Below are 144179 nucleotides of genomic sequence, written 5' to 3'. Positions count from 1 at the left end.
AGAAGCGTTTAAATCCAAAAAAAATCACATCAAAGGTATAGTAATTTGTTACACTATGGTGGCAGAGACTTGGAAGAAAATAGATTCTTCTCAGACTTTCAGGATCTTCTGGTATTATTCACAAAATTCGACGTCGATTGGATCGATACAAATTATGTTTAAATATGTGTTAAAAGTATTTGTCCGACCCATCACTATTCATTCAATAAAAAATCAATCATAAAAAAAAACGAAATTGTACGGCAGAATCCGGTTGAAAATTTATTCAAAGGCGATTTATTATCAGTTCAACATTCTCAATAAAAGTATATAGGTAAGTTTTTATACAGAATAGAATTTGGTCGCTGGACGAAATAAAAAGGAAAAATTGCCCTCATTGTAATATAAACTGGGAGGTTATATCAGAAGCTTGAACATATTTATTGTGCAAAATATTTTTCATTGATCGATGCACAATAATATCTCTTGTACATTACAGGAGGATTCGTTTGAATTTTTTATTTAATTAACTTTCTTGAAAATAACTTTCCCAGTTTCCTCTGTACGCATACTTATGATGCATCAGTTCTAGAAGGGCCGTGATTTTTATCTGAATAAACAATTTAATTTAAAAATAATGGGCCGGACAAGTACTTTTAACACATATTTAAACATAACTTGTACCGATCTAAAATCGACGTCGAATCTTGTGAATAATACCAGGGAATATATCCTTTATTACTTTGTATTATTTCTACTTGTATATTACCTTGTACTACTTTATTTTGTATTATTTGAAACTTTTACATTAGTCTTTGCACCTGTGCCCCAAAGCTCAGTTATAGAGTATTAATAAACTATCAGTCAACATCCAATTTTTAAAAAAGGACTTTTTTCTTATTATTTTGTAATTAATATCGTCACTCTGTTTTATTAAAAAGTAAAATTTTAGGTTATTGCAGTTCGTATTTTATGAGATTATATTCTCTTTCTAGTTTTCGAGTACAAATCATTTCCTCTAAATTCTCTTAGAACGTGAAACTACAGCGTGGCAGAGTCTTTTGATATATGCACGATGCAGACGGCTGGAATTATTTACGCAGTATGAGAGCAAAATGTGTTCGCGGTTATAGCGACTATGAAGGCCCAAAACTTCCTAAGCGCATCAAAGGACCGACATATTTCGCTTACAAAATTCAATGTATTATATATAGCTGTTTATCGAAAAAATCAGGGGTTGCTTGGAAAAATTTGGAAAACGAACGACCAAAGCTCGCCTTGGCCGTACCATTTGCACCCTTTTGAAAAGGGTGTGTAAGGGTCTTGGGAATGACAAGGTGCAAAATTTGTTTTGCATCTGACCGTCGCGTGCTCTTATTGACATTCGGAATGAAGAAGCACAGCCGGTCTCGAATTACAGCTGGCTTCAAACTGTCCAGATTTATTCCATCCACGAACAAGACCGAGGACACAGAATTGTCTGTGAATAATCGTTACGAATTCTGTTCCGAAGCTATGCTTACGAACTCCAACAAAAATGAGCCGAAATAATTAAAAAAAAAAAATCAAAGTAATGTATCTCTAGAAAAGTATACTGACGAATTAATTTTTTTTTTTAACTAAAAACGGTGCCTCCCTTGTGACGATACGAGACAATTATATTCATAAAAGCCCGCACTAAGACTCTGTCCAGTAAAAATCAGATCGAACTGTTTTTCTTGAAAAAAATTTGAAAAATTGTTCCTGTGATGTTCAAACATCATAACGACCAGGATAAGAAATGAGTTCCTTCAACGAAACTTTATTGCATCAACGAATCGTGACGACTGAAGTAAATATGTTTATGAGACGAAATCTTTGTCGTATTGAGAAAAAGTTATTGAAGCCAGCAAATGAAGTCAACTAATTTTTTGCTTTCAATACAGTCAAATCGAGTAGAATCCAAAAATTTCTTATCTCAGTCATCATAACTGAATGACGGAATTCAATTGTGTGATTTCGTGAGTATTATTGTAAATAATTATTGAATTAAGCTTACAAAATTGTAAAATCGAATATCATGATTCGAGGAATGTTGAAGAACAACAATTCATCATTGAAAAAAACGAGCTCAAAACCAACATGTGTTGGTACTAAAAAAAACGCTCGGGCCATCACGTAACATATCAAGGGGAGCGAGCAATCTGTTCGAGCAAGGAAGAAAAAAGTATTGTACGAAAGGGAGTGGGAGGGAATCATCGAGGGTGAATGCATTGGCATGAACAAAATGATTTAGTTATGTCCGCGTTCTTCCGGCTTGGGGCCCCCGAATCCAAATATAATAATAAATCGCGCACTATACGATTACGACTTAAACCTGTACCATGGAAACAAAAATGATCTACTGAAAAAGTAAAGAAATCTGACAGGCTGCATTACAGAAAAAAATCCCAAATGGAGAGACAAAAAATTAAAGTATTTTGGAAAAATCTGAAAAGGCTGAAAAAACAAAAATTTATCTGTCGCGAAAAATTTTCACTGATCGCTGCAGAACTTTTATTGATTATTCTAACTGAAAAGCGAAATAACTTTGTTCCGTAAAACATCTTTCGTTGGCCAGGGTTATCGCTGAAACGAAAGAGCCGATGAAACTCGAAACGAGTCACCCGGTATAGGTATATCGAGAAAATTCTTCAAATCAAGTTTCGTCAAAGTTTGGCGCGAGTGCACACATTGCTGCAGCCCCTCAAATAGATCGCGCGTGTTGCAGACTGTCCTTTCGATTAAGGCCGAGGGTGGGAGGGTGAAAAAACGGGAGAAATGGTGTACAGAAGTGGAATGTACAGCTGCCTGAACTCGATGTCACAGCTTTCGGCTCACAATAACCCACCACAATGCCTGATTTCATCCATTGTTTGTCGTACTCGGCGTAGCACGCGTCAGATTCGTGCATATCCATGCATTGGCCAAGCAGTCTGCTCGTACCTCGCACCACCCTAACCCCCACACCCTTCGTTCTCTACTATTCTCCACACTCACCCTCCGTCCCCTGCGCCCTTTTTCCTTTCTTTCACTATGCGATATATGGGATGGCGGAACTAGTACACGTAAACTTGTTCCGCTTCTAAAATTTTTGTCGCCGACCATTAAGGTAACTCCTGTAACTTGATGCATGCTAGTCAAATGAGTACTAAATTTTCAAAACGTTTTCAGACTAAGTACAACGTACCGATTAAACTTATTGTTAGTAGATATGTATTCAAGCATATTTTATTAACGTGAAAAAATATGTAAAATGATAGTTTTGCAAAACTATCAACTGATAGATGCAAATTTCCATGATGACACATTTTCATAGGTATTTATCAAAGAATCATCTGTATTTTTTAACCGATTTTATTGCAACAGGTCTCATTTTGTTCCTCAACTGATCCTCTACGAATTCACCACGTAGATTTTCCTTTAAACTCATTCCTTCAGAAATAATGAATGAAAAAGTTTTTTCACTTAATGAACAATTAGCTGCAACAGTGAAACGATCAAGTTAAAAAAACAACTACATGGTGGATTCATAGAGGACCGGTTGACGAACAAAATGAGACTTGTTGCAATAAAATTGATGAAAAAACGCAGATGATTCTTTTAAAAATACCAGTGAAAATGTGTCAGCGTGGAAATTTGCATTTATCAGTTGATGCTTTTGCAAAACTAGCGTTTTTAATATTTTTACATCTTAACCCTAGAACGCATGACTGGGGTGTGAGCACACCCCACGCGAACTTCAAACTACGCTCCCGTCCTAACAAGCGACATTATTGACTGATTATCGACGGATTTTTTTATATATAAATTCAATTGAAATTAGTTTTATCCTACATCATTCTTTTCGTTATAAAAAAACGAAGAAAATGGTGTAGGATAAAGTCAGTTTAGCATCGTAGGACCGGATTTATAAGCAGAAAAAGAGTGGGGTGCGTTCAAACCCCGGTCATGAGGTTGAGGGTATGAAAAAAGGCACATGAGGTGTAGGGTTAATGAGATATGCCGTAATACAAATCTGCTAACAATACGTTTAATCGGTACGTTAAACTTGGTCTAAAAGCGTTTTGAAAATTTAGCACTCATTTGACTAGCATGCAGTACAGGAGTTGCCTTAAGAGAGAAAATCACGCGGTGACATATAAACATTTTCATTTTTCAGTATAACATTTTATTTTTAGATTCTAAATAAGTTCGAAAATTTTTAACGAAAGTTTAACATTACGCATATGTGGATTTTTTCCCTGCTGCAAAATCGCATGAAAAATATTGGAAATCGATAGTAGAGGATAATTTGAAATTTATATGTATGTGTACTTTAGGGAATTGATCTATGTATAACGTACTGTTTCGTTGCATAACGCTGAAGAGGGAAGTCTCAATTTCGACTTGAAATGGTTCATGGCTTTCTTCACTTATTATACATCCCCCGATTCCTCGGGTTCTGAATGTAATTAAACCTTTAGGTTTATCGGTATGTGGCCTTGAATGAAAAGCCACCCATATTAATTTATCGAAGGCTTTGAAATAGACTTGATTTTACATTTAAATGAAAATAGAAAGTACTCAATGAACGAGAAAACTATCTTCATTCTCATTCATTCGAATAATGCAACTATATTTGGAACTTAACACAGCACTGAGATATAGTCAACGACAGTGCGATTCCAAATTCTTCAAATATCCATAACGACGTCTTATGATGTCTTTGTTATTTTCTGAAACAATTGTCCAAAATGAGCTAATCCAAGAGCAAATAAATAATATATTTCTATATTAATTGTACTCAAATTGATCGCATCAAATGACGAGTCTGCGATCATTAGCTGAACTATGTACTTGGGGTGTGCAGTTCCAAAATTTAGGCAACTTGGCGATAAAAATTTTCTCTGCAAAATTAAATTAAAAAAAAAACAAAACGCTGAAAAGGACGAATTTCGTGAAGATTCGAGTGAAAAATAGAAACCACAAAGCATAATTAAAACTGCACCGAAATAATCAGAGCAAGTGTTGAATTCAAGATCATTATTCAACCGCTTGAAGCCCATTTACGAAAATGATGGTTATGAATGGTTGTCGTCGATAGAAGGGATAAGATTTCTTTTTTTTAAGGGTCTCAACACCTTGCACTTCCTTCCTTGCATTTCCTGCCAAAGAGTGGCGTGTCGAGACTAAAGAAAAGAATGGAGGGGGGTTGGTCTTTGTACCGTAAGGTGTACAACGTAAACCTGAACGACGTATTTCTATAAGAAGCAAGTGAGCTGGGGAGGTGAGGAGACGTCGATGCCTTTGGGGGCAGGCCCTTCTTGCAAGGTGTCTCCGTAGAAGCTGCCGGGCATAAAATAAGCGTGAATGCTTTCAAAGACGTGACACCGTCAGGAGTTCCCCGACCTCAGCCGGTTTAGGGGTCTTTTTGTTGCGTCAAAACGTATACTTGAGCATTTGGTATGAACCTGTTACTTGGGTCTTCGTCTTTGGGCCCTGTGACGTCATGGCATTTAGGGACACGATGAATCAACGATCAAGGTCACGATGAAAAGGCAACAACGAATCATCAAAGTATTTTTTTTACCCGATTGTTATTAATTACAAAATACAACTTGGCATGATAGAACATTCAATGATATTACGATTCTAACAGCAAGCCGCCAACGATTTTTCAACTAAAAAACCTAAAGAAGCACCAAATGGAGTTTATGTTCGAGTTTGGATTCGAATTTGACCGTTTGTTTATATAACTTTTGGTTTATGATCGTTTATTGATAAACGACCGTAAACGAAATAAACGTGTGATTACCAAAAAAATTCAAAGTGATTGAAGTTATGAATTGGACCGGATGAAGGATCTTAGACGGAACTTTACTTTGAGATCTTTTAGGATCGTTGATATCACCCTTTTAGACTTGTGATTGGGAAGTTTCGACGGTTTTCATTCCAATATGACGTCGTCCTTGGGTTCGCATTTATATTCCTATTTCGCACGAAGACGTGCCTATTTCTATAGCAGTAAGTGCCAGCACGCGTGCCCAACGAATCGTGCGGTAAAACAATTGTACAAAAATCTGGCGTCCGTCGCACGCGTTCACTGCATTGGAATCGAGAACAGAGATAACCATGAAAGAATTCAAGCGGGAAGAGAAATCACGCCTATTAAAATACGGGAGCCGTGCAAAATGGAATTGTTCGACCCCTGCACGAAGCAACGGCTACACACCAGTGCGTCGGACTTAGAAAGGGGAAATACGGGGTGTCGGGGGGTTCCCTGTATAATCATAGTGTCGATGTAAAACCATAGAGGAAGAGCACTGGATTTCCCCCTCGCAATTCTCGCTCGTACGATGGGCCGTGGCTTTTTATCCATGAGCATTGTCGGCATTGGGGCAGCTGCTTGAGGGCGACCCCCATGGGTGCCCCCATAGAGAGCCACGTCAGACCACCTGGCCACCTGGACGTGTGTGTGCCTCGAGCCCTTAACACGCGACCTTTCCTTATATTACCTACGGCTACCCTATCCAACATAATCCACCAAGCACCGGGCTTTCTCTCTTACTCTGAACCCATACACAACTTCAGCCTTCATCAGTTATACACTCACACGTAGGGAGATTCGTAGGAAGAACACGAGCATATAGATGAAAAGCCCCTGAAAATGAAGCGCGTATAAATAACGCGAGAATACTGATGGAACATCGAGGTTCGTGGCGGTATTGCCAAGTTGTTCCCAATCTAAGAGCCACCTTCCAATTCTTCAATTCAATGTGCGGATGCGTCTACGCATCGCACGCGTGCTCATCGGATTTTACGTATTGTTGTTTGCGCCTAAATGGAGGAGAATAAAGTCTATGATAATTTCGTGGAAGAACGCTAACGTTTGGGCGTCGCGCATGAAGCTTGGCTCAGATTGCTAATATCAAATATACCAAACTAATGCTTTTGCCATTTTTTTACAACTCGTTTTTCGGATTGTTTTCAGACGTTGGTACTGGACATTGAACTTTTTTTTTCAGGATTTGTTTTGAATACGTAAATTTGGAAAAGTTCATCATCATTTTGTCTGCAAACGCATTTAAGGTCGTGTTTGGCAATGGTAAGAATGATGTTTTACCGATCTAACCGGAGGTTCAACAGGAGATTCAATTCCGGTAATAGAGTGGTTTGTGGTGTATCGCACAAGACGATATCAAACCTATTCTCAGGCTTCAAATTAGTTATAAGGTTTAAAGTAGTTCGGCCGTTCTATGACTAGTCAAGTTTGCAACCACTTCGTGTTGATTAATTTTAAGTCCAAATTACTAATCAAATTAATAAATACTTACATTGAGAATATTTTTATCATAAAAATGTAATAAAATGCTTTAAAAATATCATAAAAGATAAAATTTATACTCCAACTTGACTAGCACTTAGTGATCGAGTCGATACCGGTGACACTTAAAATACACATAACCTAGAGAACATTTTTATTGGGCGAAAGAAAGTTTATATCGGTGTTACGGCACCGAGAAAAAGGAATGGTCAATTTATGAAAAAAAAGCGAAGCACGTGAGTCAGTCTCAAAAATAAATTTGATGAAATTCCCGCGATTCCCGAATTCGCTCGAAGTTCAATCAGCTGTTACCAGCAGTCCAACGTAATGACTGGCATCCGGTTTCAACAAGTCAAAAACTCAAGTTTTATCATGTTTTCTTTCTTAAAAGCCCCGTAAGGTAATGTTTTTTTTAAAGAAATGGAATCTGTGATAAATTTTTTTCACGATAGAAACTTTTCCGAAGCTCGAACACCGTACAATTTATTCACAATTAATATTATTGTGAGTTCTCCCATAGAGTACCATGTTAAAAACTCAAAATTATAAATGAAATAACTCAAAATTTTTCCACGTATAAGAGGTCCCGGAAGTGTGCTCATCGTTATCAGGGAACCTTAAACTATCATTTACCGCAAAAAAAGTAGAGCTTCACCGTACTTTATCGAACGGCCGAACTACTTTAATATACAATGGCAATTCAATCAGGAACACCACGAATTGAAAATCATCAGGATTTATAGATAACTCAATCGTTAATCACTAACAATATTGGTGTAAAATGAAGAATTTCATTTTGACAATACAATAACAAACTTGATGATTCTGAATAAAATAAGCCCATATAATGAATAGTGCCGATGCCGGAAAAAGACCTGGGTTCTTCAGGAATTTCAGGTAGTTTTATGGGGCTTCCATGCGGAAAGGAGATACGAGTCAGGCGCGTGCCTGGCTGCAGTTCTATCCAAATTCGAAATGAAGCAATACATGTGACCGCAATAAGGGTCAATCCCTCTCCGGTTCATTCATCCACAGCATGTGTTCATACTCATTTGCATGAAATCGCGAGGAGCAATATTGTGGTGCGAGGACAAAACACATGTGCGTCCCTAAGATCTGACGATAAGATATCGTGGAAGACTCAAAACTATTACGAATTTACCCTCACCCTCACTTCGCATCCACGCTTTGAAGCTACTATCTTGAAAACAATTAAACTCGATGGACGATTCCAATAATTATAAACTTCTCTCGCATTATTTTTGGTAGAGACACTGAGAAATAAAATTTGTTGATACAATAACAGTGGGTGCTATTGGAAATTTTCTTTATTTAACTGCGCAATGTTTTCGGAGAGAATGAATCTGCAGTTGGATCTAAAATTCTTTTGTTCGTTTGATCATATTTAACCTTGTGATGATGATATATTTCATTGGCACCCCACATTTCGTTGCTCCAATAACTTTTTATTCTTAGTGCAGTCTCCTGCTGACACTTTCCCTGCATACACTTTCTTACCAGCGCCAAATGAGGCAGTTAAACTTGGACAATGCTGGCAGTTGAACCTTTAGCTTCCATAACGTTAACCTCGATACACCATTGTAGAAACAAGATAAGACGAATCGAGCCACATGACGTTTTTATGGATTGCTGTTACTCTCGAACGACTGATTTGATTCATTAATTTAAACTCATTGGCAATACCTGAACGCAATTTGTATTCGAAACTCCTGAACTGTTTGATTACTTTACGAACTCATTATGAATTCTTCCCGTATGTGAAATTATATTTGTGACGCAATTGTAAACAGTTTGCGTGCACCGATGGTTCAGTTTCATTTATTAAAAAAAATTTATTAAAATTAAAAGTTTATTAAAATGGTTCAGTTTCATTTATTGAAAAATTTTATTAAAATTAAAAATTGATTAAAAAAGGCTCTGTCGATTGACTTTTACCATCGTCCTGCGTAAGCTGACAGAGGCTTTTTAACTGGTCAAACTGTGTCAAAGAACTTCGATTTCGAAAATTCCAAGTGCGCCGGTTATATAGTCGACTGATCCATACTCTTAAGACTTATTATGCCAAACACGACAGTGCATCGACATGATTCAAGCTTTCTTAACCGGTTGACTGGTATTGGATCATATATGTACAAAAAAAAGTCGGGCCCATTCTGATTTTGTATCATATGTGTACATATTGAAATAACTTTTTCAATTTTCAACCGATTTGGACAAAAATTGGTATACAATGAATTTTTGAGTCGCTGAGTAGATTTTTCAACTTAATTTTCACCTCACTACCCTTGGAAATGAGGAAAATCGAAGGTTGAAGGTGAAATTTTTCGTTTTTTCAATGGATTTTCATGCTATATGACATGAAAATTTTTATTTTTTTATCACACTCGACTCTTTCATCGAAATCAAACAAAATTCGCTGCGAAAATTTCATGCTTTATCACATGAAAATGGAATCAGCAACCTTGAAAACCCTCAGAAATAAATTATCGTGATTTTCGGTAACATAATATTGGCTCGTACCAGTTTTGGCACAAAACCTGGAAAAAAGCTTACCAGTCAACCGGTTAATAAAATTAAACTCGCATCATTCGAATATGTAAAAAATATGAATGTTATCACCACGAATCATCACACGGATGGAAAAACAACAATCAAAGTCTCGAAATTAGCGATAGAGCGCACACCACTTTTTAGTTAGGGAACTTTTTTATCCTTATTTTTTTTGTTTTTTATTTTACTGTCTGTAATTATTTTGGAAAACAACAATTTTGTTCTTCATTTCTAAAATAAAAAAAAATATTTGTTTAAATTCAATCATCTGACAATTATTCTCGTATTTTTTAACATTGCGCTCCACATAGTTGCTAATATTGACTACTAAGATAGTCTTACACTCTAAAGCTAAAGATCAACCAAGTTCGAAGTAAAATCTTTAAGGAGTTTCGGTACAGTCGATACAGTGTTGCTAAGCCATGTTAAGAACGTGAAAAAATTCAAAAAGTTCATAATTTTATAAAATTTGGTGAACGTATTCTTTAGTATCAAATTCGACAATACATATTTTTTTTAGATTTTTCTTCTACACCGTTATCGAGTAATCGAACTCGAAAGATCACGTGTATGAGCCGTGTATAACTATGGAGAAGAAAATTTCGAAAAAAATTGAGCTATTGCACGTTATGTTGAAGAACATTATCACCAAGTTTTATCAATTTCTTAACATTTGTCAACAGGTATCGAAACTCCTTAAAGTAACATTCCGTTGATCTACTTCGAATGGATCAATTTGTATAAATTTATGTACGTGCCTTCGAGATTTTTTTCGTATCATCATGATAATTGGTACCATAGTGTGTTCAACCTGGAGATACGAATGAAATAAAAATCTTTATTGTTGTATAAACGTAAAAGAGGATGGAAATAGGAAAATCCTCAAAGTCCGAAATAACAGAACAGTAATTCCTGAGAATCCCTTCCTGGTTCTCCGCCGGTGCGTTGTGTATGATTGAGAGAGGGAGCGACTCTTGACGGTTCTCTGTGAAAGCGAGTAAAGTGGGCAGGCATCTGTGTACACAGGTTCAATGATGCGGGTATTCGATGGTCCTGACGAACAACTGGCTGACGAAAAAAAAATCTGGAAATATTTCGATTGCCTTCCATCGTACTGCGTACATAATTCTTGCTCAAGTGAGCGAACGCGTATTTAACAGAGTTTTGATCCACGTCGAAGCGAAGCGGCAAGAGAACGGGAGCACTTGAGAAATTTCGAGAGCGTAAGCTACAAAACAGCTACACGAACCGATTCGAGAATTATCGCATGGTTTCCTACGGTATCAACTACCCCTCGCACAAACACCAGCTTCGTGCTTAACCAAGTGCAAATTCTGCGAAAATTACTTTATCCCAGATTCAGATATACAACGAAATCGAAGGGGTTGGACCACGCGGATATATACGATTACACATAACTTTTTCAACAGATTCCTGAGCCAGTTTAATTTCTAGCTAATCAAACGAAATGCGGAAGCACACTGTGATTGTGTGAGGTAACAAAATTACTATCAACATTCGCGGCAAACCGATTTTCACAACCCATTGAAAAATAAACTTTGTTATTCCTCGAAATATTATGATGAAAAGAAAGACCAGGATACGTCGTCAAACATCAAGAGAATTACGAGCTATTATCCTCGTATGGAGACTGCTAGTGGAAATGGATCATATATGCGTCAAAGAGCGAAGTGGCATGACGGAGCTTCGGCATGGTAAAGCGGATTGAACTCAATCTCAATAACTATCCGTGCACTATGGAAAAGCGCCGTTTCAAACGATCCAAGCATTATATACACATAAAGATATATGTGTCCCTACGGGTATTCGTTCGATTGCTTTTAGTCAAAGATTCTGCGGTGGGGGTAAGGGGAAGGTTTTTTAAGGGTGTGAGGGGAGCGTGTACTTACGCATCTGTTCATCTCATCGACCCTTGGTATCAATACGCCAAGCAACACTCTCCCATTCTGTACACGCTGCCTACACAGATACGAGTTCGTATTTGATCGTTTTTTTTTTCATTTTTTTTTCACAAAGTACCCGGATAACAAATGCCTCTCTACGAACTTTGGTTCTTCGTCTAAAATGAATAGCTAGTGCCCTGTCATTTACTCTCGACCGACTTACGTACATAAAATACTCACGTACACACATTTCTCCATATGCACATTGATAAAAAATCCAGTAAGCGAGTGCATCGCTATATATATCATCGTTCGACTCATCGAATCTCAAATGTCCAGCATATAGAGACGAGATGAATCTTCAAATTTCAATTGAAAAAAAAAAAAAAACGTTTTTGAAAGGATTTAGATTATACGACAACAGACAATGTGCAGCATAAGTGGGATCGAATGAAAACGAACTCGAGTGATAGAATCGTTGAGACTAAAATTTGTGAAGGAAATAAGAAAACTATGCTGTTGATTCGTTAACGATCGCTCTAGCAGATTTTTTCTCACAATTTTATTAAAGCGATGGAATTTTTGATAAGAGAGAAATTTTCTTTGCCTTTGCCTTCATTATGTATGATTGTCCTCATTATTATATGGTAGCCAAAAGTATTATGTTTTTCAACATTAATTTTTGATTTTTTTCTAAATTTATTCGATCCTCCCAAGTGTCAACCAGTTGGAGCGATGGTTTCCAACAGACACGTGTGTTTTATAATCACAATCACTGAGGACAAATTATTTTCGAATGCCTATTTAGATCATTTTAAAGTAATAATCATATCAATTTTTTAAATAAATATTATTCAAATGTTCATTAAATATAACAGTTGAATCTATAACGGTGAGAAAATCTCACGTTGCGCGACCAACGTTGGAACTACAATAAGTATAGCGCAATCTAGAGAGTATAAAAACGGATGGAATTATTTGATCCAAAAAAAGGCAGAAAAATGCTGGATTCTTCTTCAGAGTGAAAAAGTAAAAAAATCCATAAAATGTTGGAGAGTTGAAAATAATAGAGGAGGCACTTTTATTTTGATGGAACCCGCAGACTGACGATACTCAGCGTGAAAAACGGTGAAATGGAATTTCAAAGCTTATCGTAATTCCGAGGTAGCATTTAATTTTATTCGATGGTAACGACGATAGGAGTCGAATTTTTCATGGGGGTTGAAAAATGAACGAATTCTTGTAGAGCTCGTAGTTTTTTTTACGACACGATCGTTTGTCATCTTTTCTATTCGCTCTTGATTATAGCTCTTTCGTTTCACCTAACGAGTACCTCTGAGGTGAGCTCGACAAAGTCATAGGGGTGAAAAAAATATTAAACGATCTGGAATAACAAGAAGTCCGAGAATTCGATGGTCTGCGGGCTGATTATACTCCAAGTCAAGAGGATGCTGCCCTTCTCAAAGCCTTTAACAGAGAACAGACCCATATTGCATACCCACCGATTGATATTCCATTTTACTTTCATTTTTCTCGAGAGCTCACATCTACTTTGGATATCAACGGAAAAAAAGATAAATTAATTCAAATTTTTCGGTCCTTGTGAATATAACAAACGGCCTTGATTGATCCCCCGATATACGAAAGTGAATGAACATCAAAGTTTTGATGAAATATAATAATTTGCTTCCGTCCCACATCTCGACAAAAGTCATAAGCATCTTTATTTTTTGCTGATGAAATTTTGTAGCTCCCCGAAAAGTTGCTTTTCCACATGAACTCATGTGTCAACTGAACGGGAACTTTATAGAATAATGGCTGAATTTTTGTCAGATTTTTTATTAAAAAAAATGAAAAATGGTTATCCCAATTTGAAAAAATGTCTGTCAATATTCCAGAAATTAGCTTTTCACTCGACTGTCATTCTTTTCCGACTCAGTGAGGTCATATCTATATCTATACACACAGGAATTAGTATCTCACTACCGTATGATTTAATTTTCAAAATTGAGATGTCTGGATTCATGTCCAATATCGGTGGTGACCACTTGTCGCAGGATCGAACTGAAAAACAATGGAACAAAGTAGCAAAACGTATTCTTCCAAAGAGTTCTTTTTTTTCGAATATTTACAATTTATTTGTATTTTCGGACGCATTTCTACACTGTAAAGAAATCAAATGAAATTTTTGTCTCCAAATATGTTGAAGTAAATGTCATCCATTATAATAAAACCAAAGCTTCTCTCTGGCAGTTGCTCTTCAATAACTGCCGAAATTTGATTAATCTCAGCGTGAACCAATATCAAAAAATGACACGTAAGAATGTCAAATTTCATATTCTGGCAGCAGCGAGCAATTTTGTATACTCCGCTGCTGGAAGGTGGTTGGTTACGTGTACGAAATTGAGCATAGTGAATGAAGATACCATTATTGAACTATTTGAAGATTAGCCGTTCCGGTTAGTCGTGGATAGTCGACGAACGCAATAAAAATTAGCTTCGCGTTAGTCGAAAATTGAAAGTACCATCGACTGTTGCAACGAGATAGCCACCGTTTGGAGAGAGGGAGGGGAGGTTCTCATAAACTTTCTCGAGTGTATATTACATCACAAAGTATATAACGAATAAGAGTCTTCGATTAAGTGTGAATCAAGGGAAGAAGTTTCCCTTTGCTCTCGTTCTTTCTCTCGTCCGCTTTTTCTCTTTTCCTCTTCTTTCTCGACCCTCTGAAATATTTGAAAACGGTAATTACGATGCCAACGGACATACCACGTTGATTGCTATTTGAATTCTCGTCTGTGATGAACTCTTGGTGATGTCGAGGGGTTATTAATAAAACTGTTTTAACCTCCGAACCATCGTTTCATCGTCCGAAACAAATTTCCCAAATACATCGGGCATCATTTTCAATTAATTATTTCTTTATCACTGTATATCGTTGTCGACCAACCTCTGCGAGGACGTCTACATCAAAACTCATTATTTAGTTCGCTACGGTTTTTTCTCCGGACGAATTTAATAATTTAAGGTTTCCGGTAGCTAGTGGGCCGAATATATTTACAATTTTTCTGTCCAATGAGAACAAGTCGCAATTAGTGTGATGGTAACTTGTCGTCATTCGTTACAATTATTGAATGCCCAATTGAATACAATATTGAATGAACAAACTATTGAATGCCAAAACAATGGCAGCTTATAGTTGAAAACTGGAAAAGAGAAAAAAAAAAAAAAATTCGTTACAATAAATTTCTTCTCTTCTTCTCTCGCATCTCTCAAGACTCGACCAAGAAATTTGCACCTTGGAATCGAATTAATTTCGAGGAATCGTAGATTAGAAAAAATCTCGTGCTATGCCACACATTAACCAATACATATACAGATATTTACGGGCCTACAGTATGGAGATTGTAATTATGGAGCTCCGCGAGGTATTAAATGAAGCCCTTGGTGTCGTCGACGATGGTAATGGCACTTGTACGATCTCTCATGGTGGATTGCTTTACCGTATATAGTATCTGTACTGTGCATTAAAATATATATGTGTATGAATATTATAGATTGGGGAAGCAGCTGCCCGGAAGAGCGACCGCGATACTTCCGTCCTACATCCTGCCTATCTCTCTTTCTGTCTCTGTTCTACCTACGAATTACGACCAGTCCCCTGTAACACCATGAGGTTAGTGCATACTGTCGATAGATCGATACCCCTCATCTCCGAGGCAGCCCACACCTTTCATTTTTTTTCACTGATAACGTGTAAAAAACGAGGCATGAAAACTATTGACGAAAAGATGTACAAGTTTCTGGGGCGGGTCGAATTTAGGATGTTGGCTGAAGAAATCACGAGGGATGAGTGCAATACTTTTTTGTCTAATGAGTCAGAAAATTATTCATTTTTAATTGACAAGGTTTGTAATTAAAAATTGTAATTAACAATAATTTAATACCCATGATTTTTGACAATAATATCGCATGCGACGGTTAAGAATTTGACGTTTATAGATATTTTGTCGTTATCAAATTACCAAACATTTTGGAAATGTTGAAATATTTTAATTCATCTGGTTATGGTTGTACGATAAAAAATTTTAAACAATAACGAAAGGTGGTCTGGAGATCGATGTGAAATAGCAAATTGGTTACGATCCGAGACACCTGTATGAAACAATCGACGTGAAGGGATGCGCCCCGAATCGGTGAATCGTCCGAATATGTGTTTTTCCCCTGTGTCACGATTGTGGATTCGATCGTTTACCACCCTCACACGATTAACGCGTGGGAATTGAGGGAATCCGTTTGTGTTTCGCATCCCGTATTTCTCCGTATCGAACAATTATTATTAACGGTAATACAAATTACGAACCACAGAATGAAGCATGAGAGAGAGGTCGACAAACGTGACAGCACAGTTACATTTTCATTTTTTCCGTTCCGCAGGGGATCGTGTATCCACAAACGTGAAATAAAATGTGTATGGAAAAATTTCATCGCGCACCTCGGAAAAATTGGAATGAAAATGACATTACAAAATTTCACTTTATTTTCTATCAATTTAATACCTGCGAGTTATTAGACATTTGTGTTCAAAAATTTCCAACAAAAGTCATCGTCATCGTCGAAATTTCACGTGCACAAACTTTTTTTTAAATTCTTACGGAGTCGTTCATTTTCGGATGATCTATTGAAAAAAAGAAATCTACACGATCCTGCGGAATCGTTGCAATGGTGGAAGGAATAATTATTGCCCTCTTTCTCTCGCTCTTTTTTCTCGCCATATAAATGAAAATACCAGATGCTCTCTCGCAGGCTTCCAAAAGTATTCGGAAACCATACACTATCAGCGAGGGGAACCATCACTTTCGATCTTTCTTAAGCCACAAATTAGTCTTAAGGGAAATGAAAGGTTTCTCGAGATGCCCAATTAACATACCTGCATACATATATAAATTGTGTACCATACTTTTGTGAAACTTCAACAAGTGCAAACGTCGCCATATTGAAGTATATAAAAAATACGAAACTCTAATTGTTGTTAGAATTGAATTTTAATTTCATCCTATCGAAATTGAATTTCATTTCAATCGTATGCTTATTTTCATTTAAAATCCATTTTGAAAAAAACGACGAAAATTTTATTGAAAAAGTAGAATGAAAATTTTGGAAATACTTATGAAGACGAAGTGATATTAAAATTCCTAGGGGGAAACGAGCACTTTGGTGGCTACAGCTATGAGCAGCTAGAGCCCCCGATGAACTCAATGTCATCGACCTCCACGTTCAAGTTCCATCAAGGGGTGCCCCCCGAGAAGAGGAAAAAGTATAGCGAAGGTGTGTTGTACGTATGTGTATATGTTTTTGCTTTCACTCTTTGTGGATTTGTGACGAAGGGATGAAGGGAGGAAAAAAGAAAAGGGGCAGGAGGGGTCGAGAAAGCACTCTGACACTCTTGCGGTAGCGTCAAGTCACGACACACTCACACGCGCATATGCACGTTTCGGAGTTACAATTCTCAAAGAGAATAAATGATAAAACATTGCCGAGACGCGTCACCATTTTTTTTCCAGTGGAACGCTTCAATTCAACCCTTTCGCGAAAAACTACGACTCTTCTCCTTATTTACCGGTACCGTATAATAAAACTATTACGCAATTTGACGTCTTTTAGTATTATGCATAACCGTAATAGACCATATTTTTCTTCAATCGACTACATTCAAATTATCATACTTATTTTTACTTTCCCAATTCGGGAACATTGTTCCATTAAAACGAATTATGGATTCTTAGTATTTCGTGGAGAAATAAAAAGATAAAAATTGCCATTATAGCAATAGAAACAGCGGACAGTGATCCATCTTCAAATTTTTTTAATATTTACATTCCAAAATATAAGTTTTTATATGTGAACGATATAAAATTTATTGTAAATTGGAGAAAATTTTATATTGTTTTCATGAAAATGTACACTCATTGCTGGAAAAAGTCTCAATAAGTATTTAAAGATCCCTGTTCCCAGTTCCTATTGGGGTAACAGTATATATTTTTGATTTTTTTTAAATCCCTCGATGTAATTGTTTTAACTTTGTTGTGTTAAACCATTTTAAAAAAACTTGGCAATATCAGGGTATGAAAACTAGCGAAATGATCGGTAAGGAGAATTGAGAATATCCAACGGCGTATTATACTCGAAATGACGAAGCTTTTGCACGTATAAGAGTCTCGGTCGTATCCTGGCACGTGCCCGAAAGATCTTTTTTATATATCACATGAACTTACGTCGCTTAAAAAAAAGTATACGCGTATACATATTACGGAAGCTTGTTAAGAAGGGACTACATCATTTTACAGTGAGAAAAATATCGAGTTTCTCGAGACATGCGCCAAGGTTTCGGTTCTCTTCACGGGCACGTGCTCAAAATAAGGCTCACGTACACCAAACGCTTCCGACGATCATCTGTCGCTTTTTGCAAACGATCCGCTTCTTGGGCTTCTACTTGTGAAATTAAATCGACCGGATAATTTTTTTTCATCTCAAGTCGTAACATCAATGCTTCGAAGGACAAATAGTATGAGAAATTAAAAAAATAATAATTTTCGTAGCTTATATCACTAGAGAAGCGGCGATATCTTGATGCAGAGTATATTGAAAAAAAAAATCTTTCAAACGGCCCGAGCTACTTATATGCAATCCTTCGTGGAAATACTCTCCTCTTGAAAATCAAATTGTCTTTTTGTAGGTAAATAAGAGAAGAAAAAAATTTGCAAATTGCTTCCTCAAGATGGTCAAGATGCACGATGCTCAAAGCTTACTCTATGAGGTGCTATATTTTTCATTTTGGCTTACTCATAGAGGAAGCTTTGAGCATCGTGCATCTTGAGCACCGCGTGGATCTTGACCATCTTGAGGAAGCAATTTGCAAATTTTTATTTTGCAGCATTTTTTTTTGTATACAAAGAAATAATGTAGTTTCTCTACCTTCTTTTACGAACTTTAATTTATCTCTTTGTTTAAATCCATAAAAAACAACTGAATGACGAACCATCAGAAAAAACAGTTTGCAACTTTCAATTTTCATTGTTTTTCTATTTACATTGAAATTAAATAATTCCGACAACTTTGCTGGAAAGTATAGAGGAAGTACAGACTTATACAGAATGTCTTACAAAATTTCTAAAAATTGAAGCGGTTAGACGATTTTTTGAAAAACTCATATTTTCGTAAAATGTCATAAAATTTCAACCGCTCAACCGATATTCCCCAAATTCAATACCAACCTTCCTATTATGATAGTCTGTTTATAAAAGAAAATTATTAATAAATCTCTAAATTTTCGAAAGTTATTTTTATGAAAATTTCAAAACGTCGTCATATTCGTATTTTTTTTCAAATTCTGATGAAATTATCAGAGAATGAAAAGCTTGTATAGATTAACATCTATGTAAAACGGTAGCCCTGTATCTCAAACTGTTTCCGAGTTATAAACCTTTGAATTTTGCAGTGCCATAACACACACACACACACACACACACACACACACATGCCCACACACATCCGGACATTTTTTTTAGATATGATTTTTCGATGTTTTGGAACATTTTGAGCACATTGACATTGAAAACTGGAAAAAAAAATTTTTCATCGTCACAAAGCGTCCTCTATGAGGAAGCAAAAGTTAAATAAAAGTCTGGTTTTATGGTTCAAACTTTACGCGAAGAATCGATTGGCGATAATCAACCGAAATAAAGACTCATTTTTTCTTAGCTTTGAGATTAAACATTTATTCAACTTTTTAGGTTTCAGTTAGAAACAGCTAAAAAAAGATTGTTCCATAGAAGTTGAAACCACTGGAAAAGCAAGTTTCGAAAATACAGAGCCGGCACTTCTGATTTAACTAATGAGCAACGATTCATAACTCGCGTGACCCATGAGGAACAATAAAACTTCACGACTCCTTTGGGTTTATAGACAACCGCATAAACATGTGTGCGATACATATTCATAAATATTCATTGGAATTGCGCTTGAAGAGGTCGAGAAATTAGCCAAATAAGCGTCATTTGAGGGAATTGAAACAGACATTCGACATGAATGCTCTTCGATGTTATTGGAGGAGTGAGATAGTGTTTAATTTTGACTAAAAGCTTGACTCGATGGCCTACGACTCGGCAGCATGAAATTACCCCATTTGAATCGAATATTAGACACGAGAGTCACTGATGACAAAATATTCAGCTGGTTAATTTAAAAGATTTTTATAAATATTTATAAACCAAAAAATAGTGCAAACTTTACTTACAAAGAAATGTCGGAGAAGAAAGGGATGGAAGAAAATAATAGTCATGAGGGTTCGCAGAATCGTGTTGGAGAGAAAGTCAGTCATCGTTGTAAGTAATTGACGACAGGCAATCTGGGCGATTGCACAGACAGCATTACGATGTCAGAACAAGCCCCTCTACGTGTCATTCAAGTGTCACATGCGAGAGTACTGTCGGTTAAATATTCCGGGTCTTTCAGACCTTACACCCTTAAATCATAAAAATAATCATTGAATTGGTCACCGGTGTGATACGCAACGTTTGGAATTACATTTAACAATAATAATTAATAAATTATGAAATTCATATCTCAGTATTTTTCGAAGGGACGAGCACACAGTCATTTTTTTAGGTGGCATTTTTTTAGCTTGTCTCGAATTTGAACAACAAAGTTGAATCAATTAAAACTCCACCAATTGATCAAATCAAGTCGAGTGATTTGATCGACATTTTTTCTCAAACTCGATATCTTGTTAAGGAGGGTGGATAGGGACGATACAATGTTGCCATGCTAAACCATGTGAAATACATTAAAAATTTTTAAATGATAAGAATTTAATAAAATTTGGTGAACATATTCTTTAGAGTTAAATTTGAAAATACAAATTTTTAAAGATTTTTCTTCTGTACAGTTATCGAGTAATTGATCACTAAAGTTTACGTGTATAAGCATAGCGTTTCCATATATATAGGTATACATTCCGGGCATAAGAAATCTGCTTTAATGCGTAATTACTCGATAACTAAGCAGAAGAAAATTTTGAAAAAAATTGTGTCTTCGCACTTGATGTTGAAGAACATTATCACCAAATTTGATCAATTTCTTATCAATTTGACGAACGTAGCCACCCTCCTTAAGGAAGTTAAGCAGGAAACAGTATCAATGGATAGAAAAATATGAAACTTTGCAGAATGTTGGATTATGATGTAAAAGTCATTCGTACAATTTTCTAAGGTCCGAGGTGGGTTGTAACGCGAAATATCTGTAATTTTTGCCTCGACAAGCCATGTTAGCCAGAACAATGGCAAAAATCGATTGACAGAGCCTTTTTTTAATCGGTCAAACTGTGTCAAAGAATTTCGATTTCGAAATTTGCAACTATCTCCCTCGCACTCATGGTTGCGATATCCTGATCCATCCTCTTAAGGAGTTTCGGTACAGGCGATACAATGTTGCCATGCTAATCCATGCTAAAAAAATTCAAAAAGTTCAGAATTTTATAAAATTTGGTGAACATATTCTTTAGTGCCAAATTTGACGACACAAATTTTTAAAGATTTTTCTTCTACACAGTTATCGAGTAATTGATTACTAAAGTTCACGTGTTTCCTATATATAGCGTTTCCATATATATAGGTATACATTCCGGGCATAAGAAATCTGCTTTAATGCGTAATTACTCGATAACTAAGTAGAAGAAAATTTGTGTTTTCGCACTTGATGTTGAAGAACATTATCACCAAATTTGATCAATTTCTTAGCATTTAGACTTTTGTACCGAAACTCCTTAAGGAGTTTCGGTACAGGCGATACAATGTTGCCATGCTAATCCATGCTAAAAAAATTCAAAAAGTTCAGAATTTTATAAAACTTGGTGCCAAATTTGACGACACAAATTTTTTAAGATTTTTCTTCTACACAGTTATCGAGTAATTGATCACTAAAGTTTACGTGTATAAGCATAGCGTTTCCATATATATAGATATACATTCCGGGCATGAGAAATTTGCTTTAATGCGTAATTACTCGATAACTAAGTAGAAGAAAATTTTGAAAAAATTTGAGTTTTCGCACTTGATGTTGAAGAACATTATCACCAAATTTGATCAATTTCTTAATATTTTGACTTGTGTACCGAAACTCCTTAAGACGTTCAGCTGTTATCACCGCAGGTCATGTTATCATCACGATCTGATGACATTTTGTCAAACCAATCATTTCGCGCGTGTAAGTAATTCTAAAATATGTTTTTTTTTGTTCAATCAAATTTTATCGCCGGTTGATATGAAATTACTTCATGACATCATTGAAGATTCGTTAAGATCGAAAAAGAAAAAATGAAAAAGAACATGAATGTCAGAACATTCGTTAGATTTCCGGGCAGAAAACAACTGCCACAAATTTCAAACGTTTGTCCACCGTTCAGACCCTGCGCAACAATTTTCTTCGTGAGTTCGATGAAATCGTGTCCTGAGTGACGTTGAATAATTGGCGGAAAATCGCACGCTACGGGGGCTTAATAACATGCAACATTTCGTTGTTTATTACCCACAAAATATGAGCGCTTTTTATGTTCCACGATATCGGTAAAAAAGTTTAGCAGAAAGGGAAGTGAAAAAAGCTTCGCGGTCCTTATTCGATTATGGAGAGAAAACACGCCAAGGCGAAGCGGGATGTTTTGAACGAAGGCAACAAAAGGACATAAAAGCGAGAAGAGCGTGTGCCCTCGATATAGACTCACCTGTAGGGAAACCAGATTAATTCTTTTCGTACAGCGATTAATCGGACGATAGTTGCAAAAAATTGGCACTTTCGAGCAGCTAATTCGACGATTATAATTTTTCTTTCACCCGAGTTCTTCAACCAGAAAACTTCGTATCGCGGATATTGCCTCAGATTGAAGAAATAAAATTGTTCAAAACTGGGACGCAAAGTTGCTAATGTAATAATATGTTTAAACAATCGTCGTTAGCAAAAAAGGAAGAAAACACTCGGCGATACGGAAATATATTCAAATCTCTTGATCTAATAACAGATTTATGTGGTACAATAAATTGACATGAAAAATATACGTTACTTCCACTAAAAATTGCTCTCGAAAAAATGTCCTTGTTTAGTACATTTCGGAGTAAGTTGATAAAGGAATCGATGGAGCGTGAAAAAAGGAAACGACAATCGTGCAAATACAGGATATAAGACTGTACTTATTTTTATAACACGATAATGGGGTGCTTCGGAAAAATAGTGACATATGTGCGCAAAAACGCGTGTATTTGCGTGATATTTTTTGTGTACAGGTTGCACTCATTTTATACCGCGGAGGCGTTTCTTTGCGGGGGGTGGAAGTACTAGTTCGACGGAACTAAGTTATTTCGTCAAGAGATATATATCCTGTAAATAGGACTCGTGGGAATTTGGAGTTGCACGGCTTCGAAAGAGCGATCCGCCCTCGCTTCCTGGCTCTTTATCGGCGCCCAACGAGCAAATAAAATGTGACCGTTTTTCATTGTTATTCACATCTGACTTGAAACATTGGACTGTGGGAAATTTGCTTAACGCTTTTGGCCTCCCCTTCTTCGAATTTATTGTTCATTAGCGATTGACACAATAATTGTAATCTTGTGCAGCAATCTTTGGAAGCTGTGCTCATGCATCGAGAAAGATGAAACAATAATCTCAGACCAGTTATAATGAAAGGGCTAAAAGGTGCTTGAAATCCTTGTTTTATCGTACACGGTGTACGGACTTGAGGCACTCCAGTCGATGATCGTATCGTTCGCAAAAGCCCTTATCTCTGCTCAATGTTTCGTTGCATCTAATACAGTCTATAACGAGGCGTTGGCACTCGAGCTTCCATCGCCACCCTTGTCAAGTGCGTTGGGACAAAATACGACAATGCATTGCTTGTATACTTAAATATATGTATAGCCTCGCATGATAGTACGAAGAATAGGGTCACACACTCTGAATCTTTGCGAGCTTTTTGTGCATAGGAAGCACCACCTGCTCGTGGGAATTTTAGGCGATTGGTACAGATCAATGTGAACATTATCGAACAAAGGAATTATTGGCAATGAATTAATCATTTTAAAAACAATCAAATTTCACTTCGAAATAGTCTAAATGAAATTATTTGAGTTTTCGATTCGGGTGGGGTTCAATATGTCGAATTGTAGAACGGTCGATATTTCGAAATTTTAAAAGTTGTGATATCAGTTTGGAGAGAAATAAGTAATTCGAAATTCTTATTCCCGATCGACTATTCAGCAGATTATTGCGTGTTTAATCAAAAATTCCATCTTTGAATTCGTGTTTACCCGAAAATATATATTTCAATAGTTTTCATTTCGAATGCAATTTTAACAGACCATCCGAATGTCAAAAGTTCATATTTTCGAATTCAAAATGGGGAGTAATTGTTTTACAGACAGACCAGAATATGGAGTAGCAAAAAATCGAAAGTAAATTTTTCGAGCCTATAAAACTTGGATATGTAGAATAGCGATAGCTCGAAAAGGCGAAAGTCAAAATGGCGATGTTTAAAATTGGAGATTACCGGTCTGAGTAAGTGAGTGCGTGTATTTGGAGCTCCACTGCATTTCTTTATTTTGATTGATCGACTTTCTAATTTTGACTGTTCGACTTTTTGGTGTTTCAGTATTTCAACCTCAGTAATATTTGGTCTTTCGTTATTATATTTTCAAAATTGTGAATTTTCACAGTATCGCTGACCGTAGTAATTTATGAATCGAAAGAGTTATAGTCGAATTTTCGTAAAATCGATATTTTAGTCATCGTCATATGGGCGATTGTTACATTCTATTTTCGATGTAAACGTGCTTCGAACCTTGCAGTTTCTGCTTTATTTATTTTCGGCATTCACAGCTCTAGTCGAATCTATCTGTCTCCATATTATCATTTAAAGTTTATAAACTCGAGATTTTAGCTGTTCGAAATTTTAGTCATTCCAACATTTTATCCCCACCCTGAGTAAGTGAGTGAGTCAGATGCGTGTATTTGGAGCTCCACTGCATTTCTTTATTTTGATTGATCGACTTTCTAATGTTTCGCTATTTTGACTGTTCGACTTTTTGGTGTTTCAGTATTTCAACCTCAGTTATATTTGGTCTTTCGTTATTATATTTTCACAGTATCGTTGACCGTAGTAATTTATGAATCGAAAGAGTGATAGTCGAATTTTCGAAAAATCGATATTTTAGTCATCGTCCTATGGGGGCGATTGTTACATTCTATTTTCGATGTAAACGTGCTTCGAACCTTGCAGTTTCTGCTTTATTTATTTTCGGCATTCAAAGCTCTAGTCGAATCTATCTCTCTCCAATATTATCATTCGAAGTTTATAAACTCGAAATTTTAGCTGTTCGAAATTTTAGTCATTCCAACATTTGATCCCCACCCTTCGATTCTTTGATCAAAAATCGATTACTATTTGGACGATCGAGTATAGCAGTATTTGAAGCCATAGGGAATTTGGGAATAAATGTCAACGCCGAATTTCACTCTACGAGAACGACTGTAGAAAATTGTACGTTATATCATCGTAAAAAATTTGTAAAACAATCGATTAGCGAAACGGACACTTTATAAATACTGATTCACACGGTAGTACATTTCTAGTTGAGATTTAAAAAAAAACTCACCACAATTTTCAATCGATCGGAATCTACCACGTCTCATTTTGTTTCTCAAAATATTATTCACGCATTTGCCTTCATTTTTATACTGTTGCAACCATGATTGTTGATTTTGTGAAAAAAACTTTTTCATAATAAACAAATCGTCATTATTTCTAAATAGAAGAATTTATAGGAAATCTACGTGATAGATTAATTAAGGATTACTTTTGAGATAAAAAATAAGACACGCGTGGGTCATTGAAATCGGTTAAAAAGTGGAGGTTATTCATTGAATATTCCCAAAATAAAGAATTGGTATTAAAATCTATCAGTTGCTATAAATATTTATAAATCTTTCGTTATCATTGTTTTTCTAAGCTAGGAAAGCATGTTAAGAAAGTATTTTAAGAAAATTAAGAACTCATTTGACTAGCCACAGTGCAGTACACACTTCGGTGAACAAAACGTTGCGAGATTCGAAATTTGTTTATCAAAAGCGTATATAAAGATTTGGAACTACAAACAAATGCATTAAACTAAGAAAGCGTTGTGAGAACGAAGATAATAAAAGTAAAAAAAATCAGCTCGTTCCCGAAGTCCTATCCATGTACGAAGTATGGAAATTGTAATCCAAGGTTGGAGAAAAAACGTGTCTACGAACACGATGGGATTGCGCATGTATACCCGTATGATTCGGGAGAGTGAATTATCTTGCAACGAGTCGTCCTTCGTTCCATGGCAGGAACCAATAAGCATCGTATAAAGGAATATCTACAATTAATTGTCCCATGAAAAATTTTTATAAATAGCACATTTTCCATATACGAAAATGATCCTTTTTCCGGGTTGACGAACACCGATATACTTTGTTTTGGAAATCATACCATAGACGAAAGCTCTGATTACCTAAATCACAAAAGAGCTTCAATTCGTCATAAAATATGTCGCGTTATCCTACATGTGTCAACTTGGCGACCGATCTCGTGTTAAACGAGGACGTGACATTGTGCACGAACCTTGGACGTTTTGCGTATGACCGTGAATGCTTCGTAATTGTTACAACCCGCATATTGTAATAAAATAAAACGTATTTTGACATGCGATAAAAACATATACGATTTTCACAATCTCGTGCAGCACTTCGTATGCCTCAAATCATTCTACAAAATCATAGCGTTATTGAATTAATACTGAATTCAAATTACAACTTAGAACGATACTATTGTCAAGAGAATTTTCATAAAAATTGTTATTTTCATTCCTACCAGCAGCAGGAAATTTTTTAAATGGATTTCAATACATTTTTCTCTCCATTCGTTCAATGTCGTTTAACTATGTGGATTGAATATCAATGTTTAGTAAACGTAGCATTTGAAACTACTCCATGACACAATCCCTTTGATTTATTAGGAAAAAATAAAGGAATGAATAAAGGGAGGAGACCAGACCCAGGGAATGTCAGATCGCATAACGCTTTAAATGCACTTGTCTCGAGTTGCTACCACGATATAATTAATTTTCTGACAGTCACACACATTTGGAACGAAAAAGGGGCTCAGGCATTGACGTTGGTCACATGTTTTGAGTTTTCAATTTTTTTATAAATGTGTCCAAAATTGAAAAAAAAATCAATTCCTTTTACTTGAAATTAATGAGAGGAATTAATGAAGGAAAAGAACTTTTTATAAAATTGTCGACGAAAAAATATAAAATTGTGGCTAGCGACCATACAATGTTGCCATGCTAAACCATGTTAAATACATTGAAAATTTCAAAATGATAAGAATTTAATAAAATTTGGTGAACATATTCTTTAGTGCCAAATTTGACAATACAATTTTTTAAAGATTTTTCTTCTGTACAGTTATCGAGTAATTGATCACTAAAGTTCACGTGTATAAGTATAGCGTTTCCATACATACATTCCGGGCATAAGAAATCTGCTTTAATACGTAATTACTCGATAACTAAGCAGAAGAAAATTTTGAAAAAATTGTTTCTTTGCACTTGATGTTGAAGAAGAACATTATCACCAAATTTGATCAATTTTTTATCATTTTGACGAATGTAGCCACCCTCCTTAATCATCTCTCCTACCAATTGTTGTTTGTTATTGCTATTTACATAGTTTTTCGAAAGTTAATTTAACAACGAGGTTACATTTGACCTATTGGCGTTGAATCTCCTTATATCATCATTCCATTCAACCGATATTCATAGTTTTGAGTAGTAATCGATAGGTGGGCTTGATAAATGAGAAGAACAACGAAGCGATTCGTTGATCTTCATTTTTCATTAATACCCAAGAGGTCAATAAAGGGAAAAATCAATGTACTTTGACGATCGGTGCCAAAATCATGAAAAATTCTTTCCAATATATTCTTTTCAGTTCTCTCTCTCTCGGTGAATAGGTTTTGTGCAATGTGCGGCAACACCAGAGACTAAAAAATCCGGAATTTATAGAACTGGGAAGATTCTATGTGGACTATAAGATGGCCAATGAGCGAACAGAAACGAGAGAATGAGTGCGCACGCACACGCAATTGTTGCGGCCCACGTCTAACAATAGGAGGGGGAAAATGTACGAAGTGGGGGGACGGACAAGGACGAAGGGATCTGCGAAGAGGAAGCGGCGGTTGGGGTGCAGGGGGATGATGAGTGTATAGGTAGTCGTGACTCAAAGAGAGTTAAGTTAGTCGGCGACGAGGTGGACGCGCGTGCGCTCCTCTCGTCCTGCACCGAGGGCGATCGAGCTCGTACATTTTTTATTTTTCATTCGTTTCACTTTTCAAACGTTTTTTTCCTCTTTTGGAGCTAAGCACATCCTGTGCGAGCGCCATGATTTGGACATCGATGAGTGAACAATCATAAATAACGTCTACTACGTCGAAAACAACATCAAAGATCCGACTCACGTGGACCTCCACTTACGATGATCGTCCCACGGAATTTCTTCTCCACGGCTAACAATGTGAGTACTCCAAAAGTCTACTCCAAAATCTCAACGTGTGTCGAGCTACTTTTCGCACTCAATTATATAACAAATATCCATTTTCGACAGAAAACTTGGCGGATTCGGTATTTGATAAAAATAATAGTCAAATAATTTACAAAAATAGTCCAATCTCAAAATTTTTTTTGAGATTGTAAATAATCTTGAACGTAATTGAACGATGAACGTCGCGAGAGCAATGAAAAAGGTTCGTGATTTCAAGTGTGCTAGTGGGAAAGAAATTGAATTACTCGCCCCTTGTTGTTGAATTTACTTAATTAAATTTTGATGACGTTGTGACTTGGTATTTTTATTTACTTGATAAATATATTTGTCGGTTCAAAATTTATCAGTCAAATTTCCTTTTTTCTATGTTCTATACGAAAGTTTATTGACCATCTCGCGAGCCTGTTGAATATTCGTTTGATAATGAAGTAAAAAATTTCGATAGATGTGGAGATCCGTCGACACGAGGAGGGAAAACACGTCGATGAGATACGAGGAGCACGTAATGTACAAATGATAACTCTGGGTTGGGAGATTCGCCCGATGGGACCGACGATAAAACAACAGCCTTCCTCAAAATTGTATCAAACGAGAGCAACACTGAAACTTTTTAAAATCATTCGACACCGCTAGAATTGTGAAATTTCTTTCAAAATGAGCACTAATCAAACCGGATTAGTAGAAGAAAAAACTTTCCTATTCCCGTGAGGCAAAAAAACGAGATAATCTGGACCATCAAGAACTCTGGAAAAACCAGCGATCGACTCGTCACCATCGAAATTCGTAAGATCCTGACATTTCGAAGAGAAAAAAAACTCAGCGAATCGGGAATTCTGATGTACGTATTTTGGAATTAACCAAGAAATTCATCATCGAATAATTCCATAGTTTTTGAAAATCGCACAAAAATGACATATCTTCAGTATTGAGGTCCTATCGATAGCACACTCCGAATTCTGAGGCGTCCAACAAATCACGCTCGTGATTATCATTTAATTTATGTAATGTAATTAACTTCCAGTGAGATTAATTTAATAAGTCAAACAGTGGGGCACGTGAAATTATTTATTTTTTAACCTCTGTGATCAAAAACAGCGCATTCTGCGCAACGAAAAAAAAGTATTGAACAGTATTCGTAGTTCGAATATTGACGAAAAATAACACCGAGTCAAAAAACCTCAATTCCGAATTAACATGCGACGATGATTGAAAACTTTCTACGAATACTGGTAATTGCTAAATTACCGAATCCAGTCGCCAACTAACATCAACTCAACCATCTAGTCAATAAAGGAAAAAAACTAGTCACCGAAATATCGGGAATTATTTCAAAGATGAAGGAAACTTGTGATAATAAGTCGTTGAAAAAATATTTTTAAATGTTTATTCTAGTCAAAGCGAAATTATAGTTTTTTTTGAGCACGATTCAAATCTAGTCCATGCTGAAACATTCCAGTATTAAATAAAAAAGTATAAATACAAATAGACGTTCTAGTCAGAATCAATCAAAGAAAAATTTAACACTAACAGATAGATTTTAAAAATCCAAATGTATTGAAAAAAAGAAAAGTTACTGTGAACCTCTAGTCATAAACAGAACATTTTCGTGAATCTAGTCTTTCTCGATCTAGTCATCATTACGTATCAAGGAAAAGGTAATAAAAAACAGAAAAGTATAAAATAAAAATAAGAAAGCGCACCAAAGATGGAGAAACAGAAAAAATATTAAATTTAACGGATGTTCGAGTACACGAATATGCAGGCCGATTTATCATGCAATTATATTTTTCAAAGAAATTCAAGGGTTCTTTTCTCACTATACACATTTTTTCTCTCTGTGGTATTTGAAAAATCCTGCTTTCTTTATTTAGCTTACTCACATTGTTAAACATTTATTTATAATTCATTTGAACAACTCGAACCGTGGATACGATGCCATAATTTTAATTTTCAAAGGTCCATTACGAAAGATGCGTCAAACCTAAATTATAAATAATAGTAATAATAATAATACCAATAATAATTAAGAACATATAAAGTAAACGATTTATTTAATCAATTATTATACCGCATCAGCAGTAATTTACTAAAAAATAAATTAGGGACTTTGCCAGTATTAAATATACGAATGATTTAACAGTATAAATACTGGATATTCCAAAAAAAATATATCACTTGTGAAAATTGAGTTATCCATTGATCGAACTATTTTCAAAAATTCTTATTATAACATAAATTATTGCATGGAATCACTAAAAATATGGAAATTTTATTCATTTTGCAAACTATTATTAGATAAAAATCCAAATTTCACTCAAAGTGCATACACAGTTTATTGGTTAATAATCGGACAATTCACAAGTAATATTTCGACAATTGAATTTTTCTATTCAACGGTTGTTGGAAGTCCTGATGGCAGCTACGTAAAAGACTCGTGAATCGAATTTCATTCAATGAGTTTATATCTTATCTATCGTTTGGTATTCAACTACGTATTAAGGAAAATATTTATTTGTGGCTGTGCCTATTTTTCATGTATCTCTAAATCTTGATCTATAATCTAAAAAATCTAGTCCTCCGAATTAATGAAAATTAATTTTGTTTCTAGTCCACTTCCTAGTCGTTTTCTAGTCACGAAAAACCGAAGTACACGATAAAAATTTCATGCGAATTCAAATATTCATTTCAGCTAGGCACGAAACTTGAAGAACGAAATTTCGTTATATGGCTTTCGTTTACGCCACTTTGCTTCTATTCTGGGAAAAACAAAAAGTATAAATAACATAAATATGTTCAGATACACATTTCAGAGCCTTTCTGCATAAAATTTCATACCCTACGAAAAAAAATTACGAATGTATATGTAAAATACGTAAATACATAAGTACTTATATGCGTGTGTGTGTGTATGTGAGACAATACACACGTAACGAGAGTGAAGTCTAGTCAAAAACCTATGAACACGACCCGAAAAATCTCTCAGATTGCAAACCAAATGATCAGAAAAATGTGTAACTAAAAGTAAAAATTTTAAAAAGCAAAAATGAATGGATCCAGTAGGGTATTGATCTCAGTTCATAGGAAAACCACGTCTAGTCTATAAGACTATCGATTATCATACAATAATAATTGTAATAATAGCTAAAAAATAAAATACTTTTAAATTTTCATATAATATAATGTAAAAGATTCGTAAGATTTGGTATTCAGATTCAACGATTCTGTACGAATGATTTTTATAATACTAATTTTACGATATATTTAGTATATTTTTAAACTAAATTTATAATATATTTAGGTGTGAATATTTAACGAGCGTAGAAATCATTCATTTAATATCTCTGAGATAAATAATAACATTATAACTTTAATTTATGATTGCTATATATGAAATCATATTTCGAATCTGCGTTTGATTATTTATTGACTTTTGTGTGCGAGTGTTCGGTGTGAGGATTTGCTTTCTACAATTTATTGGGTGTCATTTATTTATAAGATTAAATTATTTGCATCAAAATATCGAGTAATAAAAAAATCACTTCGACAACGTCTCATTATCATGAGTCGAGTGCTCAAAAAATACCTCCAGACCCTACATAATTTATAAAAAGCTGAATGATTAAAAAACTCACAATGCTCAAACAGAAAGTTTTATAGCTACGACTGCTTGTCATTACGTTATTTTCGGACGAATTCTGTGCCACTCTGTTTATTACTCACTGGCCATTTCGACGTTACGTTAAGCATCGATTATTTTAATAGAATGAAAATACGAAAATATACATTGTAAAAAGAAAAACAAACAAAAAAGAAACAAGAAATTCCAATAAACCATTCCCACCACCGGAAACAATGAAATGGTCCACGTTATTTATCACGTATTTATTTTTCTCGAGATCATAAAAATTTATTTTACGAACACTTATTTTTTGGACTATGAAGGAAAGAATTATAACAAAGTTTTTTTCTACACCGCTGCAAATTCATAAATTCTGGGCTTTATCGTAAAAAAAGAATTTTCGTTGTATTTTGGAATGTTAAGAAAGTTGAGGCAGTCATTTTTTTTACCCAAAAGTTATGACCTGTACCTTTCAAAAGCTAGGCCAGTTTACAGTTTGGCAACGTTGCGTACACCTTAAAAAAGAATCGAGAAAAAAAAGACGAAAAACTGGTGGAAGCTCAGTCTAAAACACGGACGGTGACGATCCTAGCCTTAAAAAACTGCACGGGAAACAGATTATTATTAATATAATCTTAGCAAATCTCCTAATAAATCTGAAAAAAATGACATTATTCAGCAAGCCTTGCTCATGTTGCCAAAAAAATTTCATATTTTTAGCATCATTTTTAACGGAGATATCACTGAATGTGTCTTGACTTCCATAAGATTACATGTTATTTGGAGTGGGGATAAAATGTCAGAATTACTAATATTTCGAAGAGCAAAAATCTCGAGTTTATAAACTTCGAATGATAATATGGAGACAGATCAATTCGACTGAAGGTTTAAATGTCGAAAATAAAAAAGGTTAAAAGTTCAGGGTTCGAAGCACGTTTACGTCGAAAAAAGAATACAACAACAATGGCTCATAGAATGACGACTAAAACATCGATTTTCCGAAAATTCGATTATCACTCTTTCCATTCATAAATTACTACAATCAGCAATACTGTGAATGTTCACAATTTCGAAAATATAATAACGACAGACCAAATATTACTCAGACCGGTGATCTCCAATTTCAAACATCGCCATTTTGACTTTTGTCTTTTCGAGCCATCGCTATTCCGCATATCTAAGTTTTATGGGCTCGAAGAATTCACTTTCGATTTTATGCTACTCTATATTCTGGTCTGTCTGTAAAACGACTACTCTCCATTTTGAATTCGAAAATATGAACTTTTGACATGCGTATGGTCTGTCAAAATTGTATTCGAAATGAAAACTACCGAAATATATATTTTCGAGTGAATACGAATTTAAGGAAGTTGAGGCATTAGAATGAAAATGATGTCATCGCTTTTAAACCGATTGCATCTTATAAAGTGAAGTGTAAAAAAAAATCAGTTTAATTTTCAGACAGTTTAGGAGCGTTGTTGCTGAGAAAAATCAATAACAATTCGGACCAAATAACATGTAATCTTATGGAAGTCAAGACACATTCAGTGATATCTCCGTTAAAAATGATGCTAAAAATATGAAATTTTTTGGGCAACATGAGCAAGGCTTGCTGAATAATGTCATTTTTTTCAGATTTATTAGGAGATTTGCTGAGATTATATTATTAATAATCTGTTTCCCGTGCAGTTTTTTGAGGCTAGGATCGTCACTGTTCGTGTTTTCGACTGAGTTTTCACCAGTTTTTCGTCTTTTTTCCCCCAACTTTTCTTTAAAGTGTATGCAACATTGCCAAATTGTAAACTGGCCTAACTTTTGAAAGGTACAGGTCATAACTTTTGGGTAAAAAAAATGACTGTACAGCCTCAACTTCCTTAAAGAAGGAATATTCAGTTAAACACGTAATCTGCTAAATAGTCGATTAGAAAAAAAATTTTTTAATTTTATTATAAAAAAATTTTAAAATATATAAATATCGACCGTTCTACAATTTGATTATTTGACATATCGAACCCTACTCGTTATTTAGCCCAAATTGTTATTGATTTTCCTCAGCAACAACGCTCCTAAACTGTCTGAAAATTTAACTGATTTTTTTTTACACTTCGCTTTATAAGATGCAATCGGTTTAAAAGCGATGACATCATTTTCTTTCTAATGCCTCAATTTCCTTAAAAAAGTTCACAGAGGTATAAAAATTTCATAACCTTTAAAATCGACAAATTTTTCAACATTGATTGTTTATAATCAGGAAAGAAGTTGGAAACATTAATTAAAAATTGCTACTGAAAATAATGTTAAGCTAGTCTTCTAAACGAAAAATCGGTACTTGCCTCACCGGGGCCGGAAGAAAACTGTTTCTAACAGTAAACAGGGAATTATTTAATTAGATTTAAAACATCCGAAAGTATGGCCAAGCAAATCTATCGACAATTAAGGACAAATACCTGAACGAATTATAATTTCAAGATAAGCATGAGCACATCAATAAAACAATTTCGCAGTATACGAAAGGATCTTTGTAAAAGTTGTAGCTACCAGAAAACATTTTATTCTTTGTTTTTCATTTGTTTAATTTTTATTTTTGAGGGTCACTATGTGACCATTTCGTGCCTATGCTGCCCCATTGACACGAATTCTTCTCATTGACTAACAAAATCCGCAATTACATTTTTCACACTTTCCATAAAATTTACTTACGTTCTCGTCATAACCATTCATTACAATAATAAAAATAATTCAAAATAAAATTAATAATCGATAAATACGCTAGCGTTTGGCCCTTCTGGATTTGCTCGAGAGAAATTCGTCCATGACGAAACGCACTCCATTACATGTTTAAATATATTCTGTTTATGAAAGTAGATATGAGGAAAATAACTCAATTTGATCGCCTTGATATTGTATACTGATGAAAAACTGTACTGCTGTGGTGGACAGTACAGTACGAATGTGTGATCGAGGGTGTCTCGGCATTTCTCACATTCACATTTATCCGGATTCATTTTATCTTAAGGATGTATGTAAAAAATATCGACGTGTCAAATTTTTCATGAATTTGAAATATTTAATAGAGTTGATCGGGCTGCATCGATTGAAAAAAAGAAAAAGGTACTTAGCCGGTGGTTAAAAAGAAATATTTAAGAATTAAAGCCGCATTTAAATCCGTGTCATTTGTACCGGAAGTTGACAAAATCGAACTAAAATGATAAAAAAGTATATGAACCGTTGTCAACGCACGGCCAAAAAAAAATTTTTAGAAACTTCAAAGTTTTGTCGATTTTTTCACGCAAAAAAAAACCCACTGTTTCCGATTTCGTTGTGGAGATATTTGGGGTTAACTTTTGACGTTTCAGCGGCGTTCTGTAGTTAGTACGTCCGCTATATTGAACATGTAATTTGATCGGCTCGCTTGTGCTTGACCACAGTTATCAAATTGGATATTAATTTTATTAAAAATCGTAAATTATTTATGATTCAAAATGACATAGTTTTTTTATGAAAACTTATAAAATGCAAACAGAAATGATTTGCCGTTGACATTTTAACATAAGACATAACTTTAAAAAATAAATAGATGTACTGCGGAATTGACCTTATATACATCCTTAAACGAATGTAAACTGAAATTCAAAGAGTTAGGGTTTGCTCAAACCACTTTTTCCCGCTTCAGTTTTATCAGGTTATTTTTCGCTTTGTTTGAGGGCTACAGCGACCTCGGTCGACAGCTAAAGACAACAGTATCTGCAGTTGATAAAAGAAGTCCGAAATGCTTACAATACCGACGGTCAACAGGCGCAATGTCTCTATTGTCTTGCGATCATAAATGTTTGTGCAATTTTATCTTGAAAAAAGTGAAAATTGAAGAAGACGTATAAACGAATCGAAATAAATTAAGATTATAAAGGAAAACAGATGCTCGATAATTTGGTATCGATGAAGACTACCAAAAAAAAAAACAGGTGGCATCATAAAAAGATAAGTTTTAGGATGGACTACGTATTTCATGGGTCGAATGTTACCAAAATTTATGTTATTTTAGGACGATATTTTTTTTTTTTTTCACGATGGTCCCCCAACAATCTTCAGCTCACACTCGAAAACGAAACTGTGCGAAAAGGGACGCTTTGAAAAAATGTTTAGAGGACACGTTTTGCTGTTGAAGTTTTCAAATAATTAACATAGGAATTTTTTTTGTTGACTATTTCTATTACCCTATTTAATTATAACTCTATATTGTGAATTCTTTACTGTGTAATATTTTCTAAGCAGTTTCTCATAGGAGAGTGGATGGTTTACAATAAAGTCCATTGAAAAAAATTTCTCAATTGAATAATTTCGTAGATACTAATGATTAAAATCTATTTTAGATGGCATTATTGTCGAGAAACCAGTATGGTAAAAAATAAATTCTTTGGCGGATCCTGTAAAAGTCACTTTCTTTAGAGATATAGGCGATTATATAGTCGGTTTTGTGATTTTTTTTTCCAATAGCTCAACAAATATTACATTTTTCAAAGTTTGTAAGCACTGAATGTGGACGATGTAGTAATGGCGAAACACGGTACAGCAAAGTCAAACACTGTAAGCTCTTACATCGTGCATGCCTTATTTACAGATGGACACTGCTTTGAAAAACGTAATAAAAAAAATGCTGGAAATTGAAATTTGCAAATTGCTTCCTCAAGATGGTCAAGATGCACGATGCTCAAAGCTTACTCCATGAGATACTATATTTTTCATTTCGGCTTCCTCATAGAGGAAGCTTTAAGCATTGTTCTAAAAGCTTGAAAAAGCAATTTGTTACTTTTAATTTTTTTTTAAATAAAATTTTAACTTATTTATCGACTTTTAACTTTTCCAAATTAATTTCCAAAAATTGAAGCAGATTTTTCAAAAAACTCATATTTTCGTAAAATTCCAAAAATCATAAAATTTAAACCGCTCAACCGATATTTTCCAAATTCAATACCAATCTTCCTATTACGATAATCTATTTATAAAAAAAAAATTAGTAATAAATCGTAAAATTTCCGGAAGTTAGAGCGTCGACAGCCTTTTTTTTAAATTTCAAAACGTAGGATTCGTATATTTTTTCAAATCCCGACAAAATTATCAGAGAATGAAGAGCTTGTTCAGATTGACATCTATGCAAAACGGTAGCCCTGTATCTCAAATCGTTTTCGAGTTATAAGCGTTTTAATTTTGCAGTGCCATAAGACACACGCACACACACACATCCGGACATTTTTTCTAGATATGATTTTTCGATGTTTTGGGACATTTTGAGCACATTGACATTGGAAACTGGAAAAAAAAAATTTTCATCGTCACATAGCTTTCTCTATGAAGAAGCAAAAAAATATTTTTTATTTATTTTATGATTTTGAATTTTCGCGCGTAAACGCTAGCTACCATGCTGTTTCGTTTTGTAACTTTACTCTGTTGCGAAAGACCAAGCAACAAGTATTGTGAAAATAATGAGTTATAATCGTTATAATGTATATAATTGGTGCATTCATCGCGCATCAACGTATTTATCATTGGTAGATTTGTACTTTCTGCTTTCACAAAATCGTCTTCCATGATGCGATTTTAATATTGATGTGATTTAAATAAATGATAAAAGTCCACAAACGTGACAACGTGATGATAGCTTTTAAAATTTCAAAATAACAGAGCGCACGATAAAAATTTAGATTGTTTACTATCAGAGTGACGTCACGGTGGAATCCAGAATACAGCGGTTGGTGTTTTGACATTTGAAAAGCAGATTAAAAAAGACGATTTTAAAAATGAAGTTATAAAATTTACATTGTATCTTTATGCCATTTCTACATGGTGTAAAATACCCCATTATATCGACGAAAGTTTTCTTTACCCGTAGAGTTTTCTGACGCAATAAATCGTATATATATCAATAAATCTATAGGCGGAGTGAAGCGAAAGTGATGGGGCACGGTCGTAGAAACTCGAGAAAGTCATTCGAAACAGAAATCGAATAAATATAAAATTATGTAATTGTTTCATGTGGGAGAAATTAACTTAGAAACATAATTGAACGTTTTTTTTTTATTGAACGATCTTGTCTATTTCATCATGAGTTTTTATGATTTAAAACGTTTGCCATCTTTTTAACTTCGTTCGAATAAATATTTTGCAGCAAACCACTTATTGCACTTTCACCAGTTATTTTATGTATACACGGATACAGAGCTATACCAACTGCGGTTTCACCGAATGCCTACTGTACCGACAGTACCGATCTGCGGAACGAAGGGAATCATGCATATCGCGCGAAGAAATCATTCTGCCTTTGCTTTCTCTCTCTCTCACGCAGGAATCACGAATCGGGTATCGCATATATATATAGTTGTACGGGCGCCGCAAGATTTTTTCGCGCATCATAAAATTGTTACAAACGTCAGATAGATTATTCGATTAAATAAATCAGATAAACGTTATAAACAATCAAGCTCTGAAAGTCTGTTTCGGAGTCGAGAAGACGTTTGTTCAAATACGTCGGTAACATGACGATTTGTTTTTATGACGTTTCGACGGGATAATTCACCTTGTCGTCAAACATCGTCACTTTGACATTACAGGTTATGATTTTGAACAATTTATTTCGAGTTTTTGTTCTATTATGCCTTAATATTTTTGTCTCATCGTGTATTATTTACGTATTCCAATTTCCCCCAAAGTTTTGGTACTAAAAAATAAATAAGTCGATTGATCAACACTTTATTGAAGATTACTTTGTGTTCCATTTGTGTATTATATATATATATCTGTCTATATGTCATTCATTTCTAAGAATGTACGGTATATTTATATTATTTTACATGTCTCATATTATAATATAATAATATTCCCTGTTTCTGACATTGAACCTAGATACTCCACCTTAATTGTCTTCGCATAGGTAAAGTTTTTTCATGTATACATGAGTTTCTGCTATGAGTTTTATCATTGGGTTTTCTCAATTTTGCTAGTTGTTTTTTATATCTAAATTCATGTTCCAAATAAAAACATCTGAAATTTAGAACAATTCGATCTTCTCCGAGCTTGGATTGTTAGAATATAACGAATCAGTTTGTTTTTGTTGAATAATTTTTTATTGCAGTATGAAAGATGGCAATGTTATAGAAAAGAGGTCAAAATTCATTGAAAAATTACATTTCATTGATTACCAAATATTTATTTTTACTTACTTATAACCTTACTTTAGACACACAACGATTAAACTCAATAAAGTCATAGGTTCAATCAAGAATTTTGTACCAATCTATTGGCAAAAATAGTTGAAACGTTGTTAGTACTTGATATAACATTTTGAATTGCTTTGAAATCATGTATACAACTGTAAAATTTTCAACAAAAAAATTTTTCAGAAAGATGGTTGACTACTACTGTTAAGTTTTGCATCAATTTTTTGTTGCCCTGTTACAGAGAAGATATTTCATAACACGCCAATGATGTAAATTTTGTGAAAATAAATTCTGTAATTTAAAAAAGCATGATTCCAGTTTGAAGCGAAGCGTCATGTCGACCAAGTCTTGTAGAAGCAAAAAAGGCAAATTTTCAAATATTCTGAAAAAAATATTCAGAATGATTATTGAGTTTGGCAAAGAAAGCTTCGTTTTTTGGCATGCAAAAGATTTCACATTTAAAATTATAAAGTTGGGTAAATGATCAATGTCGTCAAATTTTAATAACTTCTTTGTTTATATTGTAGAAATGGATTGACATCGATCATACAGTATGTTGCCTGACACAGAGGTCAACATAGACACCATGACCGAAGGTATGCAGCGACTAATAAAATTTCATTCAAAACCATCAACTGTTCTGAGGATATTGATGCGTGATTATCATTTTGTGGCGTACTCATCTTGAAAATATGGCATCAAGAAATTTATTTTTTTATTGTTTGCTAAGCATTTTAAGAATATTACACAGATAAACTGACGTGAGTAATATTCCCATTTAATAAATATTTGACTACAGCATGAAGAAATTGCAATACTACTTCAGGTACAAAAAATTAATAACAAAATGTAGCAGAACTAGTTATCTACAGCTCGCTTAATCACAGACGGGTAAAGCAAAATTGATTTTGCATTCAAATTGTCTTTCACTTTTTTATAGATTTTGCATAATTGTACAAACTAGTTTCGTTTAACTTTGATTGAACTCAAGCTTTTCTCAAGGAATGTCAGGCCTAATTTATGAAAAGGATAACGATACGAGCAGTATTGTAAAATGATTTTTTGTACGAATTGCTTCAATCCGATCGGAATTGTTGCTCGTGCCGAGTTTGTTTTAGAGTCTCTTAAATTTCCATTCCTAGCTCCAAAATATGCAATGTTTTTCAAAAATATGCCAAGAGGAATGACGAAAACACCCAAGAGAATACGTGTGTAAAAAAATGTATGATATTCTGAATGATTAAAATTGAAATGAAATCAATGAAGTCTGGGTAAATTTGTTTCAGAAGGAGATACTCAACCAGGAAGCAGCGGGGAAGCTCACGCCGGTAGGTTTCAAGCGTCAATGTCACGTAGCACGTGGCCAAGCGCGAATCTGTTTTATTTTTACTTCATTTTCTTCGGTCACCAACACGCATGCAAAGTAAGCTCGTAAAAAGCAGGATATAATTGAGTTAAAGATCCGGTGTGGGTTATCTGTTACGTTACAGCACGGGGCTTCCCCCGGTAATTCTCAAGGCATTGTGAAATTAACCAACGAAATAGATCTTCCGTGAATAGTGTCCGATCGTATCCGTTTCTGACAACGTGCATAATGAAATCCAACATTTGCATCGGTTTGATAAAGTCGGAATGAAGATCTTTCGGAGTGAAAATTGTTTACGTCGATGATACAACTCCAAACGTAAAATTAACTTTAAGAATTCGTTTGTACGCAATTTACAGAAACAACGAACGACTCCCGAATTCCTCATCCTGAAGGCACTCAAGAAAGTGGAACTGACAACTCTTCGCAATATACGACCGCAACATGCCAGGATTCGTTGACCTTGCACTCAACAACACAAGCTGAATGCAGCGACGCTGCGAGCATTTATACGGCTAGCACTTCCGTTTCCGGATATGGTGAATTTTTTCTTCATAAATTTCATTTCTCACGACACGAAATATGACGAATTGAGGAACTTGAATTTTTTATTGACGAGAGCTCCAATGTGCTTTCCTGTAGAGACAAATGTAAGATTCATTGACAAGTTTCGAAACACCGAGTTCAAAATTTTTTATTTTTCATACCGTTGCATTACGATATAATTTCTCGATTATTTTTTGGAATGAGTCCAGTAGAACCAGAAATTAATTTTTTTCACTGACAAATTTCCGAGATAATATTATCAAAATTGGTAAAAGTGTTTTTGTCACACTTTGAAATGCTTTCTTTACTTTGCTTCTCTTCTCACTTGATTACAAAATGATGGCGGACAATCTTTTGAGTTTGTTGATAAGGAAGCATTCCAAATAATTCTTAACTGTGCAAATTGATAAGGCAAAAAATACGTGCACAAAAGTATGTGTTGTTTAGTAGTTAGTATTTTACTTTATCAATGAAATGATCAAAAGTGTTCGTGATCTTGACAGAGACGAGTTCGAGCAGGGTTAGTGCCGTGACCGTGGTTTTACCGTGGGGCGCTCAAAAAGAAACCGTGAGACCACAACAGATCGAAGACATGGATTTGAGACCCGGTGAATTCGTGATGCGGACTCTCTTTGCTGATTTTACATCACAAGCTGAAAAGAAGATCGACGCGGTTATGGCCGAACCCGTGAGAATCATAATTTTTAAGAAAATCTTAAGCCCGTCTGCGGTTGTGCTATCAGTTGAACGGTGCACTTGAAAAAAAATGAAAAATTGCATTACCAGAATAGTTTCAAGTTTTGATCATCGTTATTATATGGAAACCATCGGTTTCAAGGTTAATGAGAGCCGGTTCTTTCACCCTTTACAGCGTATGTTCACTTCTATCGCGCCAAAGCTTTCCATCAATATGGGGTTTTTTCTGAAGGTGCTGAGAGTGAATCGACTCAAATTGAGCTTGTGTTGAGAACAAATTTTACGGGTTCAAGAAGTTCTTATCAAAAAATTTGCCCCTCATTACGCACATAGTGGAAAAAACTCCGATCATTATGAAAAAAATAAGCTCACGGTGTCTAGAATAAATTTCAAACAGAAAATGTCTACTTGAAATCTCAATGGATGAATATTAAATAGAAATTTCGGTGTAACTATCGTTCTGATGAAAAGTCTCGTAGTACGACTGCTAATACATTTGAACTTTTTAGATCCGAATTTCGGAAGCCTGCACAGTTGAACAAAAATTTGAGAAACGTCAGCTATTGTTAAATCTTCGAAATTGTTTTTCTTAGAATTTCAGATAACAGTAGGCAAATATTATCAATACTTAATTCAATGAAAATGTTTCGTGAAGACTAATGAGGAGGCGTCTTTTCTTCCTGTGAAAAACAACTCTGATTATTTTTTTCAATACGATTTTTTTTTGGAAGAAAAACCTTTTAGTTTTCACTTTGCTAAAAATTTTTGAAGTCATTAGAAAAAATATGTATGAGTACTGCTCATGTTTCGGGAGAAAGATTCAACTTTTCATTCAGAGAGCCTTCGAAATATTCTAGAAAAAGATTTTCGGTCTGAAAAAAATGAAATATTAATAACCCAACACTATTCTAAAAAATGAATTTATTGATAATTCATCTAAATTCTAATTAATAATTTATGTTTTTACACAGGAAAAGCCTTTATCGAAAGTGCTGCAGAGAGGGGAAGATGCTCAATTCGATCAATTGCTGTCTGCTTTCGGCTCTGTAGCTGAACATTGTTTACCGTCTATACTGAGAGCATTGTTTAGATGGTATGAGCGACAATTAGTCGATCAAGTATTGGATCAGAAAAAACCTGCGCCTGGAAAAGAGGACCAGAGAGGAAAAAGGTTCGTTGCATGCACTTGCACAGTTAGAGGAGGCTTGAATAAAAAACGTTTCTTAAATCAACAGCCAATATTTTAGAAGTTGCATATCAAACAATCTCAATATTAATATTGTTTTCCACAAATGTCATTTCCTCCAGCATAATGTATACAATCGTGTCCGGAAGTGTGGAAACTGTGGAGAAAAGCGAGGGTGATTTGCTTCAAGAACGGCGAGACCTCGCTGTTGAATTCATTTTTTGCCTGATGTTGATTGAGGTTCTGAGACAACTTCCGTTCCACCCCGGTCACGAGGACCTTGTAACGGATATCGAGAATATTGCATTCAAGCATTTCAAATACAGAGAAGGGTAAAAATGCCAATAATTATTTCGAAAATATCTTGGATGGCCCCATCTTCAAAGTGTCTTTGATTATTTGTCACGAGTCAACTGCGTGCTGTATGAAAAAATATTTAAAAGACTTATGCATTCTAGAACATACAAAAATCGCTGTTCCACCATGCCGAACATCGCACTATCTGGTTTAATGATCAAATCATTCGGGTTCCATCGAATCAATTCGATTATGCGAAAAATTATATAAAATTTTCCTTTTATGAATATAAAGAACTACGTTCGATAAAAATCCTACGCAGTTCATTGGTTTATAGTGACCTATGAAAAAATGATCGATAATTCTTTTAAGTAAGATTATTTTTTTTCCCTCTCGAAACAGTCAACAAATTTATAGGAGAAATCATTTCAGTTTTGTAATCTTTATTATATCAACTGGAGCGAGATTTGTACGGAGAAAAATGTCGAAAGAATTTAAAAAATATTATCTTTTAAGATAATCAAACTGAAAGATACTTTACCGTTTGTAGCATACAAAACGAGCCAAATGCTGGCAACATTCACATAATCGCTGATCTCTTCGCCGAAGTGATTGGCGTACTTGCCCAATGTCGATTTTTAGCTGTTCGAAAGAGATTTATGGTTGAGCTCAAAGATTTACGAGCCAGAGAACCTGGACCACACACGACGCAGAGTATCATTTCGTTACTGATGGGAATGAAATTTTTTCGCGTAAAGGTACACAATTTTTTTTTTTTTTTTTCAACAAACGTTATTGGATGATGATGAAGATGGTGATTAATGTTACTATTATAACCGTTTCAAGATGGTACCAATCGAGGAATTCGAGGCCTCTTTTCAGTTTATGCAAGAGTGTGCTCAGTATTTTCTCGAAGTCAAGGATAAAGACGTAAAACACGCATTAGCAGGTCTCTTCGTTGAGATTCTTGTACCGGTTGCAGCGGTAATTGGAACAAATTATTTAATGAGTGTTTTTTGGTGGCAAAAATAAATCAAGTTCTATTTTTTGTAGGCCGTCAAGAACGAAGTAAACGTGCCATGCTTGAAGAATTTTGTGGAGATGCTGTACTCAACAACGTTGGATATGTGTACCAAATCGAAGCATCGGCTCGCACTGTTCCCGTTAGTAACGTGCCTCTTGTGCGTCAGTCAAAAAACATTTTTCCTCCAAAATTGGCATTATTTTTTGGCGATGTGTTTGTCGCACCTGAAAAATCGTGATCCAAAAATGTGTCGTGTAGCTCTCGAGGCGTTATATCGTTTATTGTGGGTGTACATGATCCGTATAAAATGTGAGAGTAATTCAGCCACGCAAAGTCGTCTACAGAGCATCGTGAATTCCTTGTTTCCAAAAGGCTCGAAAGCTGTCGTACCGCGGGATACGCCTCTCAATATATTCGTCAAAATAATTCAATTCATAGCTCAGGAGAGGCTGGATTTCGCTATGAGAGAAATCGTCTTCGATCTACTATCCGTTGGGCGTGTACCAGTCAAAATAATTCTAACTCCAGAACGGATGAGCATCGGGTTACGAGCGTTTCTCGTCGTAGCTGACAGTCTCCAGCAAAAAGAGGGCGAACCACCTATGCCGAGGACGATGGGTGTTTTACCGAGCGGCAATACAATACGAGTGAAGAAAACTTTTCTGAATAAAATGCTAACCGAAGATACCGCACGGAGTATCGGTATGTCCTCCTATTTCCCTCACGTACGTCGCGTCTTTGTCGATATTTTACGAGCTCTCGATGTTCATTACGGACGCCCGTTGATGATGACCAGCACACAGAACATGAACAAAGAACCTGACGAAATGATTACCGGCGATCGTAAACCAAGAATCGATTTGTTTCGGACATGCGTCGCTGCCGTTCCTCGGCTTATTCCCGACGGAATGACCGGCCCCGAACTCGTTGATCTTTTATCGCGTCTCACTGTTCATATGGATGAGGAATTGCGCGGTTTGGCTTACCAGAGCTTGCAAACGTTGGTCCTCGATTTTCCCGACTGGCGACAAGACGTAGTTCTTGGCTTCACCCAATTTCTCGCCCGCGATGTTCAAGACACTTTTCCCCAACTCATCGACAACGGCCTCAGAATGCTGCTACAACTTTTGACCAGTTGGAAAAACGCTCTCATCAGTCCCAGTCCTAGAGCCAAGGAACAGTCGATCGATAATACGAGAACGCACACTCGCATTGAGCCTGGCGTTAAGAAAAGCGAATCATCACAGGTTCGCATGAGCATTTTATTCGTTGTTCATTATAATATTGCGCATTGGCATCGCAACCACTCCATCATGAATAATAGACTGGGCTAAAAAAAAAATCAAGATTTTTTTTCTAAAAAATATATCGAGAATATCATTCAGATTGACGAAAAAAAAATTTAGTGCAAGTTAGAGCCCTTAATATTAATTTTAAGAGGTCTATCATTGCCGTTTTTTATTTTTATGCATGATTCGATGTTTTACGTCAAAACTGCTAGGAGATTGGAGTGAAAAGAATTTATTTAGACTTATTTTTATATAAAATTGAATTCCCCACAAAAAAAGTCTGATTGAAAATTTTCTTCAGACGAGCCGTTTCCGAGTTATTAAGCGTTTTAAATCGATATGTTTTTTCGATTTGATTGTTTTACTTTGGAATTTTCTAACTAACAAATCAATGAATATAAAAATTAAACCATGACAGATCCTAAAGACAATTTGATGCTCTACAAAAAAGGTCTCTTCTTAGTATTTTTCCCTAAACTTATTTCTTCAGGAGTTATTCACGATTGTAATTGAAAAAAAAATTGAAATCTTAAGTTTTTTGTTCTTTACTCAATTTTTTAAAAAATTGAGTAAAGAACCAATTTTTTAAAAAATTGAGTAAAGAACCAAAAACTTAAGATTTCAATTTTTTTTCAATTTCAATCGTGAATAACTTCTGAAGAAGTAAATTTACGGAAAAATACTAAGAGACCTTTTTTGTAGAGCATCAAATTTGCTTCAAGAATCCGTCGTGGTTTCATTTTTATATTCATTGATTCGTTAGTTAGAAAATTCCAAAGTAAAACAGTCAAATCGAAAAAACATATCGATTTAAGCTTAATAACTCGGAAACGGCTCGTCTGAAGAAAATTTTCAATCAGACCTTTTTTGTGGGGAACTCAATTTTATATAAAAATAAGTGGAAATAAATTCTTTTCACTCCAATCTCCTAGCAGTTTTGACGTAAAACATCGAATCATGCATAAAAATAAAAAACGGCAATAATAGACCTCTTAAAATTAATATTAAGGGCTCTAACTTTCACTAAATTTTTTTTTCGTCATTCTGAATAATATTCTCGATATATTTTTTAGAAAAAAAATGTTGATTTTTTTTGGCCCAGTCTAATGAATAAACTCTAAGAAAAAATCAGGAAATGTCAACCAATGAACAATCTATCTGAAAATTCATTCTCAAAATATACAAGCTGCGATTGGAAACTAAACAAATTCAAACACTGATTAGTGGGGTGAGTTTGATTCGGTAGAGACTCATCTGGGAGGGTTTGAGTTTCGTGTATCTAGAGACACGGCAGCGCTTTGACGCCAAGTTTTAAAAGGAAAAATTTTCTAGGCAGAGCGAGTCAAGAAGGATCGTGTATCTTTATTCAAGGTTAATCTTTAACTGGTATAGAAAAGTTTTGAGAGAGTTGGAAAATGATGGAGTCGGTTGCTCGCTTCAGATCGTCTTGGTTGAGTTTGGCCTGATGGAGGCGCCTGGTAAAATTTATTTTCAAGGAAGTTGGGATGCTCGTACATTGAATTATCGATATAAAATTTTGACGTTGCCCAATCCGCAGAATATGAATGGCAGTAGTTACAAACGATGTTTTACGTTAAAAAATGCAAACGCGATTTTTTTGTGCAATTTTTCATGCTGAAAACAAAATCTCTACCATGTCCAATTTTTTTTAACATACAACAAAAAGTCTTTTGTTCTCACGCAGCACGATTTTAACTCTTTTGGAAGAAAATACGGAAATATCTTGGAAGTATATAAAATCGTGTTCAAATAATATATTTTTTCATCCGTTTTTGCTTTCAATGAGATTTTTAATGTAAATTTGTTGTCTCTACCGATAAAGTTTAAGTGGTACGGATGAAATTACAGTTTTTTATCCGATTGCTCATCAAACTAAAGTGATAAAATTTTCGTGCTTATCGTTGGCATACCGATGTTATCCGAAAAAAAATCATGAGAGAACAAAGATTAGGGTAAAGTAATCTGTTACAAGTTTTTCATTATTCTACAAATAACGGCTATAAACCAAACTTTGTAAAAAATTGACGAATATTCCAAAATTCATTTGAATACTCGAGTATTCAAATATATAATCGAGTATAACCGTTTCGTACTTTTTAAGTTTTTCCAAAGAATTGAAGGAACGGATTGAGTAGAATGTTTGAATTTAGAAGTCCATATTTTATGTTTGTTCCTTTCCATTGGTTTTTGTTGCAAATCAATCCGTTCGCTTAATCTCGAGATATCATAATTTTGTCAACCCATATCCAATGCAGTACATACACTACCAATTGATCGCTTGAAAAATGTACATCGATAACATTTTGCTGCCAGTTGATATGCATTCAGCCGATGGGAGTGCACGTTATAAGCAATTCAGATATTCGTAAATCATAGTTATTAACATTTCAAACTCTTTTCATTAGCTCAATAATAATCGTAAATAAAAAACGTTCGAGCCAGAATAAAACTGTGTCCAAAAGGGTTAAGAAAATGAATATTTTTTTTCTATTACAGCGAGTTGAACCAGTCTCAAGCGTATTTCATCTCGTGGAAGGTTTCGCCCTGGTTATGCTCTGCAATTGTCGTCTCTATCCTCGTCGTTTGGCAGTTCATATACTCCGAGAAGTGAAGCTTTTGTTGAAAGCTTTAGGTATTTTGAAGAATTCTTCATTCTTGTGTATTTTACTATAAACTTAACATTTTTTAATCGCTAACGGGAGCTAATATTATTTGTATTTATAGGTGGATTAGAAACCGATCAACCTGTAATCGATGTTATAGACGCGTGTTGTCCAGTGGTTCTTGAAAAATGTTATCACATGTTGCCACCTGCAGAAAAAGCAGCAGCATCGACCTCGAATGTCGATCTTCAATGGATCGCGGATCGGAGCAGTTGCGTTTGGACCGCAGGTCGCTCTCTTTTTTCATAATATAATTTATCAATCAAATTTTGACAATAATTTTTACATCAGTATTGACCGCTGCACAATAGACGACATAAAAAATCAATTATTATTCGTTCTCTGCAACAAAGATTGGAACAAAAATAACTCTTGTTTTTTTTTTCATTTTGTTTAGGTTTCCATGACGAGAATAGCACGAAAAGTTCTTCTCTACTCAATCTGAACGGTGCTGATCCCTGGAGCACTTGTTTGTTTGCGTTCCTAGAGAGGGACCGAGTTCTCACCCTTTGTCCGAACGCTACTGCCCACTCTTGGCCAATCGTTTTCACAAGAATCAATTCGTTATTTTCCGTCGTAGATCCAACGTAAGCAATCCATATTGAAACAACATAATGAATCCTCACAGACTTGTTTCTCCGTATTCGAGGATAATCCTGTTATCGAATGGTATTATTTCTATCAGCTCTGTTGGCCTTCGTGTGACGGAGTTCACTGGCCGGCACAGCTGGTGGGATTTTCAGACTAGCGCTGGTAAAGGAGTGAGATAGGAATAGGAAAACAACCTCGGGAACGCGTCGTTGTTCTGTTTACATACGAAGCAAGGTGCGCACTGTTTTCATCATCGGTTGAAGGGAGATAGATGGTGTGATGTTTTTCGCGAGATAGCTAATATTCGTCTCGGGAATTCCCTTGATTATGTGATGCTCAGGCGCAATGCTGAGAGACACAACAATAAGGGAATGTGTTTCTCGGAATTATGTGTCAAACGATAGTCGAACGCAATGTCGAGAGACTTTCAACACATGATTCGAAATGAGACGATGTTCTATAGGATGTCCTGGAAGTACGGTGGGCAAAAGCTGGGTTATTATTCAGTGGGAGCTTGGATTAGGAGATATTTATGACTAATTATTAATTACATTGGCATGGGCTCTACCGAGTAACTTATGTCTAAAGAGGCAAGGGTTTTACCGAGATACTGTGATAATTCTGTCTTTTCTTCTTTTATTTTTTTCGTGGATTTTTTATTATTCAACTTCGAAGTAGAACTATTAATAATTCGGTTAATCATTAGTTATTCGAACCAGAAAACCCATGTACTTATCTTGTCTTTAGATGCGTGGATGGCCAAGAAAAGAGACAGGAGACAATATGGATATGATAACTTTATTATTTTCGTATATGGTTGTGGCTAGCCCAGAGACAACTAACTACTTGAGCGAGACGATCTCCCTAAATTTCTACAATTAAGAGGGGGTAAACGGTGGTCAGTCGACTGTCCCTACCTATGTGCGCTTGGCGCTAGATTTTAAATTCACCACAATACTTATATCTAATGTGGCATGGAATATACCGAGATGGATTTCTATGGCAAGTGATGGTTGAACGCTATGCCGAGAGACACTTGTCACGAAGATCCGTGGAGAAGGTTTTGTGGCCTGGGCTTTGCCAAGAGGACGATTTCGTGGGCAAGTGATAATAGTCGGTCGCTATGCCGAGAGACACTTGTCATTGAAATCGGGAGAATATCGTGATAGCTGGACGCTGTGCCAGGAGACACGATATTTCGGGTAGGATGGGCTTTCCTAAGAATGCGTGATAGCTGAACACTATGCCAGGAGACACGCAGAGAGTAGTGTTCAGGATGAAGGATTGTGGTAAAATGATAGGTAATGTGTCACGGAAGTGCTGCCTTATATACTGTGGACTTCGGAGTCCGGAGCGGTCCGCGGCGCGGGGATTGCGACGCTCGTGGTGGGGAGCAGGATCTCAAAGTTTCGGAGACGTGCTTGCTCACACTTATTTTCCGTGTGTCGCACCCTCGCTGGCTGTGAGCGATTCGTTACCGCCAGGTTTTTTCCGAAACGTAGATTCGAAAGGAATCCTCAGTCTTTTTATACATAGCTACGGTTCAAAGGAATTTAATTACATAGCTGAGCCATTTTATTGTTATTTTTAAATAATTTGAAGTCCATATAATTTCGTAACATACAAAACAACATGAAATTGAATAATCTATTGCAAATAGATCTTGGAACGATCCTCTCTCCTCGGATCACTTCAATATTTCACTAATCTTCAGTTTAATCCGAGTTCCTCACATTTTGTTACCTTGAGTTATCTTGAATTTTCATACATCTTGACGGCAAATCATAACTCGATAAACGTTGATCGATTTATTTATGTATTCTATTTTCAAAGGAAACTATAATTAATACAAAAATCAAGCGCATCATTCCGAGCTATCAATTCTAAATTATTCATTTTATCTGTATTCACCTTCTTATATTTTTATAAATTATTATCAATCGTGCTGGTAGACGCGCCTAACGCTCGATAGCAATTCCGAACATACCCTATCATTTTCCTAATAACTGGATGGATAGCTCGACCAAAAATTATATCTGATTGGAATTTCCGTACTTCGTGATGCAATAAAAATCTGAAAAAATTCAACAACATTTGGAAAGCTATGAACAACAATTATCAATAATAATATTGCCCAAAAGTTAATAAAAAATTATTTAAACAATTAATTATTCAATAATTTTGTGGTGACCTATTGTTTTTTTTACGAATCAAATGTGTGTATTTTTCCGAATGCTCATGAATTTTTTCAGAATTTTCGTGGATTTTTGAAATTTCTTGAAAAAATTTTGAAATAGTATATTACACTACAAGGGCAGAAAGTTTGATATTGCTGCACTGCGCGTGTGGTGTATACTATTTTTCTTCATACCTCGGTCGAAAGTACGCACTTTCGGCCCCGATTTCAGGGCCGAAAGTTCAACATTCCTGCATTGGTAAAAAAAAAAACACGCTCGCTGTGACAGCGGGAGCAAAAATTTTTCTCTGCACACCTTAGTCGAAAGATAACATTTCTGCGCTGTCAAAACTGCATGCGCTTCATTTGTCTCGGCGGGAGCAAAAACTTTTTTCTGCATTCCGAAAGGTTTGACGTAATTATTTTTTTTACTTTTGACGTTTGACGTTTGAACAGATATTGCTTACGTGTTTTTTGAAAGGTTGTGTCTAGTCATCTGCAAACCGTACGAATAAGATTATGTTATTCATTCGGAAATATGTTATGGAAATGCCATATTATTTCCAAGCACTATTATCAAAACAGTACAAATCCGAACGAATAACATACATTTATCCTTCCAGATAAAATCAATGTGAAAGCCAAAAATAAAGTGACCAGGCTGATAAAATGAATATAGTCGTTCGGAATAATGATTTATTTTCAGCTTCATAGGAATGCAAATATTCATATTAATTATCTTTGCTAATATCTTGTTTTTTTGATGCCTGCCCCCCCGACCAGCAGCACTCGCTTCGCTCGTGCAGCAAATGTCGGGGGCAGGCATCAAAACATCTTCTATCGATAGTTGCGTATTTCGGAAGAAACGTACTTTCGACCGGCTATGAAGAAAAATAGTATACACCATACGGGCAGAAGTTTGATAGCCCTGAACTGCGCGTCACAATGCCCTCGGCTTCGCCTCGGGCATTGTGACGCGCAGTGCAGGAATATCAAACTTTCTGCCCTTGTGGTGTAATATACTATTCCTTCACAGCCGGTCGAAAGTACGTTTCTTCCGAAATATGCATCTATCGATAGAAGATGTTTTGATGCTTGCCCCGACATTTGCTGCACGAGTGAAGCGAGTTTCAAAAAACACGTAGGCAATATCGATTCAAACGTCAAACGTCAAAAGTCAAAAAAATAATTACGTCAACCCTTTCGGAATGCAGAAAATAGTATATTACACATCTAGGGAGGGAAAGTAGACTACTTCAAACCGCGGGCAGATAAGCACGCGGTTTGAGGTGGTCTAATTTCACTCCCGTTGAGTGTATACTATTTTTCACCACACATGCACCTGAAAATTCAACCTTCCGATTTCGGAAAGTTGAACTTTCGGCGCATGTGTGGTGAAATAGTATATTACACACCTAGGGAGGGAAAGTAGACTACTTCAAACCGCGGGCAGAATTGTCACCCGAACCGAAGGCGAGGGTGATAAGCACGCGGTTTGAGGTGGTCTCATTTCCCTCCCCAGGTGTGTAATATACTATTAAAATTTAAATTTTGGATATGTTTTAGAAGACATATTTACCATCAGTTTTGAAAAGTCTCAAGGTTACTGGATCAAAAATGTACAAATAGAGCCACTTCAAAAATTTAAAAAAGGGAATTTCAAAAATCCACGAAAATTCTGAAAAAAATCATGAGCATTCAGAAAAATGCGCACATTCGACGATTCGTAAAAAAAAAAACAAGAGTTTACTGTAAAATTGTTAAAAAATGATTTATTTAAACAATTAACTTTTGGGCAATATTATTATTGATAATTGTAGTTCATAACTTTCCAAATGTTGCTGAATTTTTTCAGATATTTACTGCATCACGAAATACGGAAATTCCGATCAGGTACAATTTATCGGCTGGGCTATCCATCCAGTAATACCTTAATGTCTTTATTTATTTATCTGGATCAAAGAGATTTTTAACGTTAATACTTTTATCAATTACGATTTTCCTTCAACTGGGTGCGTCACGTTTCGGCGCGACCGTTTCCGCGCGAGAACGTTTCAATTCAAAACGTTCCATTCCACGGATGTTTTTAAGCAAAATGTTTTGAAAATTCTCGCGCCGTCTCAAAACTTCTCGCGTCGAAAGGTCTCTGCGCCGAATCGTCCTGCTCCGGTTTGTTAACAATGAAATAGATTTTTACGGCGTTTATGAAAAACTGAATACAGTAATATTGAGGAGGCCCAATTTATTCAAAGTTCTGTACGATTGTAATTCTTTAAATGATTTCAATACCATTTAGCCAAATTTTTAATTTTTTTTCTAGATATATATCAATTTGTATGTAAATAATTTAATCACTTTTATGTTTACAGGCCGGTTAACGATAATAGAGCATCTTTACTGAGAAGCTCAACGACGGTCAGGAAGCCTGTAAACGAGCGTGATGTTTATATGCACGTATGGAAGAATTATCTGACGTTCGGTTATCGGGTTGTGCCGCCGATACCAAGCCCCATAATAAGATGCGCGAGTCCGGATCTCAGTCTCAGGTAAATCGATCTTGAACCATCGGGAATTCCCCGATCCTTGAAATGCGTCGAACCAATTTCATCCCAAAAACAAAAAGCATCAATAAAATCGAAAGGGTTGAGTGAGCGCTCATCACAAACCGATAGAATCGATAGTTATAGTTTCTCATATAAATCATTGTATGATTAATAGTCGAGTGTGGGGAAAGCAAAAGAAAAGAAAAAATCATGCATCAATAACCGTATTTGATAATTATATGGTATTAATTGGTGTTGGGTCTTGTCTGCTTATGTCTGTTGTGCCACCGTTAACACTGGCTCTAATCGGCCCACTTTCCCCATCTACATTGGCAAGCTTCATTTCAAAGAAAAAAACAAAACGATCCCGATACAATCTCGTTTCTCAAAAATTCTGCGATTCACTCCAATGAAGTTCTCGGGACAACACATACACACTCGCACACACACACACACACACACACACATTCACACACGCGCGTGTCACACAATCTCACACGCACATATGCGCGCGAGTGCACTATTTGAGCTGCAATATTCAATTCTCACGAATCTCCTTGATAAACACAAATGCCTTTCTCTCCCTTTCCTGTGTTTCAATTGAAATGGAAAAAAAAAAACTAGCACCAATTCGTACCAAATCGCACTGGAATTTTCATTTACGTGTTAATCTAAAAAACAGATACATATTTTAATATGCGGCACATCCTCCGGATCGTTTTGGCACTCAGCTTTTTCTATATATCGTAAAAATGTGCTCAGCATGCCTAACGTTCAATATTCGAGGTATTTCACGCCAAGTTTCTGTTCCAGAATACTGATTTCTTCTCATTTGAAATGAAGACATACGTATTACCAAATTCTTCCATTCGACCGTTTTTCTTATATAAATTCTGTCATGGCTTTCCTCAATGAATTTTTTTAAACCAATTTTGAGATTATTTTTCGGCGATTTTGGTATCGCGCATCAAACGAGCTTCCGTTTCGAGAAAAGCTTGATACTTTACAATTTTTGGTTAATCACTGAACGGGAATATTTTCATTGGGGCGTGTAAAAAAGAAATTGTTTTCTTCTCTTCAAAGAACATCCTTCAATAGTTCCAGTATCATAAAATATGACGCCTGTCCAAATTTCAGCCCTTTAAAATATTTTTTAGAGGTCGCTCATCGCGATTCTCTGTTTCCCATTCGAATTTTCCAACTCGCGGACGAGTCAATGTAGGATGATTTCCAAAAGAGGTTTTTGTAGAGAATCGAATGCTCTATGAAAAAGATGGTAAATATTTAGTATCGCGGCACCACCTATAACTGGCTTGTGATTTTTTTTACAGGTATGTTATGACTAAAAAACATTATTACTGCACGTATCATCATGGCGCATGACCTTGGATCGGAGAAAAAAAAAAATTTCGGAATGGATTTTTTTAGAAATATCTTTTATTTTTTTTTGTATATACTGGACTTTTTTTCGTATATACTGATTGTTTTGAGGACAAATGGTGGTTTTGAGGACGGTTCTCAAAACAACCATTCACTAGTAACATGGATGGCAAACGTTGCGCTCCTTGGCTGGGCTACTCCGGGGATTTTGACCTAAAAATTCCGTCTCTCCGACGCTTCAAAAAATTCTTGAAAAATAAATGGCCGCTTCGCGCCGGGGAGACGGAATTTTTAGGTCAAAATCCCCGGAGTAGCCCAGCCAAGGAGCGCAACGTTTGCCATCCATGTAGCCTTCAAATCAACCATTAAACGTACTTATATAAATATATAGATTTTGTAAAATTTTATAAACGAACAAATTTTGTAAATAAGGTCATGCGCCAACATAATATGACTAGTCGTGATGTTGCCAAGTTAAAACGAAGCCTTAAAAAAAAATTGAAGCCAATTCTGGGTGGTGCCGCGATACTAAATATTTAGCAAAAAGATCTCCTGTCATTTCGTGATAAATCTGCTCTTTCGAGCGTTATTCACTGTCAAAGTTGAACTGATAGTAGACTTTCAACTTTTCCCACTTTTCCAGCGAAACTGTCAGATTTATCATAATACATTGCAGGAACTTTTCCGAAGATTACGTCATTCTCACACAAGTGATCTCATTTAAAAAATCAGATTGTCATAAATTAATAATTTACTGCCTTCCGTTGTTTGAAATCCGGAGCTAACGATTTTTAGTCCGTTTTTTGACAGCCAGCACTGTCTATTCCACCGCTCCATGCGTCTTTTAATTTTCCCATAGAAAAGGCAGCAAAAATACGCACCCATCGAACGAGGTCAGGATTCCAGAACTCGTTGACGTCAAATGCCTCATTTCATCATATTCATGAATACTAAATCATGTTTATTGTCAATGTTCGTGTGTATGTGGAGTTTTTTAAGCATTCGTTTTTTTACATCTCGTTCATAGAGTAGTGGGATCCCTCACATCAGTTTCATGTCTTTGATCGATTAATTTATCTCGAATATAGTACCTCTCATCTCTTCCTTGCTCTCTCCGCCCTTCTGCCCTTACCAAAATCTCGCAGTAAATAATATATTTGATAAAAACAACGAGCATTGGTGGTACACTGTATTGCATACTCTAGTGGTCAGCATACGGTGGAGTTTGGTGTGTTGTGCATGAGTAAGGAGTTGAGTCAGAGCCTGGAGAACCTCGGCGGGGCGCAGACCCTGCCGGGCCGATTCTCCGTACCGTCCATTTCCGGCATCTACACCAGGCATAAGCGGACCAGGTGAGCCTAAGTGAACCCTTCACAAAACAAAATGCGACAACAAATACCAGGGGAACTAAATAATATTGCTTTGTCGCGAACACTCAAGGTGTTTCGAGGTTTTCGCTCAGTTAGCTAGCGACGCTAGTGCTTACTCCCTGAGCTAAAAAAAAGTTCACTGAGGGGATATACAGAGATAATGAAAAAGATGAGAAAAATTACGAAATATATTTTTTTTTTAATCCAATTATTGCGGGGATAGGATGAAAGTTGGTTTCTGCTCGGAAATATCATTTTCATTTCCGTTTTCAACTTTTTTATTTGAAAAACTAACACAACCGCTAAAATGCGTTAAGAAAAGGGACATTCGTCCGATTCTATGCTTTTTCTTACAAAATATTTTATCCCGTCGCTTCAGTAATTGGCTCATTTTAGTCGCGAATGGCTTCAAAAAAAAAAAAAAAAAAAAAAAAAAAAAACAAGATTTCGAGAGCCTTATCAAAACAACTCGAGCTAGGTCCAATATTTATATTCCCAAAACTCTTGTGACGAGTTCCCGGGTAGACATTTATTCCGATTATTATTTTTAGAGCTCGAGACAATTGTATTCGTTGGTTTAGAAACATTTTTTTTCAGCAATCGGTTCCTTAAAATACCCTCTCATAATAACACGTATATGAGACTATTTTAAGGGGTCTACCCTAATTAGAATTTTCAAAAAATCCATTTTTTATTGCATTTTTTGAACGTATACATATTAAAAAGTGTCATACTAAAATTTTATAAAGATCTGAGCAATCGAAGAAGCGTACTTTTGAGCGATGTTTTTAAACGCGTTTTTCTCAAAATTACGTTTTTGGACGGCTTGTTGATAAAATCTTCGAAATTATTTAACCGATCCTTATCAAAATTTTACCACATGTTCTGAATGACTTTAGCTATAACGCATATCATACGAATTTTGAAATTTTGAGTGGAATTATTTTTTTTTTTTTGCCAAAAAGTATGAAAAAAGCGTGCTTTTTCGGAAAAATGGCCGGCATTTTGTCATTTTTGAAAACATCGAAAATCGATGATATGTGCCTATTTTTTTCACCTATTGAATCTAAAACCACTTTAATTAATTAGTCTAGTTAGGTCTAATTAGAGTAAACCCCTTAATTGACTGTCAATCAATGATGGTGATCTTCAATTTGCCATACTTTTAAACCCACAAATTGAAAACTGCCAATAATTTCGACTTTGTAGAATGTTCACGCTTCAAGCTAAAGATTGTTGGCGAATGGCGCTTTCTTGGATGGATACTAAAAATCTTTCTTTTAAAACAACGGGACTCGAATTTCTAACTTAAATTTCTCACGAATTCTTTGGAAATAATGTACCAGTAGATGTCGTCCGAATTGTTCATCGCACGAATAGAGTGATAGACCTTGTATTTCTATTGGTGCACACATTACTAAAATAATAATGGATATTGTATAAGTTTTTTTAACGGGTTTGCTAACGAAAATATTCTCGTAGCTCGTCACCAGACAGCTTGTCAGCCGAGAGAGGTGACAACAAATCACCTGGGAATAACGCGAGTCCAGCTGCGCTTTACAAACTCACCGTCCCACTTCTGAGATGCGAAGCCGTGGATGTGCGCGATGCCGCGGTTCATGCCATTGGAAAAGTCAACGCTGATGCTCTGAAGTAAAAACTTATTCTTTCTCAAAATTCGAAAGAAGCTCCAATGTCAAAATGTATTCCTGTCTCCGGAAGCACATTACTGAGTTTATTGAAATGGGTGGGGATCAAATGTTGGAATGACTAAAATTTCGAACAGCTAAAATCTCGAGTTTATAAACTTCGAATGATAATACGGAGACAGATAGATTCGACTAGAGCTTTGAATGCCGAAAATAAATAAAACAGAAACTGCAAGGTTTAAAGTACGCTTACATCGAAAATAGAATGTAACAATCGCCCATATGACGATGACTAAAATATCGATTTTTCGAAAATTCGACTATCACTCGTTCGATTCATAAATTACTACGGTCAGCGATACTGTGAAAATTCACAATTTTGAAAATATAATAACGAAATACCAAATGTTACTGAGGTTGAAATACTGAAACACCAAAAAGTCGAAGAGTGAAAATATCGAAACGTTAGAAAGTCGATCAATCAAAATAAAGAAATGCAGTGCATATCTAAGTTTTATAGGCTCGAAAAATTCACTTTCGATTTTTTGCTACTCTATATTCTGGTCTGTCTGTAAAACAATTACTCTCCATTTTGAATTCGAAAATATGAACTTTTGACATTCGGATGGTCTGTTAAAATTGCATTCGAAATAAAAACTATTGAAATATATATTTTCGGGTAAATACGAATTCAAAGAAGGAATTTTTGATTAAACACGCAATCTGCTGAATCGATCGGGAATAAGAATTTCGAATTACTTATTTTTCTTCAAACTGATATCACAACTTTTAAAATTTCGCAATATCGACCCTTCTACAATTCAGTTATTCGACATATTGAAATATCATTTTCTGTTGAGTCTTTATGAAATTACAGAATGATCCAAGTTTTTTTTTCCAACAATAAGAAATTAGGAGAATGCGAGCTTCAGAAAGCACAATAAATTAATTCTTCAAATAATTGACATCTACAGCATTTTTTTTTAATGGCGTGTAATCGTCTGTTGATACTCCGTTCTTTTCGATATTCTGACAACAAAAGTTGTGTTTCTTCAAACAATCAATTTACAATAAACTTCAATGAGATAGTTCGATGACTGTTTTGATTTGTTGTTTTTTTCAAAATGTTGTAACGATGAGTTGCGGAAAACCGAGAGTGACAAAAAGTCGTGATCATTAGAGGAATTTTATGAAAAGTAAGTTATACAACAAAAACCGATGAAACGCATATGTTGTTCTTGTGTCAATTGTAATTATAAGTAATTTTTCAGTCTCGCAAAACAAATGAAACTGAAATTTAAGTATAGTGGAAATCGACTCAGGGTACTTTTTAAAGATCGTTCGGAAATTAAGATTAATATAAAAAATTTTCACACAATTTGAGCTGATGCAATTTTTTTCGTTAGGGATTTAATGGAAGAATTGGCAATTTATATTCGAGAAGCTGTCGATCGAAAGCAAGAGAACATGAGAAGAAGACGTCGCCGTGATGCCCTCCGGCTTCAGCTCGTAAGAGTTTTGGAGCTAATCGCCGAATATGGTACCTTCGGTATATGGTAAGAAATCGTGAAAATGTACTTTTCATTTATACGAATGTATCGAAAGCAAATAAAATTGCTTATTTTTCCATTTCGTTTTTCACAGTCCGGCTGTACTTGATCGCGAAACGCAATCTCTGCACCCGACTTTCGTTGAATACATAGACGGTGCAAGAGTGTATCTGGAAAACGAAACCGACAAGGAAGCTCCGGCGGTACGAGATATTAAATTGCACTTCTGCAATTTCGTTCGTAAAATGATCAAAAGTTTTTCACGTAAGTTTAATAATTCAAATCAAATTGAATTAATTATATTTAGAAGGGGCTGCTTGACTGATGAAACAAAAATTGTATTATTCGAGACTTTTGCAAGCTATAATGTTCAACCCAACAGGCTCAATGTGTACAAGTAAGAAATAATGATATATGTGTGGGTTTGGAGTTCAAAAGTTTGACTGTATTAATATAAAAAAGTCTTGGTTCAAAAAAGTTCGGCTCGATCAAAATTCGCTGGACATGATGAATCTCTTATGCGATCAAAGATCAAACGAAAAAAGTTCATACATTTTGTTTAATTGTTAAAAATTAATAAATTCATCAGTAACCAAAAAAGCATTATCAGTTGTGAGAAAATTTTAAACAGAAAACAAAATGCGCGGTCACAAAGATTTAAATTTTATATAGGATTGAAGTTGTTGCCAGTTCGGTGAAGAATAATAGTTTATTGAAAAAAGAATGCAAAAATTATGGCCGATATAAAAAAATGAATTTGAACTAATAGAACATATTTTTGACAATAATAGAAATCCTCTGAAAAATTGGAATTCTATTGTTGAATTGAAATTGTCCTGTTGGAACTATCAATTTTAACAGGAAAAAAGTGAAATAAAATTTTCCATCAACAAGTATCTATCGATAATAAAAAAAAAACTGCGCCATATCGTCTGGAAATACGTCAATTAATTATGAAAATAATTGCCTAAACGAAGTAAGTTTATTATTAGGAAAAAAAATGAAATAAAATAATTATCGGTTTTACAGTCGAGGCGTGTCATTCATTACTGAAGCGAGATCTCCGAAGAAATCTATTCACGCTGTTTGCCAGTTGGGCCGGTCCTTATGGACGACCCCTAACAAATTCATCCTCGACTCACGACGACGATAAACTATGCTCCGAACTTCAATTATCAGCTCTTCACGCCATGAGCGGTTTGCTCTGCAGTGGTCCATGCTTCAATCCCCAGTCTCTATCTGAGGAAGGTGCCATTCTCTATCAATGGATCGACCTTCTTCTAGCCAGTAAAGATGAAAAGGTAATGCACGCTATCATGTATTTAATTTGCTTCTGATGAATCACTGTAAAATAGCTACATCTATTTTTGCTTCTATTTTATGCTAAAGATTATCTTAAAAGGATTTTAAAAATAGATTCAATCATCATTCTTCTATAACTCATCAGATATTTTATCTCGTTTTGAATTGATTTCATATTTACGGTAGATCATGCTCGAAGGATTGTATTTTATGGGTGTCTAAATTGGATCGATTTTTACTCCCTAATTAAAGATATAATCACTTTAAATTAATGTCAGAGTTACTAATTCAAAATTGTAAAATAAATTTTTTCAACTTATCTTTTAATCTTCAACAACAAAGGATCCGACATCTATGGATGTCAACTTGCCTCATGCAAATATCAATACACCCAACAAAATTGTCGAATGTTTGAAATAATAAAATTGCAATTAACTATAATTTAAAAAAAAACTTATTTTTTGGCGAATTAAATGGCAAGCCATTCAGTAATCGGGAATCCATCATTTTGACTGAACTCGAAACTTCATTCGTCCCTGGCGAAAATACTATAGTTTTTTATGCAAAAAATCGCATTAGAGAGCGCAAAGGGAAAACACAATGGGAAATGGATCAAGAAAAAAGTAACAATAAAACAGAAGGCTATGGCAGGAATGGCCCATACCAAAAAGTGATGAAAAACCGAAATAAGCAAATGTGAGGTTATATGAGTGCTCATTACCAATTTTGTTCAGTCCTTAACGTAATATATTTTTATTACTTTAGTAAGACATTCGTTTAGAATTTTTTTCCAGACCTTCGTTATATACTTCATTGTTATTGTATACTTTTTCAAAAATTTCGTGAGAAGCGTTCTTTCGTTATATGGAAAGATACGATTTTTTACTTATACCGAGTCTCTTGAACCCAGTATATTTTTTATTGTATTTCAACATGTTTATCTCAATAATCATTAAGACGAACCCTTTAAAATCAAGAGAGGCGGTAGCGGCTCGACGCCAAGAAAAAACGAAAGTGTAAAAGAAAAGTCAACGCGAGCCCTGCCGCACTCTTATATACGCGAATATGTCGATTTATGACGTCATAACGTTTTTCAAACCGTTCTCACGGATAAACCATTGTAGTTAAAAATCTGAAAATTAGTGATGATTTTTTTTTCGATTTTTCTCTTTCAATTGATCCTTATTGCAAGTAAATCCGTTTACTCAATCCCGAGATATAATGATTTAAGCGATTAAAATCGAATGTTTCGGTACGCTCTAGTCGCTTGGAGTCAGAAAGACTTAAGTAGCGTTTGTTCACCTTTGGACATACGTTTTGATATACGCGTTAGTCGACTACCCATTTAAACCTTATTTAAATTTCAAGACTTTCTTAAGAAAATCGTTTCGTGCATGAACTAACTTAAAACGTCATTAGAAATATCTACTCTACTTTCACTAGTGAAAATTAAAATATGTGAGCATTGCATCGTTGTTTTGACATGAATAATTCAAATGGTTAATTTCCATTTTTCGTCGTAACAAATCTGTAAAACTTTTTAAAATAAGCTAAACGAGAGATGCGCACTTGCCTTTATTCAAATAGAACAGCAGAAATATTATTTCTCGATATCTTTCTGAAGGTACATAATAATATGAGATCTTACATGATAATAAAGTCATAAATAAATGTATTTTATATCAGAGAGAACGATGAAAAAATAAATGTAGAGTATATTTTTATATACAATAGATCCCATCGAATGTTTTCAAACGCTCTTTTTTATATGTTTGTAGATTTACACATTGGCGCGTGAAACGGTAGTTCTTCTCCTGGAGGGCAATCCGGATATAGGAACACTTTTGGACTGGGTAGTGGATCGTTGTTACACCGGTTCACCGCAGGTTGCTGACGGTTGTTTTCTCGCTTTAGCGACCATTTTTAGTGCCAGGTAACTGTCATCCTACGACACTTTTACCGAGAAGCAATTGGATCCAACAAACGGTATTTCATTTGAATTTTACAGGGAATATCCTTGCGATCATTACACCAGTGTCATTAACGTCAGTCTCATGAATACCGGATGTCCAAGGGCTCCAGTTCACGACGCTGCTCTTCAACTCTTACAACTGCTGGATCAGCGGTTCTTCGGTAACGTTGGGCCATTGGCTGCTACTGAACCAGACAATGGTAAGAATTTTACGGACTGACGAATATTATTAGCAGACAACGAAATATCGATTGAAATTCATGCACTGTGACTACAACATTTTAGTCCCAAAATAGCTACCAATATTTGAGGTATTTCTTATATGGATTTAATTATAGGAATTTTTATATCGACCCACGTTACTGAACTTTCAAAAAGTATTGTTATTTCGCAAAAATTCTGAATTGTACGACACTCCGAGAGGATGACCTGGTTTGATCGAGAGGCTCCGTAGCGGACTCTCCATTTACTTGCATTAAAATAATTGTTGGTGGTAGGGGCAGACATTTTATCGAATTATCAAGCTCACGAGTCGTTTAATGACTTGATAATTCATTCATCAAAATAAAATAGCTCTGTGATATAAACAGTCCTATTGATACATCAAATATTCACGATAGAATTGGAAAATAGAGCTTCTAACCCATTGACGTTTAAGGTATAACTGGATGGACAGGCTCGACTAAAAATTGTATCTGATCGGAATTTCCGTACTTCGTGATACAATAAAAATCTGAAAAAATTCAGCAACATTTGGAAAGTTATGAACTACAATTATCAATAATAATATTGCCCAAAAGTTATTAATAAATTGTTTAAATAAATAATTTTTTAACAATTTTACAGTAAACCCGTTTTTTTTTACGAATCGAATGTGCGCATTTTTCTGAATGCTCATGATTTTTTTCAGAATTTTCATGGATTTTTGAAATTCCCTTTTTTAAATTTTTTAAGTGGCTCTATTTGTACATTTTTGATTCAGTAACCTTGAGACTTTTCAAAACTGATGGTAAATATATCTTCTAAAACATATCCAAAATTGAAATTTTTAAAAATTTTTTTCATAATTTTTTCAAGAAATTTCAAAACTCCACGAAAATTCGGAAAAAATTCATGAGCATTCGGAAAAATACACACATTTGATTCGTAAAAAAAAATAATAGGTCACCGCAAAATTATTGAATATATAATTGTTTAAACAAATTGTTATTAACTTTTGGGCAATATTATTATTGATAATTGTTGTTCATAGCTTTCCAAATGTTGTTGAATTTTTTCAGATTTTTATTGCATCACGAAGTACGGAAATTTCAATCAGATATAATTTTTGGTCGAGCCTATCCATCCAGTTATACCTTAATAAGGTTTTTACCTACAAAGTAAGGTCGATCCGGACTCGTTTCCGTTCGTGCTCATCACAATGAAACCGGTTTACCCGTTTCACAATGTGAAAATTTACATTTGTGCTCACCAAATATATCAGGAAGTTTAATTTGATTAAAGACTTTGCTTTACTGCCGATCATGAAATCGACCATCACAAAATATTTTTAGGAAAATTTATCGTGAAAGCGAAGACGAGGATAGAGCACTCTTTAATGGGTCGATATCTCTATTCCGTTGCACTTCTAGGCGCGAGTGTTTCGTTTTGGAAAGGTTTCTAAAATGAAAGGAAAATATATTTCGATAGTTGTTCACGTGTTCACGTGTTTGTTACCATATTTTCATTCAGTACTCTTCTGTTGAATGTTCAATTATTCAATACGAATGATCGATAATACAGCGAGAAATTTTCTGATTGGTTGGATAACACAAGGATCACGTTGAAATATATTTCGGTCGACGGATATTGTAATGCCGGATATTTTTGGCTGTATATTCCGTCGTGGATATTATTCAAAAGGGACAAAAGAGCCCTCGCGTTTGAGAGGAAACAATAGGGGAGAATCAAAAAAGTCTGTACTTCCTCTATACTTTCCAGCAAAGTTATCGGAATTTTCTTTAATTTCAATGTAAATAGAAAAACGGTGAAAATTGAAAGTTGCAAACTGTTTTTTCTGATGGCTCGTCATTTAGTTTTTTTTTTATGAATTAAACAAAGAGATAAATTAAAGTTCGTAAAAGAAGTTAGAGAAAATACATTAATTCCTTGTATACAAAAAAATGCTGCAAATTAAAATTTGCAAATTGCTTTCTCAAGATGGTCAAGATGCACGATGCTCGAAGCTTCCTCTATGAGGTGCTATATTTTCATTTTGGCTTCCTCATAGAGGAAGCTTCGAGCATCGTGCATCTTGACCATCTTGAGAAAGCAATTTGCAAATTTTAATTTGCAGCATTTTTTTGTATACAAGGAATTAATGTATTTTCTCTACCTTCTTTTACGAACTTTAATTTATCTCTTTGTTTAATTCATAAAAAAAAAACTAAATGACGAGCCATCAGAAAAAACAGTTTGCAACTTTCAATTTTCATCGTTTTTCTATTTCCATTGAAATTAAAGAAAATTCCGACAATTTTGCTGGAAAGTATAGAGGAAGTACAAACTTATACACAATATCTTATAAAATTTCCAAAAATTGAAGCGGTTGGACGATTTTTTGAAAACCTCATATTTTCGTAAAATTCAAAATGTCATAAAATTTGAACCGCTCAACCGATATTCCCCAAATTCAATACCAACCTTCCTATTATGATAGTCTATTTATAAAAAAAAATTATTAATAAATCTCTAAATTTTCGAAAGTTAGAGCGTGACACCCTTTTTATGAAAATTTTCGTAAAAGATTCGTAATTTTTTAAAAATTGTGACAAAATTATCAGAGAGTGAAGAGCTTGTATAGAGTAACATCTGTGCAAAACGGTAGCCCTGTATCTCAAACCGTTTCCGAGTTATAAGCGTTTGAATTTTGCAGTGCCATAACACACACACGCACGCACGCACGCACGCACGCACGCACGCACGCACGCACGCACGCACGCACGCGCGCACACACACACACACACACACACACACACACGCACGCACGCACGCACGCACGCACGCACGCACGCACGCACGCACGCACGCACGCACGCACGCACGCACGCACGCACGCACGCACGCACGCACGCACGCACGCACGCACGCACGCACGCACGCACGCACGCACGCACGCACGCACGCACGCACGCACGCACGCACGCACGCACGCACGCACGCACGCACGCACGCACGCGCAAACGCACACGCGCACACACGCACGCACGCGCACACGCACACGCGCACGCACACGCACACGCACACGCGCACATGCACACGCACGCACGCACACGCACGCACGCACACGCACGCACGCACACGCACGCACGCACACGCACACGCATCCGGATATTTTTTCTAGATATGATTTTTCGATGTTTTGGGACATTTTGAGCACATTGACATTGGAAACTGGAAAAAAAAAATGTTCATCGTCACATAGCTTTCTCTATGAAGAAGCAAAAAAAGTGGCACATCATTCTTTATAGTTACACTGGTAATTGGATAAATCGTACCATTCATTTATTTTCCCTTGATGATCGTCGAATGAGATATTTTGACCGCTGACAATCATCGGTCCTAGAAAAGTCGGATAGCTCACAATTTTCCTCCCAATGCATTTCCAATACGATGGTTCGTTGACGTCCTATCGTGCTACCTGATCTCCCCAACTCTGATCCTGAAATACACAACGAGTTAATAGGATTACCAAGGATATTGGCTGTTTGCGGAGATATTATAGATCAGTCATAAAACAACGTTGCCCTTATTAAGTACCGGATTGATTGGCTCGTAAAGATGCACGGGGCTCCGCGTCATTCCGGTTTCTACAGCGACCTACTATCATTCGTACTACTGCTTTTCGAAAATTTTGTCCGCTCGCACAATACAGCACAAAGTTTATACCAAAGTTCGTATCGAACAGGAGATTGCAGACGTGTTGAATTATAACCGTTGCTCGCGGTACTTCCTCGTTCCCCTGTGTACACAAAATCATATATCCAAACCTTCTTTTCAATATTAATATTTACATTGGGTATTATATTTGGTGAACTATGATTATTCGTTAACTCCAGATTTGAGAGGATTTATTATACCTTCAACGTTTCAAATCTTTATAATTTTCGGGAAACGCGAATAAAGCAATTGAAGAGATAAATTTCGAGGTTGAAATCCTTGGATACTCAAAAATGTGAATTTTATTTTGTGCTTCGTTGGTATAAAATCTTATCCCTAATCACTCTACGTGAGTGATAGGGTTACTCAGGAGATTTATGTAGAAACCCTGAAGATTTATACGAATTTCCGGAATTTTTTTGAGAAACATTTTAAACTTTCCCATTTAATAAGGTATATAGGGAAGAGCGGGGCAAAACGGGATACCCGAAAAATTCGGGAAATTTTATTGACTTTTTTTTCTCAACTTCTATGTTTGTCCGAAAATGAATGAAAAATATATTTTTTCCAAAACATCATGTTTTTTTTTTTTTAATTTCCACTACTGTCTATGAGAGTAATTGCAAATATAGGGGAACGTGGGGCAAAGTGGATACCATGAGTAATTAAGCTAGATGTGTCGGTTTACATATGTGCTGTCAATTACTGCTGTGTTCAAAAATTGATTTTTCACAGTCATTATTCATATACTGTGAAAAAAAATTATGGGGTAAAGGCAACTTCTCTTCGAAAAAAATGCTCTAGGGACGATTTTGACTAGATGTCTCGAATGTACAGTGAAATTTGAATTAAAAAAAAGAAATAGCCTCGAGTGGCCACTTTGCCCCCGCTCCCTTATTCTGGCAAACTATCATTTGTGGTCAGTGGTCACACCTGCATACAAATCATGTGCCCACTCCGCACAACTTTAACATCGAATCCATGATTCGGTGAATGAAAAATACAAACTTTTATAAAATAAAAACGCACCCCAGGTGCATTGAATGAAAATTTTTAAAAAATTTCACAAATTTTTGAGGGAAAATGACCCGAATTTTTTTTTTCAATTGAAAAAAAATTCAGTACATTTCTTGGTTTTTGGGAGTAAAAATAGACGGAGCTTTTCAAACTCCTGAAAAGATCAATATTTCCTTAGGTATCCCGTTTTGCCCCACTCTCCCCTACTTTGATCTGATCTTTTTTCTTTTATTCAAAAAATCATACAAAATACCGTATTGCACAGCTCACTTAATGCGAAGTCGGTAAAGGATTTCCAAATTGGTGAGCATTCTCATGCAAAATTATTCAAGCTTGTTTTGCCAAATTTAGTACACGAGTAAACATACTGTTTTTTTTTTTTCTTTTTTTTTTTTTTTTAATTAGATTTCATTTATGATCGTACAAAAAAATATTTTTACATAGCCAAAAATAAATAAATAAATAAAATAAATGAATTTTTTTATTCTTCTCACATTAAGATATTTTATATCGATTTTTAAATAAAAATACGTTTTAAGATCGAGGTGTACCATAAAAAAATGAATAATTAATATCTCTTCAATGTGTTGAGCTACAGAGTTCGAAGAGGTCACAATCGAAAAAAATAAATAAAAAATACGTCAACTTACAGTATTCCCTGAACTATTATTTATTTTTTATTTATTTTTTAAAGAAACAAATTTTAAACATTTTCGGAAACAATTGGAAACGCTGTCGCTCCGGTAAAGACTCTCTGGCAGCGACTCGTCATAACTCAAATGCTAGGACTCAAAATGCTACTATTTACTCTGCCTTCTCAAAGAAAAAATGTCAATAAATCGAGTTTTTCAGAATCATAATTCAGCAAACTTACTCAATATACAACTAGCTGACAATATTGCCTAGTGCCTAAATTTATGAAATTCGAAATATGATAAAAATAATACATTTTCTCAGGACAAAATGACGCAAAATATTTAGGCTAATAAAGTTCTTATCATTATCATTTTTCATTTTATCAAACTATGCACTTCTTTAATAAATGAAAAAAATAATAATAAACGAAGGATGGGGAAAATGAAGAAAAAATTGTTTCGTAATACAGGAAGGCGATTACGTGCACGATCGAATTTAATACTGACAAGCTACAAAACACGCACAGGGGTGGGGTTGTCGCTTGCCGATATCAAATTCGATCGTGCGAAAAATCGCTCTCCAGCAGAGACTAGGCCTCGAGCCATTTGACTTTTCGTTGAAACAAATCGATTATAATCAGAAAAAAAATAATTAAAGAAATTTAATAAAAGAATGAGTATAATAACCAAATAATTGAAAGATCCTCGAAGGATATTAAAATATCATAATTGCTTAACAAATAATCGGATGATTTTTTTTCTCATCGTACGATACAAAAAATGTCAATTTTTTAGAGAACATTCCAAACTTGAGGTACTTTTTCAATTTTCATCCATTTCTGAAGATGACTATGCAAGAACGTCTTCGAAAAATAGCATTAAATAATGATTCTATTTGCAAGAAAATGGTTTGGGATTTCATGAATTCTCAAACATTTTTCGGAATAATATCGAAAATCAATTTTCGCTGGTTTTTTAACGTGCTCGATTTCCTCATAGAAAATTATTAGAGCTTATAAATAAACTTGTTCGCGATTCATCAAACATCTATATTTTAAGAAATGTTTGTAATCCTTTATACTTGTTTAAAAAAAGATTGAATTTAAAAATTTATTGAAACGTTCCGGATAATGTTTTTTTAAATACAAAATTAAATCATTCTGATGGTTTTTTTTGAAAGAAAATAATTTTCTACAGCTCATATTTGAGGTTTCCTGAAAAACATATTTCCTCGTGAAAGCATAGAACTGAATATTGTTGTTTAAGTTGCAAATACTTTTCTACAATAGAGAATTAAAAAAACCATAGATTTTTCGTTGTCTGCAGCGTGAATCGTATCGCATCAGTCGCCAGTGTTGAGAGCTGACAGATTAATTTGACCTCATTTCATTCCCATTTATTTCGTGAAAACATTTATTTTGGTCGAATTATTATATTAGAGTTAATAATAATTCTTGATGCAAATAAATTCCATTGGAAGCTCTGTTATAATATGGAAACGGATGAAATAGTATCCCCAAAGCGTTTGCGCATTATGAGAGTACGGCCAGGACTTTACTGCTGCACCAGGCGAAAAAACCTTCAATAAAATAATCAGCGATACAAGGGCACAGAATGGAGCTTTTTTCCGAACGAGAAACTTTTTCTTAAATATTTTGTATTCATGGAATTTGAAATTCCGTGCTACAAGTATTTCGACGAAAAAAAAACGAGGCAATAACGAAAGCTGTTTAAAGTGAAAAAAAAATGAGTGGAAATCCCCTGTCCATTGGCCACCCAATCGATTGCTGTTATCATATCGAGCTTTAGATAAAAATGGTAAATGTGATTGTCCCAACAGCACTTTCCTGCGAGCGTAATTTAATAAAGCTCTCCTACACAGTTCAGTCAATCATATTTTTTATCACCTCATTTGCATTTCCGAAGAAAATAAAATACAAACGATACGACGTGAAGTATCGTAACTGTGCTTTATAAGAAAAATATTTGAGAGTCAATGTTTACAGAATTCCGCCCATTTTAATTGAATTTCTACTGGTCTGCTTCGATAAGCACAGACTGATGGTTCCAAGGGAGAAGGGCAATGATATCTGAAATTTTCGACCAAAGACCCGCCGTGCGTCAGATTAACGTTCCCAGCTGGCCAATTTTGATAGCACACGCTATTAGTGGACGCAAAATCTGTTTGAATGGTATAGGAGAGGCTATAAAAGCAAATTCTTCCCTTGATCATCAATGAAATTGAATACTCTCGAAATTTACTATAGAATTTTCGATGTGAACAATATGACAGGCAAAAGACTGATGAGAAACAATTCAAAAAAATAAAAAAAAATGAAAAATAAAATAAAATAACTTATCATCGTCGATCTCCTGTGTTGATTAAAAATTTGTCGATGAAAAACAGCCAAAAGACTGTGATAAGAGACAATTGAAAAAAAATAATAATAACTTGTCATCGTCGATCTATTGTCTCAAATAAAACTTTGTCAATGGAGAACAGCCAAAAAAATCTCCTGCTGGAATGTAATAGATGCGTGCAGAAATATTTCGAAATTTCTTCTCAACGTTTTCTTTTGTGATTCCTTTGTGAATTTTGACGTCCAATTACTGCCATATGTCGCAAAATGATAGATTTATACAAAGCAAGGACATCGTATGATAGGACGCTTTCACAGGCTTCCTATTCTAAACGAGAAAAAAATGATTTTATCATATAATTTTGAGTTCAGTATTTTGGTCTCCATAGATAAAGTAATTTGGTTGACGAATCCAATAGAAACAACGATATTTTATTCAGTTTTCAAGGCCGATGCGATATGATCAACTTTGAATGAGTTTTATTTTATTTTATTTTTATTCTTATAGCCCTACGTATATCTTTTTGGGCTTTTACGAACTCACCACTTTGACCTCATTTTCCCCCTTATTCTCCTATTTATGTTCCTGTTATTCAGCCCCCCCCCCTCCCACCCCAGGTCACTCAAGTGGTGCTCACACTTCTCTCATTCTCATAAGGCACATCCCTCCATCTCGTTTGCACAAGTCCCAAGGGCAAGTGTGGAAAACCCGATTGACACAATCAGTTAAATTTGTACTGAGTTTTAGCCGAACAGGGCGATCAGGAACTCAGAAACACACTGTAAAAAAATTCACGGTGTAACTTGAAACGGTGTAAGTGTAAAAAAAGCGGTGTTAATTTTTCAGTGTAAAAATAACACCAATCATTTGACACCGGAATAATTCGGTGTTATTTTCCGATCTGACAACCCATGGTGTTCAAATAATAAGCATATACAACATTTTTCTGGTTATGGTGTCATTTTAATAGCACCTCATCGTGTCTTCACCAATTTCAAAAGTTGACTTTACGCCGGATGTTTGTTACAAAAATATTTATGAGGTGTTAATTTTACACGACATTATGGTAACTGCTGTCTGTCTGCTATTATGAACAATCGGAAAGATACATCAGTTATTAAATGTTATTGAAGAACAGGGTTCCCTCAAGGTCACGAATTACCGACGAATTAGTCTCTTCGTCTTGAAAGCCGAACTGCTGTCTCTTCTTAACTGTATATAATAGCGAACAGAATGCAGAATGTAGTTACCCTAAAGTTGTGTAAAATTGACATCTGAAAAGCATATGTGACAACACTCGGTGTAAAGTCAGTTATCGAAATTGGGGAAGATACAATAAAAGGTGGTGTAAAAATGACACCTGAAGAATTATAGTCGAGTTGCGCATGTCATTTAATACAATATATATCATTCACGTCTTTATATCCAAAACTTTCGAATTTTTCAATTTGGACATTCATTTTTCACCGCAACTTTTTATCATTTTACTTTAATCTCATTCCAAATGATTTTTCAAACGAAAGTATTATATAATAAAATATGTGGTAATTACTGAAAATATACCGAACTGGAAAAGTGCATATCATTTTTTATTCTAAGATATTCACAAGTAGTCGGTGGTGTAATAGGTAGCGTGCGTGCCCGTTAAGAGGATGGATCAGTCGGTATATCGCAACCATGAGTGCGAGAGAGATAGTTGCAAATTTCGAAATCGAAATTCTTTGACAAAGTTTGACGGATTAAAAAAAGGCTCTGTCAGTCGATTTTTGCCATGGTTCTGCGCAGGCTGACAGAGCCTTTTTTTAATCGATCAAACTGTGTCAAAGAATTTCGATTTCGAAAATTCCAAGTGAGGTTAGTCGACTGACCCATACTCTTAAGTCGTAGATAGGTAGATAAATCGGATCGAATCCCCCATGTCGGTAGGCAATTTTTTTTACGAAACTCAAGTTGCTACAGATGCACAGGGTGCAGAATGTCCAGTAGCAACGAAAAGTTAATTTTTTTATATAAAAAAAACTAATTGTCAACATTAAAGAATTGACGAGTTGTATTTTTTACACAATTCCGTGTCATTTACGTACACTATTTTGCGGGTTCCATTATTCATAGAACGTTAATTCGGTGTCAATCGACATAAGCACCAAAATGTGTTGAGTGATATGGTGTTAACTAATAATACCGACTTTACACCGAAAAATTGACACCGTGCATTTACACCGTTTGGTAACACAAAACGGAGGGACTTATATAGGCCACTCGGTGGTGTTTATTTTTTACCAAATTTTTTACAGTGCATTATCTCTCGTCCGAGGATTGATGCGCGCGTGGACTGGTGTACACTGTAAATCCAAGTGTGTTATTGCCAACACACGTAAAGTGTGTTCTGTACTTAATGCCGTAAGCAAATTGTAGATTTCTTGTGGTCACTTTTTACACGTTTTATTGTGTGTTAAAAATCTATAGTTTCCTTATGGCGCTAAGTACAGAACACACTTAATGTGTGTTAGCAACAACACATTTGGAATTAGAGTGTATTGCTGAAGGGTCACCTATCCAAGTATTGTCCTCGCTCGTGGCTGCTCAACCACGGGGTCAGCTGCAGCCATACATTGGCCGCACACCTGAACTTTTGTCTTTCGTTAAGTTTCAATTTAGCTATACTACGATTAGGTCTGAGAGACCCTTCCGGTATCCGCGATCTTGAAGCTCTTCAGTTGAAAAAAAAAAAAAAATAAATAAATGATCTCACAGTGCGAGTACTTGGAAATGAGCCTGCGGGCTCGAAATGATAAAAAGTGCAATTTCATAGAAAAATGGGAATAAAAATTGGATAAACGGGTAAAACAGGGGAGGGGCTTACCTTGATAAAAGCGTGAACTCTCATGACATAAGCAGGAAGATTGAAGCACAAAAAAACACTGGAAACAACGAGTAACATTTTAGTGATTTTGGTTTGTGAAACGGTGGATCGGGGAATACTTTTCGAGGAGGACGAGGAGGCTTTTTCGTTTTTAGTGGATCTCGTGCTGGTCGTCATGGTCCGTCGAACCCGTGCAAGTCTCCAGACGCTCTTGACGATGAGACTGTTAAGGACGACGATTACTGTGAAGGGCAGAACGAAAGTGAGGATAGTGTCGGCGACGTTGAATACACTGGCCCAGCTTTCCCACTCTTCGGCTAACTTGCAAACGGTGATGTTGATTTTGTGACCAGCCGGTCTCGGCCTGGAGAACCACAAGACGGGACTGCACAATACGAGCCCGAGAATCGTCAGGCTTATCAATATGCTTTTGGCACGAGCCACGGTGCACATCGATTGTCGTCTGAGGGGATAACACACCGCGATGAAACGCTCGACCGTAAATGCCACGACGAACCAGACGCTCAAAAAGCTGCACAGCGTTGGCAGATAAATGAAGAATTGACAGTAACCGGGTCGACTGAAAACTCCGAGGCCCACCATGTTCAACCAGAAAACGAAGAGAGAAGCCAAAAAACCTGTGTCACTTATGGCCAATGCGGCGAGATAAAAACTTGACGAAGAGCGTCTCATTTTCGTGCAAAAAAAAACACACACCGACAAGCAATTACCGAGGCCTCCCAGTATAACCAATATCGGTGGATAATACAATTGAGCACCGAGCATCAGAAACTCCGTGAGATCCTGTTCCGTCGACCTGTTCATCCTTTCCGTCGACATTTCTAATCCGAACCTTTCCCTCCTTCTTACTTATATTTTCTCGCTTTATTCACTTTCCGTCCTCGATCACGTGTCACCGAAAATTCCGACATCCGGGTCTTTGGGCTTCCTCCTTAAATTTTCGACACAAACATCTACCGATGAATCCATAAAAAACTATAATACGGACAGACAGTACTTTGATTCGGTGAACTTTAAGTCTGTCATTGTTATTTTTTCCTTCGGGAATGTGGAAAATTCCGTTTGATGATTAAAGGCTGTTGGATAAGAGCCAACAAATTTTCCTCGATCGAGCTGTGATCAACGTCCGCCCGGTCAATGCCCACACTCTCCCACGTGCAAATCTTCTTTATCCTTTGACGTTTGATCCTCGGATCTCACGAGCTCTTCCAAGATATTGTCCGTGCACTTTCAATTGATGTTTTGGTCAATAACATTTTCGTTGGAACCGGTTCGAAGAACTTTCACGTTTTTCACTGGATGGCAGTTATTTTTGTGTCAATTTCCCTGAGCTTCGTGAAACTCTCGAACCGGATGTATCGAGCTTTCAACCGAAAATGCTTTGGATTCTGACACTTGTCGTTTCTACTCGGTCCGAATCTCGGATTTTTGAGCCTCCAATTACTTGCTCCCTTCTTTTTTGTTCATTACTTCCGGTTTCAGGTGAACGAAAGGTCTTCCGCGATCGCAGCGTCTCTCGCCACGGCCGTAATTCGACTATTTCTGCCTCACGTTCGAAGCTCCGGTATACTGATAAAACTTGTCGCTTCCGGCTTCTGCGCGTGACGTAACATCGGCGCGTGTTATAAAAACGATTGCGTTTTAAATCATCTTCACCAACCTGCCATTTTATTACGAATAACAAATCAATTTTGTCATTTCATTCGATGTCTACAATTTAGAATACTTCATTCGATTTTATAATCGACGCGGTTAAAGCCGCATTTCAATCGTATAAATATATCCAGCGATTTCCCCACGAACTAATTTCATTCGTCGATTATCGTAGCTTTTATATACTGATCCGTACTACCCTCACCTCTACTTTGATATACGCTCGATCAAACAGACCGAGACTGAATTATCAGTGGATCCTCTGCACCGCTTTTGTCAAACTGATCACAACGAAAAGTGAACACTTTGTGAGATGATGTCGTTGATGAATGGCAGTTATACGAATGAAAAGTGGGGAAAAAATGTTAAAAAACTGTCAAAACATTTAGAAAAGAATTGCAATTTGAGTGACCAAGAGTATGGTAATTCTTTTATATTATCTAGAGACGCGGCAGCGTCTGGACGACAAATTTTTCTTCAAAAGCTTGAATTGTCGTTTCTACATTTTTGAAGAAAACATAAAAACAAGCATCACTCGTACTTGGCTTTGTTGAAATGATATTATTATATTTTTAATACCTGCAAAGCGCAGTTCTCTTCATTTCTAAAAAGTTTTTTTTTTGGGATTTGCTTATCTGTACGGACAGTGAATTTTCTTCAGGTCGAGTGAACGTATAGTCGTTTTTTATTGTTACTATTCGAAGTTGGGGCTCCCCTTGAAGAGGCTATAGAATTGTTTCGAAACTGCTAAACGCCGACTTTTAATGACCGACGAATATAATGTTACGTTTGATTGGAGGGATTATGATAAAATCGAATCTTCGAATGTGTTGTAGGTCAGGATGATGGGGGCACGTCGGGAGGACACAACACTAGCGGCGGTGGTCCACTGGGTAATTCAACGAATGCGAGTGCAACTATCAGAGGCGGCACCCTCGATGCTCTGCTATCCACGACCTACTGCCGTAACCAGATGTATCTCTCGAGACAGCTCGCCCAACTTCATCCCGAACTCACGATGCCTATGTTCAGCGGTGAGTACCGTTCGATTTTACACGTGAGAAATGTAAACGAAAAAAAGAGCTAAGGGAATGAGAGAAAAAAGGGGAGCGACGAGGAGGAAGGAATATGGAAGAATGCCATAAGAACACCAAACTCGTTTTGTCGTTGCATTCCGCTGCAGTTGCTTCCCTTGAAAATTCCAAACAATAAAGAAGGAGAATTATAAAAGTGCGTGCACAACAAAATTGGCTCAATAGCATTGGAGTAAAGTTGTTTATGTGCCTTTAAATGTCATCGTGGGGTCGAGACTATTTTCGGCCTTTACTCAGCAAGGTTGGTAAGAGTCTGAAGAGACAGACGGGCACGCAGAACGCACGCAGGGTTCGAATAACTCTTTATCCAGATATTTTTCACGTTAAGAAAGTTGAGGCCGTTCAGTCATTTTTTTACCCAAAAGTTATGACCTGTATACCTTTCAAAAGTTAGGCCAGTTTACGGTTTGGCAATGTTGCATACACTTGAAAGAAGAGTTGGGGAAAAAAGATGAAAACCTGGCGAAAGCTCAGTCGAAAACACGGACGGTGACGATCCTTGTCTCAAAAAAACTGCACGGGAGACAGATTATTATTAATATAATCTCAGCCAATCTCCTGATAAATCTGAAAAAAATTGACATTATTCAGCAAGCTTTGCTCAGGTTGCCCAAAAATTTCATATTTTTAGCATCATTTTTAACGGAGATATCACTGAATGTGTCTTGACTTCCATAAGGTTACATGTTATTTGGTCCAAATTGTTATTAATTTTTTTCAGCAACGACGCTCCTAAACCGTCTGAAAATTTAACTAATTTTTTTTTTACACTTCACTTTATAAGATGCAATCAGTTTAAAGGCGATGACATCATTTTCTTTCTGATGTCTCAACTTCCTTAAATCATCCAGCATGTCGAAAACAGATGAATTTTTTGTTTTCTCAGACGTTTGTGTTTTTTAAGAATTCATTTTATTATCAAAGGATCACCGCGTTTGCAAGAGCACCGTAACAGCTTTGTATTTTCCGTCATTTCAAATTTGCATCATGATACACAAGGATACACATTCAGACTTCGATAGAAAGCGTGGGTAATGTTGTTCTTTATTTTCATAGAATAATGTTCGCAAAAGGCGTTTCGCATTAATAAAAATGGTCACCTCATCTTGAAAGGATGGATTGGTTAGCCAACCTTACCTTGAATCTTTCGACGTTGAAATTTTACGACACGGTTTAACTGATTACAAAGAAACTCTATCTGCGAACCCAGGTCGATGACGAAAAACCACTGATCGAGCTTTCTTTCATTTGGTCAAACCGTGTCGATAAATTTCACTCTCAAATGTGCAGCTATCTCGTTCGCGCTCGCATACCGACTGCTCCATGCTTTTAAGGAGTTTCGGTACAGGCAATACAATGTTGCCATGCTAAACCATGCTAAAAACATAAAAAATTTCAAAAAGCTCAGAATTTTATAAAATTTAGTGAACATATTCTTTAGTGCCAAATTTGACAATACACATTTTTTAAGATTTTTCTTCTACACAGTTATCTAAGTAAGAATCACAGATATCACAGATAACTAAGTAGAAGAAAATTGTGAAAAAATTTGTGTTTTCGCACTTGATGTTGAAGAACATTATTATGAAATTTGATAAATTTCTTAATATTTAGACTTCTGTACCGAAACTCCTTAAGTATGGGTCACGAATTTAAGAAAATTTTCGGTTTTCGAGACAATTCATATTCCTTGTCGACGAAATTAGAGATTGCTGCATTATGAATACCTTCATTTTTCATTTTTCCCTGAAGAAATTTAATTTTTTTTACAAACAAAACTTAACCTTTTAAGGACGGGAATTTTTACATTAAAATCGACCCATTTTTACACGAAATTTGTGCATAACATCGATCAATTTTTCAAGTCGAATGCCCACCCAAGCTTAGTGGTCGATATTTCGACAAGACCCGTCCTTAAAGGTTAAATGTCTCGAGAAAGAAAATCATCGACACGACCATGCGATGCAATTTTTCGGCTAATGATATTTTATCGAAAAGCACAAATGTATCATGGCAGGTAAAGTGGCTAGATGAGGGTGCTATCATGAACGTAACCACGCCAAACCATACTCGTCAAGTGATCAACTACGCTTTTGTTATGGAAGGGAATGTATAAGTTTTCAACTAATTAAAACTGCGACCACATCAGAGGGTCGTAAGTTTGCTTCGGGCGAGCCATTACAAAATAGTTGCATATCTTTTTTTCATAACCCTTTTAGAAAGTCGATTTAAGGTAACTCCTGTACTGCATGTTAGTCAAATGAGTGCTAAATTTTCAAAACGCTTTTAGACCAAGTTTAACGTACCGATTAAACGTATTGTTAGCGGATTTGTATTACGGCATATATCTCATTAAGATGTAAAAATATTAAAAACGCTAGTTTTGCAAAACCATCAACTGATAAATGCAAATTTCCACGCTGATACATTTTCACTGGTATTTTTCAAAGAATTATTTGCGTTTTTTCATCAATTTTATTGCAACAAGTCTCATTTTGTTCGTCAACTGGTCCTCTATGAATCCACCATGTAGTTGTTTTTTTAAACTTGATCGTTTCAGTATTGCAGCTAATTGTTCATTAAGTGAAAAAACTTTTTCATTCATAATTTCTGAAGGAATGAGTTTAAAGGAAAATATACGTGGTAAATTCGTAGAGGATCAGTTGAGGAACAAAATGAGACTTGGTGCAATAAAATCGGTTAAAAAATACAGATGATTCTTTGAAAAATACCTGTGAAAATGTGTCATCATGGAAATTTGCATTCACCAATTGATAGTTTTGCAAAACTATCATTTTTAATATTTTTTCACGTTAATAAAATATGCTTGAATACATATCTACTAACAATAAGTTTAATCGGTACGTTGAACTTGGTCTAAAAGCCTTTTGAAAATTTAGCATTCATTTGACTAGCATGCAGTACAGGAGTTACCTTAAGTGGCATATTTCGTAAAAGTCCCGTGAACCAAGTATCTACTATACCGAGGTATTCCGAAAATTTTGTTGTTCCATCAATGTATTTGAGAATGCTGATTCGGTCACATCATGATCCATTATGAGTCCGGAAATGAAACTTGGAGCGACGAAGAGACGAGTTTTTCTTTTTGTTGGTTTTGTTGTTTTTACTATTTGCTTGAACAGCATGAGGGAGACACGGTAATTGGCGTCAATCGACCGATTTATGTTGAAAGTGACAGCATCGTTTGGGAATCATTGTCCGTTCCATTTATAAACTAGTTAGAAGCTTTCGCATTCCTAAAACTCGGACTCGCTCGAGACCTGATTTTCCATTCTAAAATCGTATGTGTCTCTAATCCACCGAGTTACGAATCTCTATAACGAAGGGCACCCCCCCCCCTTCTCATGATTTTCTGGATATCTTTGATCTGACAATCCCAAGCCTTACGAGTGAGGACGTATCTTCTATCATTTTGTCCACTACTTCACCTTCCCTCACTCCGCAGGCATCTCGCTTTTCTCCATACATCAGGCAAACAAATTACTTTGCACGTAACCCCAATTCCGAGACTGTCCTTATGCCCATACACCGAACCAAGACGTATCGAAATTCGTTCGTAATTTCAGCAATACACTTCTGGCACTCGCTTCCTCTTACTATATAACGTCTCTCACATCGCTTGGTATTTTTAAAAGCAGATTATACTCATAGCTATTCTCCTGTAAAAACGATCTGAACGATGATGAGTAACCTGGAACTCATTTTGGCCTTGTCCTGGAAATTTATTTAGTTTTATTTTATTACATTGTAAACTTAATACTATTAAGATCACTTCTTTATGTAATTCTATTGTCTATCTAGATTGTAAGCATATCGATTCTTCTAATCTTTCTTCACCGCTACTCTCGTACGTTAAGCTATCAAGTCTGCGCTTTGATCTACAATTATTGTTGAATTTTTTGTTAAGGTATAATTGGATGGATAGCTCGAGCAAAAATTATATCTGATTGGAATTTCCGTACTTCGTGATGCAATAAGAATCTGAAAAAATTCAACAACATTTGGAAAGCTATGAACAACAATTATAAATAATAATATTGCCCAAAAGTTAATAAAAAATTGTTTAAGCAATTAATTATTTAATAATTTTGCGGTAACCTATTGTTTTTTTTTTACGAATCAAATGTGTGTATTTTTCTGAATGCTCAGGAATTTTTTCCGAATTTTCGTGGATTTTTGAAATTTTCTAAAAAAATTTTGAAAAATTTGAATTTTGGATATGTTTTAGAAGACATATTTACCATCAGTTTCGAAAAGTCTCAAGGTTACTGGATCAAAAATGTACAAATAGAGCCACTTAAAAAATTTAAAAAAGGGAATTTCAAAAATCCACGGAAATTCTGAAAAAAATCATGAGCATTCAGAAAAATGCGCACATTCGATTCGTAAAAAAAAAACAAGGGTTTACTGTAAAATTGTTAAAAAATCATTTATTCAAACAATTTATTAATAACTTTTAGGAAATATTATTGTTGATAATTGTATTTCATAGCTTTCCAAATGTTGTTGAATCTTTTCAGATTTTTATTGCATCACGAAGTACGGAAATTCCGATTCGATACAATTTACCGGCTGGGCTATCCTTCCAGTAATATCTTAAGATGATGCATCAGTCGGTAATCACACCTCGAATTTTTGAAATTGAAACTCTTTGACATCGTTCGTCCGATTAAAATAATAAAAATGTCATCGTACGCAGCACGATCGCAAAAATCCGATGACATTTTTATTTTTTCGATCAGACGACCGATGTGGAAAAATTTCCTTTTCAAAATTTGCAGCTATCTCTCTTGCACTCACGGTTGTGATTACCGACTGATCCATCATCTTAAGAGCAAACTCCCTGTATGAGGTTAAAACTCACAATTTTGTTAAGTATGTAAGTTTTTTGCCTTATGATAAACGCCAAGGCTTAATTATTAAATCAATCAATTAATCTCTCTTAAGCTTATGTTTGTGCTTATCCACTTTTAGAAGTCGAAGAATTCGAGCTCTTTCAATTTACTACGGGATTTGTGCCCTCCAACCGTTTTTGTTTTCTCCCTCATTTTAGCATTTATTCCCCTCTCTTCCTCCCTCTCCAATCCGCTCTTTGTTTTTATAACTTGTATTATCCTCTTGAGCAAACACATACACGTGCGTCCAATTTTCTTCTTCGGCTATCTGTTCCGTGGTTATCTCGTTGTCGTTCTCGCTTCCACTCATATACGTTTTCTCTCACTATCTCTGCGTGGTTGATGGAATAATCGTAATTGCACTTAGGCAAACGCTTTGGGCTCTCCCCAAATTCGTGTATCTAACAGGGTTTATTCAACCGCTTGCCAATGTCCATCAATCTATTTTCTACAACCGCCTGGAAAGCTTCACTTTTCACTAAAAGCTTGACGTTTCTCGTCCCACATAACACAACGATTACTTGTTTTCTTTTTTTTCACTCGAGCTTCATATTTCTTTTATCCCTTCTTTTCCTCACTGTCAAGACGTTACTATAGTTTCATTATTCGTTTTTTCCTTCATCGTACGACCACTGTAAACTCAAAGCAAAGTGCTCATTCTTGAAAGATTTGTTAGTTGCGAAAGGAAATTATGAGAAAAAAGATTGAAAAATTTACAAGTCATCTCCGATCTCTTTCTATTCCAATGGGGAAAAAAAATGTTTTTTCATCTCCATAGTATCGACCGCATAATTCGGTGCGTTCAAATATTTGGAGCTGAGAAAGTTTAGCTTCCGCGTGTTTCCCATCCACGAAGCTTAAATATTTATCATTGATTTGTCATTCGTATTTTTCCCCTACTGCAATTATATTTTTTTCACGTACTTGTTCGGACAGTTAAAGATACAGCAGCTTTCTTCACGAAGTGATCTTCATAAAAGATTCGGTCGAAGTTTCACTTCTTCTGTATTCTTCTGTATGGAAATAAGAGGAAAAGAGGAAAGTATCATTTACGCACGTAAACTCGGAGTGTTCGAATTTTCGATAAAACGCGGTGGCCACATAGTTTCGAACCAAGTTGTGCACGTGTATTCGATTACTTTCCACACTTTCGTGAGCTTTTTTCTTCTTTTTATTCGCTTCGTCCCTTTTTCTATATGCTCAAGGAATCTTGACAGGTTTGGCAAAGGAGGGGCATTTCGATCAGTATTCTGATGCCGCGTCCATCAAGGAACATCGTATGGACTCCCGGAGAATACAGAACATGCTGTTTTTTTTTACTCACCTCTTAGCCATGAGTTTCGAGGAATCAAACCGCCTGCGATTTTCCAATTTTATCCCGCAGGATCCTTGAAAAATCATAATTGAAACAATTTCTTTCCTTTTCTGTCCTCTCAAATTTGACCTTTTTTATACTCTTTTACTTACATCTACATTTCTGTTACAGAAATAACACATCGATTTCAGACAGCGAGACGCGAAGTACGACAATTGTTGCTTCAATACTTATTGCCGTGGCTCCACAACATGGAGCTAGTCGATCCAAATGTTCCTTCACCTTCCAATCCATCGAGCTATTATCAGGTAATAAAAATACAATTTGCATTTTTATACAATTAATATTGGCGCATTATTTGCATTTTGAATCGAATAATCAGTGTATTCTTGAAGGGATTTTTCCCAACGTTTTATTCCACCATTATTTATGTTCTTTTTATGAAAATTCGCGATCATACTCAAAACGGTTATCGATAAATTGTTTGGAGCTATCCTGCATGCGATTATAAATTCTTCGTTTGATCATGAATGAACTAGTTTATTTTATATATCACTCTGTGAAACGAATATGCAAAGTTCTAAAAGTATGAGCATTTTTTTGGGATTCGCTTTCTAGCATCTCCTTCGTAACAACTGAGAAATTTTCCAAAATCGCGCATTCTGGATTTACTTCATCAGAAATTCTCGCTTCTTGACTACCTTGAATGCCAAAAAAAATTGGCCGTTGTACTTAGCGTTTTACTCGACTTTCGAATTCGTGAGTGTAAGATACAGGGAAATTAGATAAAATTAACTAGAAAAAAACGTCAAGCACAACGGCCAATTTTTTTGTTTTAATTTTTTGGTTCATAATTTTTTTTTTAATTATTGTGATCTTAATTTTTCTGGTCGTAATTTGTTTTTGTATTTTTTGTGGTTGTAATTTTTTGCGGCCAAGCTCTCTCTTTTGTAATTTTTTTTGTTTGTAAACCGATGTGCTTAGCAACTTCTACATTTATTTGACAATGTTTTGTTTCTTGATGAAACCATTGAATTCCATGATTTTACAGGTAACTGCACAGAGGGCATAAATGTACTTCTCTCTAGTTTTTTTACAGCATTCATGCTGTATTTCAGGTTAACCATCAGTAATATGTTGCCACTATTTGTATGAACAAATTGTTCGAATTGTTTAAACAAATTATAGTCAAAATTCGAAAATTTGCAAATTTTTTTTTCAAAATCGTGATCTACGCTGAAAAATACGTAAGACAAACATCTTTATAATTTTTTTAAACAAATTATGACGAAATATCGGATTTTTTCAAAATCGTTTTTCACAATCATTAAACCATCAGTAATATGTTGCCACTATTTGTATGAACAAATTGTTCCATATGTTTAAATAATTCGTTTAAACAAATTATGAAAAAAATGAAGTTTCCAAAAATATCACCATATGGAACCACGCATGCTTGGCCTCCCGCCGGAGCACTAATAAAAAAGTGCAGTTAGAACACGAGCTTCTCGATAATTTTTTGACACGAATGATTCTGCAGAATTATTTCAACGTAGTAACAACAGTATTGTCGAAAGGCTATTGATAAAGAATGGAATCAAATTATTCACGAAGCATGAAGGCTACAACATCAGTATTTTACACGTGGTAAAGACAAATTGCATTTGAACTAATTAGCTGTACAAGCAGAGTAAATGATATTTGTTGAATGTTTTTTTCATGTATGATTTCTTATAGACAGCTATATCTGGAGAACGATTCTCGGAAGTTTCAATACGATCGTATTTAAAAAAAATTTTTTATTATGACAAGTTGTTGTCTACGTCCTATTTTTCGTAGTTAACGATTTTCGGAATAATGTTAGGAAATTTAATTTTTTTTCATAATTTGTTTAAACAAATTGTTTAAACAATTCGAACAATTTGTTCATACAAATAGTGGCAACATATTACTGATGGTTTATTGATCGTGAAAAACGATTTTGAAAAAATCCGATATTTCGTCATAATTTGTTAAAAATTTTTTGAAACAAATTATAAAGATGTTTGTCTTACGTATTTTTCCGCGTAGATCACGATTCTGAAAAGAAATTTGCAAATTTTCGATTTTTGACTATAATTTGTTTAAACAAATTAATTTTGCAAAACTAATTGTAAATTCGTGATCAGCGACCCGAAAAACCTAGGACACCGTGTACGATTTATATATAAACTTCAAGAAACTCGTTCTCGTCACAAAATTTGTATGCCCTAAAAATTAAACATTTTATTTCAGCTATTTTACCGTTTATTTGCAATGGTAAGCCTAGAGGCGAAAAAACCAAGTATATACTTCGAAAGTACAAACATCGAGGACACGATTTAAGCCCTTTATTATTGGAAAATAATATGATAACGCTTCCGAATGGTGGATTGAAAAAAAAACGGACCTCTAAAATTGCGACTTTGTTGCTTTATTTTACAAAAATATAATAAAAAAAAGGATTTTAGCCAAATTTAAATGGCACCATTGAAAAGAGCGCTCTCGAAAATAGTCGATAAGGAAGCTTACGAATTTTTTCGACGACGTTTTCATAGTGAATAATAACGTAGGAAATGGTACATGTGAAAAGTGTCTTTTGGACGTTAATTGATTATTTTTCTGAGCAGATATACCGGAACTGCGAGCATGGAAAATCACTCCGCGTCGGTTTAAAATTAAAAGAATTTTCAGGAAATCGTGCACCGTTTCCACTGTAATCTATCAACGTAAAAAATTGGACCTTGAATATTATCTTAGAAATCAATTGATTGTAAAATTTTACTTAGAACTGAACGTGAAGCTGATTCTTGATTACTTCTATTCTTGGACCAATAAAATCTTTGTCGATCCATTTGCCTTTTTTACTTTTCGGATTAGGCAAATTTTTGAGTCCCTTCCAATTGTACAGCCAGACAAGACTCTGCAAGACCGGATTAAAAAAAAAAATACATGCAATAGTTTTGCTGGTGGCCAAATTTTCTAAAACCCAAGATTTTATGATGTCGTGGACGAAATGAACGATGGTGTAAGAATCGTATGTCAACTCGGAAAATATAAAAGAAATCATTCCCTGTTCGACGAGTGAAGCTCGAATGACCTTTACTTGACAATTATTTTCCACAAGAAAAGCGAGTACAAAGTCTATGTAACAAATTCTGACACTTTGGGAATCCATGAGCTTGATTCGTTGCGACAAAGTCTCCAAAACCTGTGTGTAAAATGAAAAATACCACCAAGCGGAACCATCGATGCCAAATGACACAGAACAATTTTGCGGTGCCTGGCACTGCTCTGACTCAATAGCACATGGCAAATGAGAATTAATGAAGTGGCGTCAGGCCTCTTCCACATTTGATAGATATTGGGGATATTATTGCAAGATTCTGAATTCGAAAACATTCACTTACTGTTTCATTTTGGAAAAACATTTATCAGCAAATCTTTTAATCACAAATGACATTTCAAATGATTTGATTCTATCCAATACTCGTGACCTTTTTAAAAATTCTTTTTAAATTCAAGTCGATGATGGACGTTTTTCCATTCACTTGATAGTTATAAAATGCATGGCAGAAAATCCAGCACTGTGATTATTAACATATTTTAATCGGAAGTATCCAAAAGTCTGAGAATTTCAAAAACATTGCCACTAGCCTGTGAGTATTCAGCCGCAAAATCTCTATCTTAATTTTCTTTGAAGACTACCAGAAATTTTCTCAATTGACTAGGATTAAACCTTTTTCTCAGTGTCTTCCCAGATAAAACATTTGCTTCTTTGCTCGATATGTTTATAGCCCCCTGAATTTCTTCAGCACTCCTGGCTTGGGTTATTTTATTTATATTTTCCAAGGGAAACTATCCATTTTTTGATAAAATGGCATATTGACAATGATAATGATCATCTACAAATCTGATAATATTCAATTTTGGAGAAAGCTGATAAAAATTATTTTCATGACAAAGAGATAGAGGCATGGATTTATTTTTTCCAATTCTTCAGAATCTCAACTAAATTCTAAAGGTAGCAAAAACATCTAATTGATTTTAATATATATTAGGGTGATGCAAATCGATATTTTTTTTTCCTTGGAGCTCCAACGGAAATCGTTAGTACATAAAAAAAAAGTAATTTTCCCAAAATGTCAGATTAAAAAAATTTTTTTTAGAGGGTGCTCAAGCCACTTTTCGATATTTTTCTGTGTTTTTTTCTCAAAAATTCTTATAGCAGAAAGTGTTAGTGCTCCATAGAATTATAAATCTTTTAAAATTTTTCCATTCTCAGAAAAAATTTCAAGACTACCTCGCATAATTTATTTCTTCTTTTCTGTATATTTAGCTATAAATTATGAGATTTAAAAACGTGCAGTTACAAATAACTATTCTTGTCATCCTTCCAAAAGAAGCGGTGAAAGTATTTTACAAAAACAGTTTTTCAAAATTTTGTCGGATTGAAATTCTCTACTTCAAAATCTGGTATTTCACCGTAGAAGACGTTATAATTTGCGAATTTTCTAGTTTTCCCATTGATTATAAAAATTAGTAAAATATTTTGATTGAATTTTAACGAAAAAGAAATGTAGGCTTATGAATGCAAAATCGCAACAATTTTTAGTTCTCAACTGTTTTTTTACAATCAAAAATTATTTGAATTTATACAGGAAGGCAACTTTGTACAATAGACCTAGTATTTCGACCTTGTTAATTCAAATTTTTTTTTAAATCTGCAAAAATTACAAAACCGATTTTGGAAGTTTGATGAAAAATATTTATGGGTTTGCATCCGTTGGTCTCCGTTTTTTTTCTAATAAAATTCGGTCGTATTTTACTAATTAATAAATTTGATTAATTACTAAATAATTTTACTAATTTCTATAACGCACAAGAAAACTTGAAAATTCCCAAATTTTATCGTTTTCTGCGCTGAAATATGAGACCTCGAAATAAAGAATTTAAATTTGGCAAAACACAGCTTTATTTGGCACGTTGTCATTTTTGTATGACGTCCTAACAAATTTTCGTGCATACTAAAATTCATCTTTATGAAAAATACCGGAAAATCGATATCAATCACTTGAGAAAATGGAAAAATCATTGTTATAACATGTAATTTTGAAAAACTGTTTTTGTAAAGTACATTCACCTTTTCTTTTGGAAGAACGACAAAAACTGCCATCTGTAGCCACGCATTTTTTAATCTCATAATTTATAGCTAAATATACAAAAAAAAAGAAATAAATTATGCAAGGTAGCCTTAAAATTTTTTTGCGAATAACAAAATTCCATTAGATTTATGAGTTCAGGAAAGACCACCATTTTCTAATGAGAGCAAAAACAACTTGATTTTCACTTATTTCAGAGTTGTATCGGAATGAAGTTGTAAAAGATTAGAGTTGTATTGATGAGAGATTTTTTTGCGAATATTTAAGAATAGACATGCATATGATTAAAGATGTAATCGAATAGACACGTTTTAAAATAAAGATCTTTAAACCTACAGATAATTTGGATTAGAGATAATAGGACATGGAGTTATTAAGAACGTTCTTATTTTTGAGTACAGTTTAATTACTCTCAAAGCTCTTTAAATTAGAGATATTTATGAATAGAGATAGATAGGATCACAGATATTCACCTTAGGGTTCTTTAAGATTTGAGAAATAAAGATTAGAGTTGTCCTACGGCTAAAATATAAAAAAAAATATTCAATTCTATTTAAATAGATTAGGCATTAGGTATGAAATATCTTAAAATCATTCACAAAGATTAATATTGATGTGAAACAAATTTTTTGAATCTAGAGGAGTTGAAAATTGAAAATAAACAATAAAGTTTTTTTTAATAAAAAAAAATAGAAAATAAAATTGGCCCACTAAGCAACTTACGGGGTTACTTGTAGAATAAATCAAAGTTTTTTTCGATATCACAAAAAAAAATTAAAAGTGTCTAAATTCGAAAAATTGATGATTTATTCCAAAAAACTAAAAATTTTCATAGAATTCGACTTAGAAAACTATTTTTGTATTTTTTATCTAAAAGTACATTCGAAAACAAAATTTTTGAAAAAAAAACGTCCCGATAGGTCAATTTTTGAAAAAGTTACAGCTGTGTGAAAAAAAATAAACCTTTTTTTTAAAAAAATCCATAACTTTTTTTGGGTTGCGTAAAAAAATTTGAAAAAATTCTCACGAATGTCTTCAATAGGGAAAAACGAGATTACGAAGTTTCAGCCAAATCGTAAAGGGTCGGGTTTGAAAGTGGTCGATTTGACATGGAATGACCCATATATTATTTCATTTTACCACCGATCCGAAAAGCATCGGAAAAGTCATTGGAAAATACTTTTTTTTTCTGTCTTGTGCACGAGCTCGTAGTCTCTGCTATAACGTTGTTGACATACAAGACTTTTGAATTCCTTTGCTTTGACATTTCTTTTTCTTTTTCACTTTTTTCTTGCCACTTTCATTATGAAAACCTTAGAAACATTGTCCTGCTTGTCCATTTTATTTCACAGAGGCAGAAAAAATAATTTAACCAAAAAATCGGTTATCGAAATGTTATCAGCGATCACATCCGCGATCTTCATAATCTCGTTTGCATACAAAATAAACACACCACTAAAAAAAAAACGCTGCATGGTAAATGCACTAATACCAATTACTAATAATCGTTTAGAAATCTAAAAACTGAATTTTAATACATCGGCGAGTTGTCATTTTATCATGATATTTTGAAGCATGAACAGATCACGGACATATATATATATACAGGGTGGATCATTTAACGTGACTACCTCGAATAATTCCTAAAATAAGCGTTGAATGAAAAAAATGTTCAGACAAAAGTTGCACGATTTCGAGGGGCACATTATGTGGTACATTTGTTGTTTTGATAGGTGGAGACGTTTCGGAGATTTGAAGGTCAACTTCGTTTTTTTAAGTGGAATGCTATATTTTTTATATCAAAATATGGTAGAGTATCGAATTCTGAGGAAAAAAATATGGACCTATATTAGCCCTAAACCTAATAGTTAACAAGTTATTTCACTACATTCCTTCCATTACCTACGATACCTATGTAAAGACGGAAAATCATTATGGTATTGACAATAGGATTATCTAAATAATGTAATTCAGGTTTTTTTGCAGAAAATTTATTTTAAGAAATGTTCGAAGTGATGGCCATTAACCTCGACACATTTCCGAAGACGTAGAACTAATGATTCTCTTGATCTTCGAATAGTTCCTGGTGTGATAGCAGCGCAGGCTCTTGTAATTAATTCTCGCATATTCGTCGGTGTCGTAGGAACATCACGGTAAACACAATCCTTTATAGCTCCCCATAGGAAGAAATCAAGCGGAGTTAAATCCGGCGAACGAGCAGGCCAAGGGATTTCTGCACCTCTCCCAATTCAAATGTGTCGAGGTTAATGGCCATCACTTCGAACATTTGTTAAAATAAATTTTCTGTAAAAAAACATGAATTATATCATTCAGATAATCCTATTGTCAATACCATCACGATTTCCCATCTTTACATAGGTATCATAGGTAATGGAAGGAATGTAGTGAGATAACTTGTTAACTATGAGGCTTAGGGCTAATGTAGGTCTATACTTTTTTATTCATCAGAATTCGATACTCTATCATATTTTGATATAAAAAATATAGCATTCCACTTAAAAAACGAAGTCGACCTTCAAATCTCCGAAACATCTCTACCTATCAAAACAACAAATGTACCACGTAATGTGCCCCTCGAAATCGTGCAACTTTTGTCTGAACATTTTTTTCATTCAACGCTTATTTTAGGAATTATTCGAGGTGGTCACGTTAAATGATTCACCCTGTATATTGTAACGTAACGCTCTTGCCGACCCCCCTGGGTCTGAACGCCGTCATGTGTCGGTTCGAGCTACTTTAAAGAAAAGGAGCAGGTATGAAAGTAACATGAGAACGCGGAATTTGATTTTGAAAAATTTAACAATTCAGATTTATTAAATTTTTATTGATTTTACAGGATATTTTGTTTTTGATTGAATATCGTAAATTATTCGCGATCGCTTTCGCTGGTTGTGGGAGATTTGTTTCCGCTCGCCGTTTCGAATTAATCAATTTTTAATTATGCGATTTTTGCTCGCTTTCAAAAATAACAAAAAAAAATTTTTGATAATTCACTGTTTGATTTTATACAATGAAAAAGAATTATTATAGGTTTGACACAATATAACCTTGAATTCGCACCGCTTAAAATTTACAAGATTCACAAAATTTACAGAAATCTCGGTTTCATTTGACGGGGACTTGATTAATTTCAATTTTTTAATTTAAAAAGAAAATTTACAGAATCTACAAATTTACAAAGTAATTTACAAATAAAGTCATCTCTGATTCTAGCAACGCAAAAGAAGAACAACAAAAAAAATGTAGGTTAGGTTTAGGATGCGGACCCCCAGACTACGGGATCGATTAATCGCAGAGTCTCACCAATATCCTGAGCACCCGCGAGGTTAGGCAATTAATTGTCCACGGACCACGGGATGAGAACGTCGCCGAACCCCTCCAATGTCCCGTATAACAACAATTCGGAAAATATTTTATAGGTTTGGAATTGGATCCTGGATTACGGGATCGATACGTCGCCGAGTCTCACCAATATCCCAGGCATCCAAGGAAAATAGGTTAGGTTTTATAGGTTTGGGTTGCTAGTATCAGGGAGAATAGTTGAGGTCAGCCTTTTTGTTCCGAGTCAGAATTTTGAGGAAGGACTGTCTGCCGAATGAGCCGTGCAGCGCTTTTTATACCCGTTTTCCCACTACAAAATTATCAAACGCCGAATTTCTCTATTTCTGACCTGTTCCGCGCATCTTTTTGTAACGTGACTCGCTATTGGCTCGTTTCCCTGATTCGCGCCTTTCCATTGGCCGATCGTGATTTTGCCCGATGCGCCGAAATCCGCTTTTCATGTTTTTAGCTTGTTATTCAATTGAATTGACAAAGATTTTATGAGAATTGTTATTAATTAATTATTTGAATTATTTGGCTTCACTATTTTATTTAATCTTATTCAAATTAGTTTTATTCGTTAGTTATTAGAATTTATACAAATTTTCTAAGAGAAATAATCTTTTCATTATTTTTCTTCGATTCGTTATATTTTTCCGCGTTTTTTGAACTTAGTTACATAATTTTACGAGATCGCGTTGAGTTTTTATTAACAAAAGAAAAAATGTATTAGTTCGTGTTTTTAATACGCGGCGCCGCTAGTGTCTGGCTCCGCCGCTTGTTTCGGGCCTTTGTATTGCCCATCAGTACGGCCGCCGTCGGCCAGCAGTGACGCGTCTCACTGGTCGTTGTTCGTGTTCGGTCAAAACATCGCGCCGCGCCGCGTCGCGATGTTTTTCGAGGTTATGTTCGGGTTCGAGTCGATTCGGGTCGTTTGGAAAAACGTTACGTTACAATATATATTAAGTATTCAATTTATATTATAGCACCAGCTAGTTGAAATTTCTTGAAACACTAAAAGTTAGATTACTCAATCAAAAAAAGAGATATCATAATTTTGCAAACGGCATTTTAAGGAGAACACATGTAGCTTCAATTTGTGCCCTAATAAAACGTTTTTCATTTTTTTTTTTCGGTCCAGTACATACTCTTAAGGTTGGCCGTTTTTCTGCCTTTTTCTGGCCCTTGAAAATCGCGCGCACGGTTCGTAGAAAATTTTTCCAGTGGTATTCACCATGGAAAACGTAACACAGGGAGTACTAGCTTTAATTTCGTTTTGCAAAAAGCTGGGTGCGAAGTTTTTTCGTCGCGTTATCCGATTTTTTTACAAAAAAAATAGCGTTTCCAGAAAGTACGACGTAATGACAAAACCATGAGGTTTTAGCGAAATTGTCAACAAGGTAAAAATCTATATTCAATCATTCTGTATGCGCTACAATTTTTTTTAGAATTTTTGGTGGAGATTTTTTGAAGATCAACTTTAATCGGTATGCTGATTTTTTAAATCGCTTTAACTCGGGACTTATAAGGTGCGGGGTAAACTCTAGATTTACAAAACAAGTCTCTACCTCATTTCCCCATAAGCCCGTTTTTGCAGCTAAATACCCGCATATAGAGCATTTGTAGGGCAGTGCCCTCCGAGAGCGACGATTAAAATTTGAAGTTAATCATCATGGGTATCAAATCCCATCCTTCATGCCGCGAAACAATGCAAAACCGCAATAAACTGCGTTACAGGATATTTGACTAGCAGATAAAAATTTCTTGCTTCCATAAAAAATCATACTCTATGTTGCTATGATAATCGTGCTTTCTTTTATCCTTCGCGATTTGATTTTAGTTCTTGCATTATATTTTTTTATTTTGATTGAAAAATAGTATTTACCAAATTCGGAGCAATATTCAAAACAAATATTTGTGAATTGGAACGTCTTCATTTGAAACGTTCTCACGCCGAAACGTCCTCATGCCCAAACGGCCGGCGCCGAAACGTTCCCGTACCGAAACGTGACGCCGATATTGGTGCATTTTGATGCACACAGAACCAAACAAAAATAGAGTACTCAATACTGCGTCGTTCTTCTATCTGAACAGGAGTTAAATAAAATTGATCCGACTCCTGTTCAGCATCCATCCCATGAGGATTTTTTTTTTTCACATGAAATGAGCCCAAACAAAACTATTTTATGAGATTTTATGTTGCATTTTTTTTATCACACTTTTTTTTTTTAATTTGTCGCAAGGAGCTGATGCAGAAATGATTACGTACCTTTTCACAATAAACAAATTAGATGAGAGACTATAAAAATGCAACAATTTTTGTGGAGATTTGCAAAAATAGCTTCTCAGATTAGATCATCCGGTAACGAAAGATTGAAATATTGTATAGTTTATACACTAAACACAACAATTATAGAATATTCAAAACTAATCCAAATTTTCAGATGATTTTCAACAGGCTGGAACTTTAAGGAAAATTATGGCATAGGCGATTAAATAGAAGCAGATTGTAGTTGTATTTTGCGCCTCTTCTGATAGACCACGATGTAGTTCCCTCTACTATTCCCGAATCACCACACGCTTTAAAGTCAACAAGATACTCTTTTGTCTCTAGCTGACCTCTCCTATATTCATGTTCATTCTTCTTTTGTGTGCTAAAGAAGTCACACACAATCGGTAAAATGACACTGAATTATTCAAGTGATAGCGAGAATATAGAGAATGTCCTTGAAAAGAGATTGAAGAGACTGGAAAAAATGATGAAGAAGAAAAAACATAATAAAAAACGGAAAAGTAAGTAAGCATCTGTTTACGTTCGTTACAGATTAGGTTGCCATGCGTCATGTGGTTGTTAACAGAAATTTTTTCCGGCGCTTTTTTTCCGGAGGTGAATGGTGCCATTTCGGAACCAAATAAAAAAAGAGACGAAAGGATTGTGTTATTAAACAAAATAAAATCAGCGCATGTCTCTCCATCATGGGGAAAATGTTTCAAGCAGTCTTATGTGAAAAACAAGAAAAGTTCGTGCTCTTAGAACAACTGATTGTGAGTGACGTCGGCCGTCTCCTATCAGATCTTCAACATGATGAGGTCAGGAAGAATTTGATTCTCGCAAATTTAAACACGCCTTTCAAAGAGGTTCTAACGACGACGACGTCAGATGAATTGTTGTTCGGAAAGAGCCTCGAAGAAGGCCCTGCCTCGACGTCAGACCGGTCAGCATTTTCAGAGGACGTCGGAAACGGGCGGGAAGAAACCGTATATATCGAAAAACCTGAACAACACTTCGCGGCAGAGGGACAACCGTCGTCGGGAGGAACCAAAACGGAGACAAGAGCAGCGTTATTATCGGAAATTCTAGTTGAACCTGTAAGTAACATGACGGGTAGGCTACGTTTATACGAGAAATAATGGCGTAAAATTACGTCAGACAAGCGAATCTTGGCTTGGGTTAAAGGATATAAAATCCTTTTCCTTACAACCCCACATCAAACGATTATTCCAAAAGAACGTGTATGGTCGGATAAAGAGAGTTCTATAATGAGCGATCTGATAGAGAAATTACTCAGCAAGGGTGCAATTCAAAAATGTCAGGAGAGTATAGATCAGCTTTTATCTGACATTTTTGCGGTTCCAAAATCTGATGGAAGCTTTAGATTGGTTTTAAATCTTAAAAAGCTTAATAAGTTTGTGCAAACTGAGCACTTTGAACTGGAGGATAGAAGGACAGCGATAAATTTAATGAATGAAATGTGTTTTTTGGCGTCGTTGGATTTAAAAGATGCGTATTATTCTATCGTAATAGCTGAAGTTGACAGAAAATACTTGCAATTTCATTTCAAGAATGTCCTTTTCCAATTTACTTGCTTGCCCTTCGGACTGTCGTCGGCACCGTATGTGTTCACAAAGATTTTGAAACCAGTGGTTGCTTTTTTGAGAGGAAAAGGGTTTTCATCAGTGATTTATCTTGATGATATTTTACTTATTAAAAGATCTTTTTCTCATTGTCAGTGTAAAGAGAATGCACTTATCTCGAGATCCTTGTTGGAAAGTCTTATAAGTCTATTATAAAAAATCACAATTAACTCCAACGCACAGGTGCAGATTCTTGGGATTCTGGCTCGATTCTAAGAAGATGTCAATGGAGCTACCGAAAGAAAAACAGTTAAATGTATTAAATCTGGCTCGAAGATTACTCCCTCAAAATCGAATTAAAATTAGAGAATTTGCACAGTCTTCATTGGAACCCTCGTATCCTGCTGTCCAGCGGTCCCTTATGTTTTTGCGCACATTAAAATATTCGAAAGAACGCAACTGTTGGCGTTGAGAAAGAACGGTGGCCGTTTCGATGAGTATATATCTCTGTCTTTGGAGGTAAAAAATGAGGTTCATTGAGGGTTGAAAAAAGTGGTTAATGCTGAAAACTCCATAAGACCTCCGAATTTTGTTTTAGAAATTCGCAGTGATGCATCAAGATCCGGTTGGGGAGCGGTCTGTGGAAGCAAAAACACTTATGGTTTTTGGAATACTGCAGAGAGAGATGCATATTAATTGTTCGGAGCTAACTGCTGCCTTCTTTGGCTTGAAGTGCTTTGCAAGCCAGTTTCATAATTGCGATATTTTACTGAAATTAGGTGGAACTCGCGTTCAGAGCCTAGCAATATTGACGAAAACGACATGGGAATGGTATGAGGAAAGGTGATTGAATATCGTTGCATCTTTTATTGGTACGAAGGGGTGGGGTTCAATATGTCGAATAACTGAATTGTAGAACGGTCGATATTTCGAAATTTTAAAAGTTGTGATATCAGTTTGGAGAAAAATAAATAATTCGAAATTCTTATTCCCGATCGACTATTCAGCAGATTGCGTGTTTAATCAAAAATTCCTTCTTTGAATTCGTATTTACTCGAAAATATATATTTCAATAGTTTTCATTTCGAATGCAATTTTAACAGACCATCCGAATGTCAAAAGTTCATATGTTCGAATTCAAAATGGAGAGTAATTATTTTACAGACAGACCAGAATATAGAGTAGCAAAAAATCGAAAGTGAATTTTTCGAGCCTATAAAACTTACTTAGATATGCGGAATAGCGATAGCTCGAAAAGGCGAAAGTCAAAATGGCGATGTTTAAAATTGGAGATCACCGGACTGAGTAAGTGAGTGAGTGAGACGCGTGTATTTGGAGCTCCGCTGCATTTCTTTATTTTGATCGATCGACTTTCTAACGTTTCGATATTTTCACTCTTCGACTTTTTGGTGTTTCAGTATTTCAACCTCAGTAATATTTGGTCTTTCGTTATTATATTTTCAAAATTGTGAATTTTCACAGTATCGCTGACTGTAGTAATTTATGAATCGAAAGAGTGATAGTCAAATTTTCGAAAAATCGATATTTTAGTCATCGTCCTATGGGCGATTGTTACATTCTATTTTCGATGTAAAGGTGCTTCGAACCTTGCAGTTTCTGCTTTATTTATTTTCGGCATTCAAAGCTCTAGTCGAATCTATCCGTCTCCATATTATCATTCGAAGTTTATAAATTCGAGATTTTAGCTGTTCGAAATTTTAAGGAGGGTGGCTACCGACGATACAATGTTGCCATGCTAAACCATGTTAAATACATAAAAAATTTCAAAATGATAAGAATTTAATAAAATTTGGTGAACATATTCTTTAGGGCCAAATTTGACAGTACAAATTTTTTAAGATTTTTCTTCTGTACAGTTATCGAGTAATTGATCACTGAAGTTCAAGTGTATAAGCATAGCGTTTCCATATATATAGGTATACATTCCGGGCATAAGAAATCTGCTTTAATCCGTAATTACTCGATAACTAAGCAGAAGAAAATTTTGAAAAAAATTGTGTCTTCGCACTTGATGTTGAAGAACATTATCACCAAATTTGATCAATTTCTTATCAATTTGACGAACGTAGCCACCCTCCTTAATCATTCCAACATTTGATCCCCACCCGTACGAAGGAAAATTTCGAAGCCGATTACCAATCAAGAAAAAATGAGAAAGAATCTGAGTTTGCATTGGCAGATTTGGCCTTCGAAGAAATTGTAATATTGCTTGGTCTCATGACCCAGGATGCTTATCAATTAATGCATTCACTATTTCGTGGTCTAAATTTTCGTTAGGATATGTATTTCCTCCTTTTGCCTTGATAACGAGAGTTTTAAGGAAAATCCAAAATGAAAAAGCATCAGTAATTTTAGTGGTACCAAATTGGCCTTTTCAACCGTGGCGTACCCTAGGTTCTGTGAGATGATATTGGGACATTTTATCATTTTTTCACCAAGTAGAGATTTACTTTGTTCTTCTGACAGGGAACCGCATCCACTGTAGAAGAGCCTTTCCCTGGTAGTCGGGAGGTTATAGTGAGAGCTTGCCAAGCAAAACATATTCCGGAAGAAGCATTACATTTGATGATCTCGTCGCTGCGTCTTTCGTTGCTTAAACAGTATGACTGCGCTTTAAGGAAGTGGTGGAATTTTTGTCAGAAAAAGAAGATCAGTCCCTTTCAGCCATCGATAGAGGAAGCAACTGAAATTCTCGCCGAAGAGTTCAAGGGAGGAGCGGCTCATGAATCGCTTAATTCCCTTAGATCGGCGTCAAGGTTTTCATATTCGACGTCTGTTCAAAGGAATATCGGAACTTCGCCCATCAAGGCCAAAATATGATCATACATGGGATCCAAAAGTAGTTTTGGATTATTTTGATAAGTTGGATGACAATGAGAATATGCCGCTGTGCTTACTGTCTGGAAAGCTCATCACTCTTTTAGCTCTTATAACGGGTCAGAGGATGCAGACGCTGTCATTAATCAAATTGCAGAACATCGAAAGAAGTCAGGACGTGATACAGATGAAGATACCGGATATAATCAAAACATCGGGCCGAAATCGTTCACAGCCACTTCTATTATTACCTAAATATGATATAAATGAAAAAATTTGTCTCGAACGAACTTTGGACAATTACTTACAAAAGGCAGAACGAATAAAAGGTCAAGTTGATTCGTTGTTTGTTTCTTTAAAGAAACCAATTTGAAAAGTTTCGGCTGGAACTCTGGCAAAATGGACAAAAAATGTTTTAAAAGCGAGTGGCGTCGATACTTGGATATTCTCAGCTCATAGCACGTTTCATGCGTCAATCTCAGCTGCCAAACAAAAGGGTCTTGGCATCGACAGCATCAAAAAGGCGACAGGTTGTTCAGAGAAGTCTCGATTTTATGACTTGCCAGTTGTACCGGATAACACTGCGTTTGCTAATGCAATCTACGAAAAAGCTGTGTTATTTTAGCATCTAACATAAAGATTTATTTTGATGTTAATGGTATACGTCATTTCACGATATAAATGAATTGCTAACTCCAGTAAATATTGGGTTATCGTATTTCTTTAAATATCTACATCGTGGTCTATCGGAAGAGGCGCGAAATACAATTAAACGATTAAACGAACTTACCTGTAAGTGAAGTTCGATCGTAATTGTATGAAGCGCCTCTTCCGATAGACCACTTCCCACTCTAAAATCTGTTCACTAGAACAAATCCCAAATTCATCTTAAAGATGAACCCTTCTTATGACAACACTTTAAATAAATGAACATGAATATAGAAGAGGTCAGCTAGGGACAAAAAAGTATCTAGTTGACTTTAAAGCGTGTGGTGATTCGGACATAGTAGAGGGAACTACATCGTGCTCTATCGGAAGAGGCACTTCATACAATTACGATCGAACTTCACTTACAGGTAAGTTCGTTTAATCGTTTAATTTCAGGACCCATTCTCGAATTTTTTATAGCTTGCATAGTTCATGAGCAATCGGAAGGAAACAAACGAAAAAAAAAGTTTGCCAAATATTTTCCCTTTTTCAAAAAAGTCTAAGGGCTTTAAAAAAATTATCGAGTAATGCTACTATGAAGCTTCTTAGAAAATTCAGTTTCCTTCAATTTAATATACCCACGAGTTCTGTACGATTATTTGTCGCAGAGTTATCATCGATCAAAGTAAAGGAATCATATTTGACTTTGGTGATTGATTACTCGAAAAATAATAATCATGAAGAAAATGAAAGCAAGGTTTTGTAAACTGCAAATGATTCCTTACAAAACGTTATCGAATTTTTTCGATGAATAAAAATAATTTCGAAATGAGATTTTTAATTGAAAAATAGGTAAAATATGGTAAATTAAAGGATATTTGGATAATTTTGTATAACCTTAGATATAATGGATCGACGAAGGATATCGTTTGGAATTTGACAAATTCAAAGTGTCCGAAATGACCTTGAAAATTTCAAAGTGCTGCGATTTTTTTTCTTATTGTCCCAAACGTTCGAATTTCTCGTTTCTGCAGAAAATTACTATAGCGAGCAATTTGTCAATATTCATTTATTTTTCCAATTTGAAAATGATTTTTTTTACGACAAACCATATTTCTCAGATCGAGAGTATTGTAAAAAAAAACCTGAAAGAAAAAAATTTTTTTTTAACATAAAAAAATTTGGTTAATTTTGTTTACTCAGCTTGTTCAAAATGCTTTTTTGGTTGCACGCATGAACGCCTGCACAATCATACACGAGACTGAGCTTTGTCCCAATTGATGCAATAACTCCTTAAAATCTTACAAATATATTCGAGACGGATTACAGAAGTCAGTTTCCAGCGAAATTTCTTTTTTCTACTACTCGGGTATTTTTTTTTTCTGGTACTTACTCGTCCAAGTAACCAGGCATTATCCCTTGAGGTGGGAATTACAATTCGTTGTTTCTGTTGCATTTACACTTGATTTTTTCTCGTGAATATAATTTGATTCGTTATCTCTATGTAAACAAACGCGTTGGCTAAAAAAGTTTGGCTGCTTCTCAGTTTGAACATAATTCAAAGCTGAAAAAATGAGTGGTGCTAGACATTCTAATTTTGATAAGTTGCAACGTTTTGACGAATTAATAAAAACTTGAGAGATGAAGAATCTTCTTTTATGAAATTTTGTCGAAAAGAATGAGGAAAAATATGATGTTTGATGTTGAAATTAAAATGTGAAGGAAGTGAAATTTGGGGTCACGTCTAATTTAGGTATAAATAATAATATAAAATGGTTAATTATAGGATGAAAAAAATAGAATTTGGAGGCGCCGGGTATCGATCCCGGTACCTCTCGCATGCTAAGCGAGCGCTCTACCATCTGAGCTACGCCCCCTTCGGTCTTGGTAATTTTTTAGTGGTCACTCTTACCTTTCACTCTTGCTCCAATTTTATCGGACGTCATCGGTCTGTAAGAAAATTCATCGCGTTCCTCGGCATACGCAGGTATCGAAAATTATATGTGGCCTGTTTGACGGAGGAAATATTTCGAAGCGTTTCGCTGATCGGACAATCAGCAGTGCATTCGTTATGAGCAGCTTGTTAAACGATTCTGTATTACAATCTTGTTTATTCGTGATCGAGGAGTTCACTCGAAAGAGTACAAACACGCATCTTTCATCAAATGTTCAGGGAATTATAAACCTCATGCTACTTCAACCGGAGCTGCTCTGCTTACGTAATTGAAATTTTGAGCTCCATTGAAATCGATTAAATTGGATTCCATATGTAATTTCTCGTCATATCTTATTATAACCAAATTAATGAATTTCAACCAAATGAATAATTACAATATTTGTTACACATTTTCTTTCACGATACATTATTACATATCCAATGATTAATAGTGGTTATCTCGTCAAAGTATTTTTATACAAATTTTTTGAACTCTCGATCACTTATCCAAAACAGTATTATGGAATATTACTGTGCAATGTGATACTATATAAAAAAAATCTAAATCCAGAAAAACGAGCGTTTATACTCCACAATAGCTGTGTTTTCACTCGATTGGCGAAGTGATTTTTGACTTTTCGCAACAAAGGACACATGAATTATTTTGACGTTACAATGTGATTCGACTTTAAAAATGAGAATGCGTTGAATTTACATTTCAAAGTAGCATGATCACGCAGAACAAAACTGAGCAACATGAACACTAAGTAATAAAACACGGACAGGAATAGCTACATATTTTTCTGTTATTATAGTAACAATTAAGCCCTCGAGGTTGTAGAAAACCCTTGAATCTTTGCTAACTCTTTCTCAAGTATGGAACCATGCCCAAGAAAAGATCAAACGTCTGCCCTGAATGTTTCTTTTTTTAAAGGTTCATGCACAGTTTAATGGCCATTGTGGGGATTATATTCAAGTTTCTTAACTGTTGAACGTGGCTGTGGAGGCTCTTGACTCGAACCGTCATCTACCCTATGAAAAATAGTGCATACATGTTTTCGAAATATTATCCGTTATTCCAATCCTGATAGTTTAGAGAACTCGTTTATAGAAAAAGCAGTTTGCGTGTACTTTTGACCAAGATGGATTTAAAGGTGAATGGAGGTGAAGAAATGAAAAAAGTTAATAACAATAAGAGGGGAAGATAAAAAAGGATATTGGAGGCGCCGGGTATCGATCCCGGTACCTCTCGCATGCTAAGCGAGCGCTCTACCATCTGAGCTACGCCCCCTTGTAGTGTTTATAATTGAAAGGATCAATCCAGGGTAAATCTGTGATCTACTTTTGGAAAATTGAAAGTTGTTTACGAGAGGCGAGTGGGGACAGGGCGAAAGCAAAAAGATTGTGTTGGAGGCGCCGGGTATCGATCCCGGTATCTCTCGCATGCTAAGCGAGCGCTCTACCATCTGAGCTACGCCCCCTTCGTGATTATTATAATCGGAGGGATCAGATTGATGAAAATTTGCAACCAAGTTTATTTTTAACCGACTAAAATATATGTGATACGGTCGAAAACAAGGAAACACCGGTAAGCGAATGATTGTGATTTTCTTTAGACCACTATCGGAAATGTTCATTTTTCAAAACTTGTTCCATTCTCCAAGTGCGTTAATTATTTCTCACACTCCATATACAGAAGTTTCTAGTTTGTAATTTTCTTAGAATTTTCATTTTCCCGATAAACTTCCGGATAATATTGAACATCGTCGAATGATCTGACTGTTCTAATTAGTTCGCATATACACTCGATAGTCTGGTAAAGATCAATTTGGCTTGTTCTTTCCATCATTGAAACAGATGGCCCAAGTATATATATGTACGTTTCGAATTCTTTCCTCGGGATTAAGAAGTGCAAACGTTTACAATCTTTTCACGCTTCCCCTCAATCTTCCCCTCAATTGTAATAAATTCTTGTTGGATTTGTGTGTTCAAGTATTATGCGAGTGACATGGCACGTGGTGGAGCACGCCGAGAGGGCTGGGGTAGCGCCGAAGCAACGGAAATGGTTCTCAACAACTTGTTCTACATAACAACGAAGGTAAAAACTCTTGAAACTACTCGTACTTGACCCTCATGCTTCAAAGGGATATCTTTCGTACGATCTAAAATTTATGATTGATCAGTTCTCGGACGAACATCCAAAAGAGGTCGAGGAACTTTGGGCTACTCTTTGTGGTTGCTGGCCGAACAACTTGAAGGTCATTATCAGATATCTCATCATCGTCTCGGGCATGGCACCTCAAGAACTTTTACCATACGTGAGTGAAACCATACGTTCATGCCACACAAAAATGATCGCGATTTTTCCCCTTAAGGTCGATCCCCTGCGACAGCCCCAACCAAAAGTTATGTACCGTCTGCATATTAAAAGAATTGATAATTCGTTTGGATCGTAATCAATAACTTTGTAAAGACCCTATATACGTACTCGGTGCCAGTAGATATAGTACAAATATCATTTGCTTTCGTAAAATGTATTCTAAAAGTATTTTTGATCTGACATCGCGAGTAAATTTTTTGATGGAACTATCCGGGCTACGCTTCAACACACAGAAATGGTTGCCTATACAGACGACATTCGCTTGTTCGCTTGCAAAATATATCGTATGCAGCTTAAACCTTTGTTCTTCTCGAGACTATATCTGTCAAACTAGATGGTCAATCACCTTGATTTTTTTTCACAATATCTGTGATATCCTGCTCTAGCTCCTCCTCGTTTTTTATAAACTTCCTAATGTTAGTATATTAGCGGTAGAATTAATAATGTGCTGTTTGCCTATGCATGGTCCATATAATACGTGTTAATTGAGTCAACTTCAATTACATATATCTCGGGTTTGGGATGGTAAAACTTGTTAAAATTTTATGGAGGTGTTGTTCATATGTTAAACAATACGTATGCCAAATTTAAACAATTTCCTAATTTAACTGTCTCGTGGAGGAACCATCTTAAGGACATGTGAATTTCAGAAATTACATTCGGTCCAAAATTTATATTTTCTCAAACTCTTCAACTGAAGTGTGTCGTGCGAAAAATTGTTCGACACAGAAAGTTTTTCTGTTTAAAAGACTGTTAAATTATAACCAGGCACTTTTCAATTAACTTTTATAAAAAACTTCATCACTTTCACTATGAACTTTTCTATTTATTAATAATGAACAACAGTATGAAAATGATGATAAAATGTAATCGGGCGAATGAGTTGGGTAAAGTACAAAACGGGAAGTTAGTAGAACAGCTCTGCTGAAAGTTCTCTATAGCCAGCAATGGAGATGGTTGTAAATTCCGATATGAATTTTTCATTTTAAAGACAAAAGGTTCTCAACTTAATATGTTCCATTTTCAAATGATATAAAAACAAACATAACTTTTTTAAAGTTTATCCATTTGGATTAATCATTTTCTGTATCAAAGTGAGAAATTTTAAAATGGTTCCACATTAACATGTGTGACGGCCTGATTACAACTTTCATATTCTCTTTAACAGTTCTTATCTGATGGAAATTTTAAATTTTATTTTCACATCAATGCAAATTTCACTCCAATATATTCTAACTATTTTATTTTTTCGTATATTAATATATTTTCATTCTATTTTTATTTTATTGCGTTAATTTATATTTTTCATACTTATATAATTGCATAAGTGACAATTGATCATTTCATTTCTCAAATCTATTATTCCATTTACATGACACTCTTATTCCCGTTTTGTATGTATATATATTGATTAACCAAACTGGAATAAGAGTGTAAATCGGGGAAATATCAATTCATCTTGGACAAAAAGCAACTTCGAGAAAGCCCTTGAACGCACAACAAAGTATTTTAGAAGCCGATATTGCGGGCCATTTTTATGTAGAAAAGAATTTCAGGCCGTCGTCCGCAATAAATTTGGAAACTTATGACCCCCGAAACTGTTAACTACAAACTCTCATGAATTGAACTTACGAAAAAGATTCGGATTACCTATTAAAGATAAGAATCCTGTTTCATTTTTATAAGAACGGCTACATTTTTTCTTGTATTTCATCGATCCTACTGTGTATTCTGTAAACACTTTTTCACGCTTTATTACACCGAGTTTTTTTGTTGTTCAATTGTTAATAAACTAAGCCATCCGTCGTTGTTTTCCAAATAGTTCAATAATATGCGTATAAATTTGAAAGTATACAGTTGAAAAATAATCAATCTAAAAAACGTAGCCGAACTTTGAGCAAAATTGAGACATTTGCAGCGTCAACGTCGCATTTTTTATACGGACAGGTAAAAAAGTTAATAACCGTTTGGCTCGCAATACGCAATGTCACTCCATTTGTGGTTGTTAAAATTATCCAACAGATTTTGTTTGCAAAGTGATGGGGAAAAATTGGCTCAAACAAATTTTCAACAATGGTTTTACGGGTTGCTGCGGATTTCATAAAAATCACAGTCCGATAAATTGTAAATACCCAATAACCCGTTGCTAATGAATTCATGCCGGCTTTTTTTAAAATTAAAGCTGATGACTACTGTTTAAAGAGTGAAGCTGGTGAAAAAACAACTAATGAATTGATGCCTACTTATTTGAAATTGAAACTAATGGTAAACTATTACAGCTGTCAGAAAATTGTCGCCCTCAGCGTATCCTATGTTTTTAGAATTGATTCGGAAAAAGTGTATTATTGTGACAGGCAAAGAGAGTGGTGTTATTTCTGGCGAGGGCTCGACCGGATCGTTTAGTGGACGAAATGATGATTGAACTGCAAACAGTCGAGACATTGAATTGTCTTATCGAGCGTACGGAAACTCCGCCTTTCTACAGGCTTACAAGTATGAGGAAAGCTTCATCCCACAGTGACGCACCACCGGCAGATCCAGGAAATCCATCGCGAGATTTGGCTGTTGAAAAAGGCACGATACATACGAAGCGTCACTCCGGAGAGGATCCCGTTAAAACAGGGTCAGTTTTAATAATAAATGGTCAAGTGAAAATTGGACATTGACAAATGTAGGATCCCGAGGTTATTTCAGAATGTGAATTGCCTTTTCATTTAAGCCTTTAGAACCGTTTCACTCTAGATTGAGGGATTGAACCATCTTTGGGGATGAAAAAAAAAATTTATTTCGTATGTTCTTATTCAGTAGCGACAGAATTTACAATATTTATTTTCGTCTGAAAAAGAACAGTGAAATTACTCCAATATTTGTTTATCTCTTCGAAAGTTATCTTTGTTTTAAAACAACGTTATTCCTAAACATATCCCTTCTTAAATGACTCTCGCGTCGTTAACTTTATTCGTCACGAGTGACAATTTTGAATATCTGTTTATAAGAAATGTTTCTGATCCAAAATATGTAAAATTTCTAATAATTAGATTCTAAAACTTCACGATTTATCGATTCTGTTAGAAAAATCTGAAATATTTTTTATGCTTTACATCTCCATGTTTCTACAACTCTTTTTCACTTTTCTGTATTCTGAAACACGTCTCTATGTGTGAGGAACAATTAACGGTAATTATGCAATTTGGCTACTTTTCCGAAAATCAATGGAATTTTTTTTTCTTCTCGATGCTAAAAAAAAATTTCTTCCGATGATTTTCGGAAAAGTAGCCAAACTGCATAATTACGCAATTAAAAATCGGAGAGTTTGGTCGAAGAGACTTTGGCAACTAGCTTCCAAACGAGTACACAGCTGTTTCAAAACAGAGATATGAATGCTGAGAAATATTTCACACAATGATATTTGTGATCAGTCTTAAGAATAGAGTCAAAATTTATGGTGAACAAACTTCGCTACAAATAATTTGCAAGAAACAAAAAATAAATTGAAACAGGAAATCTTAAGTCACCATCTCATAAAAGGTATTAAAAAAGAGTTGTAAAATTCTTTCAGATCGAAATCGGATACCGCATTGCGAGCATTAGCCGGTTTTCCAACGCCAAGGATAGAAAAGACAAGAACAGCGAGTGGGCCCCCGATCCTCCCGGACGATTTCTCCACTCCGACGACAGAAGCTGAGGTTCGTAAAAAACTTCATATGTCCAAATAAATTTCGAACTATGTAGAATATAATTAAACCAAAACGAAAAATTAGCTGACTACCGACGAGTCGATCTACATAACACGAACGGGTACAACGATAACGAGCAACAAAGTTCCTGGTCACGGTGAAAAATTCGATATTCCCCAACCGCATCCACTACCGATGCCGGAGTACGGTGGCTACTTTGCACCGTTGACGGAGTACCTTCCGGACAGTTCACAGCCGATTAGCGGTTTCCACAGGTCAGTTTTTCGGATAATTCATTCGTATTTTGCTCGCTTTGCAATATCCAAATACTTTGGTTTTGCCGTTTTGTTGCTCTTCCTGCGTGATCTAATCCTCTGCCCCTGGGATGGTTACCTTGGATGGCTGGATATACGTACTGCTTGGCTCAATATATCCCTGTCGCTAAACGTGTTTCCCCTTCAAACAGGTTCGCTCCTTCCTATGGCCTGCGCCTACGTAGTCTTAGGATAATCGATGGGAGGAAGATGCTAGCTGGAATCCATATTCGAGGATTATTATCTGTAGCTTAAGAAGTTTCGGTACAGGCGATACAATGTTGCCATGCTAAACCATGCTAAAAACAAAAAATTTCAAAAAGTTCAGAATTTTATAAAATTTGGTGTACATATTCTTTGGTGCCAAATTTGACAACACAATTTTTTTTTAATTTTTCTTCTACACAGTTATCGAGTAATTGATCACTAAAGTTCACGTGTATAAGCATAGCGTTTCCAAATATATAGTAGGGTGGCCCTTGATATTGTGACGTAACATCCTCCTGAACGACCCGAATCGCCTCGAACCCGAACATAACCTCGAAAAACATCGCGACGCGGCGCAATGTTTTGACCGAGCGCGTACAACGATCGGTGAGACGCGTCACTGCTGGCCGGCGGTGGCCGTACTGGTGGACAATACAAAGGCCCGATACAAGCGGTGAAGCGCGATACTAGCGGCGCCGCGTATTAAAAACTCGAACTATCATATTTTTTTTGTTTTATTAATAAAAACTAAACGCGATTTCGTAAAATTATGTAAATAGGCTCGAAAGATGCGGAAAATTATAACGAATCGAAGAAAAGTAATAAAAAGATTATTTCTTTTAGAAAATTGGTGTCAATTCAAATAAAACAAGACGCGTGTTTATGACGCATGCACGGGTAGAGCTTTGATGGGCTATAGGACGCGTACGTGACTTTTAGCGAATATAATTATTCAAATCGTATTAAACTGAATAACAGCGCTGAATTATAGAAAAAATTAAATAAGAACGAATGAAGTGGAAGTTTTTGTTGTTAAAAATCACACAAAGCAGAAAAACATAAAAAGCGGTAGTCCGCGCATCGTACGTTAGTCCGCTCGATCAACAGTAGAGCGCGAATCATGGCCACGAGCCAATCGCGAGTCCCGTTACGAAAAGATGCGCAGAACCGATCCGAAAACCGAAAATTCGGCGTTTGATAATTTTATGATGGGGACACTGGTATAAGAAGCGCTGCGCGACTCATTCGGCAGGCAGTCCTTACTCAAAATTCTGACTTCGAACAAAAAAGGCTGACCTCAAACATTCTTCCTGATTTTGGCAAGCAACCTAACCTATCCTAACTATTCCGGGATGCATGGAATCTCGGAGCGATTCGGCGACGTTTCAATCCCAGAGTCCAGGGTCCGCACCCAACCTCTAAACTTTCCAAATTTCCGTTGCACGGGATCTCGGAGCGATTCGGTGACGTTTCAATCCCAGAGCCTGGGGTTTGTTCCTTAACTTAACCTATTTTTATTTCTTCTTTTGCTTGCTAGGATCAGGAATGGTTTGTTTTGTAAATTAACTTGTGAATTTGTAAATTCTGTAAATTTTCTTGATTATAATTTTTTAAATTCAAACTTGTCACAACTGAGCCCGAGTTAGACCTAAAACTTTATTTTTGTAAATTTTGTAAATTCCGTAACATTATCGATAATTCAAGAGGTCGCGGTACGAATTTGAGATATATCGCTGCAAATTAATAATAATAATAATAAATTTTTCTTATTATATAAAATCAAAAAAACTTTGAATTATCGAAACCTTTTTGCTTTTTATTTTGAAAATAGGCGAAAAACGCGTAAATTGAAAATTGTTCAAATTCGAAACGACGAGTGAAACAAAATTTTTCACAATCGGCGAGCGCGATCGCGAATATTTCACGACAACAAATCAAAAACGAATTTATCCTGTAAAATCAATCAAAATTGAATAAATCGCAATTGTTAAATTCTTCAAAACTAAATTCCGCGTTCTCACGTTTCTTTCATACCTGCTTCTTTTCTATTAAGGTAGCTCGAACCGACGCGTGGCGGCGTTCAGGCCAGGTCGGCAAGGGCGTTACTTTACAATATGGGAAAAAAAAAATTGATCGCTCCGCCCCCCAAAACGGTTCCAAATGATAAAAAAAATCTACGCAAAGCCGCAGCTATATCCGTTAAGAGGAAGACGTTCCTGTAAGCATGAACTTAGATTCAAATATCATTTTTTCGGCATGATTGGAGAAATTTAGATTTTTTAAATCTGATTTATGTGTCAATTTTTTTTCCTACTTTCCGAAGCTATTGTATATTAGTATTCAATATACAGGTCAAATAATGAGGTCTACACTAAAGAAAAAAATTAAAGGGTCAACAAATTTTTCCAAATTTCTAGTGATTTTTCAAAATGTTTCAATTTCAGTGAAAAATAGTGGTATCGAGGTCTAAAAAAAACATTTTGAATCTTCAAATTTCTAATTTCAAGATTTTATGACAAAAAAAAATGGAGAGCTACATATTCTGCGCAATTTTGAGAAAAAGTGTGAGAAAAAAATTTGCAAATTTTTATGCTTTTTTTAAAACTTCGATAGGACCATTTTTTGCTGAGATGTTGAACTTCTAATCACGAAAGACCCTTTTGTCTTCGATCGACGATATCTTGGCAACCAATGGTCGCACAGGAAATTCAAGGGCAGTTCAGAAAACTGGAATAAATGTCCTACAAGGTTTTGCTGCGATCTTGAAGAAAAAAGTTTGTTTCCATCCTTGTCGTGCATTTAAAAAAATAGGAAAAAAGGTAATTTAAGTTTTTTCAGAAAGTCAATAGCCAAATTTCAAATAATCATGAAATGACTAGTGTTGAGTATGACTTTTACAGCTGAAAATACCCCCAAAAATCCTGCGAAGTTACATTTGAAATAAATGTTGGAAGCCTTAAGAAAAAAAATCAATTTTCAATCAAAAACTTTCGGAAATTTTTTTTGTAAATTTCAACTTTATTTATAGAAAATATGTGGAAAAAACTTGAAAATTTGTTATTTTTCATTTTTGTCATGATCATGACGTGTTAAACGTAAAAAAACGTGACCCTTAAATTTTTTTTAATGTTTGACCGGCTGCAACGAGGAAACGATTGATTAGATCGAGATGTAACATGGCAGGGTTTTTGGGGGTATATTCGCTGTATAGTAAAAGGCATACTCAACGTTAGTCATTTCATGATTATTTGAAATTTGGCTATTGACTTTCTGAAAAAACTTAAATTACCTTTTTTCCTATTTTTTTAAATGCACGACAAGGATGGAAACAAACTTTTTTCTTCAAGATCGCAGCAAAATCTTGTAAGACATTTATTCCAGTTTTCAGAACTGCCCTTGAATTTCCTGTGCGACCATTGGTTGCCGAGCTATCGTCGATCAAAGATAAAAGGATCCTTCTTGATTCAAAGTTCAACATCTCAGCAAAAAATGGTCCTACCAAAGTTTTAAAAAAAGCAAATTGAAGCTGAATAAACCAGCTATCCGGTCCATACTATGGCTTAGATGAAAAAAAAATTCTAAGCTTGTGGAGTTGAAAAATTTTTTTCTCGCACTTTTTCTCAAAATTGCGCAGAACATGTAACTCTGCATTTTTGTTGAAATTGAAACATTTTTAAAAATCACTAAAAATTCGGAAAAATTTGTTAACCCTTTAATTTTTTTCGTTAGTGTAGTATGGAAGACCGTATTATTTGATCTGTATATTGAATACTAATGGGGTATTCCATATCAAGTGAGCCACCCCAATTTTTTACAATCTCTAAGTGATTTCATAAATTTTTGGTGTGTCGTTTGAAGTGTCAGAATTCTCTGTGTTTTGAAAAAAAAATTTTTTAAATTTTGAAAAAATTTGTGTTTTCGTACGTGATGTTGAAGAACATTATCACCAAATTTGATCAATTTCTTAATATTTAGACATCTGTACCGAAACTCCTTAATAAACCAGAATCATAGGATGAAACTCATGCCCGTTGATCAGATTGATGTGGTTTCTTTGCTCCTCCGCCAAATTATTTTTCTTGATCTCATTGATCAACGTGCGAGTCATTTCTTACGTATAAACTTCATCGTGTCTTAAGAAGGGTGGATCGCGACGATACAATGTTGCCATGTTAAACCATGTTAAAAATACTAAGAATTTCAAAATGATAAGAATTTCATAAAAATTGGCAAATGTATTCTTTAAAAATGTACTTGGTGAGTCACAGAGGCGCGCTCCGCGCGCGTCATCTTCTTGCATAGCGTAACTTTTTATTTATTTTTACCAGGATTCATTTACATTTAATAATTTAACTGATTAATAACTATTGAAAGAATGTTCAGTTCGAAGAATTTTTGAGAAATCGAGTCGAGCAAAACGGTATCGACGAAATGTCAAAGATGGTTTGAATTCCAAGCTGTCATTTTGACGGGACGAATGAGCGTTGTTTTTACCAAATAAATTTAGCCCCACAATGGTCGTGTTCAAGAACCAATCGGAATCGCGGAAAAGCGATGACAATGAACAGCTAATTCACGCGTCACAACCTTACTTTATAAAAAGGGATAAAACAATATAAATTTTTTTAGATTTTTCTACCACATAGCTCTCGAGTAATTGAACATTAAAGTTCACGTGTATAAGCATAGAGTTTACTTATATACAGTTATACATCTCGTGCATAAGAACTTCGATTTAACGTTCAATTATTCGATAACCATGTGATAAAAAATTTTGAAAAAAATTGTATTTGTATTAGGGCGATTCAAAAAAAAAATTTTTTTTTGTTTTCGATTGCAAACAGGCTTAAAAGTTTCTTGTTGATGTAAAAAAAACTCCAGTTAAAATTTGAGCCTTAATATTAATATTTAGATAGTCCTCATCGCACTTTTCTATTTCCAATAAGAATAACATTGGAAATTTCTGTTTTGCACATTCTGATCTTTACTGCAAGCCCATCGTATGTCATATAAAAAATGTCTCCACGTGTTCTTGTAGAAAATCGCACGCTCTACAAAAAAGGTCTCTTATAATTTTTCGTTAAATCTAATAGTTTAAAAGTTATTCGAGTTCAAAGTTCAATTTATCGCAAATTTAACCGTTTTCAGTACATTACAGCAAAAACTTTATGGTCCTTGAACTCGGTCTCTTAGAAAACGTTCATGAAGAATTTTTTACAGTAATCCAAAAAAATCGAATAGTTTAAAAAAATTTATATGTAAAATTTATAAAATTTTTTGTGTAAATCAAATCTTGTCACGTAAAGTACTGTATTTAATTATTCTTGTTTTATTATAGTTTCCGTACATGTTTTAAAAACTTCTATGGTTACAATCAATTTTCAAAATTATAGTTAAGCAATCGAGTTGTCTCATACATATCAATGTCCCGATAGAAAAAAACTTTTAGACCCTATATCGGTAATATAACTACTTTTCTACTCGGTGTAGTTGTCAATGAAGTAGTTTAGTTTGTTGATACTTGTAAAAATAGATATTGGTGTTCCTCAGTGTGTATTGTTTTTTTGAAATATGATTTTCATCAAATACTGAAAGTTATTTTTAATTTTTTTCTCAGAGTTTCACTGGCCATATTATTACAAAAAAATATGAACAAATATTCTCTAACAGACTAAATTTAAGATTAACACAAATTTTTTGCCAATCTTTTCCAATAAAACCATTAAATCCGCTATAATGTACTGAAAATGGTCAAATTTGCGATACATTGAACTTGACCTCTAATATATTTGAAACTATTAAGTTTAACGAAAAATCATAAGAGACCTTTTTTGTAGAGCGTGCGATTTTCTACAAGAATAAGTGAAGACATTTTTTATATGACGCACGATGGGCTTGCAATAAGTATCAGAATGTGCAAAAAAGAAATTTCCAATGTTATTCTTATGGAACATAAAAAAGTGCGATGAGGACTATCTAAATATTAATATTAAGGGCTCAAATTTTAACTGGAGTCTTTTTACACCAAAAAGAAACTTTTAAGCCTGTTTGCAATGGAAAACAAAAAAAAAAATTTTTTTTTAATCGCCCTAATTTGTATACTTGTTGCCAAAGAATGTTATCACCAAATTTGATCAAATTGGCGATCCACACCAAGCATGCGACGCCTCGCCGATTTTTCTTAAACTGCTGTTGGAGTGCAAAGCAGACGACCCGTCACCTAATATTAATGTCGTTAAGTGGTTTTTGGAGCAATTATCAGCAAAAATGAACGTATTCATAAATTTGTCGGAGTTTTAAATACGACTGGCCCATGTTTCCAATGCTAAATCATGCACAACTGTCAAAATTGCACTCCAATAGCGCCGTTTTTCCGAGGAACACGAGCGCCATAATCGGTAGTGTGGATCGCCAATTCTGATTGTTTTGATTTCGTGATCCACCCTTCTTAAAACTTTTGTAAGTCGTTGTTCGTTCCAAAATGCACGTGCGGTCCATTCGGTTTGTTGGATTGCGATATCCCCTCGCGATGAACTATTTCTGGATAGATTTCGTGGAAATCGAGAAATTCGTTACAAAGACAGAATCCATGTTTACGTGGGTTTTCGATAGGAAGTAACAGCATCTCTCCGATGTGTAAAAAAATTGAAAACAATTTGCAACTGATGTTCCTAATATTAATTTTTGAAAAGCTTATCGTGATACAGTTCAGCTGACTAGGGAACACGTTAAATTTTATTGGTATACTGGCAGATATTTCTCCTTCTCCCGTGAAAAATGGAAAATAATGAGAACGATTGCAGAGTGTTGGAGCAACGGTTGAAATTGAACGGAGAAAAGAATGGATTGTGAGTAGTGAAATGTGAAATATTTTTGCAGGTGCAACATAGCGGTGATGCTGATAACGGACGTGGTGGTCGACGGCGTGCAGCTCGATTGGGCGATCCACGTACCCCTCATGTTGCACATCGTGTTCCTCGGTCTCGATCATTCTCGTCCCCTCGTGCGTGATCACTGTCGCGCCCTGTTGCTCAATCTCCTCGTAGTGCTGGGCGATCATCGCGATCATCTCGGGGTAGCGCGCGTTTTGTTGGCTTCGAGAACGGAGCAACTGGGGCTCGGTTTAACGACCCCGGCGTTGCCAGTTATCGAGCACAATTTCACCGAGGTTGATCCCGAATTCGACAGTTATCTGTACGGTCCACCAACGACGGTGCCGCCACCGGCAACCCCGCCGCAGTTGAATTCGCCTCCGGAAACAAGCTCGACACCAGCCGTCACAATTCCACCGCCACCGCCGCCGCCTCCGCCGCCTCCTCCTCCGCCACCGCCGCCCCCGCCTCCGCTGCCTCCTCCTCCGCCACCTCCACCGCCTCCTCCGCCACCTTTACCCGATTCCTCTGATGTTTCACCGGCGTGCTCGCCGACCCCAACGCTCTCTCACGCGGCTGGCGCGAGTGTTGCAAATCTCTCGCATCCCTCGCAATCATCCACGAGGGACAACGCGAGTTACGAGGCTTCGAACAATCGCGCCTGGCCCCCGACGTCGGCACCAACTTCCGGGGCTCTACCGGTTATCGTCACACCCGAGGATGCTACCAATTGGGCGGTCCCCCATCCCGGACCAAATATGGCCATCCAAGATGTCATTAAGTCACTCATTAATTTCTTAGCGTCGCGGATCGATCAGCCCCTCTGGAACTATGAGGATATGACCGCAAAAGTATGGTGGGTCCGGAGCGCCGAACAGTTGACGATCCTCTTGAGACACGTGCTTCGAGTTTTCCGGGATTCGTTGCCTCACGCCCACGTTAGTCAACGCTGGGCCGAGACTGCTCTACAATTGGGGCTTTCCTGTTCTTCGAGACACTACGCCGGCAGATCTCTTCAGGTTTTTCGTGCCCTCAGAGTTCCCATCACCTCGAGGATGCTCTCGGACATACTTTCGAGACTGGTGGAAACGGTAGCCGAGCAAGGCGAGGACATGCAGGGCTACGTCACCGAATTACTATTGACGCTCGAAGCGGCCGTTGACTCTTTGGAATCGGATTTTCGACCGTTGGACTTTATGAAAGAAATCTTTAAATCAACGCCCAATCTGAATAACAAAGATCCTGCTTCCGGTATGATAATCGGGGGTAAAAGAAGCTCGGGCGGCATCGGCAATCCAACTGGATCACACGTTTTTACCCATCTTCATCAGACTGGACATACGCGCAGTACGAGCTATTCCGTCAGTTATTGCATGAGGAAAACTAGTGGCTCCGGGAGCGCCCCCACCAGCGATCCGAAAGAATTGGACACCCGCGTTGGCTGCAACAAGTATCCAAACACAAATTTGTCGAGATCGCGATCGGCGCAATCGTTGAAATTACTCGGTGATTCGGCTACTCAGGACGACAAAATGACGATACTCGCACAATTGTTCTGGTTGTCCGTGTCCCTTCTGGAATCCGATTACGAGCACGAATTCTTGCTCGCTCTCAGACTCCTCGGTAGGGTTTTACACAGATTGCCGCTGGATCGTCCAGACGCCCGAGATAAAGTTGAAAAATTGCAACAACAATTGGGCTGGAATTCTTTTCCCGGTGTTCACGCGCTGCTTCTCAAAGGTTGCACTAGTCCAAACACTTACGAGCCCGTTGTCACGCTCTTGTCACAATTCACAACGTTACTGGATCTACCGGTCGTCGATCCCACACAGAGCCTCGCTTTTCCCATGAACGTCATATCATTGCTGCCTTACATGTTACTCAATTACGAAGACGCCAACGAGTTGTGCATCAGAAGTGCTGAAAATATTGCTCAAGTGAGTCTCGCTCATTCATCATTTCATTTCGTTGATCTTTCACGTTTATCGCTGAATCTTTTTTACCCACATTCAAGAGGTTTATCATATTTTTGCACGGCTCGAGTATGAATGACTCAATTATTTTCACAAAAAAACCCTTTACAGTTATTGAATGAAGATTTTTCGTGGCTAAAAATGTAAATTCAAAAAAAAAAACATACGCCACAAGAGAAACATTTTCTCACGAATTTATGCAAAGATAAAGATAATTATTTAGAATATTGGCTCAAAGTTTATCATAGAAAAAAAATAGATTATGCAAATTTGGAAAAACTGCTATTATATCCCGGAAGCTGACGTAAATAACAATAAAACGAAGTAGTAAAACGTGTGCTCAAATTGTTCTACTATAATACAAGACCCTCAAGTATAAGGAACACCAATCAAGAAGGTTTCTGCTATTCATAAATGCGTGCTAGAGTTTTTTCTAATTCTTGTTGCAATTATGCAACAATGGCCGGGTAGAGATTGACACAAAATAATGTCAACACTTTGTACCTTATGTCGCCGTAAATACTTTCTCGAATATTTTTTCAATGCTCAATGACTGATAATATGTTGACCGATGATGTAGGTGAGCGCAGAAAAAGGCAAGAAACTCGACCACCTTGGCACTGTGATGACCCTCTACAGTCGTCGCACATTCAGCAAAGAGAGCTTTCAATGGACGAAATGCGTTGTCAAATATCTTTATGACACTTACGCCCATCTCAGTTTCAATATGCTGGCATTTCTTGTCGAGGTTTTGGAGAAAGGACCGAGCAGTGTGGCACTTCCTGTACTGAGTATAATACACTGTTTGCTTCACTACGTGGATCTCGCATCGCCAGCCGCTCAACCGATAAATACTGAGTTATTGAGAGTCATCTCTAAATACGTTGAGGTAACGCTTATTGCAAATCATCTCGAACAGAATTTAGAAGAAAATTCGGCAGATTGAAGAAATTTCAATGAAAATACAATTGACACGAACTCGTTTTGATACAAATCGTTTCAGGGATCTTACTGGAAAGAGGCTTTGAAAATTTTGAAACTCGTGGTAACGAGATCGTCGACCCTAGTGGCACCACCTACGTCAGTTCACGGCCCTTCGTGGGAACCTTCCTTGACTTCGCCCCATCCTAGTTTCACCGATACTGAAATATTTACGAAGAAAGAATTACCGGGTAATTATAATAGTATGACAGAGTAGTAAAGGGATGAAACGAATCAACTTTCTCACGCATGTTAGCACGTTTCAACAATTGTTCATCAACGTATTTTTTTCTTTTCTCGTTGTTTCTTTCCACACTCACTTCCTTCGACGTGGCAACCCTGCACTAAAACGTTCGAAACGGACCAATTCAAGGTTTCGATAAGAATAATAATAGATAGCCAAATGTAGTTAATTGTCATAATAAAACAAGATGTCATATTTTTCTAGTGAAAACCATCCAGTCTTTTTATCTATTATTTTAACAATAACAACCATTTTTTACTATTCTTTTAACAACGTTGAAAATTAAGAATTTTGACGATTTGAAAGACAAGTCTGGTTTATTTTCGTATGAAATATTATTAATTCGCAGGGAGAACGATGGACTTTACGTTTGACGTTATGAAGACTCCTGTTATTGGTAAAAGATGGTTGAAACGTCCGGTTGACGAAGAAAAATCTTTAGGCTCGCCGAGACGCTCCTTGTCACTTTCACCCGCAGACAGCAGCGCCATTTCTGGGTGGAAAAGACCCTGGATGTCGCAGGTACCAATATCGAAACTAATTGTGTCATTTTTTCATGGTATAACGTTGCTGAATTTTTATTATTTCACAATAATAGTTTAAATCAAATTTGTTATTACTCAGTTGATTACTCCAAATAAATTTTATTCGCACGTCTAATCACTTCAATGTCGTTGAAACAGAATGATATAAAAACATCGGATACAATAAACAACTCTTGAGGCCCACATTTTACTGTAGACCTCAATACGTTTGAAAAATCTTGAAATGTTCAGAAATTACTTTACCAGCATGTTGCTACACGGAAAAAATTTTCAAAACTCCTAACCTCAAAATGTTGTACACCAGCCTAACCCACTAATGCGCAAAACGACAATTTTCGATACACAATTTCAAGTACACAGTTTTAACTGATGAGGAACGAAAAAAAAATTCTCCAAATCTGATTCAGAGGGTTTTTGAGGGTGCTTTTTCAGAATCTGGCATCTTGGAAAAACTGAGTGAGAAAAAAGAGTTCATAGCCAGTGCTTTAAAAATGTCAGACATTAAGAACACCTTTATTGGCAATAACATGGTTATTTAAATGCAGCAACAAAAACGAAAATCGACTTGAAGGGAAAAAAAAACATTACAAATTCATGTCTTTTCAATTCAAATGCAAAAATAATAAAGATTTCGTGTTAATTTTACAAAATAAATGCCAGATTCTGAAAGAGCACCCTCAAAAACCCTCTGAATCAGATTTGGAGAATTTTTCTTTCGTTCCTCATCAGTTAAAACTGTGTACTTGAAATTGTGTATCGAAAATTGTCGTTTTGCGCATTAATGGGTTAGGCTAGTATACAACATTTTGAGGGTAGGAGTTTCGGAAATTTTTTCCGTCTAGCAACATGCTGGTAAAGTAATTTCTGAAAATTTCAAGATTTTCCAAACGTATTGAGGCCCACAGTAAAATCGTGACCACAAACGCAGAAAAACTCCATGTATTTTAAATGGAAAACTTCAACCTCCGTGGTCGAGGATTAAGCATTATTTTAAAAATCTGAAAAAATTACAGCATTACTTTTTATTTATTTCGAACCGATTTAGGGGACGGAAAGGGTAAAATAAATTTTGACCCCAAATAACTATCACCCTAAAATGATGATAAAAAATGAAAACAGTATGAGAGACGCAGGGGTGATCGCGTGTATTTCTAACATATAAATTCGTCAATAATTGCTTATTATTTTCATCTTAGGGACGTGTACGAGAATGCCTGGTTAATCTGCTAAGGCCGTTCGGCCAACCGGTTGGCCTGCCCAAGAGTCCGTCCGTAAGTGTACTTTGCAATTTCTCTTCTTCTTTACTTGACTATCGTTATCCTACCGTTTTCTTTTAGGACGAACATATTAGCTCAATGACACTGTATAGCAAGGTAAAAAAACGCGGCTTCTCATGTCGTTCCAGATACAATCACAAAAAATACAATAATGCAACAAACAAATTTTGAATGCACATTCACTTGTAAAACACGTTTTGTCTGTATTATCAGCATTTTCACTTCAGTTACTACACGTAGTTATTTCCAGCCACGGGAAATTTATTAAAGTTTGAAAAGTTTCAATTTTTTGTTGAATATTCGAATGATTTCAATCATATTATGCTAATTATATAACGATGACAATAATTTTTTTTTATTTTATATCTCATCAAAGTTTTTGTTCAATCCACTCACACACAATTTGCACTCCGTTTCGCTCGGAGTGCAAAGCTTAAAAAAATCACTGTGTGACGGTTGATTGGTTCACGGTATAGATAAGTATTAGAGCAGTGTACTAATTCAGATTGTAAAAAAAAATGATTTTGGATTTTTTCTAGTGGATGAGAATAAATATTATTTTCAAACTCTCATACATATACATTTCGATGTATGGATAATACAGACGATTAGAGACTAAAATTGGGAAAAAGTAGAGTGTATTATTTTCGTTCGAAAATAAAAATCGAAAAACTGTTGTCATGATCGATAAATCATATTTTATTGAATAAACATTCAATAAATTTCCTATTTCGATAAACATTTGAAAATAGTGAAGAAATCAGTATTTGCAACTTTACAAATATCTTCTAAGATGATATTTTCGATAAGTTATTAATATATTGTTTAAATACAAATAGATTACGCATGGTCATACGATGAGATTTGCTTCTCGTCGACGGAATTGGAATAGTTTTTATAACGTATTGATTTTTTTTGTCAAATTATTTCTTATTTCTATTGCTTCTTCAAAAAATTTTCGAAATAAACGAATATTTTTGAATTTAGCACATATTTCTGCGGATAGAACCAAAATTTTTTCATGCAAAATGCTTCGCGTGCAATTCATTTTTGTAACAAAGTTTTTATCGACGGTTTAATCCATTCAGTGTAATCTGTATTATTCTAAATTCTAAGATATATAGCTGTCAGATTGGTCGATAAGTGGGCGTCCTTCCCTAAAGTTTATGGACATTCTCTCGGAAACTAGACAATTTACAGAAATTAAACTGAGAGGAAACACTCTTGACTATTGTTAGTTTCGTAACTTATTTGAAAAAAAGGTATGTGTAATTCTCGAAGTTGTGAGAATATGTTGACCACTTGATTTACAACTGACAAAAAGGAAAAAAGTATCCATTTGAAGCTCTAAATTAGTACACTGTTTCAATAAAAAGTTGCAATTTGGAATGTTTCCAGGGCTACGAAAGATATAGATGATATCTAAACTTGTTTTCATTAGGTAATATTCAGCCAAAGTTCGGATCTCATGGAGAGACAATCATCAATGGCGTCGTCGACGGAAGAAGTATCTGGTGCTAACAACGATTTGAGCGGAGGATCTCGACGCGACGATGAACAATTTGGTGTCTTCAAGGACTTTGATTTTCTTGAGTACGAGAGTGAGAGCGTTGAGGTAGAATTTGGTCGAATAATAACGAATGAATAGGCGATTTTTGAAGTTTCCAAACAAATATCGGTCTTTTTTGTTTTCAGGGTGAAAGTACTGATAACTTCAATTGGGGAGTGCGAAGAAGACCTCTCAGCGAGGGCGAGGAAAGAGAACCAAGTTTTCGCCATTTCGAGGAAAGTCTCAGCGAAAAAACACCTTCGTCGAGCAAACACACGACTCGGGTAAAAATAATCGGATTTAAAAAATCTCATCCCATGGCTAAGAGACGAATAATCGTGATAATGACACTGACAAGTTATATTTTATACAGCGTTGCGTGGCGGAGGAATCCTCGGACGATGAAATCGGTTCGGAATCGCCATTAGACGAAGTTCCGGGTGGCTCTGGAACGGGACAGGAAGTTAACAGTATTCCTGGAATGTTTCCACCCTCTTCATTGTCTCTGATACCGAGTCGCTCGCGTCACGATTCATCTACGAGATCCGATACGTCGTGAGTGACCATTTTTTTTATTTTCGTTATTTTATACAGCATTCGATAATATTCTAGATCGTTTCGAGTCCCCCCTCCCCTTCCATGTATTTTCCAACTTTATTCATTCTTGATTCGATCGATTTTTCCAGGGGATCAAGTGCTGGAGATTTGGGTGATGTAACTCCGTGCAACGCTTCACCGAATCTATCAGCTTTGATGCCTTTCCGTCAGGTCGTACGCGACGACGCCGAAGAAATTTGGCGACAGCAGATACAGAATTTGATTACCCAATCGCCTTACAATACTTTAGACTTTTTTCATCTTCTTAGCAGAATTCTCAGGGTAAGTATCGAGTTCTTGCAGAAAATCAAAATAAATCGATTTATTTTTCGTCTTACTTTCTACTACTTTTAATTTCATTCCATTATGTATGTACCTTTTGCGGGTCATAATCATCAACAAAATATTAATAATGTGTGTTCATTAAGAACTATGTGCATTGGCATGAGCTTTCGAAATATGATGAAGCGATATTTCGCTATTTACACAAACATTCCGAACGAAAACGCCTTCAAATGATTTGATCATGATAAAACGAACAATTCTCATGTTTTTACATGAAAGAATTTTTTCATTTCTCAACAAATACGGTGTTTTTCAAAAGCAATAAAAAATTAAGCAGAATTTTCTAATGACCTCCATACTTTTTGCAGGATGTAAGCAGCAAATCCGTAGGGCTAACACGAGAGTCCAGCGCTTTGTTGAACAACGGAAGTTCAGCTTCGTCTCAGTTAGCTTCCCATTTATCTAATCATGCTGAGTTATTGAGCTCCAAAGCTGAACCGCCTCTTGTTTGGTATTCAATTGCGGTATTTGCAAATCAAAGAATGAACGAAAGTCTGCGTTTCGGGATGCTGGAGATACAAGAACATCTTGAGACTTTTCTTGACAAAAAGGATCACGCTACTGAGGTATAATAATTGAATTGGGTGCAAAGTTTATCTACCAATATTATGCAGTTATTATGCAGTCTATTTTCACAATCAGATAACTCTTATCTTGACACTTGATTTTTCATATACAACTGAAATAATTTAATATGCATTCTGTATAGAATTTTAAGAACAAGTCGAAATTTTGACTATTACTGCTAAACCGAATTCGAGAACCATGTTTACCTCAGAAATATAATTATTTTCTTGTACATGACACTTCAGAGAATTCACATATTCCAAGTTGCATTGTCAAAATTAATTGCGTATAAGTTGTGCCAATCATTTTGTTGCATGTAACATTTAGGTTTTGACAGCCTGCAAATAATCTTCGCAACAATAGAATTATTAGTAGAATTTATACGAATAAATTTCAATATCAATTAACAAACGAATAATTATACAATTTTATTATAAGAAAAAAATGAGGTGATGAATTTTTCAAAGTATTTCGGAATTTTTGGTTTCAGATTCCTTTTTAACACTTGATGAAGTTTCTTTTGCAAAACTGCTTAGTAAATGGTTCAAAAATTTCGTAAATATAATTTTGATTTTCTGAGCCATTATAAGCAGAATTCGTGATTCGATCCAAACGCAGTATTTGTGCAATTTGCGACGTAGTGAATCATTTTATATTTGTCGAGGAATTTCAGAATGAAAATAATTTTCGCCATACATTCTAGCATTAAACGAACTTCATAATTGTTTCTTATGTTCACTTCACACTTTCCAGTGTCTTGAAACAGTCAAAGCAACGCACAAATTACAAGTGCTCGGTGAGTCTCACAGTGGTGATTCCGGATTCGAGGAAATGTTGCCAGGCCTCGGACGAGCTTTATACAAGCTTCATTTTCAACTGCTGCTGCTCATTGAAGCGTCAAACAAAATGCTCATTGCCTTGATGAAAGCGACGAAAAATGTGTCGATACAGTTACAAGACATGTCATCGGAAATAGCGAGCATGAAAATGGCTCTGGGACGTGCCCTCGAGGAAAGTACGGAGAGCGAGCGTGGCACCCCAACACCAACACCAAGTCCAAGTCCGTTGCCAGGAAGTGGAGCAAACGAGGAAGTTGCCAGAATTGTTGAGCTATTGAGATCGGCTCGATGGTCCTCAGCTCTCGAAGCGGTCAGATTGCACAGAGCTCAATGGCCGGGTGATCCCTTTCACGATGACGATGACGTTACGACAGCTGTTCATATGTACTGTCGTTATTTAGGACAGGAAAGATCTGGTTAGCCTCTAAAAATTACTGTTTTCCTTCCATGATAATAATTATACATTTTTAGTGCATTCGAATAGATATTTCGCTCGATCTATGACAATCTTCGATGTTAAAAACAAATATGTCCATTAAAAACCTTGCAATGTTCGATTTTCGAGAAACAAGAATCCTTTTAGAATGAATCGAGCCTCTTATGTTTATGGATGGGTTTCACGCATATCAAAATCCACCAATAGCCTCCCAAAATTTTTTTTATGTTGTTTAATTTTTATAAGAACTGCGTGGAACGTTCAGTTCGGCTATCACTCGTCACTAAATTATCTGAAAAAAAATCAACACAGGAAAAAAAGCTTTGCTTTCTTCCGAAAAATTTGAATTTTCCCCCCTTTTTTAGCTTTTTTCCAAATTTTTTTACCCTTGAGGAAAAAATTACTGATGTGTCAATGAAATTTCACATGTTTCGTCGTTGATTAGATCTCCCAGTATTTCATATAGGGCCGACCGTAAACGAAATATTTGAAGGCTTTTCAGTGCCTACGTCGTTCATTGATTATTCACTCAATGATCGGCGAAAGCAGAGTTATCTTTCCATTGATGAATGTACAGGCTTTATCTACATTGGTTACGTATTTTTTTTTGTATACACATTAGGATGCTTAAAAAAAATCTAATTGTTTTTTTTTCGTGGGCCGAAGAGGGATGTAAAGTACATGTAAAAAAAGTGACTTTGCCAAAATTTCAGATTAAAAAAAATATATTTAGCGGTCCCTCAAACGATTTTTCTATGTCTTTTCCTATTTTGAGGAAAATCATCATGGAAAAACTCTAAAAAAGTCATGAGACGTTATGCAACCATAAAATGCACTCTCTTTCTTTTGTTATTCGGCTGAGAACAGCTTCAAAATCTCAAAATTAAAAAAAATTTTTTTCTTAAATTGAATTTTTTTTTCAATCAATAAATTGACCTATCAGCTTAAGAGCCGTGAAATTGCTTATGGTGTCCTCTTGCCCCCCGATCTTTTGAGAGTACCATGAAGTTATCGTCAACGAGATAAAATTGTATAAATATGAATATGTAGAAAAAATTTTTTTTTATAATTTTGAGATTTCGAAGCATGTTCTCAGCCGAATAACAGAATATCGTAGATTTTCAATGAAAAAAAATGGTCTATATTTTCGGGGGGTCCGCTTTGCCCTATTTCTCCTATTCAAGAAAGAAAGTGCATTTTATGTTTGCATAACGTTTCATGACTTTTTAAAAGTTTTTCCATGATGATTTTCCTCAAAATTGAAAAGAACATAGAAAAGTCGTTTGAGGGACCGCTAAATATTTTTTTTAATCTCAAATTTTGAGAAATAGTACATTATAACACTAGGACGAAAAAGTTTTTCGTACACGTGTTATACGAAATTTTATATTACGAGGTGCGAAAATGGGGGTTTTGTGTACGCGAAGCGTACGCAAAAGCGTCCATTTACGTACCGCGTGATATAAATGACTTTATGTACTTTACATGTATTAACATCCCTCTTCGGCCCACGAAAAAAAATCGATTTTTTTTAAGCATCCTAATACACATTATTATTGAAATAAACTCCAAAAAAGAGAAAACAAATATTCAAAGTTCTAGCCTGGGTCAACTTTGAGAGAATAAGTGTTGACTCAATTATTATATTTTTTCCGATACGTCCAACGTTGAACTTTTAAATTTGGACTTTTAGATCTCTAATATGGTCATTCTTTTTCCACTTCTTGAGATTATTTTCCATTTCGAACTCATCGTCCAATTTCGTGTCCTAATTCTCTCCATGTATAATTTTTCACAATCAAATGTTTTTTTTTTCTTATGACATTGCAGATTTATTCGTGATGACAAGAAGTGATCACGAGATGAAGGAGATCGTCGACCGACTAATGGATAGTCTGTTCCAAGTATTGGCCGCAGTAACAGGACTCGAAGCCTCAGTCAAAGTCTCTACGATTCAGGGTGATCGCGTTCAAATATCGAGTCACTCGCATCATTCGAAAACCGACTGAATCCAATTTTCTACCACGGATTAATTATACGAAAATCTTACACTCGTTAATTAGTATGTAATTACTCTTGTCGCGTGATACATGAAAAGAAAATCCACGGCTACAAAAAAGACACATTGGATTTATTTTGTTGACCGATGTGTACACGGGCATATTACTATTTTTAGGAACAAGAAACATAATTGCTGTGTAATTAATTTACGTTGTGATTGAAGGGATGAGAAAGCAGAATTGAAGAAGCGAATGAAGATAAAGCAGTCGCTGTTCTTTTTTTCTATTTCTTCCTTTCTATTTTATAATTGTGCACAAAATAGAAAAACAAAACGAAAGGAGTGTGTGAGAGAGAGAAGAAGACGAAGAGAAAAGAGTACGGAACCATGACTGACAAAAGTCGAAATGATTCTTTGATCAATAAAGTTCAAAATGAGTTTAGTTTAATTTCGTCTTTCCATTGTTTTCAAATGAAATAACTTTTTCCTCCAAAAGTATTTCTTTTTCATAAACGACAATCACACTTTTAGTAAAAAAATTGACAATGTGGACATCACTCAAGTTGTTGATTACGCCAATACATTCGTGGATAATACAATATTGCGTGCAGTCGAAAAAATTGAGAACGGTTATTCGATGGAGAACAATTGTCCGGGCTGTGGGACCGGAAATCTGCAGGTCAATTCCGGCAGCGAGTGGCCAACGTCGGAAAAAATGACTGTCAGGATTGGCCTCCAATGTGTGAAGAAAATGATGAAGAATTGGAAATGTGAACCGGTAATTTTTGTTGCAAAAGACATCAGTCGACGTGGTTTAGGAAATTACAAAATTTGCTCGATAAAGCTTAAAGATAAACACACATCGCAAGCACCGCATTTTGATGAATTGTCTATTATGGGATAGATAGTCAGATATAGAGGTAAAAAATAGCCTCATTGGACATTTTTTTTTTGGTTTCCTGACATTGTTTGGTATTTTTTCAGATCTCGCTGATCCGCCAGGGAAGTCTTTTTAATATAATTGGATGAAATTTTGTTCTTATAGGCAATGCGTGGCTGGAAATTTTATGCCGAGTTTATAGGCCTCGACAGTGACGGATCTTCTGACTTTTACAATTACCAAGTACGATGGAGTTATCCAACACCTGCGTATCCAGAACCTCAGGTCACCGTGAGCGTCTTTTTCACCGTAGAAGCGACAAAATTGGAATATACCAATTGTCCAGTCGATGTAATTTAATTATCTTAGCCGATTTCTCGTTTAGAATTACACGCGCCTATCGTTTATAAACATTACTTTTTTAAGGAAGTTGAGGCATTAGAACGAAAATGATGTCATCGCTTTTAAACCGACTGCATCTTATAGAGTGAAGTGTAAAAAAAAAATCAGTTAAATTTTCAGACAGTTTAGAAGCATCGTTGCTGACAAAAATCAATAACAATTCGGGCCAAACAACATGTAATCTTATGGAAGTCAAGACACATTCAGCGATATCTACGTTAAAAATGATGCTAAAAATATGAAATTTTTTGGGCAACATGAGCTTACTGAATAATGTCAATTTTTTCAGATTTATTAGGAGATTTGCTGAGACTATATTAATAATAATCTATTTCGCGTGCAGTTTTTTGAGGCTAGGATCGTCACCGTTCGTGTTTTCGAATGAGCTTTCGCCCGTTTTTCCTCTTTTTTTTCCCAACACTTCTTTAAAGTGTATGAAACATTGCCAAACTGTAAACTGGCCTAACTGTTGAAAGGTACAGGTCATATCTTTTGGGTAAAAAAAAATGACTGTACAGCCTCAACTTCCTTAAAGATATATTTTAAAAAATTGAAATTCCGATTATACATTACTGATTCTCTCAGCTTGGATGACGCATGTTGCATGAAAATCGCGCAACCTCTGCAACGGATCCAATATATAGCTGACCATCATTTTGTAAAATTTTCATGTTCACATAAAATTCAAAATATCGGGGTTTTTGCGTCTTGGATCCGAATGCAGAATTAGTTTCTTTGAGTTCAGAATGGCAGATTCAATATAGTTGATAGAAATTATGAAAACCCTTGGAATTGACATGAAATTCACTATTTAGGGGTTTTTAAGGCTCGAGTATACTATTGAACCAAAATTTTACAAAATTGATCTCGTGAAATAGCATAAGCCAATCGGAGAATGTAATATTTGGAATTTTCGATAAAATCGACGGATAATCAAACCATAATTTTTCACTAGTTTTCCAATATGTTGTTAATGAAAACCATACTATAAAAACCGAATTTGTTTTTTCAACGCACTCTTTGAGGACTTATCTCCAAGATTATCGATCGCTCTGATCTAACACTATAATGCTAGTATCAATCTCGCCGAACTTATATATTCCGTGTTTTTGGAACAGAAATTTATTATTTTTTCTAATTTCGAATCAGCAACATCGGATCTGCCATTTCGTATTTCAAAAATCTGGTGTCACTCTTGGATTCAGCAACCCTGGAAATCCTAAAAACTCTTTTTAGTATAAATGTAAAAATATTTCATAGTTTGGATACGACATATTTGGTTCGCTTTTTTGAATTTCAAACCTGATGCCATATCCAGATTCAATAATCTCGGAAACCTTGAAACAATTTCACCTTTTCTAACGAAGCGGTTAAAAATTCGTACGAGTGAAAAAAGAAAGAATATTTCTGTTATATTATACAATGGAAAAAAAAACTGAACAATAACTTTACGATTTGTATAATAAATCGTTCAGGAATAGGGTCGGATCGAGAAAATGTTGTGTTGGAAATTGTCGTTATCACAGAGGTCATAGTTTGTCGGTGCAGATTTTTGAATTGGAGAAAAATAAGTAATTTGTGTGGTTCTCTTATCTTAATAGACCGCTGTTTTACCAAAAAGATTCTAACATAAGCGAGCAGCTTAGAACATGAGTTTCCGACAAGTTTCTCAGATCTTTCAAGAATGATTGAACTTCTTGCTTTTTTTGCATTTATTAAAACCAAGTGGGTTGAAAATTTTAATCGTTCACACCAATAAAACCGAAAAATATGAGAAATTTAATAATAAGAAAAATCTTACATTTTTAAATAATTGTTCGAGTTATTAATAGATTTTTGTAAATATTTAACCACTAACAAATACTTAGATGAATCTATGACGAAATGTTTTATCCAGTTATCTCAAAAATTTAATCGAGATTGGTTGACTGTTTTTTTTCTCCTTGATTGTCGCACGAGTGTCATTTAAAAAGAAATATTTTCTCCAACAAAATATAATTTCGTTTGGCGAATTGAATTCCACATAACACAGCAAAACTTTTTTAACTGAAACAAAACTTTGTTAATACAAGAAATATTTTCTTCGATCTGTCGAAAAAATGTTTTAATATTTTTAAATAATCAGGTTTTCGGTGCATCGAATAGTTACATTTAACGTTGATACCGGGATCATGACTTTTCAATAATATCTTGTGTTAGGTGAAATACGTTTTCGAGGGAAATAAATTTGCGCATCGTCCGAAAATGAGATTCCGACCGAAATGGCTGTACGATGTTCTTGATGTCAAGACAATGATGTTCAAGACTTTTAAATTCTAAATCACACTGAAGACGAACGAAGCGATTCAAGAGAAAAAATCGTAGAAAATAATCAATATTTATCTATGAATATTCAAAAATTCCCTTTGGAAATATAAAATTCATATATTTATATTCCGTGGATAATTGTATATTCAAAACGGTACCCTTTTTATTGACGGATTAAAAAATGGAATTCTTTGGTCCGCCTCGGGATTCTTTTCCTCCCTATAGGTCGAAATATAAACAGTTTGAAAACGAAAACAAACACGCAAAGCCAAGGAACGTTTACCCGAGCATCTGTCTGCCTACACGATCTGCCATACGTGCTTTCTCGCTTATTATAGACGATTTTGTCAGGCGCGTGCCGCTCGAGACTGCCTGTATGCATCGGTGAGGGTGTATGTGTCGCACAAGTTTTTTTTCATTCGTTATATGTTCCCTCGTGCAAAAGCGTCGTGATTCCAGGCTGTACCGGCAGAATCGTAAAATTAAAGCTCGGATTTCTCCACTCGATCCAGCCAGGGGCACGTGCCTCGCCGAACTTAAGGGGTTATACTCTTTTGGTTCCTCAAACAATGGAAGCAGGTGACTGCATAATCGGAAACTATATATTTTCAAAAGTTTCAAACGACAAAAATATGATGCTAAAACGAAAGAATATCAAGAATTATTGTTGAAGTTGTGTGAAAGCACAAACTATCGAAAAATATCTTTATTATTCTCAGATCAATATTTATATTCGAATGAAAATGAAATCAAATTTTCATACTGTTTAATTATTTGATTGAAGTGAATTTTCGGGCTATAAAACGTTTTAACGATGCATCAAATTCACCCGCAATTGACATATTCAAAATTTGGAGATTATCGATGGAAAAAATATCGAAAATGTACATGTATTTAAAATCATTTTTCAAGTTTCTTCAAAAAGAGGGAGTGCTATGTTTGCATGGTTATACGATTCGTGCAAGGCAACAATTTTACTAACAATTTTACTCATTTTGTGCAATATTAAAATGTTAGGTTCACCCCAATTTTACTATATGCGTAATTGTCTAGATCGTAAAAATTGTTATTTCTCGTTTGAATCAAACTAGATATACTAAAAATTTTACGCAATATCGCCAAAATACTCGTGTCCAAACTTTCAGAATTCAAGGTAATAATCGTATTCCAATAAAAACGTTTTTCCATACAAATTCTTGTGGTAACGTAGAAAATTTCAAAAACGCTGATCGGTTTTCGCAGAATTGAGGACAAAAAATTGTATCTAAAAAGGAAATAAAAAGGGTAAAAAAACGGACGTTTTTGAAATGACGTAATAACCACAAAAAAGGTCGTAGACGTAGAGACAATAAAAAAAAAAAAAATGAAGCGGAATGTCTCTTCTCTATTACTTGCGTTGTCCATTCAAGGAGGAAAAATGCTTTTTTGCTTGACACGAGGTAAAGAATAGAAAAAAAAAGTAACACGTTATGAATATCACAAACTAAAAATTTTTCTGCATGTGTAAAAAGGTCTATTAAAACGTGGTGAATTTTTTGAAAAAAATCAAAACGGTCCAAGTTTGAAAAAAAAAAATATTTTTGGTTAAAAACTGAAAAAAAAGTATAAAAATTCATTTTGTTATTTTTTTTTGTATTTTTTTCCTAAAACTACAACTCAAGACGAAAAAAATGACCTACTATTCTATTTCGATATCTCTGTTATTGAAGAAGTTATGGGCGTTCACAAAAAAATTGTACGAAATTTTGAAAAATTTAATGTGATCAGATGAGTTGGGGAAAAAATCTAAAAAAATTAGGAACGACTTCTTTCAATAGTTACAAAATAATAGAAAATTTTCAGCAAAATCAAAAATGGTCGGGGTCATGGATTGGTCGGTTTGGTATGGAATGACCCCTATTTATCCAATGCCTATTCATTTTTACCTACAAAAAATATCATCGCTTAATCTTGGATAGCGAATATTCACCCATCTACCTTAAAGGTTAAACATAATTTGAAGGAACACATTTATTGCTTCTGGGTTTAGATCAAACTGGCGATTGTTGCGACAAAGAACACTCATCACATCCCAAAAAATCCATCAACACTTGAGGTTTTTTCATTCACAAAATTTCAATTCTGATATTCTTCTAATTTTGGAACTATTTTTTTTTTCTCAAAAACACAACTTTGATTTTTTGTTGAAAAATGCGCACAACGATTCCTTCATACCATCCCGTTGCAACGATACTTGTTGAAAATGTCACTTTCCAAAGATTATATTTCATTAGATGCATGATGGAAGATGTAAAAAAAGAAAAAGTATTATTGATATAATTTGTCGCCAGAAAAATTAAATTTTCGACATAATGTTCGACATGCTACCAGAAACATTTAGGGGGAAGAACGTGGAATGGGACATATTTTTCACCACATGTGCACCGAAAGTTCAACTTTCCGATTTCGGAAGTTGAACCAGGAAAACAAAATTTTCGCTGTGTTGTACATGAGTGTGAAAGTTTATCGAAAAAGAACATAAAGTTGAGCCTTTTCAAAAATTGGTGAGAGCTTGGTGTAAAAATTTTGAAGGCTGTCATATTTTTGAGTTAGCTTTCATGTTACCGGTAGGAATAGAAGAAAGTTACAATGATGTACTTACACTTTTCACTTTGTCCTGCTTTGCACGAACACTTGACCGTCATTATATTTTCCCATTTTTTTGTAGCTTGCCATTTATTTTTTGCAGTGGACCACGTATAGAAGATGTTTGCAAAGCTGCGAAACTTATTTCTTCGCTCGATTCAGTTTCATATATAGTTTAAGCCACATTTTAAGGTACGATTTGCAGCTAATACTCGTTCTCTATCTAAAAAAATTATGTTACACAGGATTTGTATCTGCCCAAACTCCAATATTTTCTCAAGCTTATAAATATTTTGACAGAAAACTAATGCGCTACATATCGAATAGGGATCCCCATATATCGAATGTTGGATTCCAGTAGCGTATTTTATAAAATGCTAATAATATTCTAATATCACGTCATTTTTTGGCTTCTATTTTAATTTGCTTAACCCCTTCGCAGTGAGGTAAAAATCACATTTTCGTGCCATTTTTGTGTTGGAAAAAAAATTTCTTACATTGTCTCAAAGTCACAGTATAAATGTTTGTGGGGTCGCTGATTACGAATTCGAGATCAGATTTTCAAAATTCAAAATGGCGGCCACAAATTCGAAAAATGGATTAATTTTGACGAATGTGAGTACCTTGTAGGTTTTGGGGCCGCTGAATCCGAATCTGGAATCGGTTTTTCAAAATTCAATATGGCGGATTCAATATGGTGGACGCAAATACGAAAAATGGTTTATTTCCGACGAAACCAAATATCGTACAATTCCGGAGCGCTGAATCCGAAGAAGAAATCCGATTCTAATAATTTCAAATAGTAGATCCACTCTAACAAGAGAGGCTTTGAGTTTTGATTCAATTGAGTTGATTTTAACTCGAGCACCTAAATGTGAGAAATAATTCAACATAATATAAAACAATTCGAAACAATGTAAATATGTAGCAAGATTTTTCCTTCTCGTATAGGCTCCCAGGTTGCAGAAATAAAGACACAACACTCATATTCGATATACATCAGTTTCATTTGGCTTCATACGCATATTTTCGTACTAGATCAGTTCTAAATTAATTTTATCGCTACTCTTCATCTCATATCTGAGTCCTCTGGACCTATGTCTGCACTGTTGTGCTTCTACAATGTTCCCGCTACACCTGTGGCAAGCAGATCAAGTACCATCCTAGGGGCATCCACTATACACTCGAATCGCTCTCTTTTGACCCGAAGTTGAGCTACGATCCCATCTTAATTCTCTAGTAATCAACTCAACATCACACACATGGTCATCGTTGAAGGAAAAACCCAAAAAAAAAAATACAAAAAAAAACAAAATGGAGTCAACAACCGCCACGTCCAGGGTTCGTGACTCTGGGTTCGGCTAAGAGCGGGATATAAGGGAAAAAAATATTCTTTTACATTCGTTATTATGACTCGTTTGTCGTACATGATTTGCCAAATTTTTATCCATTATATTGTATCCGAGCTTCACATACGTGGGGTCAGGATTCAAATTCGATATTCGCGACCATAAATATCTGAAAATCGAAATCAATCCATTTTTCGTATTTGCGCCCACCATATTGAATCCGTCATATAGAATTTTGAAAAACCGATTCCACATTCGAATTCAGCAGCCCCGAAAACCATAACGTACTCACTTTCGTCTAAATCAATCCATTTTTCGAATTTGCGACTGTCATATTGGATCCGCTATTTTGAATTTTGAAAATCTGATGTCGAATTCAAATTCAGCGACCCCAAAAACCATGAGGTACTCGCTTTCGTCAAAATCAAAGCATTTTCCGAATTTGCGTCCGCCATATTGGATCCGCCATTTTGAATTTTGAAAATCTGATATCGAATTCAAATTTAGCGACCCCAAAAACCATAAAGTACTCACTTTTGACAAAATCAAACCATTTTTCGTATTTGCGTCCGCCATATTGGATCCGCCATTTTGAATTTTAAAAATCTGATGTCGAATTCGTAATCAGCGACCCCAAAAACCATGGTGTACCGAATTTCAATAGAATCGGTGCAGTAGAAATATGTTTTTTTTTCAAATGCCCCTATATGTGTCATGACCGTCATGACACAAAAATGGCACGACTTTTTTTGCCCCTATGTGTGTCACTCACAGTGAAGGGGTTAAATTCCCTAAACCCTTTCCCTCAGATCCGTTTTTCGACGGCTCCTACCATATTATACCAAAAATGAAATTAAACCTTTTTTCATCAGTAGAATGGGAATGAATTAATTATATAAAATCTCGACAACACGACTCGTAACTTTGTAATTTTGCAATTTTTTTTTCAAATCAACTTGGCCGATGACCATTATTTTTTCAATTTTAATAAAAACATTTCAGTCACTTTTCAGATTAAACTACGGACTCGTATGCTTCACATACAATCAAGATCGCAAGACCATGCACATTAGGGTGTGTCGAAACACAGCACGAATGCTGTAAAAAAACTAGAGACAAGTACATTTATGCCCTCTGGGAAGTCATCTGTAAAATCATGGAAATCAAAACGCAAAATTTGGTATAACATGTAATTTTGAAAAACTTTTTTTTGCAAAGGACATTCACCCTTTCTTTTGGAAGGACGACAAGAATAGTTATCTGTAGTCACACGTTTTTTAATCTCATAATTTATAGCTAAATATACAGAAAAAAAGAAATAAATTATGCGAGGTAGCCATTTAATTTTTTTTGAGAGTGAACAAATTTTATTAGATTTATAATTCCATGGAGTACTAACACTTTTTGCAATGAAAGCAAAAAAAAAATTTTTGCTTCGCAATTTGTGAGAAAAAAACCAGGAAAATATCGAAAAGTGGCTTGAGCACTATCCAAAAAATTTTTTAAAAATCTGAAATTTTAGGAAAATTACTTTTTTTTGATGTACTAACGATTTTCGTTGGAGCTCCGAGAAAAAAAATATCGATTTTTTTTGCATCACTCTAATCTACACCCATCTCTCTCTATATATTTATTTTGACATGCTGAAGCCGAATTCCAAAATTCCGTGAAAATAGGTGAAAATTGCGAAAAATGGTCGTTAAGCAAAATTTTGTTGACCTAATTCTAGAATGTTTCTCGTGTTTTTCGAAAGTTCTGATAAACAAGGTTTCAGACAATATTTCGGATTTTTCGATTCTTACAAGTGACCCATGAATCTCATTGCCAGTATCCACTTATATATTTGAAGCCCCTGGCTCAAGGAATGTCTCGGTATGAATCAGTTGAGATTTCACACAATCTGGACAGGCGATGAGAATTTTTATTATGAGGTCCAAAAGCTTGGAATATTTCTATGAGGCGCCCGAAACTTTGTAAAACCGTGTTGACCAATTGATTTTACTCTTCTGAACAGATGTACCAATATTGCGATCGTAGAAAATCACTCCGTATCAGTTTGAAGTTAAAAGTATTATTAGGAAATTGTGCACCCTTTCCACTGCAAAATCTATCGACGTCAAAAAATCGAATTGAAACTTGAATATTACTTCAGAAATCAATTGACTGTAGAATTTTAATTAAAATTGAACATGACGCTAAACGAGTTTATTAGTTTTGCAGTTTATATTCTGTTTTAGGATGTTTTATCAAAAGGTTATGATTAAAAATTTTTTATTACCCCTTCTTTCGGATCAACAAAATCTTTGCCGGTTCGTTTGCCTCTTTTGCTTTTGAACCAGGCAAATTTTCGGGTCCCTTCCTATTGTACCGCGAAACAAGACTCTGCAAGACCGGAATCGAAAAAAAAAAACACGCATTAGTTTTGCTGTAGCCGAATTTTCGAAAACCCAAGATTTCGCGGTGTCGAGGACGAGATGAACAGTGGTGTGAGAATCATATGTCAACTCGAGGAAAATACAAGAAATAATTCCCTGTCCGTCGAGTAAAGCTCGAATGACCGAGGAATGACCTTTCACAAGAAAAGCGAGTATAAAGTGTACGTAACAAGTTCTAATACTTTGGGAATCCATAAGCTTGGTTCGTTACGACAAAGTCTCCAAAACTTCTGTGTGAAATGAAAAATACCACCAAGCGGAATACCACCACTTCGTGGTGCCTGGCATTGCTCTGACTCGATAGCATACCATGAATAAATGACGAATGAGAAATAATGAAGCTGCGACAAGCCTCTTCCACATTTATCAGCACTGGGGATCAAGGGACGCGGTAGCGGCTCGTATTGTTACAAGATTCTGCAATCGAAAACATGCAATTACTGTTTTACTTTGGAAAAACGTTTATCAGAAAATCTTTTAATCATAAATGACATTTCAAATGATTTGATTCCATCCAATAGTCGTAAGACTTTTAAAAGTTCTCTTTAAATTCAAGTTAATAATGAACATTTTTCTGCTTACTTGACAACTATAAACTACATGGCAGAACACACAGCACAGGCATTATTAACATTTTTTTTTATAGAAGTATCCAAGAGTCTGAGAATTTCAAAACCATTGTCACCAGCCTGTACGTATGCAATTACAATCGCAAGATCTCTATCATGATTTTCTTTTCAGACCACCAAAAATTTTCTCAATGCGTCGAGCCCTTGACTAGAATTAAACTTTCTTCTTAGTGTTTTTCCATACAATGCGTTTGCTTCTTCGGTAGATATTTTTGTAGTCCTTAATCTTATTCGTCACTCCTATCTTGGGTTATTTTATTTATATTTTTCAATGGAAACTATCCAATTTTTGATAAAATAGCATAATGGCAATGATAATGATCATCTACAAGTCTGATAATATTCAATTTTGGAGAGCTGATGAAAATTGTAGCCATGACAAAGATGCAGAGGCATGGATTTATTTATTTATTTAAATCTCCTTTAAAATTTAAAAGGATATTTAAAAACCAATTTCTCGTGAATTTTTGAATAAAATGTTTTCCATATGATATAACAATTGAAACGAAAATGAAATGTGTCGGGAATTGAAATCTGAGAATATATAATCAAACAAATATCGTAGACGAATATAAATTCTTCATTTGTTATTAAATAAAATGTTTTCCATGAGAATTGAATAAAGAATCAAAAATGTAATGTGTTAAATTGAATTACTGTAAAAATAGATATATTCAACAAATATATCCATCTACAATATTCAATTCAATTCTATACATTTCCGTTTCGATTCAATATTTATATCATACACAATACATTTTATTTGAAAATTTATTCCGAACTAGGGTGCATTCCATGCGATTAAGCGTGTGAACAGTTTTCTTGTAGCGCTGCAGCGCTACTTTTATTGCAACAGCGTCTTCAAGCCCACCAATCTTGAAGCAGTTCAATAAGAATAAACAGGAGTACAGGGGGATGGCTCCATAGTTTTCGATGTCCAGGTATATTTCTCAAGAGTTTTTGATGTCTAGGTATATTTATCTACGGCTTTCGATGTCGAGGTCAACGGCTCCATAGTTTTCGATATTTAGGTCGCCATAGTTTATGGGGTCAAGAACAATCTCTCAATGATTACCATGTTAACACTGTTATTGTCATTGTTTTTCGATGTTTGAGAGGACGTTTCCATGTTTCATTATCTTTTTCATCTCGTATCATGTTTTATTAGGTTCCAGTATCTAGATTGACAGTTTCATGGTTATCAGTGTCCGATGATATTTATTCACGATATTCTGGGTTCTTGAAATCTCCCCTGTTATTGAAGACTATGGAGTCATCGATCAGGATATCGATAACTATGATGAAATATATCCAGACATTGAAAACCATTGAGTCATCGACCTCGACATCGAAAGCTATGGGGAAAATACCTAGACATCAAAAACTGTGAAGCCGTCGACCTAGAAATCGAAAACTATAAAGCCACCGACGAGAGATGGATTTTGCTTGTGCCCTTGGTGAAAAGGGGTCGAGATCGTTTCTCTACTGCGTATGCACCGACACATCATTCTAACTTCGTACGATGACGCGCGTAATTATTTTTTTCCTGCAAGCTTTGCTCATACAAAAAATAAAGAATGTACGAATGTACATTTGGCGCATTCTTCACTCAAATTCACTCCAATGCTTATCACCAACGATAAGCACGAGTAAAAAAGAGCCCAATCCAACGATTTACTCGATAGCATCATACCTACTAAAAGAACATTAAACGATAGCATCTACTAAACACCTACTAAAAGAACATTAAAAAAAAGATTCGGCCACAATACGTGACTCAGATTTCTTGGAAAAACGAACATATGGTATGTCACGTATCCTTTAATCCCCGAATGATTCGATAACATTTTGTGAAATTGACAGCTTAAATTTTGAATACAACGGGGAACTGTCACTTTCCAAATTTTTGAAGCATGAACAGATTCATGGAAATATATAGATATACAATTTGTATTATGGCACCAGATTTGTCACTAAAGAAAAAACAAATAAACATCAAAAATGTGTGCGAAAAAATACAACATTTTTTGATGAAATTAAAAAATAAATAATTAATATCTTTTCAATGCGTTAATTAAGCTGCAAAGTTCGTAGAGGTCGCGATCGAAAGATAAAAAAAAATAAAAAATATGTCAACTTGCAGAATTCACTGAAACACTATAATTATTAAATCATTAAAGAAATAAATTTCGAAAGTTATCGAAAACAGCTGAAAAACATCCTCGTTCCTGTAAAGACTTGGAAGCGATTCGTCATACATAAATGTACTTGTCTCAGAGTCGCTACCGCGACAAGACTTAAAAGTAGTTTTCAGTCCAATTTAAACACCATTAAAAGGAACGACCTCGAAAATAGAAAATGATACATGCGAAATCTGGCTAGGTGACGTTAATAACTTCAAACTGCTGTAGCCATTGAACGGTTGGTTCTAGGCCAATGACTCTAAGGACTTTTTTTTGTAGGGAATTCAATTTTCTACAAAAATACGTAAGTAGAATATATTTGCAATTTTTTTTACAGATGATATGGAACAATGTTCACCGAAGTTTTTTTTTTCACGTGTTATTCTTATGGAAAATTGAAGTATGTGGTGGACCGGCCGAAATAATTTTATTTCGGACTGTCCTTTCGGCTAGCTTTATCGTTTGGCATAATAAGAAGAAAAATACTTGTGGAGCCCGAAAAAAAAATATCGATTTTTTTAGATACACCCTAGTGCACATAGAATGTTAAAGACATTTGGTACAGACTTACAATGTTGCCATGCTAAACCACGCTAATAACATAAAAAAATTCAAAATGATCAGAATTTGATAAAATTTGGTGAACATAGTGCCAAATTTGACAATACAATTTTTTTAAGATTTTTCTTCTGTACAGTTATCGAGTAATTGATTACTAAAGTTCACGTGTATAAGCATAGCGTTCCCATATATATAGGTATACATTCTGGGCATAAGAAATCTGCTTTAATGCGTAATTACTCGATAACTAAGCAGAAGAAAATTTTGAAAAAATTTGTGTTTTCGCACTTGATGTTGAAGAACATTATCACCAAATTTGATCAATTTATAATTATTTAGTGTTTTGTACCATACATCGTTAAGTGATAAGTGTACTCTGCTGTTCCATAGTGCTGAATCGCACATCGCACTCATAAATGATTGTGCTCGCAACATCTAAACAAATCTCTCCGACTCCCTTACCAACACATCTCTTGTTATCCCCCACGCTGAGGAAAAAAGAAGTCCGCGACTGAGAAAGACGATTTTTTACTACTCGCGTTGGTCCAAAGTTTTTTTCCCAACCATACACCTTTTACGATTGGACCCTGTGTGTGGTTCGCGAGCGTTGAATCATTCGGGTGTAAAGGACAGTCTTTTGGAGTCTTCTGATAAGAATAAGGAAGAATTATATTTATGATGAAGATTCAATATTATCATCGTGATAAAACGATAACGCAATGTTGCTTTATTATTTGTCATGGAGTTTCTTCACGAAAGTATAACGCTCTCCGTGGAGGTCCGAAGATTTTTTTCCCTTCAGACTCTGACACGTGTTTTCCTCTTTTTTGCGCGATCTTACGCCGAGGGAATTTTGTGAAGCTCTGCGTTGGCAGGTTGCACACCAAGAACGGCCCCTCTCACTACTGAAGATTTGAGGATAGTGGCTGGACAAGTGCGTCCCGGCTCCCGGCTCCCGACTGTGTGGCCCTTTACCAAAAAAGACCCTCACAAATTTTCACGCTTTTTTCTCTGAGGTTATTGACACTATTGATTTTTTAGTATCCTTGAGGTATGAAACAACTTGCAAAGACTCTCTCTAAATATATGAAGAGAGCTGATGAAATTTCGTTTGGTATTTCGGATTTAGCTCTTCGCTAATTTTGAAGCATGATAATAGTCATTTCAAAGTCTGCTCCACTGAAAATTCTTCAATTTCAAATTTGGCAACTTATCGTCGATTAAGGAAGTCGAGGCATTAGAATAAAAATTATGTCATCGCTTTTAAACCGATTGCATCTTATAAAGTGAAGTGTAAAAAAAATCAGTTAACGATGTATGGTACAAAAGTCTAAATAATTAGAAATTCATCAAATTTGGTGATAATGTTTTTCAACATCAAGTGCGAAAACACAATTTTTTTCAAATTTTTCTTCTACTTAGTTATCGAGTAATTACGCATTAAAGCAGATTTCTTATGCCCGGAATGTATACCTATATATATGGAAACACTATGCTTATACACGTGAACTTTAGTGATCAATTGCTCGATAACTGTACAGAAGAAAAATCTTAAAAAATTTGTATTGTCAAATTTGGCACTAAAGAATATGTGTAAGTTTGACACCGACGCAAACTTAGTCCCCCACTCGCGCACGACGGTTGTGGTAGGTACGCGACGAGAGACACAGCTCATTTTATAAAATTCTGATCATTTTGAAATTTTTTATGTTTTTAGCATGGTTTAGCATGGCAACATTGTAAACCTGTACGAAATATTCTTAAATTTTAAGACAGTTCAGGAGCGTCGTTGCTGAGAAAAATCAATAACAATTTGGGCCAAATAACATGTAATCTTATGGAAGTCAAGACATATTTAGTGATATCTCCGTTAAAAATGATGCAAAAAATATGAAATTTTTTGGGCAACATGAGCAAGGCTTGCTGAATAATGTCAATTTTTTCAGATTTATAAGGAGATTTGCTGAGATTATATTAATAATAATCTGTTTCCCGTGCAGTTTTTTGAGGCTAAGATCGTCACCGTCCGTGTTTTCGACTGAGCTTCCACCAGTTTTTCGTCTTTTTTTTCTCAATTCTTCTTTAAAGTGTATGAAACATTGCCAAACTGTAAACTGGCCTAACTATTGAAAGGTAGAGGTCATAACTTTTGGGTAAAAAAATGACTGTACGGCCTCAACTTCCTTAAAATTCTCCAGGAATATTGATAGCTTTAAAAATTGAAAAAATCATAATTTCACTACAGGTGATAGCGTAAAATGTTCTTCATACCATTACAACATAGGGGCACCGAATATTCACTTTCATTTTTTAAACAGTTCTTGACGACTATTTTTTCCACGGAGTTTTTCTTCAAAGAAAGAACTCAGAATATGATATGTAACATGAATATTACCATTGGCTTTAGAAAAATGTCACTGAGTGCAAGAAATACCCCGTTTTTGTTGATTCCACTGGAATTTTTTGAGAACTTATTTCCGAAAACTTTCATAGTTCTCGAGATACTGTAACATATTGATTCGAGTTCCAAGACAATGAAGAATTCAGAACAAATGAAAGATTGCCAAGAAACAATTCGATAATTCAACGAATTCAACGAAACGCGACTGTTTCAATATGAAAGGGATGAGGGGAAGGGGGGGGGGGGGTACTAGTGACGGCAAAAGAAACAGATTAAAAATATTTCCTTTTGAAAACAAGTTTAATGTGGAAAAAGTAGAGAATAAGCGAGATACGGTCAGCATGCATGGGATCCAACGCAGGCACTTTGTAGTGGCACTGCTGCTCATCACTGGATCGTTTGATAATGAAAAAATTTATAGAGATTACGAGTGCATCTTTTTGGGCTCAGGATAGACGTAGGGATCATAAAATTTTTTTTTTTTACTAAATAGCGGATGCCAAGAGACGGTTTTTTTCGACCCAAATTTTACTCTTCATTTTTGGCTATAATATAAAAATTATTCCCCGCACATGAAAAATTCTTTGTCTACACCCCGACAATTATGTATAAAGTAATTGATGACAATTTCAAAGCGGTAGTTCGAGCCGTTCCAAAGTTACGGTGATTACAGACTCTAAAAGTGTGGTTTCGAAAAAAATATGTAGTTGAGTGCGCAGCTGCCGTTACTTACCCATTCCTACTACGTTGTATATTTTCATAAATCATGCTCCGGTTAGTCTAAAATTTTGAGAGGATACTTTTGAAATGTTGAACTTTGGTAAATGTAAAAGAAATTTGATTTTTTCTGAATGCTGATTAGCCCCCACTCCTCGCCAGATACCTCACAAGAGATCGCTCTATTTTTTGAGGGATGTTAAGAATTATTATAATCATTCATAGTTTAGTATAGAAAATCTTCAATATTCATTTCCCATGTCAAAATTCACAAAATGTTTACTCGATCGAATAAAATTGAAAAAAAGCTCAGGAATACATTGGAGAGATATGTTAAGGAAGATCTTGCGTTACTTGTGATTGAAAAAAGCAACTTTTTTGCTCTCTTTATGATAAAAAAAACGGTTAAAATTTATTCTCGCAATTATTAAAATTTTGTGTAACTTATTTGTCAAGATTGATAAATTTTGAATATTATGATAGTGGTTAAAATACTTTCGTAGTAAAATCGTCAAGCAAAGTGTGACAACAGCTATCTTCTATTTACATGCGTATGCATATCTATATTTTAAACCAGCTGGCTCATGGGATTGTCGAAACTTTCGCTATTTATGCCGTTATTACTCGTTAACTTCAAAAAGTGTTTTTTCTTTTTCCATTCCCAAGTTATTTTCACCGTTAACAAGGGTTTTTTTAAGACGTCATTGATCTCTAAAAACATTCTACTTTCTTATTTTCGTTTTTGGCTCTTCAAAGTTGGGAGGATCCTATTACGTTAAATTCAAATCATCACACAGGGAGTGTACCTGTCATAAGAGCCTATGTACAACCTTTCAAAAAATGTGATTTTTGTTCATTGATTTCTCGATAACTAGACGGTAGATCCTCTAATAATTCCGGGAATAGACGCATGGTGTATATTTCTAGCATATTTCAAAATGTCAAGTCTTAAAGTTGGAATTTTCGATTTCCATTAGATTCGCGTTAACTTCTTTAAAGGAATAATCCGGTTTTGATGATGTCAAAGCAAGGGTTGACAAAGAATACCCTGTCACTGACAACTACACAACCACCGTGGCCTCATCACGTGCACGTCGACTGGATTTAAATTTTTCTTTTTTTTTTTCTTGTGGTTCCCTTTTTTTCCATCCGTAGCCAGAAGTTTATCTCAAACATCACATCCGCCAAGAAGCTTACGCTCCTCGGTGCTCGAAAGGCACACTCTCATAAACGTGCGCTACATCGAGAAGAGAATTCGAACACAAACCCGCTTCCTTCGGGTTATCGAAACATCCGTTTAACTGCATCAAGTGACACCGCAATCTTCGGATTCCGGTATTTTTCTTTTTCACTTCTTCCTTTTTTTTCTTCAAGTTTTACAACGCAAAAGTTTTGATTGCATAGAACTTAACAGTTTTCAATAGTAATTGATTTTTTCCAAAATTAGAAGTCATCCATCCAAAAAGTTACTACTTACCTTTTTTTGAATTGAAGTAGTTTGGTCGTTCTATAACTAATCAAATTTGCAGCTACTTTATCTAGATTTATTTTAAATCTCAATTATTAATAAAATTAATAAACACTTACATTGATAATATTTTTATCATAAGAGGCTTATAAAATGCTTCAAAAATATCGTAAAAGATAAAATTTATACTTCAACTTGACTAGTTAAGGATTGAGTAGGTACCGGCGACTCATGAAATATAAATAATCTAGTTAACATTTTTATTGCGCGAAAATAAGTTTATATCGGTTTAATGCCACCGAGAAAAAGGAATGGTCACTTCATTAAAAAAAAGCGAAGCTACTAGACGAATGAAAGTACGTGAGTCTGGCTCAAAAATAAATTTTATGAAATTACTGCGATTTCAAAATTTACCAGAAGTTCAATCAACTGTTACGTAATGACTGACATTCGCTTTCAACTCGTCAAAAACTAAATTTTTATCGTGTTTTCTTTCTTAAAAGTCCCGTAAGGTAATCTTCACGATATAAATTATTCCGAAGCAAAATTGTAAAAATGAAATAATTCAAAATTTTGCTCCGTAAGAGGCCCCGGAACTGTGTTTATCATTATCAGAGGACCTTAAGCTATAATTTACTGCAAAAAAAGTTAAACCAAACAAAAGTTTTAGAAGATAAATTTTTTGTTTTTATTTCTCTACTGAAAATTCTTTCCCGAAAACAAACTATTTTCCCCGATTTACTCGACCCGTAAACGGAGTATTTTCTGTTTCTTGCTTTCGGTAAAATCGATAAAAGTTATAATGAAATGGCCCACGATATCTATCGATAAAACATTGAATGTTTAAGGAGTTTCTCTACTAAAATAGCATTCTTTACTATATGAAAATATTTAATGGTGCATACATCTATTGTTTTCCGTACACCATATATAAATCTCTAGCATCTGAAAATAACGCGAGCAGTTGACAAATGATTTTGGATAATTGTGTTTTTTTTTCCTTTGAGCTCCTTGTTCGCAATTTCCTGTACTCGAGTTACACGGAAAACAAAACGAAGTAGGGACGAGAAAGGAGCGGAAGGGGAGAAAGAGGAACAAGAGTGGTATTTTTTGGGAAAAATTGAAAGGCCGCCAGGAAGAGTGACTC

At 35.4% G+C, this 144179-nt stretch overlaps 4 protein-coding genes, 1 long non-coding RNA gene and 3 other non-coding genes across 11 annotated transcripts; 4 read left to right on the top strand and 4 right to left on the bottom strand.

The window, feature by feature from the left end:
- The first annotated feature begins 28137 nt into the window (after positions 1–28137).
- LOC122417340 (uncharacterized) lies at positions 28138–32307 on the top strand. The gene is made up of 2 exons (XR_006262273.1): positions 28138–28422; positions 28895–32307. It is a non-coding gene; the product is annotated as an uncharacterized lncRNA (long non-coding RNA).
- Positions 32308–38451: 6144 nt separating this feature from the next.
- Positions 38452–125523, top strand: fry (Protein furry). Of its 4 annotated transcripts, none has more exons than XM_043429930.1 (40): positions 38460–38673; positions 39807–39875; positions 40569–40607; positions 41005–41184; positions 41695–41879; positions 42859–43058; positions 43196–43405; positions 43921–44128; positions 44217–44354; positions 44424–45641; positions 48201–48336; positions 48429–48596; positions 48765–48954; positions 53504–53680; positions 56263–56409; positions 57910–58080; positions 59483–59632; positions 59721–59890; positions 60656–60927; positions 62707–62861; positions 62937–63100; positions 76205–76402; positions 82865–83001; positions 102486–102590; positions 102676–102810; positions 105227–105495; positions 106432–106558; positions 106634–106824; positions 113731–115660; positions 116277–116585; positions 116700–116868; positions 117271–117443; positions 118663–118737; positions 120185–120358; positions 120439–120576; positions 120666–120847; positions 120979–121171; positions 121543–121800; positions 122555–123056; positions 124907–125523. In XM_043429930.1, the coding sequence occupies exons 2-40, from the start codon at positions 39833–39835 to the stop codon at positions 125083–125085; spliced, it is 9765 nt and encodes a 3254-aa protein (XP_043285865.1). In that variant the 5' UTR covers positions 38460–38673; positions 39807–39832; the 3' UTR covers positions 125086–125523. The 4 variants fall into 4 exon arrangements, with proteins under 4 accessions (XP_043285867.1, XP_043285865.1, XP_043285864.1 ...); XM_043429929.1 differs by having other exon boundaries at positions 40566–40607; XM_043429931.1 differs by lacking the exon at positions 56263–56409 and having other exon boundaries at positions 38461–38673; positions 40566–40607.
- LOC122416851 (thyrotropin-releasing hormone receptor) lies at positions 62960–75246 on the bottom strand. The gene is made up of 4 exons (XM_043429933.1): positions 73695–75246; positions 66699–66900; positions 66437–66600; positions 62960–63082 (listed from the first exon to the last, which is right to left on the bottom strand). The coding sequence occupies exons 1-3, from the start codon at positions 74532–74534 to the stop codon at positions 66440–66442; spliced, it is 1203 nt and encodes a 400-aa protein (XP_043285868.1). The 5' UTR covers positions 74535–75246; the 3' UTR covers positions 62960–63082; positions 66437–66439.
- Positions 93723–98569, top strand: LOC122416852 (uncharacterized). The gene is made up of 2 exons (XM_043429934.1): positions 93723–94584; positions 97558–98569. The coding sequence occupies exons 1-2, from the start codon at positions 94192–94194 to the stop codon at positions 97909–97911; spliced, it is 747 nt and encodes a 248-aa protein (XP_043285869.1). The 5' UTR covers positions 93723–94191; the 3' UTR covers positions 97912–98569.
- On the bottom strand, positions 100361–100433 carry TRNAA-AGC (transfer RNA alanine (anticodon AGC)). The gene has a single exon. It is a non-coding gene; the product is annotated as a tRNA-Ala (tRNA).
- Positions 101711–101783, bottom strand: TRNAA-AGC (transfer RNA alanine (anticodon AGC)). Its single transcript has one exon. It is a non-coding gene; the product is annotated as a tRNA-Ala (tRNA).
- TRNAA-AGC (transfer RNA alanine (anticodon AGC)) lies at positions 101901–101973 on the bottom strand. The gene has a single exon. It is a non-coding gene; the product is annotated as a tRNA-Ala (tRNA).
- Positions 125524–125644: 121 nt separating the features above from the next.
- Positions 125645–126470, top strand: LOC122416853 (A-kinase anchor protein 14-like). The gene is made up of 2 exons (XM_043429935.1): positions 125645–125853; positions 126121–126470. The coding sequence occupies exons 1-2, from the start codon at positions 125713–125715 to the stop codon at positions 126313–126315; spliced, it is 336 nt and encodes a 111-aa protein (XP_043285870.1). The 5' UTR covers positions 125645–125712; the 3' UTR covers positions 126316–126470.
- The last annotated feature ends 17709 nt before the right edge of the window (positions 126471–144179 follow it).

Source organism: Venturia canescens, chromosome 10 (genome assembly GCF_019457755.1).
Source record: "Venturia canescens isolate UGA chromosome 10, ASM1945775v1, whole genome shotgun sequence".
Classification (NCBI taxonomy): Eukaryota; Metazoa; Arthropoda; class Insecta; order Hymenoptera; family Ichneumonidae; genus Venturia; species Venturia canescens.
Note: the sequence above shows the minus strand (reverse complement) of the source record. Positions and strands in the feature narration are given on the sequence as shown.

Bases quoted from the DNA above. Each gene is read 5' to 3' on its own strand.
- fry (XM_043429929.1), top strand. From the start codon at position 39,833: ATGTTGCCTGACACAGAGGTCAACATAGACACCATGACCGAAG. The intron at 44,355-44,423 runs GTAATTGGAACA...TATTTTTTGTAG, and splicing joins TTCTTGTACCGGTTGCAGCG to GCCGTCAAGAACGAAGTAAA. The intron at 102,591-102,675 runs GTAAAAACTCTT...ATGATTGATCAG, and splicing joins TGTTCTACATAACAACGAAG to TTCTCGGACGAACATCCAAA.
- LOC122416852 (XM_043429934.1), top strand. From the start codon at position 94,192: ATGGGGAAAATGTTTCAAGCAGTCTTATGTGAAAAACAAGAAAAGTTC. The intron at 94,585-97,557 runs GTAAGTAACATG...TTCTTCTGACAG, and splicing joins CGGAAATTCTAGTTGAACCT to GGAACCGCATCCACTGTAGA.
- LOC122416853 (XM_043429935.1), top strand. From the start codon at position 125,713: ATGGAGAACAATTGTCCGGGCTGTGGGACCGGAAATCTGCAGGTCAAT. The intron at 125,854-126,120 runs GTAATTTTTGTT...TTGTTCTTATAG, and splicing joins AGAATTGGAAATGTGAACCG to GCAATGCGTGGCTGGAAATT.
- LOC122416851 (XM_043429933.1), bottom strand. From the start codon at position 74,534: ATGTCGACGGAAAGGATGAACAGGTCGACGGAACAGGATCTCACGGAG. The intron at 66,901-73,694 runs GTAAGCCCCTCC...TTGTGTACACAG, and splicing joins GAGTTCACGCTTTTATCAAG to GGGAACGAGGAAGTACCGCG. The intron at 66,601-66,698 runs GTACTTAATAAG...TGTGTATTTCAG, and splicing joins TTTACGAGCCAATCAATCCG to GATCAGAGTTGGGGAGATCA.